The sequence below is a fragment of the Anas acuta genome, chromosome 15, assembly GCF_963932015.1.
Source record: "Anas acuta chromosome 15, bAnaAcu1.1, whole genome shotgun sequence".
NCBI classification, from domain to species: Eukaryota; Metazoa; Chordata; class Aves; order Anseriformes; family Anatidae; genus Anas; species Anas acuta.
The window spans coordinates 12925782-13062573 of record NC_088993.1 but is presented as its reverse complement, the minus strand read 5'-3'; the positions used below and the strand labels follow the sequence as shown (position 1 = coordinate 13062573).

Sequence of the window (136792 nt, the reverse complement as noted above, 5' to 3'; positions counted from 1 at the left end):
CAAAGACCATCCTCTCTCTAAATAGCTGACAGTGACGAATAACCGAGAAGACCGATGGCTCCAGCATGGGGGGATGGAACACAACGTGTTTGATCTCAGCCCACACAGCCAATTCGGCAGGGACTGCTGGGGACCCGAGCGTCCAGCACCTCCGAGGGGTTCCTCTGCTGATAATCTCACGTTTGGGCCACGCGGAGCCGGGTCTCAGATTTATAACCACATACTTGAAGATCACAGGCTATGAAAATTATTGCTGTGCTGGCTGGAATAAATTATGCAAAGCAATGCGTTATCTGGGAGCCTGCACTGCGCGCACACGCGCGCGCACACACACTTCGGTGATCTATCGCTCTCCATGCAGATGTTCTGCTGCAAAGACATTTTAATTAATACATTGAAAATACGTTTCCTGCCTTGTCTGCACCGGAGATGAGCAGGGAAATGACGCCGAGTGGGGGAAAAGCCCCCACCGTGAAAGAAATGGTGAAGGGAAAGGCGACGAGTTAAAACCAGAACCAAGCAGGGTCTGAACTGGGCCCAGCTGATGCATTGAGCTGCTGGCTGTAGGAAAGCAAACAGTGAGGACAAATGATGGTCCTGCTGTCCTGAAGGCCCTCCAGGGCTGTAGCAGTAGCTCCCCAGCCCTCTCCGCCCCTATTTCTCCCTTAGGATATGCCCATACCCACACTCTGTCCCCAGCATCCCCGCTGCCTCCCCAGCTGCGTGGTGGGGGACCCAGCCTGAGGTTTTGGGGGTTCAAAGCAGAAACCAAAACTCAAGTGGGAAATGTGGCTTTTCCAGGAGCACCACCAAAATGAAAAAGGCCAGCTACACCATCCCTGCCGGCAACACCTGGGTATGAATGCCACCTTTGCAGCCAAGAGAAATAACTTGGGAAAGCAATTGCCAGCACTCAAAGCAAAATGAAAGGGTGAGACATTTGGCTTAATTAGGAAAAAGATTTCTGCCTTTCATCCTTTTCTCCTTTAATTTTCTGACTCTCCTGCTTTTCCCACGACACTACCTATCCCAGGCAAAGACCACGGCAGTGGTAACACACGACCACGGGCAGTGATCGTCCAGCTGTCGTGGTGCCTGCTCCAAGAGGCACAGCCCATGAGCTGTTCCTCCCCGTGCCACTCTGGGCATCACAGCTGGCCTCATCCACCCCATCACAAAGAGGCGGCTTAAATCACCCCACCAGAGCGGGACTTGAGGGCAGGAGGCAAAAAGCCACCATGTCCCTGCTCTGTCCCCACCAAGGGGACACGGGCAGGTCGGGGTGTGGGACGCAGCCCAGATGGGCACCCCCGTCCTGCTCCATCAGGACCCACGCACAGCGAGATCCCAACCCCCCAGATCAATGCAATCAGCCACAGAGGGCTCCGGCTTCATGCAGGGAGAAACCCAGATCTATCCCCTGGAGAAAAAAAAAAAAAAGAGAGAGAGATGTGAAATTAGCCTTGCCAGGCTAGGGAGTGCTTTTAAATTGCAGCAGAAGTGTCTGAGAGATAGCTCTGCTCTCCACAGGAGCTTCTCCCCATCCTTGGGCTTTAAGCCTGTTAATAGTGGAGTATGATGATATTATCTGTTTGTATTGCAGCTTTATCACAAACGGCTCCCAGAGTGATTTGCTATCATGCCCTCTGAGAGCCACTGAAACTCAGGCCCTGATGGGAAGCAGTGGGGAGGCAGCCCCCACCCCGCTTCTGGGTGGGAGAAAGGGGCAATTCGGACCAAAAAAAACATGTCCTTGGCTCCTCGGGCCCTCACAGACCAGAAAGGATGGGGGATTTTCTGGTCTTACCCAGGGTATCTGCAAGTCCTGCTCTGCCTCCCAGGATGAGCTGCTGGCAGGTGGAGAAGAGGAGTGAGATGAGGAGAGGAAAAGCAAAGGGCAGACCCTACCTCGGTCAGTAACAGCCAGACAATGTGGGAGAGGACAAGGCTGGCTGCAGCCACGCTGTCCCACTGCCGGGGCACCACGTGTGGAGGATGTGTGATGTCTCTCCTGAGGACCCCTCCTGCAGGCAGATCCTAGCAGACGGCAGCATGAGCAGGAGAAAACAAAATGAAATCCTTTTGCCAGGTGGGGAAATACCTGTGCTCCTCACCCTCCCATTCAATCCCAGGTGCTGGCCTCTGCTCCCCAGCTCCCAGCCCGGAACGAGGAGGACTGATGGGTGCACAGCTCTGATGGGAAGCACAGACTCTCTTGGGTTCAGACATGAGACTGAGCAGCAAACCCTGTAGCCTCTAAGCCCAAAATCCAAATAATCCGCCCTCTAGAGACCCTAGCTCTGCAGAACTAACCAGGGCCACCCTGACCTGCCTCCTGGCAGCATCCTCTTCACTTCATCCCTGGCTTTGCTGGGATGTGCGGGGCTGAATCCCAGGAATGTGGATGAGGACAGCCACAGCTGGAGAGCCAGCAAAAGCAGAACCAGCACCTGCACGAACCACCTGGACACTGAAGTATGAGGATACGGTGAGCATCACCTGGCAATGCACACAATTAGAAGTATTTTTGTTTTCCCTGCAGCACAGGAAGACAGACACACTTTGTCATTTCCTTCCTGAAGAGCCAGCCGTGGGTGCTGTGCCCAGTTCTCCTCCTGCAGCCACTTCGTAGCCAGAGGCACCGGGCACACTCACTCCAACCCCCTGGAGCATCGCGGGGAGGAGAGAGCTCGCTGCTCCGTGCTGGGAATACCAGTGGAGCCACAAAGCGATTTCACTTGCAGCTACATCATCCCTTGATTGACAGCCTGTAATAAAGAGATCCGCCACATAATTACCGTGTGTTTGGGATGCAGCACCATTCTTTTTTTTTTCCTTTTTTTTTTTTTCTTAACCCGGTGACAGCTTTAAACAGCAGTTAAAGTATGTGTTTATATTAATGTCATTAGTTATTTTTGTGTATTTATCTGAAAAGGCTTTTCCTCAGAACGGCAATACAGTAAACAACAGCTCAGGTGTCTTCTGGAGACATCTCCACCTCTACGTGCAGATGAGCTGTTTAAGCAAAGGGGAGGGGAAGGGCCTACACACCTTGTTTCATATTATCTTATATTATCTTCTTGTCTGCCCCAGCCTCGCAGCAGAGATGGTAAACCAGGCTTATAGCAAATGAGAGAGGGAGCCTGGCATTTGCTGGTAGGGAGGAAGAGTAATAGATGATGTTTTTTATTAAGAAATATTACCTAGAATGTTTTCCTATTTCAAGGGCCTCTGTCACCCTACAATGTAATAAAGAGGGAAAGGAAAACAGGGAGGAGAAAATTAGAATAATGAAGCTGATCGAATAAAAACACGCGGATATATATGCCTTAAGTCAATAACACCTAGGTGCCGCGGCTGGGTTTGTGTTTCTCTGCGATGAGAGGACGGCCACATTTCATAAGCTGATACAAATTATCCCGGAATCAAAATGAAAATGGGGACAAGAGAGAGGTGGTGAAATATTATCAGTCAGGAAGGGGAGCGCGGCTCCTTCCATCACTGTCACCGGGAAGTGGCGGCTCCAGCGGACGCGTGGAGCCCGGCCCCAGGGCGCACTGCCCCAGCACCAGGGCTGGCGCTGCCACCAGGAGCCCTGCGAGGTGCCGTGGGCTTCACTCCAGCCTCGAAGTGTCTCCAAGCCCTCTCCTCGTGGCATTTTTCTGACAGTCCCATCCATTCCCCAAGGCAGACCCCTGTCCTTCACAAGCGTGTGTGTTAAAGGCCCACGTGGGAGCTTTCAGTGGGCTGCTTGGCCCTGCTCCTCAGCCTTCTGCCATCCCCAGCAAGCCGCTGTAGATCAGAAATACCATTTCTATTCTCCCAGAAACAAGATCCTGCCTGAGAGCTTCTCCTTCCATGGATATGAGGTGCCATCAGAACTGCTTTGTACCCCAGATCAGCATAAAGCCCCTGGAGGTAAAACCATCTCACCCATGGTGGGACTCTAACTACAGAATACCAACCGAGCACCTCACTGAGTGTCCCTGGCACAGCACCAGCATGGGGGCTTCACCCCTCCGTGCCATGGGGGTAGCACACTCCTCTGCCTCCTGCGTGGAATCTCATCCTCTCCTGGCCACGGGGCTGTGATGAACACGACAGAGCTGACCCACGGGCTGCAGCTCCGCAGTGGTAGTCACCCATCATAAACTGGGGCGTTTGGACATTTTCCTCAGCTGCTGCTCAGTTCCCAGCCGGCAGCAGAAGTCCGTGTTATCTGTCCTTACGTGTACGACCTTGCTCCGCTGGCTCTCGGAGGTTTAATCACTTCTACTCGTGTCGAGATCAACCAGGTCTTCGGCTATGATATTACGTGCCGCTGCGTTGAGGATACTTCCCAGCATTGCATCTCCAGAGTATGTCATTAGCATAAGACTAATTTTTGTACTGAGGTCATTAATTAAAACATTATATGATGAAAACCTTGCTGTTCCCGAAACCTGCCTTTGAGGATCTCTGTGCACCATCAGCCCTTTGCCCGGTGCTTCCCTGCTGCACACTGCAGCGCCTTTACCCCACTAATTCCCACCTGCAGACAGGGGGACATCACTCTCAGTGCTCACTGGACGGGGTCCCTGAGGCTGATATCTGCATATATAACAAAAAGAGAGGGCACACAATGCCTAGGACAAGACAGAAAAGCATCCCAGCAGCAGGAGAGGTGCAAGGAGCACACAGCTCCATGTGGCCCCACGTCTCCTTAACTCTTCCCTCCGTCTGAGTGGCAGGCGAGGCAGGCAAGAAGTAACCTCGGTGATTGCGTTTCTTTGTATGACCCCCTCTAAAACTTTCGGCATCAGATAAACAACTCCCAAGGGTCAATTAACATGTCTTGAGATGATTAGAGTCTGACACTGATGAAACCCAGCAGTAATTAGCAAATTAAAAAAAAAAAAACACCACCTTTTGATTAGTACTCAGCATAATTCCCTCCAATTATTCAAAGTTCATGACTACAGGGGGTGGAATATCTCCAGGAATATTTATTTATATCCCTATTTTTTTCCAATCAACTTTGTGAATCTAGTTAATCATCAGCACTTGAACTTGTTAACTTGGAGAGTTTCAGAGCTGTCACTCTGTCTGATTGCTGGCGACAGCCTGGGGAAGAGTTTGGGGAGGACAGAGCATTCAAATACCTGTCTCAGGCAAAGAGAAAGCAGAAAGAAAAAAAAAAAAAGTCAGAAAAAAAAAATCCAACTCACTGCAGCAAGGGAAAATAAAAATACAGTGTTTTCCCTCTCTTTGTTTAGAGTCACAGCTTGGTGCTGGCATGTTTTGCATCAGGCTGTCAGACAGTGCTTTGCAAAGGCAGGCAGCACACCTCCTTCTGCACACGGACAAAATCCTCTCCGAGGAGATGCTCGTGCCTGCACAGTCCAAATATCTGGGCAGGAGCGGGCCAGGCAGCCAAGCTTGCCCTGGGAATGTGATCCACCGTAATGCAGGCAAAGGATGGCCTTGGGCTGCTGAGCTCCTGGGCTGCAGGAGCAGTAAATCAGCCCCGCAGCCAGCCCCGGCCATCCCTCCCTGCTGCCCGTCCTCTCTGCATGGGAGGCAGGGGCAGGGCACGGCAAGGCTGGGCTTCCTCTGGAAGTCATCATCGCCCGCAGGGAAGCTTTGCTAAAGGATTTCATGCCTGTCTTCAGATGGTATGAGAACCGCTTCCCTGCCCTAAATCCTCCCACATCCTCTCCAGGAGGAGGGAGGGGACCAAGGGCCATGAAGCTGCTCCTTCTGAGTCTCTCCACAAAGCTGCTGCAGCAACCAGTGCTCGTGGCTGCCCGGAGGCAGAGGCAGGATGGGGAGCAGCCTCCTGGGCTCCACAGCCCCCTCTGTGCCAACCTGTGCCCCCCACAAGTGGTCCCACATGGATGGAGCTGCTTCCCATCCAGGTGGCCCCAGGGATTGCACTTCCCAGCCTCCAGGGCCGAGCACAAGGGACACACAGACCTGACCACATGGAGAATTTGCTTGCTGGGCTCTGAGCCGCAGCTCCTCCGCCCTCGGCTTCATTAAAACCTTCTTTCCTGCCTGAGTGCGCCCTGAGGGATGGAGACTAGTCCCACATAGCAAGACGTATGCTTAAACCTTTCAAAGCCATTTTTCATTGGACTTCTCTAAATTCATCACTGCAGACTAACAGAGATTTTCTCTTTAGTTTAGATGATTTTTTTAGATTTTTTTTTTAATTTAATCCTATCCAGAGAGAGCCCTCTAGGGAGCTCCTAACCCTGCTTTAATAACATGCTCATTAGCAAGGTTATTCAGGGAGTGGTTTCTATTTGACACTCCAGCATCTTTCCAATTAATGTTGCTTTAAAACAAGCAAACCTTAAAAAAGAGAGAATATCAAACAGCTCAGAGTCAGCACTGCAGGAAACCAGCAATTTCCTCTGGATTTTCATCTCCCTTCTCTCCAAAACTTGGTTCTTAGTTTCCCAGCCATTTGCTGAGACAGGAGTAAATTAAAAGACTACGAGGCCCCATGGCTCTGGAGCCTGAAGGCAGGAGGGGACACAGCAGGTGGGACACCGAGGGTGGCTCGATGGAGCTGGCCTTGGCTCTGCAATGTGTGTTCTGCTCAGGCACGGTGGTGGTGAGCAGAGGGATGGTGCCACACATGCAGGAGCAGGGACACAAAACTCTTTCAGTTTTTCTCTGGGCTTACCCAGCTGCTTGCAGCTTTATTTTCCCCTTATGCTTAGTTATTTCATAAAGGCTGGATGAGCCCAGAACTCCGACCTGAGGCAGTGACCTCCCAGGTGGTATTTCCAGGTGCGTGCCTCAGTTTCCCTTCCTCAGAGGGGAGCTCTGGGTGCAGGTACAGCAACGTGCTGAGGCCTCTCTGCTGCAGGAGCAAGAAGAGGGAGAGCCTCGCATGGCAGCAGCCCCAGGAGGTGAAGCATCACAAGGACAGGGCACGAGCTATCCAAACCAGTTCCCAAACACAGCCCGTTTGCCCACGATAGGCAGGACCAAAGCACTTCCTTCGCTGCGCACCGCTTCCCCTGCCGCAGTAACAGGACCTGTTAATTTCATTTTAGATCAGAAAATTGAAAATCCAGGCTGGAAATGGGGAAGGCAGAGGCATGCACAGGGCACAGCCAACTGCAAAGAAATATTACTGTTGGCAACTTGCAGCTGCACAGGGAGCGTGACGGGGCCAAATTCTGCCCCATCCAAGGGTTGTTCTGCCTCATGGACCAAGGAGAGCTGCGGCTGCTCACACCAGGGCTGAGCAGGGCCAGGGAGGGCCAGGAGCTGCTGGGGAAGAGCTGAAAAGCTGCAGAGAGCAGTGATAAGGGGGCTCAGAGCCTGTGAGTTCCTAGAGCTGGTACCAGCACCAGGAGGAGATTGGGGTGGGGCTTCCCTCAGTGCTGTCCTCGAGTCATTCCCCACACCCTGGACTGAAATAAGGGGATAACTGTGCTGCCTACCGCAGCTCGGCGAGCAACACATCCCTGCCTGTGACGCAGGGAATAAATGTCAGCGTTACCCATTCGTGGGAAGAGCTGAACTCTGAGCAAGTCTGCCGGCATCCTCCTCTCGTGATCATCGCGAGCCCCCCTTAGGCTCTTCCCTTCACCTTCCTCAGCCTTACGCAGAGTTTTGGCTCCTTCCTCATTAATTAAATGAGAGCCGTCTGCAGCCAGAGCTTGAATTACACCTGCCTGGAGCGACGGGCATTGATTGGGATTGCTGCATCGTTGTGATTGCAAAGGTTCGCACGCAAGGCAAAACAAGCAGGGAGAGCAGGCACATGCCGAGTGCCTCCCTTCTGCCCCCGCACACCCGAGGCCTGTCCCCAGCTCTCCTTGCACGAGCTGAAAGGCAAGACTGAGCAAAATTAATTATTTTATATATATATATATATTTTGCCTCGGGCTGTGGCTGCTTGCAGCGCTGTGCAATGGACGTGTTGGCAGCTGCTGGTGCCGCCTGGAGCCGTCTGTGGGAGCCAAGGTGGTGCTGGAGCTGCAGCTCTGCCTGTCCTGGATGAGTCCTCTCCAGCAGGATCTCAGCAGCCGGTGCTCCCCCGCCTGCTTTTATGGCTGGGGTGGAACGTGAAAAACCAATGAAAGGGATTTAAGCGGAATGGGCTAAGTTAGGAGAAGGAGCACAAAGATGAAAGGGGAGCAATGAGTGAGGCTGCATGGGAGCTCTGCCCAGCGCTTCCCAAAGGGCTGCCTGCTCTCCTCCCCGCTGCCTCGTCCACCTTGCTCTTCACTCCCCAAACTGTCCTGAGCAGCAAAAGAGGATGCCTGAGACTCGCCAGTGTGCTGGGAAGAGCCCATCCCTGAGGGATAGGAAGAGCTCACGGGGGCTGTGGTGGCACAGCCACCTCGGGGAGCACTGGGACAGAGCCTGCGAGCAGCTCGGGGACAGGAGGGTCAGGCTGTGCCCGGGTCCCCTTCCTCTAGCAGCTCTGCCATTGCACTGGGCACAGTGGGACCAGTAAATATCAAACCAGCCAGTAAACCCACAATCCAAGAAGCAAAATCGTGGGGGAAATCAGGCTGAATTTGGCAAACCTGCAAGGAAAATCCCTACAGGAGGGAGGCAGCAGGGAAGCGTTGCCCTCTTGCATTTAGGCTTTCTGCTGTGGTTTTGGTTTTCTTTGAAAACCAGACCTCACCTTAGAAGTGAGGCAGAGAGAAGGCAGGAAACATTTCTGACAGCTGCGGTCTCCAGCTGAACAATGAAGGTAGAGGAGAGGGGGTGACCCGACCCAAATTCTTCCCCCTTGGTTTATTGGGTCAGAAACCAGCCCAAACCTCTTATGAAGCATGTTTCAAGCTTTCCCCACCGAATGCTGAAAATATCGTGTTTTTGGAGGTCTGGAATAGATTCTTCAATGCATTTGTTTGGAGCAATAATGACATCCAGTGGCTGGTTAGCTTAGTCCTCGAGGGGAATCGTGCATGAGCATCCCCCAGGAGCGGTGCCCATCCTGGCCCTCTTCGAGGGTGGTAAAGTGGGGCAGGCTGGAGCAGAAGGAATCGTGTGCAGGACACGTGGGACTGCTCTCACCCCTGGAAGGAACAGCACTGGGATTAGCTCTGCACCTCCTCCAGCAGCCAGAGAACCTGCTCTGAGGACATTCTCCCACTGAATCCTCCCTGGGATGCCCTGAGCTTGCTTCCTTTGAAGCTGAAAGCCTCTTGGCTTCAGGGAGGGAGCAGGATGAGAGCCAGGAGCTCTGCTTCTGGCTGCTCCGGGTGCACCCCGGGCTTGCTGGAGGAGCACGGATGGCAAAAGCACACCTAGAGAAGCAAGTTGGGCTGTGTGGGCACTGTCTGCCACACAGCTTGTGGCATCGAGTGACAAAAGCCACTCGAGGTCATGTTGAGCTGGTTCTGGGACACCACAGGGGGCATCTCTTGGTCCTGGTGGCTCAGACAGCAAGCCACCACAGTGGCTTTCTCACATCCCCTGATGGCAGCCAATGCAGGAGGATGGTTTATTTGAAGTGTGAGGTTTGCCCCGTGTCTGCTTCTCTCCTGCTTCCCATCTCAGGGAGAGCCGCCCTTGCCCTGGATCCATCTGCACGATCAGAGCAGCCACAGCCAGACCAGGCATTACCACAGCCAACATACCAGCTGGGTGGGATGTTGGATGTTTTCGGTTTCACAGGTCCTTGGCCAGATGCTGCCCAGGCCCAGGAGCTGGTGGTCTCATTTGGCTCCTCTGGGCCAGCTGCTGGAGCATGGGAAGCAGGGGGTGATCCCAGACCAGCCCTGCTGCGGAGGTTTCTCCAGTGAAATGAATTGTTGTACAGAGCAGGAAAACTTCTCTGATGTTTGCCAGGGGATTTTGCTGAGGGAGAGGCGAGGCAGAGCCAGCTGTAGTGAGCATGCAGTGCGGTGCAAGAGCAGGGAGAGAAAGCCCAGGTCTGACCCCAGCAGCAAGCGGGTGCATGGCCGCAGGCAATGCTGCCAGCTGTTTTGCAATCTCATTTCATACAGACATTGTTTTCCCTGCCTTCAGTTCATTGCTGTTGCTCATTTCTGGCCTGTGGGGAAGGGAATGGAAAGGGAGAAAAGGAAAAGAAAAAAAGAAAAGAAAAAAAGGAAGGGAAAAAGGACAGAAAAAAAGAGAAAAGTTATTGCAGACCCATAGGAGCCTTCCAGCATAACATTTAATAGGCTTTCTCCTGTTATATTAGCACTAGACAATCGAACTGTTCAGCACAAGGTTATTTCCCTCTAGGATAGAGCAGTGGCTTGGTGAATGCTTAAGGAGATCTAACAAACATGTTATTGCATTCCTGAAGGCGGAGGGACCACCAGCGACCCACGCTGGCCTCTAATTGCCTCTGTGCTGCTGGGTTTGGGACAAGAGAAAACAGAGGTCTGGGCTGTGAGGAGTCACCCCGCACCCTGCCTCTGCCCTGGGAGGAGGGGACCATGTCCCTGGCTATGATATTCGGGATATTTGGGATATTTGGGATATTCAGCATTCCTCTCCCAGCTCACCTTCCCAACGCGCTGTTGCTGGCTGCCATTGAGCAGCTGAAACTTCTCCCACTGGAGACCTCTGCTTCCCAGGCCTCCATCACTTCCAAAATGCTGTAGGAAGGGGCATAAACTGCATCTGCAGCTCTACTGACCCCGCAGCAGCCTCTCCTGCCCGCACCATGGAGCAGAGCACACCAAGAGATCCGCTGCCCATTCCCATTACAGACCCCAGGCCCCAACCAGTCTTAACAGCAAAAAGTCGGTTTTGGTTATGGGAATTGATTTTCTCCTCTTGCAACTCTTCCCCACCAGGTACGGCGTTGTCAGTCACTAATTAAAGAAAATCATTTCTTTTCTTCCTTCAGGCAGTGCTCCTTGCAGCCTTACATCTTAGCCTGCTTTTCCCCTTGCCTCCTCCACCTACTTAACTTCCTTAATCCTTCCTCCCGTATCTCCTCGCTGCAACGTCCCACTGCTGCCTCACTGCCATGCCCCGGGCTGGCCGTGATTCCCCTGGGAGCTCCCCTGTGCTGTGCAAGGCGAAACAGCTGCAGGGCCTACAGGCAGTGCTACCAACGGGCACTTCTCTCTTTCTCACCCTTCCTTTATCTCTTACTCTTCCTTTTGTCCTTTCCCTTTCCCTTTCCCTTTCCCTTTCCCTTTCCCTTTCCCTTTCCTTTTCCCTTTCCCTTTCCCTTTCCCTTCCCCTTTCCTTCTTTCCACCTCCCTTTTTCTTTCTCCCTTCTGTTCTCCCTTCCTTTCCTTCCCCTTCTCTTCTCCCCTCCTTTCTTCCCTTTCCCTTTCCTTTTCTTTCCCAAAGAAAATCCCCCCTAGGTCTACGTATGGAGCTGGGGACAGCAGGGTCCCTTTGAGCACCCAGTCCCCACAGTGCAGAGATGCTCAGTCTCACATTTTCCAAGGTCGTGTGGCTCTTTGGGGAAAGTGAAGGAGCCTCGACACCTCCCCAGCCTGGCACTGCTCTGCTGCTGGCACGAATCCTAGCTCCCCTGTGCTGCAGCAAGCCATTTAGAGCTCTCTTCAACGCCATTACCTTTTCCTCGTACGTTTTTGATCCAAAGCACAGGAGAAAGCTAACAGAGGGAAATCAGCAGTTTAGCTGGCTGATGTGGCAGTTCATAAGCAAGTCAGCTTATACATGGGTTTGGACGATAAAGAAATTGGCTAGTGGGAAGAATATTTACAGGAGTCTTTTCCCAGCTTTGGAATTAGAGAAAATAATCCTACTGAATTAAACAAAAGTGATAATAATATAAGAGAGCGCTTCTTAAACATAACAGCTTCCTTCCTTGCCAGCAACATAGAACTCAATGTTTTCAACACATGTATAATACATTTTTAATGTAAACAGCGGGAGGCATAATTCCAGCATAGGAAGTGAAATAGAGAAATTGTTCAGGAAGGGAGCTGGGGAAATTGCTAACGTTGCACGCAGAATGAAACTTTCTCTAAATTCCAGCTCTGTCTGTGGGGCATTACGGCATCAACGCTATTATCACTGCGCGCCACGGACAGCTTATTGCTATTAATGATGTTAGCGAAATAAAGGATCCTTTCTGGCTGGACTGGGTGGACGATGTTAAGCCGTGCTGGAAAAGCTGGATAAACCTCATTAAGGAGAATTTGGCAGTGGGAGAGAGAACACTGCAGCTCTCACCAAGTTCGGGATATTTCGGAGGAAATCACGGCCCCTGATAATGGAGATCTCAGGAGCCAGGACAGCTCTGGGCATCCTTCATCCTGCAGCCCACTGGGGTCTGCCCAGGAAGGGACCGATCCTGGGGTTACGAACTCTGCACCTTTGTTTTGGGGCTCCTTGGTTAAAGAGAACATGGGGAAAGGGCTGTGGCCCCTAGCAGGCACCCAAGGGGGTGGAAGGTCCCTGGGTGGCAGGCTATGGGGACGGCCAGGTTGCACATCCTCCTGGCTCCTGCTCCATCCCATGTTTGCTCTGAAGACACGTTGATGGATGAAGGAGCAGCTTTATTATGCATGCAGACAAGAGCGATCAGGGAGGGGTGGCAAGGACGTTTTGGGGACAAGGCTAGAATTCAAAATAATTTAGACTAGTCGGAGGAAAGGGCCCCAAATCCAGAGGTGAAATGCAAAGGGGGACGGCAGCAAGGTGCTGCCTTTCAGCAGGAGGCACGGAGAGCTCAGATCCAGGTGGGAATGAAGGGAGGAACGGCCTCTCATCCAGAAGGGAGCTGGGAGAGCAGCAGGTGCAGGGCAATGGTGCCATTAGGAAATGGGACAGAGTCAGGCAGCCCTGTGCCACAGGAGGAATGGTTCCTCGCCGTACTTAGCCTAAGAAATAGCAGAGGGGGGCTGTTAGCCTTGTCTCCCCCTCAGCTTAACTGCTAAGTCCTTAAGGCCTTTAAAAGATAACCTTCGGGAGGAAGGGAACAGCCTGTTCTCCACGCCTGCGGCAGACAGGACAAGATGCCACGGGCTCAAACTGCAGCAAGGGCAAACGGGGTTACACCCGGAGAGCTGTCTTATAGGGCTGCTGGAGCAGGCGCCCTGCGGGTGCTGGGGGCTCTCCACTCAATGGGCTTAATAGCAGCAGAGCTGCAAACTTTTATCTCCTATCAGTGTGTGGTCTTCCCTCCTTCTGTGGTGTCAAAAATGCACAGGGAATGCAGGAATTTCAGCCGTGCTCAGGGAGAGGAGCGGGTCTGGGTTCCCCCCGAAGCCTCTTCCCCTGCACAGGAGAGGCAAGGCCAGCTCATTGCCCTATGAATTAATGCAGCGCTGAATAATTGGGAAAAGATTTAAGTGATGCTATTTTCGAAGGCAATATTGAACGTAAATAGACATGGCCAGGTGCCAGCTTCAAAACATAACAGTTTCCAATGCAGCCAGGAGAGGCATTCAAAGAGTCTTTTGAAAAATCCATTAAGGCTCCATCAAAACAAGGAGCTTTTCATGATGACAGACACATAGGTGCCTCCTTCAGCTTGGCCATTGAAATACAAAAATCAGGCAGGTTTTTTCCTCATTTTCCTTCACTCAGATTCAGCCCCTCCAGGAAAAAAAAAAAAATCATTACTTTTTTTTTTTTTTTTTTTTTTTTGTTACGGGGAAGAAGGCAGCGCCGTTTCAAGTTTTAACAGATCTCCTATTGATCAGCCTTAAATTCACTGCACGCTGCCTTCATTCGAGCTCTCAGCCCCGCTGCACTGCTGCTGGCATGGAAGGGACTTAGCAGGCAAGCAGAGAGCTCAGCAGAACACGACCCTCATCTGGCTCCAATATGCAGAAGCCTTTCAAGGCTGAAAAGCCCAAGCTTTTGCCTTTCCACCAGTAGGTCTCTGAACACCTCTGGGTCTTCATAATAGCAGCTTCTGCTTCATCATTTCAATTTCTGCATGAGTCACAGTTCCCCCCATGTACTACTTTTCTTTTCCTGCTCTGCCTCAGAGATAAGATTTCACCGTGTCCCAGAGCAGAGATTTGAGAAGATTCAGGCAATGGGTTCATGTCCTGGAAAAAATGGGAAAAAAACAAAAAAAAAAAGAATAAAAAAAAGAACCTTATCTATGACAAAAAGGGAAAAGGAAAGGGGAAAAATGGGTTTGTAATAAGGTTGTTAAGAGACTAAATCAGTGCTTCCTTAGGAAGTCTCTACGATGTAAAGTGCCAATTAATGTGCACATGATGTGAAATATGAATAGGCCGGGGTTTTGGCTCATCCCCCAGTACCAACTAAGTGAGGGGCTTGAGTCGACAACACAAGTAGCAATCTGAAGGGAGAAAAGGAAAGCCTTTCATCCCGATCGGGATGTGCCTCCAGCCATCACAGAAGGACAGAGGAAGAAATACGAGTTAGGAAGTGCCAAGATCCGGAGAAGTGACCTGAGGGTACCCGTGGTCTGCCTTGGACATGTGCTGGATGAAAGCCCCCAGTCCTCACAACGTTTTTTTCCCAGTCATGAATCCAACAACTGTTGCAAACGCGTTGACACAAGCACAGACATCAGACTGAAAAGGCACAGCATGGACCTCCTACAGCTGCGGACCCCCAGGCACTGGGTCACTCTCATCAACCACCCCCCCCCTGGTGCCTCTGGCACTAAGGTATTTTTAAAAGGCTATTTTAGGAGACAGGACAAGGGGCAAATTGTTGAGAAAGCCACCAGAATTGGTCATTTGATTCTTCAGGATATCTGCATGCTGGTGAAGGAGCTGGATGCTGGGGCTGTGCCCTCGGACCATCCCAGCCAAGACAGGATCAGTGCCCACGTCCTGCCCAGTTTTTGATGCTCTGGACCAAGCCAGGCTGGTGCTGAGGCACCGAGGAGAAGCCAAAGCCATTCCTGGTGCGCTCTGTACTTACAGCTGCAGTGCAATCAAATCCATCAGGCAGGAAGAGGAGTTCAGTTGGCACTGTGGCGTCCCGGAGGAAAGCCGGGTTGACTCAATTAGAAGACGCGTACGAGTATTGATTAATGTCAAGTACACATTCTCTCTCTCTCAACTATGTGGTGCACTGGTAGCTTATTTGCCCCCTCCAGGTTGTTCTTAATTTCAGACCAACACGATCCTTGTTGTTCCAAATGCACAATACAAATTGACAATGTAATGTGGTTTGTATTACCGCGGTCCCTACTGGCCTCTAATGAGTTACTAATTCAGCCATCTGATTTCCTCCTTTTATTTCCTTTGTGCTTGTGGGTTCCACGCTCCCTGCAAATGTATTTCTTGCTGATGTTCCAAGCCAAGTCACCTCACAGCAGTAGGCCGCCCTACAGATTTTTCTCGTCCTTGGACTCCACCATAAAGGTGGCGTATCTCCTCCTGCAGGACACTTTCCTCATCCCCGGGGCAATTTTTGTGCCCCGGGTCTGGGGTGAGGACAGGTTCCTGGGAGCCAAACCCTCCCCATGTGCTGGGACAACTGGTTCGGGGAGGACAGCAGAGCCTGGAGCTCCCCACCTCAGTTTACCTACAAAACTCAGGCTGGCCCTATGCAGGGAATGGGTGCTGCACCCTCCAGTCTTCCAGGACAAAGGAAGCGTTAGACCCTCACTGAACACATCTGCCTACAGAGCTGTTTCTCCAAGAGGGAATTCTTCATCTCTGCCTGGGGAAATAAAGCCATTTGAGTACCTTGCTATAAAATTAAGAGCTAACTGGGCTGTCCCCCAGCTGAAAACAGAGACTTCGAGGTCCTGCAGCTCGGTCAGAGCAGCCAGGAAGGTCCAGCTTTCTGTGCCAGCACTGCCAGTCTCCCCTCCAGGCAGTGCAATCCCGGAGCCTGCAGCTTGTTGCATGGCACAGGCAAAATGCACTGGCTGCATTGAGTAAGGCTGGGGGCTCAGAGGCCCCATGATCTCACCAGAAGATATTAAAATTCTCCATCTTCCTCTTGCTTGATGAAGGAGGGGTGAACTGTGCTTGGGCCAGTTGGAAATTAAACCGTTTCAAGCGTATAACGTCTATTGCTCTCCTTGGGGATGACTCAGGATGTGAGCAACACAGTTCTGGTGGAATGGCACTGGAGAGGACAGCAGGGCCAGCACTTCGGCTCTCTATTTATGGGTATCATCAGAGAAGCTTTATTGGATACATATTTTGCAATCCTCTCCCGGGAGGGTCCAGCTGACTTTCGCAATATCTTTTTCTCTTGCTTTCAGTAGTTGATTTTATCTCTGTGTTGTATACCTATGTATTACATGGAAGGGATTTGGGGCAGGCTCCCTTCAAGTGTGGGGAACTGGCAGGTGATCCCCATTTGGCATAGGAAGGGAAAACGGAGCTCCAACCTTGGGTGCAAGGTCCGGAGCGGGTCTGTCCCTTCTGCCTGTCACCTCACCGTGCTTCCCTCCTCCAAAGGAGACCGGCGAAGTGCTTGCCTTGCACAAAGGAGACCTGCCAAGGCTGCTCGCTCTTCTGGTTGCCTGCCAAGATGTGCTGCTTCCCCCATTTCGGCCACCTCTCAAGGGCACTCGATGTCCTCAATGAGAAGTGCCGGGTTCCCTGGAGAGTGGGTCCTCCCCTCTCCAACAGGTGAGAGGCCTGAGGATTTCCTTCCAAACAGGGAAAAGGAAGCAATATTTGGAAAGTTTTCGCAAAGCCAGCATGTCCCGCGGGGAGCCTGGGTCAATCAAATGTTTTCTTTCGCTCTCTGTTTTCCCATGTAAGATAAAATGTGGATGAAAAATTGACACAAAGTGAAAATGACTGCAGCTTTGTTTGAAAAATCATCAAAGCAGAGCACTGTAAGCTAGAAGTTACTTTTGAAAAGGCAATGATCAAAACAATATGGCCTGATGTGTCAAAATAGCATTTCCAGCAAAAATTGCTTTGACAACATTTTTTCCGAAAAGCTTTTCCTTGCACCTTCCCCAAAAGAACCGCTCCTGGTGACACCACGAGAAGATCATCACAATATCATCCAGGCATTTTCCCCTCTTGTACTTCCCCTTTAGGCAGTGGTGATGTGTATGGCCTCTCCTTCTCCCTTGCTGTGCTATGAGACATTTAGTCTTTTGTACAAAGGTCTTGTGATTATTGTTGGCCATGCAGGGAGCATTTGTGTAAATGGACGACTTCCTAGACCCCTGCAGACTTCACAAGGGTTTCGTGTTTGCCTGCAGGGGCAAGGGATTGGTCTTAGCTGACACAGATGTCCCCAAGACAGTGGTGATTTATGAGAAGCACATGAGGGAGAGTGAGCCTGGCATGAAGGGTGCGTTACACGCTTTGGCCCATTCATATTCATAAGTGCAACGTGCATCTGCTGGCTGAGGCACACGTGTAGAGCAGATATTGGGATAGGACGGTGTGTGCTTCTGCAGTTGTCAGCATGGCATTGAGATGGCCGGCACGTAGTAGAAATATATATAGGAAATGATAGTTGGAGCATGATTGTGTGATCTCTGCTAGAGATAGTACATGCTGAACTCCGTCCACACGAGCAGGATGGTACAGACCTGAACAGAGCATAATGAATGCCCTTCTTCATCATGCAGGTGTCACTTCTCCTGACTCAGATTCAATTACACTCGTGGAGCTGATTGCAGATTTCAGACTACTCTCGCATATCAAGAGCATATTCAGTGTTCCGGGGACTCGATGAAACAAAATGTCAGCACGTGGTCTTCTTTACAGCCCCTGGGTCTTGTTCATCCCTGGTGGAGCTACATAAAGAACAAGCTTGGCCTATTTTGTCAGATGCAGGGATATCTGTGGAATAGTATGTTCAATCTCTTATGTCAGGCCATCTATCTCTCCTCAGCAAAATGCATCTGTGATTACTTCTCCGTTTGCCGTTTTGTTTTTTAAATATAGAATTATACAGTAGTCCTCCAACAGAAGGAGGGGGGAATGAAAATGTTTCATTTCAAAGTTTATCTACTCGAAGTAAAGTTAGGGAGAGCACTGAGCATCTCAGGTGCTGGTTACCCTATAAATGAAAAATAATGAAGACAGGGAAGAGGAATATTAAATGAAGTGGATTCCTCAGGGATTCATATCTTGGCTCATATACAAATCTGAGCTGCTGCAGGAGAGGAATGGGAAGGCTGGGCTGGCGGATAGGAGACAGAAGAAGAGAGAAAACTTCAGTGGAGCCTGGGTAAGGTGAAAAATAGCTCCACCAGCAAACCAGGCCAGGCTGGATTCACCCCACATAACAGCAGCCATGGGGTTTGCCCTCAGAACCAAATGGCAAAGCAAGTCCTGTGGTAGAGCTTCACCACCCCTGCAGTCGAGATGTCAGGGTGGTTCACTTTGCACGGAGCTTGCTTTAAGGAAGATGGCATTCACACCGTTCCCCTCCTCCAGCCAGGGATCCTGTCTCTGGAGACCACACACTGCCTTTTGGCAGATACATCCCGCTTTGTAATTCACGGCAGGCTCCCATGACACTGTCCCTGTCTGCTTTCTCTTGCCCGTGCAGGAGTGTGAGACCAAGACCAGTGCAAGAAACACCAAAACCCCCCAGCAGGTTGTTCATCTGGTGGCTAAGATGGGTCCTGGCACATTTTTCTCTTAGCACTGCTCTCTTCAGCTTCCTGGTAGGAGCTGACGCTGTGGGAGCCGTGTTGCATTGCTGTGTGGGTAAGAAGAAATCTCCACTCAAAAGCTCTACCTTGGCTTCCAAGTCAACAATGAATAAACTTCGGCGAAGAACACTGTGTTGTAATGCAGGTCCCAGCTGGCTCCAGGAACGTTGTTCTGTTGGAGACCATATTTCACGGTGTGTAACTGTGACAGGGTTTCCTGTAGCAGGCCAAATGTGGGAACATTTCTCACTCCTTGAAAGTTGATGTTTGTTCCTCGGCACAGATTTACAATTTAATTAAAAAAAAAAAAAAAAAAAAAAAAAAAAAAAAGGCAAGAGAAGAAATGTTGATTAATGCTGCTCTTAATCATCAAGGCTTCCACTGGGGACCACCTGGTTCTGCCCGCCCAAGCCATAACATGCATTACAGGACTGACAGTAGAAATATTCAGAGAGGAGAATATCATAAGAATGAGGCAAATTTGGGTCTCACTTCCTCGGGAGAAACTCTATGACTTAAGTAGCCTTTCCATCTTTCTGTGACTGCAGAAGCTCGGCTTGGCCCAGCGCCTTCTTGGTATTGAACATTTTCCTGTCTTCTAATCGGCAGGACCTTTCCCCAGCAAGCGTCCCTTCAGGCTCCCATTTGTAATGTTTGCATGATATATCAGGAAACATCTAATCACAGTCTGTCTAAAATGAGACATCAGTCCGCGGCATGGAGTCCTCTCTGGGAAATTATCTGCTGCGCTGCAGGCTGTGAAGGGGAGATCTGTTACCACTCAAGAGCTGCCCCGTTCAAAAACTGCTGAAGCAAATAGCAAAAATTCTCTGAGTCAAGCCTGAACCAAAGCCCCAGCCAATACCAGGGAGCCCTATTCTGTCAGAAGAGCCTCTTTTCAGATAAGACTTTCATCCAAGGTTATCCGAACACTTGCAATCAAGTGGCATTTTGTGCTAACATTAATCCTGGTGTCCTGGCCACGATCCAGTTTGAGTAACAACATTCTGCCAACCTAGATTCCTCCAGAGGTTTCAGCAGGATGCAATTTTCATCTTCTTTGCTGTCTTCCATTTCGGGGCAGTTAATTCTGGACGGTGCGGAAAACTGACCATGTTCCACCCTGCAGCTGGCAGGGTTACACCGATGGAGAAAGAGGATCTTGAAGTGAGTAGGAATTCTCTAGGAGCAAAACACTGCATGAAACAGTTTATTAGTAACAAATGCCTTTTAAAACACACTTGTACTTTTCTTTTATACTCTGGTATCAATTTAAAATATAGAGCTGGAATACCGCTGAGATCCCTGAGAAAGGTTATTGGCAATCCCAGCAATCAGCAAAGAGAAGTGTATTTTAAGTTGTAATCAATAGGCTTACGACACAAATGAAAGGCAGGTGTTACATAAGGATTTTTTTTCCACCGTAGAAAGCCCTGACAGCCACTGATTGCAGTGAGGAAGAGAAGTCATCCAGATGGACTCTCTGTCACACTAATGAAGCCATCTCATAACTGTAACAGAGCCCTCATGTATCTGCTGTGACACTTAGCAAATCCGGGCATGAATAAATAACCAAAGTCCAATTGAATTAACCTCCAACTGATCAGCACTACTAAACAAATTATCCTAAACTCCGAACGAGATGAGAAGGACTGGCACAGGCTAGAATCATGTGGTAGGAGTGTTAATTCAGTTTAACAGGTTTAAACCTAATCTCTCAGCATTCTCTGATCCCAGGGTTTCAGGGCAAACGGGTTCCAAAATGCTCTTGGAAGCGATAGGAAAGGAAACTCACATGAAGTTGCAAGCAACAACACAAGCAACAGGCTGGAGTCCCCTGGAGAAACAGAATTAAGTGAGGAGCAGAGAAAGACTGAAGCAGAGCATTTCTTGCAGACACAGAAGAGAAAGTAGGAAATGACACTGATTTCCTTTTGGAGTATTCAGACCTCATTTCCAGGATGAAATTTTAAAAGTTCACGGCATATCTCCTTTTCTTGATGAGTATGCTTCTTGGACAGAAATAGAAAAGCATTTGTGAAATAAGGGACAATATTTTAATGCCATTTTCTTCAGTGTGTAATTGTATTTTTACTCCTCAGAGTAAGTGCATACTGTATATCAAAGGCACAATTCCATTATTACAAACTTCGGTTTATTACTTAGGATAGTAATAACAAACAATTTCAATACTATTTTTTTTTAAATGTTGGTTCATTTAATTTTAATGTTGATTCTTTATGTGGTCAGTGAAAATTAACTATTTAAACTTCAGCTTTAACAGACTTAACATTTTCCAGGTTTCTGAAATGTCAAATCTGCTTACAAGAGAAAACATTTATCCTGTCACTCTCTAGGGACAGGAATGGATGCAGAAAATTCTACAAGTGTTATGAAATGGAGATAAGGATCTGAAGCACTTCTAAATACAAATTTGTGCAGTGTATGCACATGCCTTACAAAATCTTTCCAATTGCAATATTCTTAGCTAGACCAATTTTTTGTCATAGCTATGTCCTTCAGTATGGCTTCCAGTTTCTTAAAATCTCACATTTTTTTCAGAGACTGAATCAGGTCACTGTCAGTAGATGGAGACTGGGATCGGAGAGCTCATACATCCCACCGAAGGGTGCCTGCCTCCATTCTTTTGCCTTATCATGGTATGTCTTTGTGCAGGTCTGACATTTATGACCAAAAAATGTGTTATTCATTCTTTTATGGTGATCTACAGCATAATTTTGTGTGTGTGTGTGTGCTAAGTATTTTAATTTTGACTTAATTTTGATGACCAAAAAAAAAAAAAAAAGTAATGAACTACAAAAGAGTTCATTCAGACACCAGGCATTTCCACCATCCCTGTCTTCAAAATCTGTAGAGAACTTCAAAATTAGATGGTGCCATTTTCACCTAATATCCAAGAGTGTTTCTTAACACCCAGAATAATTTTCATTTTTTTGCATTACCAAGGCACAAAGCTACTCACTTCACTGGGAAAAGCCTCAATATTTCCACATATTTAAGTTCTGCAAAATGAATACCTTCTGTAATTCTGAAATTTTTGTTACATGACCCTCAAAATCCAATCATGACTACTGCATACTTTGCTGTTATTTATGCAGTATATGTACTAAAAGTAAATATTTATTCTAATTTTCCACTGCGTGCACTGACTGATATCTCCCAAAGTTAACAGTAGCATTATGAGGTGCAAATGATGATGCATTGTCAAAGTTGAAAACATTTGGTTATATGCCTCTTATATTTTCAAATATTCCCAATGCAATTTCATAACTGTCTTGAACATAATGAGACAATGGATTTTTTCTCTTTCAACTGTGTAATAATGAACAACTATTAGAAACAATTTATTATTTCCAGAGTTTAAGGGATCAGTGGCCACAGAGAAAATATGCCCTTTTCAACCAAGTTTTTAATTGTTTTCTCACTTGAAAGAGGAGCTAATATATTACTGGCGGTGCACAAAGCGTTTGTCTCATCAAGACACATCATTTTAACTATGGTTGAATTCTAGACAACGGCACTATTTAATTTGCTGTCACAATTAAGTGATTTATACAACCGACCATGCTATTAGTATTATACCCATAGTCTGATATTCTCTTGTTGCTTCTGCAAGAGTCGAGTTGTTATTTTGTCTCCACACTTCTTAGCAACAAAGAGCGGTATGAATTTTGTTCTTAGAAGCTATGCTATTATTATTTTTATGATCCACTCCATTTGCATGCTGCCTTTCATTTGACAGACCACCGTGAGCAACTGAAAAACTCCTGCACAAACTAGAGTGAGCTTTATGACAATTACTGCTGTCTTTACTGATCCGTGGAAATAATTTCTTCAGCCGTTCCAGCAATTCAAAGTTTCTGCTGCTCACAGAGTGGATCTGTTGATGGATGATACCATCCACAGGCACTGTCATGGTCATGATCAATGTAGGGCTGTTATTTGACAAATGAAAATTATGTAAACAGTACTCAAACTCAATCTTGCAGCATGATGACTCGATCTGCTCTGTACCCCCTGGGTGCAGTGCCCAGTACAGGCAGCTGTTATCTTATGATAAATATTGTAGATAAAATTATTGTTAGCACCACCGAGACTGCATGATATAATCCCGAGCCTTTTAGGTAGCTGGAGTTCTTTAGGTAGACTGGGGCTGTTCTGGATGCATTTCACACATTTCAAGAATGTCGTTTTCATTTCAGCAGCTGCTGAAGTCATTTCTGGATAATTTTTGCAAATAAATGTAGGATCCACTGGTTTTCAAGGTACTGGCTATAAGAAAACTACTGCTGCTCAAGACCAAGCACCCAGGAAACCGTTTTCAGCAAAGTCCTTCTGTAGGTGTGACTTGCCTCACTTGTGCCAGGTTCTGCAATCTCAGGAGCAGCCCCTTTCTTAAATTCTCCCGAGCATCAAAGAAGCCCATTTCTCATCCCAGTCTCATTGATCTCAAGTCCACCTACCCCACTCTGCACAGCAGCCCAGAAAACACAAATGACACAGCATAACAAAGTCCTATAAGGCCTGGAGTACTTCTATTTATAGCTTGCTAAATCTGGGGGGAAAAAAAAAATGTAAAGAGCTCTAGTCAAATTGCTACCTAGATGTTTCCAGGCCCAGCCAGAGCATGTTGGCTTATTGCCATGTTTTTAAATCCTACCCTGCACACTGAGCTTTTGCAGGAGAATACGCTAGTGTTCACATGTGGGAAGTTGCTATTTACACAGACATCAATGAACATTCCCATATTGTTTTCTTACTACGTTGAAAATGATGGGGAAAAAAAAAAAGAAAAAAAAAAAAAAGACAATAGGATGACCTGACAGTCTCAGGCATGCAACTACATACAGCAATTCAGATGTGCAGCTGACTGCAGTCCAAGGACTATACAGAAAGGAAATAATTAGTTGTTGAGCTTTTGTTTTGTTGTTGTTTTGTTAGAAAGTTGTGGTGGTGTGGTTGGTTCTTTTTTTTTCTTTTTTATTTTTCAGGCTGAATTCTTCACTAAGAAAAAAAAAAAAAAAGAAAAAAGCTTAATCAATGAACAGGTAAATAGCTTAGAGGGCTTCTGCAATGCCTGATTGATTGGCTTAGCCTTCCTCTTAGTTATGCAACAAATGAATGAAATAGGAGATGTCGCACACAATGAGAGCTGTGTAGAAAACTTAAGGACAAAGCAAATCTCCTGGACTGGTCTCTTAGAATAGGAAATGATACTGAAACTCTGAAAGTTCTGTTAAGCTGTCACCTAAACCTGGACATGTCCGAACTCAGATTTTAACCTCAGGTTTCCCTGCAAACCTGATGTCCTGTTTCAGTCCACGTGCAGAAGCTGTTCTCTTTGGGTCATGTTTATCAGGCACATACCTATGTCAGGGGTTTAGAAACCAGGAGATACAACAGCCAGCTTCAGCCCCAGCAGGCTTGACTCCTAGCTGTAGGTAGCCAGGTTCTAAGGTGTGCTTCTGCTTCATATCTAGGCGTGACATAGCCTCTCCCAACTGGCTGCAGAGATAACCAGCTGAGATAAAAAGGCTTCTGGTACTAAAGCTGATCTTCAAGAACAGCACCAAATGTGCTCCTCCACTTTCCCTAGGCTCTCATTTCAGTGCTATTTTCTGGACATGGACACAGCCTCTGTCAAACTCCATTTAAATGCAGTGGGAACTGCTTGAAAAAGCCAGGAGGTTGATTTCTGTCATCCCTCTTACCCCTTTGACACAACCGCCCCAAAGAGGGAGCAGTGACAAGCAGGCACATAACCCTGCACCACCCACACCCTCCCGACCTTGCTGTGATGCTGATACGGTGAAGAGGAGCACTCTGATATTGCCTGGCCAGACAAGAGCCCTTAACAGCAGCTCTGCTTCACGTACCTGATTGATAACAAGGGTCAGAATAATTCCCAAGCAGCTCCTGCATCAGGGAGCAAACTAATTCCTTTCCTCTCTCCTTGGATGCGCAGACCAGAGCCCAGCTGCACCTGAGGTTCCAGCTCACAGTCTATATTCTGCATCATAAAAGATACAAGAGAGAAATCTAAACTAGAGAAGTAATAACCTGTAAACTAATAAACCAACCCAGCGCTTTGATAGCTAGGCACTCCCAAGAGCAGGGATTATTAATGGATGTCCTGAAACACTATGTGTCTAGTTTTCAAGAGAAGTGGGAAACATTTCTAATGCTCTGTGGATCCTACGCATTTGCTCTGTAAAATCACTTCAGATAAATGCAAAGATTATTATAAAAAGCAGACTGCTTCCAGTCTACACATAGGCACTTAAGCATTTTAAAAGGAAGAGTAGTAAGAAGCTGCTCAAATAAATAATAATAAAGGTATAAAACTGCAGTATTATGAGTAGTTTTTCTTGTCAAAGTATTGGGCTGCACAGTCATTGAGTTTCACTGGTAATTGAGATAGTGACATGCATGACTTATGTTTCTTCAGCACTCAGTGCCTGGGAATGGAAGAGATCCTGGAATCCTGCACAATCTCTGGCCAAGGACGTGATGGCTTCTCAGCTGCTGTCTCCCTCAATTCTTTATTTCCCTTGGACCGTAAAATGGGGTATATTAATAACCTCGTATGTCAAAAGAGAGTTCATGAAGCTAAATGTAATAATGTTTGCAATGTGATTAGGGATCTTTGGATGAAAAGTGCTATAGATAACCAGACTGTAAGCACAGATTCGTATCTTTCTCAGCCAGAACATGATGGGAAGCAGGTGGTGGTCAGGCGGGCAGACCCCACAGGAAGGGTCCCATTATCTACCAAGGTGTGCATTCTCAAATCCCCATGCCCTGCCTGAGTCAGACAAAAAACGGTCAGACAAATATAATCTCCTTAAAAGTAATCCATATATTTTTTTAAATGTATTTATTTTTTGTGATGAAAATTCAGGGCTCTGTTACTTCTTGCTGTCTGCTTCATGCGTTTCCTATACCCTACCTCAGATCCGTGCCAAAGTGTGACTTCCAATTAAATGAAACTGTTAAAAATAACTCTTTGCTCCAAACCTAATGAAAAACAGTGAAGTATGAGGGACAGAGCTGTTTCCATGTAAGTTTGAACTACAGTGGACTGTCTTTGTCCTCCTGTCGTGTAAAAAAATAAAACAGAGTCTGGCAAGGATGGCAGGAAGAATCTGGTCCTTTGTGTTTCCTGAAGTAAAATTATTCTCCAGAGAAGGTAGAGCAGGAATAAACTTCTTCATGAGTCAGGAGGCTTTACTGACAAGAGCTGCTATTATCTCTGTCAAACAGGCAAAGTCTCAAGTGATTGTGGTAGGCAAGAAATAGGAATGCTGGTTTTTCACAGTGCTGGAAAACAGACTATTTGCCAGACTGTGCAGAGTGCCAAAAAGGTATCAAGCCTCTCCTTTTGCGTTAACCACAATAACCTGCTCTAGCAGAAGTTTTTTTCCGTGGACCTCTACTGCTCTCTAATGGTGCCTTAAAGCATTCTCAGCACGAAGTTTATGCGCTCTTCCTAGAATTTAGTTAAAAGTTTTGCTGAAACTTTTAATACAAAACAAAAATATCATGAGCTCCTAAGAGTGATCTTCTGAAGAGGTAACCCAGCATTCAGGACGTTTTTCCTGCAACCATAGCTGGGATATTTTGTGTCTGGTATGAAGAATGGTAAAGAACAGCTAACAAGTAGAAATGAAGGTTTAGATTGAATTTTAGATGCACTGAGCGCAGCAAATGCAAAAGTCCAGAAAGCTGTGAATCTCAGAAAAAAACAGTTTCCAGAACTTTGTATAAATTGGCCAAAATTGTTACTCATAAGCACTAGCAATTCAAAGGAGGAAAGGAGAAAAATCCTAATTAGCACTAAAATAACTGTACGGACGTAACAGAAATTAAATGTTTGTGTGAATGGCTCATGGTACATAAATATCTTTTTGCACGCTTCACATACATGCCGTTATCTCCCATTATAGCACAGGTGGGCAGCAGCTACTTGCTCCAGCCATATGCATGCTGCTCAGGAACCAAGACCAAAGGGGGCACGGCTTGAAGGGTATTTTATTGGTAAAAACAACGCTGTTTCTCCCATCAGCATTGAATCCAGGTATCCCACCAGTGCCAGGGGAGGACGGGACCCAAGTGAAGGCAGCCTTGAGCTCATGGATGGCCCAAAACCAAAGGTGTGGTGACAGAATGTGTCCCCTTTGCTGACCCGCCCTGCAGTCCTCAGTCACTCAGCACCACACCACAACCCCCAGCTGCTGGGCACAGTCACATCCTGCGTGAAAACTTGAGAAAAAATTAATTAATTAATTAATTAATTAATTGAAATTAAAGGTTAAATTTAGCAGCCTCCATCCTGCCACCAGGTCAACCCCGTCCTGCCACACACCCTGGGCAGTCACGGACGGGCACATCCCACTCCCTCCTATATTTTCAGCCGCGATTTTCAGCGAAAAACGGGCAGAAAACACCCAAAAAGGGGCTTGGGGGGGGACGGGACTGCCCGTGAGAGGAGCAGAGGTGGGGGGGACGCTGCAGATGGCGCCTCCCTGGGCGGGCGGCCCGCTAATGGCGGCCCCGCGCTGAGGGGACGGCGGCAGCGATGGCGGCGGCCCTGCGCCATCTCCCCGCGCCGCGGGCGGCTGGAGGGAGGGGAAAGGCGCCGCTTCTGTCGTGGCTGGGCGGGCCCGGGCGGAGAACGGCGGCGGCGGCGAGGCCTGAGGAGGGTAGGGGCGGCCGAGCGGGGGCTGTGATCAGCCTGAGCCCGGGGCAGGGTGAGGGGATGGCGGGCACGTCCCTCAGCCAGGGTCCTGTGGGGACGCAGCGCTGCTCCCCTCATCTCTGAGGGATGCGATGTGGGGGGGAGCCCATCCTAAAAAAAATACATAGTTTTGGGGTTGTTACTGTTGGTGTTTTTGTCTCCTGCTTGCCTGCCCACCCAATGCTGAAGTCTGGGAGGTGCATGGGGTTTGGGGGGGCTCCCCTTGATGGCAGTCAGCGTGAGGAACTGCCATGAGGTTTTGCATCGTGCTGCACTTGGTGGGGACAGGTCCAGTCATCATTAAACTGCAAGCTGTGTGAAAACCTATAAACAGCAACTTTTCCATGTAGGGGCATTTGTATTTCAGCTTCCTGTGAGGTGCATGTGGATGCTGGGTGTTGACAACTGTTCCTGTCCAGGCTCACCGCTTCACCGACCTCTGGGTGCTGTTACGCCCTGAAATCAACTTAACCCCGGTACACCAAGTGAATGAAAGGATTCAGGCTTTTTATAGCCTGTGGTCCGTGTTTTTAATCTAATGTCGTGTTATTGTTTTCTGCAGCAATGGCAGCAAATCCCATCGTGACGTCAAAGCAGCGAGAGGAAGTGGTACACGGGGTCCCCACGGAGGTGGTGTGCACGGCGTTCTCCAACTCCATTCTTGTGGTGGTAACGCAGTACGGCAAGCTGGGGACGCTCGTCTATGTGGACCCCAACACAATAGGCGACAACATTGGCAGGCCTTCGCTCACCACAAAAGTGCTACTGGGCAAGGATGAGGTAAGAACAGATGCACAGCACGCTGGCACCAAGGCAGAGGGGGAAATGTGGTAGGTGGGGCTGCGCCAGTTGCCAGGGAGTTGATGAATCACCGTAGTTAAGCAGTGTTTGCATAGTGGTAAAATTAATGTAAAAATCTGTTCCGAAGGAAGAGGGGTTCATCAGAAAAATATGCGCATTTATCTGTTCTTCAGCGTAAGTTTAACTAACTGAGTGGTTTGGGGGCCTGCTATTTTGTATCTTACAGGATATGGGTTGCTTTGCAGTGTTTATGGCAGGTTTGATACAGCTGGTGTTGATTTAAAGGTTGCAAGATCAAACATTTGGCCTTCGATAACCTTTTCTGGGTTTCAGTTCCAATAAATTTAACTTTTCAAGTCTCGCCTCCTCCCCCCAGCCCCCACCCATGCCAGCCCCATAATGGACTTTAGTTGCCCTCTCCCAAGTGTGCTTGCCAGCACCTGCCCTTGATAAAGTTTAATTTGTTTTGCTTCAACAAAATGAGTTTTTATCGACTATTTCACAAAGCTGGAGAGAAAGCAGAAGGAAACGCATTTTGCAAAGCGTCAACTAGTCAAGCATTAAAACAAAAAGTTACAGAGCTACAAGATTATGAGGCTTTCCATCAGGGCTGGAGCTGTCAAATATTACTTACGAGCCTAAAGTAGAAAAAACTAGCAGCACAGGTTCCCAATTCTGTCTGCAGCTTCTCATTATGGAGTTCTCATTCTTCAGTAATAGCTGCCTTTCCTGGATGGGAGAACCTTTGCTTTGGTGGGTGTGACATCTGCTAATTCTAATTCTGAATGGCACCACCTTCAATCTGTTTTTATGTTTTATTTTGGAGATGGAAAGTGCCTTTTTATACCTGGTTGCACAGTATTTTTAAATAATTTTACCAATTTAATCAATCTAAACTTTAAGGAAAGGCTTTTTAGTTTGCTGGTTTCCTGCTTGTTGCCATTAACATCCCCATTTGGGATAGGACACGCTTCCAACACACAATGATTGCTAAAATCAAACAAGCTCAGCCTTTTAATAAATACATAGCTATGGTGTCAATAAATCCTAGACAAGCTGGACATTCTTGTTAAAGAAACATCACTAAGAAAATTCTATCCCTTTTCTTCTCTGCTTTGGCCTCACCATTTATTTCTGTTTTTCATTATTCTATTAAAATCAGAAACACATCTTTTACACATGGCACGCAAAGAGTGTGTATATAACACCACTTTGAGATCTCTAAGAATTGCAAAAAAAACAAAACAGCTTTCTTCGCTGTCTTTCTTCAACAGTGGAAGGAAAGACTCCCCACACCAGCTTTCCAAATTTTCCAAACCAGTGCAAAACTTAATTCAAGTGCAGCTCCCGTTAAGTTGTTTCAGGGTGGGTTGAACAGCTGTCGCTCTCAGGTCCAAACTCTTCCATTTTAAGATAGTTGAGAAAGTGCTTTCTAAAATGTCCTGTACCATGGCTTGGCTTTGCTGACCAGCCAAGCTGTGTGTCTGTTTCTAATCATGCTGGAACTATTCAGCAAACTCATGTTCAGTCTGAGTCCAGTATGGGCAGGTTCTCTGTGTGCTCCACGAACGAGTCATTGCAAGACTCTTCCTCTCCTAACGTATGTAGGAGGGCTCTCCCAGCTGTAAGAGTACACATCTGTATACCTTTGCTTTTCAGCCCCTCGTCCATGTTTGTGCCAAAAACCTGGTGGCGTTCGTGTCTCAGGAAGCTGGGAACAAACCTGTTCTTCTCGCCATGGCTTTAAAAGACAAGACCATGGAAGGAATACAAGCTCTACGGGAAGTGATCCGAAGTTGCCAAGTGTGGTGAAGTTGTACCATCTGGATTCAAGGAAATGATCTTGAGTCCATGACTCATCACCACTTTTTTAAAAGGACAAAAAATGAAAATGATGGAATGTCTTTGTGCTGGTTTTGGACATACTGAGGAATTTGATGAATTTTTCTCTACTGTGTAGAATGTTTGTGGGTTTTATTACTGTGACAGGTTTGCAGTCCATATAGTCAGTGATGAGACAAGCACAATTGTCTCGACATACAAGAGAAATTTTATTTTTATCACTTTGGGTGGGTTGTATATTTGAGAAACATGGCTCTGCATTTGTGTCCTGAGGAGTAATAGATGCCAAGCTCTGTAGCTACAGTGTACCGCAAAGGGGAACACCCAGTGCAGAGTGAATAAAAGAAACATTGATGAATCTAATTTTATGTGTTTTCTTTCTTACTCTATTAAAATCACTTCAATTGAAATACAAGCCTCGGTAACAAATCAGCAGCAGTTGCATAATAGGAAAGACTTTCTTGACTGCTTTTTTTTAAGGAAATGAGTCCTATATGAGTGCTTTTGTCCGTATGTCAGTCCCTTCCTGATGAATTCTGAACCCATTCTTTACTTTCAGTCAAATTTTAAAGAGAGGTAGATAATTAAACTGCTCAAAGTTTGTGAAGCTGACGTCAGGATGGCAGAAAGGAACCCAAATTAGTAGTGGAAAAACGACAAAATATTGGCTGTTTACTTGTTATATGTCACCAGCATTTTAGAGAGGCAGCATGTGCGTAGCTCTGGACCACCCACAGCAAGCTGCCCCTGTTCTAAACCATCTGTCAGAGGAGACGTGAGGTCAGAAGGACTTGGGGGGGTTACACAGCGGTGTGTCTGCCAAGTCCATTGAAAAGAAGTGGTGTTACTTGAAGTCATGTGAGTAAACGTAACACTTAATAGCCCAGCTCTTGCTATTTGCCTGGAAAGCAGGTTTGTTTTTACCTTTTCTTTGAACAATTAACACCAAGTAGTAAATTTTTAAGTAAGCCATTACACACTTTTGTCACTTATGAACTTGACTGAGTAGGCAGAGGCCAGGTCTTGTGTTTAAATTCTGTGCAGGAAAGACCTGTGTTGTGTTAGGAACCTTTGATATTAGCAGAATCAGCATAGCCATTCCCTGTGTAGATCCAGTTGCAGGATCATTTCTGTTGCTAAAAGGTCCCCTAAAGGTGGAAAAGCAGAAAATGAACTTCAAAAGGACTCCCTCTGAAGTAAGGGTTATTTACAATATTTAAAGGATAATGAGAAATGAAAGTTTTTTTTAAAGTACGTTCAAAAGCTGCAGGCTCGCAGCTGCCCTTGACAAGAAATTTCATCTAAAAATAGTTTTCCAAACTGTGCTTCCAAGATTCAAAGATTTGCATCTGTCAGAACTCCACATTTTCTCTCTTTTACACTTTTTTATGTTGTTGCTCTAGGAGGGCTGAGAGAGGCATGTGGAATTTGTTAATGCTGATCCTGGTTTGCTGGTAGAGATCCTTTTCCGTTACAAAATTCAGTGAATTTCCTGGTTCGTGGTACTCCTACAGTGTCTGTGGGTCCAGCAACTTGTGGAAAGTGTATGTTAATCAGCAAATTGAATGTAAATCACATCTCCCACTGTGGTGGTAACGTCAGCACACCGCTGCTGTGCCCTGAAGACTTTGAGTGTTGCTACCTGAACGCCAACCACAGATTAACCACCATAATTTCCTGGTTCTCTTTGCCACCAGGTCTGCACACAGTGGCAGGCAAAGAAAGGACGTGGCAATCTCTGCCATTTGATGCTCGGAGCCGCAACAGACTTATCTGGCTGCCTTCCTGCGGGTGATAAATCTGACCATGAGCAGTTGGTCCTTCGACTTTGCTCTCTGCTCTGCAGTAAAGCTGGGGGAAGGCCTGCCCCAAAAAACAGCCACACGAGCCTGGCTGCTTGTACAACCAGATGTCTGCCTTTTAGTCATCGTTATCCTCCGGGAAAGATTTAACTCCCAACTGCAAGGAGAACCGTCTTCGCTGCCCAGGCAGGCGGCACAGCGCTCACCCACAGCCACGGGGTGCTCACGGGGAAGCAGCGCCGGAGCCTTCCGTGTTTGCTTTCCGGGCGTGGGTGCCAAGTGGGGCGGACTGGAAAGGTACGTTTGGCAGCTTTTCTTCAGGAGGCAAAGCTCTACCTGCTGCTCCAGCCACCCTGGGGCCCAGGGAAGGGGCAGAGGGGCTGGGACTGAGCCCCCCGGGGCTGGCGAGGTGAGGGTGCCCGGCTGGGAAGGTGCCCGGAGGAGGAGTCTTGTGGTGGAGGAGGGCGCAGGGGATGCGGAGGCAGGTGCACGGCAGGAGGCAGCCGAGGCCGGCTCCCGGAGGAGCCCCGCAGGGTGAGTGGGGCCCTGGGATGGGGAAGGGGAGTCCTGGTGGGCTGCTGGGGGTCCCGGTGGGCTGCTGGAGCTCCTCAAACAGAGCAGAGGCTGCCTCAGCCATCGGCTCCCAGCACCTGTGGGTGCAGGTGGCAGGGCACAGCCTGTGCGTGCATCACCCACTGCTCTGCCTTATTTTGGGTGCTGCTCTGCCTTATTTTGGGCACATGCTGGAGGTATTCCTCCTGGCGGGGGGCTGCGGGGGCTTCTGCTCCCTTTCTGGCTGTCCCTGCCCTGCGGGGCTGCTGCCCGGGTGGGGTTTGTGCTCCGCAAGGCGTCCTGGCAGCAGGCAGCTGGGGAGGGATCCAGCAGCCTGTCATGCAAGGAAGATCCCAGATAACACAATCCTACAGGCGGTCTGCCCCAAGAAAGGTGCCACTGCCTGTTGTTTTTTTTGGCTCAGTGCTCCCTTAGCATCCCCAAGTCACAGGGGGGCACAGGGCAGGTGTCTGAGCACAGCCTGGCTGGATGTGGCCCTAGCACCGTCCCGTTGAGCTGAGTTTTGGAGCTAGAATTACCGTCGCACCTCCTGGCTGCCTTTGTTTTGGAAGCAAACGGGCCCTTGGCTGCATTGAATTGCCCAGCTACCTTGCACGGCCGGGATCTGATTACCTCTGGAGCTGGGAGCCCTGGCTCCGAGTGGCACGGAGGCTGTTGTTTTTAATGACTTGCTGCGACGTGTTAAGAGTTTTACAATGCGGGAGAGCCTGCCAGGGCCGGCTGCTGGTGCCGTGGTGCTCGCTGAGCAGCCGGGCTGTGAAAGCTAATAGGAGGCAGCACAGCTTGGGCCGAGCATCCGCGGCACGGCGCCGGGCTGAGAACAGAATAAATGGGTCTAGCAATTAGGAATTGAGCCGGATCGTGCCCTCCCCCAGCACAAAGCTTGGGCAGAGGGACAGCACCTGACACAGGGCATCCCCAAAAAGCATGGGGGGCTGCGGGGAAGGGGGCCCAGCTCATCTCTCTCCCTCCTCCCCACGCCTCCAGCTCTCCCTGGCCTCCAGTTAATGTTTACAAGGCAGGTCCGCTCTGTCCAAAGAACAGATCCCTCCCCGGGATCCTGCTTCCTGCTGGCCGGGGCAGGGTCACGACGGCTGCACGGAGCAAAAAACCCCGGCTCCTGCCACCTCCGTGAGCCCTCGGCCAGCCGCAGGTACGCCGGGACGAGCCCTTGGGACCTCGCCAGCCCGCGGCCACCCAGCCCGCCCCGGGCATCTCCGCTTACAGGCAGCGGGAGGTATTTTTAGGGCAGTTGATCTGACACCAGCTGGGTTTCCTCTCCTACCAGCTTGGGGTTCGGGGAGAGGGCGAGCCAGGCAAGCTCCGGCTTTGGGTTGGTTTCTGTGTTTTAAGTGGATCGAGGTCATTCCCTAGCAGGCTTATCAACGGCAAATATTTTCCTGCCGCTCACCAGTCCGTGCTTACAGGTTTTCCTCCGGGTGATAGTTACCGAGCAGCTGAAATCTTTGTTTATGACCAGCGTGCCGAGGAGTGTCTGCATTGGTAGAGCTCCTCTCGCTGCTGGTTTTCAAACCGCTATTGTTGTACTTGGGGAAAAAGCAGCTTTCCATAGATTAGCACAAAGAGAGGCCAAACACGGCAGTTTGTGCATCTGTTGGCCTTGAGATATGAAGCTGCCCTATAAATAAAAGTGTATTATTAGGCTGGTCCTTGCTGTTTGGAGCTGCAGGGCGCACAGTGCCCTGTGTGTCCCGGCCACTCTCTGTGCTGGGAGTGCTTGGGGTGAGCGGCTTTGGGGAGGGCAGAGCTGCCCATGAGGACGCTGTGGAGGTGCAGGAGTGCTCCAGCATCCCCATATCCCAGCAGGACCCCCTAAATCCCAAAAGGGCTGCTTGCTCCCTGGCTGAACTTCAAGTGATGGCGATGCCAAATGCCCAGCTCCTTGGTAAACCCTGGGGTTTGCCCCTAGCGTGTCACCCATGGGGAAAGGAGTCATTTTTTTTGGGGGGGGGGTGACACTACAAGGGTCTTGGTGCTCTCTGGACTCCCAGGCAGATGAAGATGTGCACGCACTGTCTGCAGGGATGTCAGGGGCCTGATGGCTTGTTGGTAAGGGGCTGGATGAGGGTGATTTTAAGCCTTAAGTCTCTGGTGCCTGGTGAAAAAGGATCCTGAGCCACAAGTGTCCTCCAAGGAGCACAAACGTGGGCAGGTCTTTCCCTGAGAAAACCAGAAGGAGCAAGGCAGGCGGGGAAAAGCAGGCATTTCAGGGGACACAGGGAGCACAGACACCCCCTTGGAGACATGAGGGTCTGCTCATGAAGGACATTTGCATTGTCCTGCAGCAGCCCTGGCCATGGTGAATCGGCTGGCTTGGGTGAGGGACCTGCTGGAAAAGGCCTGGGGAGGAGAAAAACTCACAGGTGGTTTGTCCACGTTGCGTGGGCCGGGAAACCTGCAGGGACCTTCCCCCTCCCCAGCTTACCTCCATCCTGTGCCACTCCCCGTGCCTCTCCCTCCTGCAGATGAGTAATGCCACCCAGGCCGTGCCCTCTCCCACGCCACCCGGCTCCCCGGGGCCCAGCACGGTGACCAGGCTGCCCTCGGCCACCCCTTCCCCAGCCTTTGCCATGCCGATGACCGCCCACAACGACTCCCAGGACGGCCAGCAGCTCTTCCTCACCACCACGGCGGCACAGGCCATCTCCGGCATCTTTGTCTGGTCGGCGCTCATCATCACCTTCCACCAGGTACGAGCGGGATGGAGCTGCAGCTCTGGGGCAAAGCTATCGATCAGCACCAAGCTCACTGCAAACCATCGCCCCGGGTGGGTATTTCCTCCTGGGGCCGCAGGGGATATCTCTGCCTCATGAGCGTGGACTTTGCCCGTGTGCTGCCGGAGCTGGGAGAGGCGCAGGGCATCAGCAGCGCCTGCAGGCAGCTCCCAGCCAGGAGCTCCAGCACGTGTCTCCTCCTGCACCCCAGAACTGTGCCTTTGGGGCACGCAGCCTTGCAGCACCCTGCCAGCAGGCACGTTTTGGGATGCTGATGGTGATTTTAGATCCATGCTGCTGGGGCTGCCCTGGGGTGAGCCACTGCCTCCAGGAGCCAGCCCCAGCTCAGTCATCAGTCCTAGCCGGAGCTGTGTGCAACGGGCACGCTCTCCTCTGCAGATCTACACACACCTGAGGAACTACACCGTCCCCAAGGAGCAGCGCTACATCATCCGCATCCTCTTCATCGTGCCCATCTACGCCTTCGACTCCTGGCTCAGCCTCCTCCTCCTCGGCAGCCACCAGTACTACGTCTACTTCGATTCGGTGCGCGACTGCTACGAAGGTGAGCACGGGGCGACCACCTTGGCAGGGGTGCTGAAAGCAAAGCAGGACTCTCCTCCCCCTGACATGTCTCTGGAGCAGCCTGGATTGCACACAGTGCCAGACCTCCTCTGTTTTCACTTCCAACTCTCCCTTCCTCCATGTGGAGGTTTCCCCTTCCTTCCCCAGCAGCAGCAGGGAGAGAGGTGGCCCATGGGCAGATACCTGCTGGCTCAGAGGGAGCCCAGCATCTGGTCATGTTCCCAGGAAGGGTTTTCTGGCTGCCTTTGAGGTAGCAATGCAGTTTTTCTAAAGCAGGTGCACTTACCTAAGAAACTGGGGAGTTGGGATGTTTGAGGTGCAGGGGGAACTGTTGAGAGCTGAGGTTGCTCTTGCACCAGGTTGCTTCCCCCTGGGGCATGTGTAATACTTCAGGTCTGGAGCAATACAGCACAAAACAAAAATTGGTGGGGCTGGCCAAGAAAACTGCAAGGCTCCTGGGCTTGTCTGGGTGTGCACGAGGGCTGGCTCCTTGGGCACTGCCGGGACACACAAGTGCCACCACGTGCCCTGAGTGCAGGGGCTGTGTGTACACAGCGGAGCTGCTGTCTGCAGCAGAACACACTTGCCTTGTACACGTGGCACAGCGCGTCTGGCTCAGCTGGATCTGACCTGCTGGTGGCCTCCCACCCACCGGGACCCGAGTCCCAAACCCTGGTGCTGTGCCAGGGCGGGTGAGAAGACATCTGAGCAGGAAGGGATGGGAAATGTAAGAACCCCCCCGCACCTCCACCAGCCCTGCTGATCGTGCCTGCCCTTGCCTTGCCAGCTTTCGTGATTTACAGCTTCCTAAGCCTGTGCTTTGAGTACCTTGGTGGGGAGAGCACCATCATGACGGAGATCCGAGGGAAGCCCATTGCGTAAGTGGTGGCGCGCCACCAGCTCCTCAGCCTTTCCTCACCCACCTTCCCCATCTGGCTGCCCCAACAGCATCTCCTTGGCTTTTACTTCCAGGTCCAGCTGCTTCTATGGGACCTGCTGCCTTCAGGGCATGTCCTACTCCATCGGGTTCCTGCGCTTCTGCAAGCAGGTGGGTACCCAGCAGGGAGCATCGCCTCCGCTCCCCTCTGCACTGAGGGATGAGGGCTCTCCAGGCTGTGTCTCAGTGGGTTCCTTACCCAAGGAGAAATCTTACCCGAGATGCTCTTTTTTTTTTTTCCTCTGAGGGAGCAGCTCTGCCGGCACCTGGCCAGCAGCAGAGCGCAGCGCTCGCTGTCCTTGCTTCTGACTCACTGCTGAGTCAGGGTCTCCTCCCACTGCAGAGCTGAGATTTTTATCTCTGTCCAGTCCCAGGTTAGGTGGACGGCTCCCTCACCGCCCAGGGCTGCGCTGCAGGGACAAATCCTGGCACTGGTCTGTCTGTGAGCCAGCCAGTCCTCTGCCTCGGCGTGGCTCTGCTGCTTTTTGTGAGCGCTCGGGGGCACAGCCCTGCTCCCTCCTGTCTGCTGGTCCAGATCTCTGCCTGCAGCGCTGGTCACTCCAGAGATGGAGAATCACTCACCCCTGTGTCCTGGGAGCAGGGGGGCTTGGCTGTGGTGGGGCTGGGGGGACAGGATGGCCCTGAGTGCATGGTGTCTCTCCCCTGTGCAGGCCACGCTGCAGTTCTGCATCGTGAAACCCCTCATGGCCATCGTCACCATCATCCTGCAGGCGTTTGGGAAGTACCACGACGGGGACTTCAAGTGAGGATGCTGCGTGGGGCTGGGGAGGAGGAGGCACCGGCCTCCTAGGGGAAGGGGACAGGTTGGGTCCCTGCTCCATCGCAGGGGACAGGGTGACCTGCCAGGCATCCCCAGGCAGCAAGGTAACGAGGAGCCCACAGTGCCCAGGAATGGAGACTCACTGTCCCCAGATGAGATGGGGATGAAACGCTCAGGGGCCATCACACAAACGGTCACACAAGAGAGGAAAAGTGACAGCAGCCCCTGCTCCCCCACTTCCCAATCCCCTTCCCCAGCTGGGCTGCCCCCCAGGACAAAGCCACGCACGCCTCCCACCCCCTGCTCCCCTTCTTCCCCCTGTGCCTCTGGTTGTGCTCGCTCCAGCAGCCTGCTCTCTCCCTGCAGTGTCCAAAGCGGCTACCTCTACATCACCATCATCTACAACTTCTCCGTCAGCCTGGCGCTTTACGCCCTCTTCCTCTTCTACTTCGCCACCATGGACCTGCTGCGCCCGTTTGAGCCGGTCCTCAAGTTCATCACCATCAAGGCCGTCATCTTCCTCTCCTTCTGGCAAGGTGGGTCCCCCGTCCTCCTCATCCCGCAGCACCACTCAGCCCAGGGATGTGGGACCAGAGCTGACCCCTCTCCCTTCCCCTGCGCAGGGACGCTGCTGGCAATCCTGGAGAAGTGCGGGGTGATCCCCGAAGTTCAGATCATAGACGGGAAGGAGGTGGGAGCTGGGACGGTGGCTGCTGGCTACCAGAACTTCATCATCTGCATCGAGATGCTCTTTGCTTCCATTGCCCTGCGCTATGCGTTTACCTGCCAGGTGTACAGGGAGAAGAAACAAAGCACAACAGGTAGCTCTTCCTCTCCTCTTCCTTCTTTCATCTAAGGAAAAGTGTCACTGCAGCCTCGGAGCACTCGGGCTGTTGCTCATCCAATGTCCCATCACCCTCCTGCTCTCCTTTTTTTCAGCAAATCTCGCCCCGATGCAGAGCATCTCAAGTGGACTGAAGGAGACCATAAGCCCCCAGGACATCGTGCAGGACGCCATCCACAACTTCTCGCCCACGTACCAGCAGTACACCCAGCAGTCCATGCAGGAGGCAGAGCACAAAGCGCCGGGCGAGAACGGGCACGTGGCCTCCAAGGCGGAGGGAGTGAGCGGCAGAAAGAGCAAAAACATCGAGAAGAGAGTGCTGATCCTGTCGGACGAGGAGCTGTAGGAGAAGTCCAAGGGGACAGTGACACCGGAGAGGCTTAAACCCATGGAAGGGGGGACTGTCTGGAGGCTGAGACAACCTGGTCTAGTCGGAGTGCTGAGAGGAGGAGAGGAAAGCCGGGAACTCTTCTCAAAGGGCAGTCCCTTGAAGGGAAGATGCAATAACCCAGGGAAATGTTAAATCAAACAGTGCCAGCTCCTGCCGTCCTGTCTCTGCTGGTGTTAGGGACCGGGCTCTTTGCTCTGTGGCCAAGCAGTCACGTGCTGAGCTCAGCTCTTTGCCACCAGGGTTTGGGTGCCAGCCCCATGCTCGTACCCTGGCTGGGGTCCCCAGCAAGCCGGGCCACCCACCCGTGCCATCGGATGGACTGGCGGCCCTCACCCTCCTCCTGCCTGCAAGCAGCTCCCAGGCCTGAGAGAAATGCTTTTCTCAGCATGGTTCTGCTCTAGTTTCGCCTGATTTGGGTAAAAAATGATCTCAAGGGCCCCGTGGAGAAAAGCAGAGCAGGAAGGTGACTTCACTTCACCTCAAAACCCGGTAATGTTTGAAAGACATCATGCCTTATTTTTACACATTTTCCTCTCTTTCCCCAAAAAAGCCTACGGAGTCATGCAGGAGACCTTTACAGGGGAGGAAAAGTAACTCAACCTCCTCTCCCTCCAGATGGGGATGCAGCTGCCTGAGCAAGTCCCCCGGGAGCAGCAGCGGGACCTCACTCGGACTTCACCGCGAGGTCTCGCAGCTGCGTTTCTGAGAGCTGCTGGTGACAGAGGCACTTGTTTATGTCTAAACCGACTTATCTCTGAGCGGATCAGAAGTTAAAAGGGATTCCAGCTTCCTTATCAGAGGCATTATTAGGGAACCAGACTGTGACTGGTGGTGGTAGGAATGCACTGACCGGGAACTGTCTGTTCCTCCTAACCCCTCTATTCCACATCCCTACCCCTGCTTGCAGGAAACAAGTGCTGCGGCCAGGCTGGGCCAGATATGGGATGCTGGGGGACCCGGGGAGCTCAGCGGTGTGAGGGCTGCGTGAGCCACTTCCCAGATCCAACAAACTCATTTCACCCCTGCCAAGCTGCAGAAAGGCATGTGGGGCTGAGCCCAGCCGGGGTGGTATTGGCAGAGAGGCACTCGGGGCAGGAGTGCTCCCAGGGAGGATTTTCTCTGTGTCCATGATGGAGAGCATGCCTCCTTCTGTTAAACTTCCTCTCTGATTTTATTTTTTCCAATTTCTATTCCCTTGCTGTTCACCAGATGGTCCCTGGGAACTTATTCGGTCTGTTGTTTGGGGTGGGAGCTGGGTACTGGAAGGACAGGGGCAAGTCCGGAGCCTTCGATTTGCATGGCAAACCAACCTCTGGGTAAGGCTTATAGCCATTTTAGAGCTCCTAGTGTTTTGTTGTGTTTTTGTTTTGTTTTGTTTTGTTTTGTTTTGTTTTTTTCCACCTGCTCCTGAGCTGCAAAATGTAAATTGCAAGATGAAATTATTTTATTTATGATTTTTTTTTCTAATAAACAGCAATTTCTACCATGGATTGAACAAGTGTTTTTCACTTAGGTCAGCGAGCAGAGCCCACACTCTGCCCGTTCCTGCTCTAATGCTGATGCTCTCCAGCTCCGCGTCCTCCCTGCCCCTCAGTGCTGGCCCAGCAGAAATACCTGCACACGCAGCATCCTCCACACTCTGGCATTCCCGCAGGGTTTGTGCTCATCTTTTTCACTCCACAAGCGGTGCGTGCCCCCCTGCTTGCGCTGCACCTCTTCCAAGCCTCTCCTAAGCTGCAGATGCAGCAGTTCAGAGCCGCCGGGTCCTCATCCGCTGAGCCAAGCCCAGACTTCAGCAGCAACAGCACAAAATCTATTTCTTATTATCAGAGAATATCTTATCGTGCTGGATGCCTGGAGTCAACACGAGCAGGCTATGGCTGAGCCAGTCTTGCAAGTCCTCTGCTCCAGAGCTCCGCTGCTTGTACCTGCCCAGCCGGTGAGACCGCTGCCACGTTTGGTGTCACCAGGTCTGTAAACAAGGGCCACGTGCTTGGCACGTCCAGGCACTGGGGCAGGACCCCGCTGCCCACAAAGAGCAGCATGGACAAGGCTGCCTGGCTTTGTCACGTAGCCGTCACCGAAGCAGGACCATCTCTCAGCGAACATCTTGGTCTGCGCTGCCCCTCTGGGATGGAGCCTGCCGCAGCTGCAGGAACAGAGGCTGCTTCGCCTCCCGGGGTGAGGACAGACTGCAGAGGTGACGATGGGGCATCTGCCAGCGGGCTCGCAGCCGCTGAGATACAGACTCACACAAGAACACAGCGAGGAGCGTAGTTGTACTTCATTGCACAAATGATCGACTCCAGCGCATAATGGGCTGCATTCATTGCTTTTGCCAGCAGGTGCAATTCCCACTGCAGACGGTAACAATCGCCTATTTATGTCAAGCCCTGATTACTGTATTATATGTAAAACAGGTCTTTCTTGCAAGCAAAACACGGAGAGAGAGAAAAAAAATAAATAAAAAACCAGCTGTGACTCATCCGAGTCAGCAGCGCGATGCCAGCCCGAAGGAGCCGTGCTGGGCTGGACCCCAGCTGGCGGCCGCGCTGTGCAGCAGCAGGCAACACGGCCTCCTCCAGCAGGCTCAGCCTCCTGCTCCTCCTGAGCCTCTGAGAGGGGAGAGAGGCTCACGGCTCCTCCTGGGCTCTGCCCCTGCCCTCAAACCCCTGCAACGTCAGAACGCAGCCTCGGAGAGCCGAAATACCCGAGGTGCCTTAGGTGGCGTGAATCGTCTAGCAGCTGTGGTGCCGTGTTCCGAAGGCAGGATGCCTCCTCGTCTCCTCTTCCTCTACAACAGGAGCACCCACAAGAGCAGGGGCTGACCGTGCTGGCCTCAGAACACACACTGCAAGGCAGAAGCATTTCTTTTTTAGGGTGGTGGCACCCACCCGTGAGGCCCCAGCCCTCCACAGGCAGCAGGTTGCCAGAACTGCCAGCGGGACTCGTGTGGTGCCAGCCCCAGCTCTAGGCCTTCCTTCTCCCTACCCCAAGCACGGTGAGGGCTGAGTCTCCTTTCACCCCAAACTTCCACCTGGCTGAGTCCCAGCACTCTTTTCCACCTCAGCTCCTGCTCCTCCATCCCTGGCAGACACAACGTCCCACCTCCCTCGCTGCCATCCCTGCCAACAGGAGCTGAAGCAGACGATGGAGGCCTCCTCCAACCCCTCACCAGTGACCGCGACCACCAAAGCTAACGCGGCTCACAGGAGCTGTGTCAGAGGCACCACTGCTTTAAATCCCAGAGGAACAAACAGGGAAAAACATAGTATTGATTTAAGGGGTTAAAGCTGTTTCTCCACAAGCAGTTGCATAGGAAGCACCGCAGGGCTCTTTCACAACCCCAAAGGGAGGGGAGCAGCAATCCCCACCCTGGGACCTGTCTCACCTCCTGAGCTCCCCACACCAAGCCCTGCAGGGTGACCAGGGTGACCCAAGCACCATGACCAGGCCGCCAGTCCCCATATGCTCTGTGAGCCACCACCACAAAATATCCCCTGATGCTCAAGGAACAGGAACCATGTCTCACACGTCACGGCTGGGACCTGGGTGAGCTGGTGGCTCTGCAAGCACCCAGCTGGCTCAGACACTCACAAAAAGGCTTCCTCCCAAAAATACAGCGCTCACCCACAGCACTGCATCCAGCTGCACGCCACTCGGGTGACAGGCGAGGGAAACACGCCCCTGAAAAAATCAATGCAAGCTCCAAAACGCTGACCATACACCAGGGCAAGTCTGAAACCAGAAAATGCTTTATTGGAAAGGTACAAAAAAACCAGTCACTGCAGCTAAATTTACAGCAATAAATTACGTTGTGGCTGTCAAGAGAAAGTAATGGACACATACACAGGGCTACTCGCCTTACAAACAGGAATCCACATTGCTTGGTATATCAATAATTTATTTTATAATAAAAAAGCAGCACAAAAATAAATATTGAAATGAAATTACTGAGTAACCACAGAGGATAGAATGAGCTGGTGATAAAAAACAACTTAAAACAGAAGACTTCTATCATTAAAAAAATGAAAGCAAGTATCCACCATCTACGGAAACACCCCAGCAGACTGAAATACAGACGAAGGAAAACAAATCCACGTTACAAAAGTTTTTCTTTTTCGTTTTGTTTTTCATTTTCTTTTTTTCTTTTTTTTCTTTTTTAAATAAAAACAATCATGACAATGAAGTTTAAATGATTCGAGAGAGAAAAAAAAAAAAAAAGAAAAAACAAAATGCCACCTTCTTCTCCTCCCCGGGGTCTGAGCCATGCAGAAGCCCGACCGCGCCACACGCCCATGGCATCGTGCCCTTGCCCACCAGCACCCATCCCTCCCCACAGCTGTGGTGGCACCCAGGGCTCCAGCAGGTGGTAGGGGTGGGCAAGAGCTGAGATGCTGACTTGCTTTGAGAGTCTGGAGGTGCCCTGGAGGGAAAAGATTTCCCCACTGCCAATGGAGAGACCAGCAAAGGCGCCTACGAGACCAGGGACTCCCTCTCAGTACCCGTGTGGATGCTGCAGGCTGTTCCAGCATCCCACGGTGCCCATGTTTTGGAGAGGCTAGAAAGGCCAGGCCCAGGGGAGAGGATCCCAGCACTCAAACTCAGAGCCCACTGCTCCTTGGCAAGCGAAGAGGGGCAGAGAAGGGAGCCCCGGCACCCCCAACTACTGCAGCAAGAGATGAGCGAGAGGTACTGCGGCGGGGGAGCGCCCTGGGGGCTCTGCAGCTATGTCCCCACGCCACGCTTGCCCTGGGTGTCAGGCTTGCAAGTGCAGGACGGAGAGGAAAAAAAAAAAAACAAAAAACGAAAAAAAAAATAATTAAACAGAAACAAACCGAACCCCAGAGGAATGCAATGTGACAACCCCAAGCTGGAGGGCCCTCCGGGACGGAGGGTAGAGGAGTTGGGTCTCCAACGTGGTCAACAGCTTTCGGGTCATTCCTCCCTCCACGTTACCTTGCAATTCTGATCCCTCTGTGGAAGTTTAGCCAGGACATTTCATTCCCCTCCAGGTCACCACCCAGGGAGCCCTGGACTGGCAATTTCTTTTAATAAAGATTTACAGTATCAAACTTGGAAAAAAAATTATTTTTTTTTTTTACGAAAAATCTGTACGATAAAATGTATATAATTATATATTTATATATATATTTCTCTCTCTTTAAATATTTCCACGTGGTCCTTATGGATATCCAATATGGATTACCTACCATGGCTATGGTATCAACAGCTTTAACAACACCCAGGCCTCTTGTTCTTTAATCGAGTGACCAGAGATTTAAGTGCCTACCAGCACTAAACTAGCAATCGCTTGGACAAGCCTTTGGCACCCTTCCAAGAACTGGAAAAAAAGAAATACTTGGCCGCAAGGGAAGTGCCACATAAAAGATATGTTTCTCAACTCATTCCAACAGCAAGAAGACCCTCCCCAAGGAACAAAGTTCAACCTCCGTCCCCCTCCGTGCGACTGGTCTGCTTTCACCGACAGGGGGTCAAGGGCAGCCAGAGGGTGTTCCTATCTAGCCAGGAATGTTATGGAGCTCTGGAGCTGTTTTAAAGACTGGAAGCATTTGGGCATTTTCAAGTCAACTGGCCTTTTTTGTTAAAGTTTTCATTTAAAGCCCCAACAGTGCCAGGAGTCTCCATTTTGCCTGTTTTCGGAGGCACCTGTAAAGGTCTGGGAAAGTTTCCAACATTTGCGAGCTGGAGAACATGAGAGGACCAGGAAATGACAGTAACATCTTTTTCTTCCTCAGCTTCTGCTGTGGGAGTCAATAACTGGTACTGATACACAGGACATCGATCTGCCTGTTAGGAGATAGGGAGGGAGTGGAGGAGAAATGAGGTAACGCCAAGTGTCATCCAAACTCCACGGGTTGGAAAACCACTTGTAGGAAACTCCCTGCTCCCCTCCGCGACATGTGGACCCGGCGGGGGCAACAAGCCTGCAGGAAGCGTTTCGCTCGCACCCTTCCTGGCTCAGTAAGGTCACGAAGGTAGGTGTTGAGGACTGAACGAGAACCGAGGCTGAGGCTTCTCTTTTCATTAACCTATTTCACAGAGGACCCTCTTGGGAAATGCAGAGACTCCAATGACAAGGTGAAAAAAAAAAAAAAAAAGAAGAGGAAAAGCAAGCTAACGACTTCTTCCAAAGACAAAGAGGGCTGAAACTCTGCAAACTTACTGCCACTCAAGACAAGACAGAGCCCCAAACAAGTCATACTGGGTGGTGGATGCCAGCCTCCTGGCCTCTTTTATATGGCACTTCAATACTTCTCCTTCAGTCCAAAACACCAGTCAGCTCTCCGTGATCTCTGGCTTCTACTCCGGAGCCCAAATCCCCATAGCTCTTCCCCTCAGCTTCACCTTCGGAAACCTCACTTCTCACCTGCGTAACAACAGGCATCGTCCGTTCCACAAGTCTCTGCCCTGACAAACTCACAGTCCCTTTTCTTTCCTACTTCAAAAAGAAAATAAAAAAGACAACGAAACGCACAAACACCAACATAGCTATTTTTTTTACAGTGACCTGGAAACACTCATCCTTTCAGCGCTGCTGCGCGACAGAATCCTCCTCTCGGCTTCCTGCCCACCGCCAAGCCAGAAATCCCTCTCCCCAACCACTGCTCAGAGCCACTCGCACGACTTCTCGGTCCCAACTCTTCCTTCCCCTACACGCGACCATCTTCGTCCTGCCCTCCGTGCGCCTCCCGGGGCAATTCACAGATTCCCGAGAGGAAGCGTCAAGTTTCAGGGTCACATTCACACAGGTTGTCTGAACACTGAGGGTTGTAGGCTGTACTCTTTGGATCCTGACTGACACGAGACAGAGAGGAAAAACCTCACACAGCTCCCATCCGACCTCCCCGCAGCCCTTCTCTGGCCATCAAAGAGCCCGGCTCTGTAGCCGGGACCATCACCAATACCAAACTTCCACCAAAGAGGAGGCTCTGAAGTCTCTCCTTCTGCCCGTGTCCCTCTGGTTACACTTCAGTGCTTTAAAAACATCCCAAATACTCCACGCAAACCCCTTCTCAGAGCGCTGAGCCCAGCAGAACCGCCCCGCCGCCTCCGCCTGGTAATACTTCCAGCATCGTTCCTCCTCGTCTCCCCCTCTCCTCCCCATCACACAGCTCTTCACAGCATTTACTGTGCCTCCTTCCCCTAAGCTTCAGGGAATCCACGAAAATAAAATAAAAAAAAGCCGCTATTTCAAAACTGCGGATCATTTGGAAGAAATACACTGCATAAATATACCCAATTCACAGGCACACCTTAGGGAAGGAGCTATTAGGAAACTTGGGCTTGGAATAAAAGGAGGCTGCAATGTAATTTTTCTTTTTTATAGGCCACACAGGTAGTGGGGCGTATTAAAATATGTAAAATATATATTTTTCCATATTTTAACAGCATGGATTGAAAACAAAAGGTTGTTCCTAATGTGTGAGGTCACACCCAAGCATTAGTCTCCATCATCCTCCCACTCCCATCCACTCTTGGCAGGATGAAGCCCAAACCCAAATGCCTATTTCCCTGCCCTCGCGACAGCAGATGGAAGCGGGGAGGGTAGGGGAGACCCTTCTGCCAGGGAGCAGGATGCCACTAAAGGAAACTCTTTTCCATACATTCATCTCACGTGACGATTTCTACGGTCCATCTGTTTCCTGGCTCTTGAGCATCGTTCACGAAGACTCCGGAGGCTCCTCGGGTATCTTCTCCCAGCTGGAAAGCTGCCCACGGCGGGGAGGGGGCCGGGGGAGGCAGGGGGAAGGAGGAAGCAACTTGTACTGCATACAGAGCTCAAATCCTGGACACGAGGGGTTGGTGGAGCCACCGAGTCCAGAGAGAAGCAGCCAGTTAAGTTCCCTTTGTAGGTTTGGGGTTTGTTTTTTTTTGTTGTTGTTTTGTTTTCCTTTTTTCTTCTCTTTTCTTTTTTTGTTTTTTTGGCGCTTTTGGAAGAGAATCGTTAAGATGCCAATTCTTGACGTGACCAAGGACTCCGGAACAATGCGTAAGAGCCTTCTCCCCTCCCTCCGAAAGGCTGCTCGTTCCCTCCCCCCCGAGGGCACTAGGACGCTGCTGAGAACGGCACAGAACTGGATGAGATTTCGGCGGATTTCACAATGGTGATGACACTGGTGGTGGCAACTTTGGCCGGGGTAATAGGCCCTCGCGCCACAGTACGAGCAAAGGTCTGGAGTGCTTCGTACTTGGAGCGCAAGGCGTCCAGCTCGAGCTTCATGCTGCTGTTTTCTCTGGCCAGCTTCTCCACCTCTTGCTGCAACTCAACCCGCTGCCTCTCGAGCTCCTCTTTCTGAGTCACGCGCTTGATGCGGCAGCTGGCAGCGTAGCCCCGGTTCTTCAGCGTGCGCCTCCGCTGCTTCAGCCGGATGACCTCCTCCTTGGTGAGACCCCTCAGGTGCTGGTTCAGCTCCCGTACGGACATTGACACGAGCTCATCGTCGCTCAGCACCGGGGCATTCTCTCCCGACTCCTCCTTTACCTGCAAACACCAACAGCACAGGGGTAGCAGCGGCCCCACCGGGCAGCGGAGGGGCTGCCCCCTGCCAGCAGCGCGCCCCAAGGCACCGCGGGGAGCTCAAGGAAATAAAAGGAGGCTGAATTCGTCCCCTGCCGATGACACCCTTCACCACGGCACGCTGGGACACCCGTGCAGCAGGCTCCAAGCAGAACAGCCACTTGTGCGCAGGGTTTAATTCGGCACGCTGTGGCTTTTCATCAAAGGCTGCTCGTCGGAGCACTGGCCGAAACCAGCCCTGCGTGGCTGCAAGGAGCACGGCCTGATTGGGTTTTCCTGCACCAGGAGACACCGAGGGCGTGTGCCTCTCTCTCTCGAGCAGGTTTGCTGCCACAGCTACTCCCAGAACCTCCAGAACATCATTCTTTTGTCCCTTCTGACACTACAGACGCCTGCAACAAAGCGTCAGGACACCAGAAAAGCTGCACCAGAGCATGAGCCTGGTCCACTGCACAGCAGTTAAACCCCAGGCATTTACTGCCTCGTGGATCTGCAGGAGAACAGGTGGAAGCTGCCTTTCCCTGCTGCACCTCAGCCCTGAGAGCAGAAGTGCTGCATTGCCAGGCCTGGGGGCGCTGCTTTCAGGGTGCTGCCAGCACCTGCCCTACCCCAAGGTCTCCTGGATGGCAACTGGGATGCTCGAGCCCACAATCCCATAGATTTCAGACACATTTCTAGGTATGACCAGCATTCTTCTACCATATCTCTTGGAGATCTTTCCCATAAGTAATGGGAAATTATATCAGCACCCTTTTGTAGGAGTCTGTCAGAAGAAAAGATGAGCCACATGTGATGGGTGCTGCATGGAGCACGGCTCTGCCACGGCCCCCCCGCCACCCTGCGGCACCCGCTCAGCCTCCCCTACCTTTAACGCCTTGTTCGGTTTGGGATTAGTCGTCATAACCTGAGCACAGTCTTCTGGACAAAACCGCTCAGAAATTGCAACTGGAAAACAAAACAAAACAAAGCACAAAACAAGGTTTTCAGGTTACACCAATCTCCGACATGAAGGCAGATGAAGAGAAAAGACACCCGATACACGGCCCCAATCCAAAGCACCCCTAAAAAACACCGCACCATGGCTAAAAACCCTGGGAAGGGTTCAGAGATCCGCCTGCCCTGTACAGACGTGAGGAAGAGACATTTGTATGGACAAGCTCTTTGCTGCCTGATGCTGAAGACCTCATCTTTTGCTTTTAAGCACACCGTGACGAGGCAGGGAGCGAGGGAAGGACACCCACCCGCCTGTAAACAACAGCAATGCGATGCGAGCGGCCGTGCACCGCCACCTCTTTGCTGGGGGAGCGCGACCACCCGGGCCCCATCCCTCGCTCACCTCCCTCTGGAGGAAACCTAAATGCTTCGGACACCCTCTTAGGGACCGACCGGAGAGTCACCTCCGCTCATAAAAGGCTCTGCAAAGCCACAAGACAACAACTCCCTTCACCCTCCTTTTGACGATTATTAACACGGCTTGACATTGAATCAGCAGCCCAGAAATAGGCTGCCTGGTTCGTCACCTGCTTCCAGCGCCGTCCCCACCCAAAGGCGACGCTACTGGAAAACCCAAACGCCAGGAACAAAAGCCCACCTCCCCCCCCCCCCCCCCCCCCCAGTAATGACAAAGCAAGGCATTAGACTTTGCCTCTCCCAGCACACCGAGACCTGATGATGCTCGATCCTCGCCGCACGCTGACCCCCCGGCGATGTCTGGCGAGGTGCAGGCAGCACTCGCCCCCGGCGGCACCCTTCGCTCCCACCTCCCCAGAGGGGCTTAAATACACCCCCCAGCCTTTCGGCGACGAGCCACCCGAATCCTCGGGTTTCAGCAGCAGCCTCGGGGACCTTACCCTTGGCGAGGCGAGCGCAGCCGTGCCACCATCACAGCCTCTGCCTGTCGCTCCCCCGGCGGGGAGGGCTCCCGCGGCGCGCCGGTCCCCCCCGCCACGCCACCCGGCTCCGAGGGGCTGCGCAGCCGGCGGCACCGCGCCCGTCTGGCAGCAGCCCGCTCCCCTTCTCCCCCCCTCCCCAGACCCGGCCCAGCCCAAACCCTCCCCGTTTCCACGTCTGCGTCGTGTCACACATCCTAATCATTCATGAAAAATCCAGCCGAAGCATCCCAAGCATGATTCCCTTCCGATAGTTGCCATGGTGACCTTGGGAAAGTAGCCAACCCCGAGACAGTCGCCATGGAAACCGAGAAGCCCAAAAGCGATAATGACTTCAGGTCATGTCTGTGCAAAGACATCACGAGGTCGTCGGCGAGTAAACAAACTCATTCATATCTGCAAACAGCGGGTGAAGGGACCCAGGGGTGCAAAGGTGGGCTGCGGGGACACGAGGGAGCCGCGTGGGTGCTGCCCGTGCTGCTGTCACCTGCGCTTTGTCAGGCAGACACCTCACTGTCACACGGCTGACGTACAAAGCAAGACGAAGAGCTGGGGGAGGAGGGTTGAAAAAAAAAAATAAAAAATAAAATAATAATAATAATAATACTCCCGTAAGTGCCGAGATACTATCCCAGACATCAGGGTGCGTGCGTTCAGGCGCCTCCTCTATTTTCCAGCCCGAGGCAGCGCGGCTCCGCACGCCCGCCGGAGGAGGGACGAGGCCGAGCTGCTGGGTGATGAATGGAGCGCTGCAAGCAACTGGTGTGCTGCTTCTGCCACAGCATCCCCCGGCCCTGCCCTGCTCTTCTCCAGTGCCCACCCCACCCCGAGCACGGCTCCCGCTGCCCCCCTTACTCGCCGCGAGCCCGGGGTCCCCCCCAAGCCAACTTCCCCAAGCTGCGTTGGGCGCGAGGGCCGGCTCTTGCCTTCGCCGTCCTCCTCCTCCTCCTCATCGCTTCCCCTCGGCCGCCCACCCCTACCTCCAGGCCGGAGGCGCGCGCGCTAGCACGAAGGAGGAAGGAAAAGCTCCTCGCCTCGGCCCAACGGTCCCGGCGAGCTGAGGGGAGCGGAGCGCTGCCAGTGCGTAAAGGAAGCGGCCGGCAGCCCCCTCCCTGCGCACGCGGGGAGCCGCGGCCGCGCAGGCAGTTGGTGCCATAGCTATGCAGTGAGTCACCAGCTGTTTACAGACTTGGAGAGCTCGCATTCCCACAGCATCAGAAACTCTTCCTCCCCTCGGCATCCCCCCCCTCCCGGCTTCTTTCCTCGCCACCCCCCCGGCCCTACAAGGAAAGGGGCGCGATGCCGGCCCCGTTGGCGGCACCCAACGCGACGCCACACACGGCGCGGGGCGGCCGGAAAAGGAAAGGCGAGAAGGAGAAGGGGGGGGGGGGAGCGCGACACGGCAGGGCGGTGACACCCACCGGTTGCACAAAAAGCCTTTTGATCCTCACCCAACGTGTCTTCAAAGCGCCTTCTGCGCCAGCCGATGGAAAAACTGAACAGGCCGCTTGGCCGCGCGGGGACGGAAAGAAACGTAAAGGAGCGCGGAAAACAGGCGGCGAGGGTTGAGATCGCCTCCGCCGGGGGTCAGCTCACGGGTGCGCGGTGGCTTGGCATGGTGACAGCCCCCCCAGTCACCTGTCACCCTGCGCTGCATCTCCCAACCCCACGCCTTCCTCTGGTCGTGCCGCACACCCAAGCGCTCTGGTCGGGCTGCGGTCGGTTCTGTTACGTGGTGGGGCTGTGCCACGGCTGCTGGTGGCACAAGAGATGGGGACAAGGATGGGGACGTGCCCAAACAGCTCCAGGAGGAGCACAAGGGCTCCCCATCGCCCCATTCACGCTCTCAGTGCCCAGACAGCACCGCTCACGATCCCCACTGGTGGCACAGGCACGTCACCTGAACCACAGACCCCCCACTGGCCAAATCCTGCCCCTCAGCACCACTTTGGGCTACGCGGCTCAGGGCATTCCCACCGTAAGGAGGCGAAAACCCCAGAACGGAGCAGTAAATTGTCCCGCAAACATGCTGAACCCATGGCATCCCCCAAATGCGCTGCTCTGGGGTCTGCAGGGACCCCACCCGCGATCTGATTACCCCAGCCCTTCCAGTCTGCACCCTACTGCTGCCCTTCTTTCCTTAATTGCATTTGCTGCATCACGTCTAAAATTAGGAGCTCGGCTTTTTGGAACGAGGAGCGCATTACATCTCTATTCTGTAAGCAGCGTGACACACTTAGGACGCTACATAAATAAAACAGCGAGTAGTAAGACACCCGCCGTACGGGCACAGGCTTTTACAGCTCGGCTCCACGCTCGTATCCAAAGCGAGTGTTTTGACTGTGGGTTGCATAAAGAGCCCTGGTAATTCCGCAATGAAGTTACCCACCGGCAGCCTCGCCAACGCCCTCTCTCTCCCTCGCGGAGGGCTCCCGTGCCGCTCGCAGCACCCTCCCCAAAACCCTCCCCAAAACCCACCCCTGGCACCTCGAGGCTGAGGGTCGCAGCCTGGAGCTCCTGGTGACCCCCGGCTCTGGGTGACGGAGGCAGCCCGGCCGTGCCGAGGTGAGGCAGAGCCTTCCACGAGAGGTTGGTAATTAAGAGAAAGAAGAGACGCCAGAACGCGATTTCAGACTTTCCACGCTACGGGGCTTTCAGAGCGCGTTCCGCGTTAAGGAATTACTACAAAGGCTCCGCCGACACCCGACGACTGCGGATGAACTCGAGTTTTCAAACTCTTTCTGCGCCGAAAGACAGCCCCGGCCAGAACATGAGCGCCTGGCAGACAGCCCCGCTGGTGCTCGGCTTCCATCCTAACACAAGTCCAGCAAACTGAAAACACGCAACCCTCACCTCCAGCCAGGCCGGCACCGACTTCCAGAGGGCAGAAAAACAGCGAAACGTTCAAGCAGCAGCGGGGATCTCCGCCGGCGAGCCTCAGTTGAGCACCGAGGGGAATTCTCTGCTTGTTCCCAAACACAGGGCTTTAACTGCGGGCAGCTGCTGTAGCAAGTTACCCAAATCTCCTGTTTATCCCCAAATCGCTCCCAGCTCCAGGGGGCTAGCCGGAGGGATGCGCTTCCCAAGGACACCTCTGGATCTGACAGGCGAAGGGAACCACAGATGCTTCGATCTTCATCTCTGCGCCCCCACCACTCGCAGACACGACACGGGTCTCCAAGAGGCTGCAGCACGGCACGCCGAGCACCATCCCTCACCCATCACTCAGAAAGCCCTTCCCCTGCTCTGCCAACCTTCACACAGCCCACGAGGCAGACTGACGCCTGTCATTCATTCGGAACAGGAGAGGGGAGGGCTGGGCTGCCGGCATGAATCCGGGAGCGCATGCGAGGCGATATATTTGACACGAGCAGGGAGAAGACACCAGGAGGGGTGAGTCACTGTTTACTGTTCTCTGCACAGCCCTCGCCCAGCTGGCCAGCTTTCCATTTCCCTTATGGATCGGAACCAGCATCCAGCAGCAAAAGGGAGATTCGGGAACCTTTGGAGCAAACGCCAGAGCTGCCAGGACATGGCTCTCTGGGGCGCTCTCTGGGGAAGGCTGGACAGAGATCAGATGGGCTGTGCTGCTTTGGTAAACAACCCCGTCAGAGAGCCTGTGGTGATGGAGCAGAGCACCACAAGGATACCAGGAGGGTACCAGGGGGTTATGCCTGTCACAGCCAGAACCCAGGACCTCGTGGGACAGGTATGCAGAAGACACTGCCGGTGCTCATGAGCCACAGCGCAGGGCACTCTTTCCACCGTGCGCTCACAAAGGTGGTGACAGAGCTGCACCCGAATCACGTCCCAGCATCATGAGCCCAAGGACACCTCTCTCCCAAGCAAAGGAACCAAACCACCCAGCAGCAAATGGCTCAGCTCGCTCACACAGGATCCGATCAGATCCCATGCACATCACCAGACATCAATTTGGAGATCTTCACCAGCTGTGATACAGGAATGTGACGGCGTGGCTATCTGGGGTCCTGCAAAGCAGGGGGATTTGCTATGGGATCCATTCCCCCACTCAGGAGCTTCGCGGTGCTGCCTCTTCTCTCTCCCCCCGGTCCTTGTGTTTATGGTTGCGGCGCCGCGTGGCTTTGCGCTTGCTTCATGCTTGGAAGGCTCTGCCCGAGTTTGCAGATAGCCTGAAACAATAGCCCAGACAGAAGTGGAAACTGCCTGCTCATCTCAACAGGGTGCTGAGCCTGAAACTTCCTGATAATTGAAAGTGCTAGCGCTGCTCAAGTGTTTCACAGCTGGATGTTTACAGAAACCGTCAGCAAGCGAGCTTATCCCACAAACCCCAAGTGCCGCGGGGCCAGCACTCCCAGCTGTCCTCTCCTGGCTCCCCAGCTCGAGGTTTTCAGCGCCCAGCCCCGCGGTGCGCTCCGGCCATCCGTCACCGCTCCAGGCCGATGGGATCAGGAGCGCGTCGCACCGATACGCGCCGGCTGGGTGCATGGCACTGCAACAGATTGCCCAGGCGGGTGCGGGAATGAGATAAAACGTGACAAAGCACGCTGTCCTCGAGGGAAAAGCATTAAAAAAAGGCAGCAAACCGCTGGCTGGTTTAGGAACGCTTTTGAAGCAGGGCATAAGCGTGCCCTAATATAGCCAGGGACACGCAGCGCACCAAGGCTCCGGCACAGAGCCCCGGTGAGCCGAGAGGCTGGCAGCGTGTCCTGCTAAAGAGAGCCACCGTGCCCTGACCTCACCACCAGCGTTAATTACGATTAATTAACGGTGTGCAGCACCTCTATCAGGTACCAGCAGAGTTAACTCTCCTGCCGCCCGGCCCTGCGTGGCGCCATTGGACAGCGGCGGCATCCATCACGCCTCGGAAGTGACTGCGCGGGGAAGGCAGCTCTGCGCCAGTGTGTACACGGAAGGAGAGGGCAAGAGGCGCCGAGCACGCAGCGCTCGCAGCAGCGAGCTAAGCCCAAGGTAAATTAACTCGCTGCTGGAGCACGGCAGCACCGGGCTTGGGCGCAGGGTCGAGCGTCTCGACAGCCGGGGCTTGGATGGCAGTGGTGGCACATGTGGCTCCTGTCCCGCAGCCGTCCCGACAGCTCTCGGCTCCTGTCCCCGACGCCTCCGGGCTCGCCTCCTCTTCGCAGCCCCCCGAGGCCAGGGGCAGGCAGGTGAAAGCGAAAATGGAGGCCTCGCCGCTTCCCGCAGCGGCGCGCTGCCCAACGGGGGCTCGTTCCTAATTGCAGACCTCGTGGCCTGCTTTCGGCACGGCCAGGGAAACAGCCCACGAGGGAGGCGAGCAGCCCCGCCAGGAGCAGCAGCAGGAGGAGGAGGAGGAGGAGGAGGAGGAAGGAGGCCCTCGTCGTCGGGCACTCGGCGAGTCCAGAGGTCTCAGTTCCCCTCCCGGCCGTTTCTCCAGCTCACGCCACTTTTCTTCCCCGTCCCCGCCACGGCTGGGCTTTCCCCACCCCCGTTTCGGAGCAAACCCCAAAATACCAGCACCAAAACTCCCCAGCGCCCCGCGCCCACGTGGCGGCCGTGCCCGCAGCCGGGGGGTCCCCGCAGCCCCCACCCGGTTAAGGAGCCACGTGTGGGGCGCTCCGAGCCCCCCCCGACCCCACTGCTGGGACAATCCCCGGCCCCACAAAGCCTCCCGGCTTTGGCCCCCAGCACCACGCCGCTTCTCCTCGGGGGTATTTTAAAGCCCCTTAAAAATCCGGGGGCAGGTTACCGGCGGGGGGGGGGCACAGGATGGACCGGGACATGGTTGGGGGGGGGGGGGGGGCGTTGAAAACCCCAAGGCGGAGCCGTGCGAGCATCACCGCCGCTCCCCACAACTTCAGGCAACTTTTCCACCGGGCCAAGCAGCGGGACCGACCCGGGGGGGTGAGGGGGGGGGATCCCAAAAAAACGGGGAGGGGGTAAGAAAGAGGGAAGAGGGGGGGCGGGGCGGGGGGGAACGGCGACAGCGGCGAACGGCAGCGGGGTCGCGGCACCCCTCGGCTTCTCGGAGCTCCCCCCCGGTTGCTTTCGGTTCCCGGAGCCCCCCCCTCCCGGTGCCCCCCCCCCTCCTCCCCTCCACGTGCTGGAGGGCTCGGGGCGGCGGCCCCACGTGCCCGGCGCGGTGGTGACTCAGCACTTCGAGCCCAGCCACCGCGGCGGGCGCGACCCCACCCGGACACCGAGCTCCGGGCAGCGGGGGCAGCACCCGACCCGACCCAACCCAACCCGACCCAACCGGGCCGCCCTAGAACCCCTCCGCCCTATAACCCCCCCGATACCCCCCCTAGCGGCGCCCCCCCGCCCTTATCACCCACTCCCGGCTTTATCCCCCCCCCACCCCCCCAGGCTCGGTGCCGACCCCTCCGCGGGTGCTCACCTGCAGTGCCGGCGGGAGCGCGCGCGCGCTCCCGGGGCGGCCGGAGCGCGTGGGGGGGGGGGGGCGGCGGCGGGGGCGCTGCTGGGGCTCGCTCCGAGCCAGTCCCGCGGACAACAACAAGCGCGGGGCCGCCCCCTCCCCCCCCGCCCCCCCTCGCCCCGCGCCCCGCCGCGCCCCGTCCGGACCAATCAGAAAGCGCCGCCGCTTCCGGCCCCGCCGCGCGTCACCGGCCCGCGTCAATCGGTTCCCGCCCCGTGACGTCAGCGCCCCGCCGGCCACGCCCACCGCGGGTTCATTCATGGCGAAGGGCGGCGGGAGGGGGAGGGCGGAGGGGGCGGGGCTACGGGGAGGGGGCGGGGCTAAAGGAAAGGGGCGGGGTCACGGGGAGCCGCGCCCCAAGGGGAGGCCGGGCACGGGGGAGGCCGGGCACGGGGGAGGCCGGGCCCCAATGGAGGCTGGGTCCCGGTGGAGGCCGCCCCCCGTGGAATTTCCCCCGCGGGGGAGGTGGCCCTGCCGGGGGAGGCTCGCCCCGAGTCGGGGTCTCTCCCCAACAAGTGGAGGCTCCGCACAGCGGAGGTTCTGCCCCCAAGCGGAGGCTCCCCTCAAATGGAGGCTCCTCCCCAGTGGAGGTTCTCCCCCCTTCCTGAAGTCCTCACCCAGTGGAGGCTCCCCCCAAGTGGAGGACTCTCCCTCCCTGGTGGAGAATGCCCCCCAAATGGAGGTTGTTCCCTTATGGAGGTCGCCCCCCAAGTGGAGGCTCCCCTCAAATGGAGGCTCCTCCTCACTGGAGGTTCTCCCCCCCCCTCTCCGTGGAGTCCCCACCCAGTGGAGGCTCCCCCCAAGTGGAGGACTTTCCCTCGGGTGAAGGCTGACCCCCAAGCAGAGGTTCTCCCCCCCCAGGTGGAGACTCCCCCCATGTGGATGTCTACCCCTGAGTGGAGGCTCCCCTCAAATGGAGGCTCCTCCCCAGTGAAGGTTCTCCCCCCCCCCCCAGTGAAATCTCCAACCATTGGAGGCTTCCCCCAAGTGGAGGCATCTCTCCTCCAAGTGGAGGCTGCCCCCCAAGTGGAGGTTGTCCCCCTAAGTGGAGGTCTTCCCCTAAATGGAGGCTCCCCACAGTGGAGGTCTCCCCCTATGGAGGTTTCCCCCACCCTGTGGAGGCCCCCACCCCATGGAAGCCCCCACCCCGTGGAGGTTCTCCCCCCGTGGTGGAGGCCGTGGTGTTTGCAGCGCGTGGGCCCGGTCACAGGGCGGTCACGGTGCTGCTTTGCCGAGCCCCCGGGACGCCTGCTGGGAGTCATGAGGCTGGCGAGGGTGATGGGAGGCTATTTTGGTGCCCGCCTTGGCAGCTCCTGGCACAGCCTCCCGTCCTCCATGGGGCACCGAGGTGGTTCCCCGGAGGCCAGCAGGGCGTTGCCAGGCCCCAACTGCACCAAACCCACAGTTTTTGGGCGTCCAGCTCATCCCGGTGGCACAAGCATCCCTCGGTGACATCCAGGGGAGGCGAAAATGCCCAGGGGGTGAATCAAGGTGGGTGGCTGACCAAAACCACGGCCTCCATCGAAGCTGACCTCCCTTTTTTTTATTTTTTTTTGTATGAGGCTGCTCACGAGTGCATTGCGAAGGCAGCGCCGTCACGGGGCGCTTTGCGCTCCCAGCCCCACACATCCTCACTCGGGCACGTCACGGGATCACGGCGTGGGTTGGGTAGGACGGGACCTCAAAGCCCACCCCGTTCCCACCCCGCTGCCTCCCAGCAGCCCGGGGTTGTTCCCCTTCTCTTGGCGGGGTCAGGATTTGGGGATCCCCTCCGGCACGGGGGATTTTGCTCGAGATTCTGCTTCTGGGGCAAGCGGCCTGCCCCCCGCCCGCTCCTGCTTTTGATTTTCGTTCCCTGGAGAAAGCAGCTCTGCTCCAAAGGTCTGTCGGCCTTCGCCGCTGACCTTTAGACCGCGGTGGCCTTCGGTAGTAAACAGCGAGCAGCTCCCCGGTCCCAGGAGAGCGGGGAGCCCTGGGCGGGAGCACGCACTTCCACGTGCTCGGCGGCCAGACGAGCGTGGGAGATGGGGCACTTGGTGAAACCCAGGGCAGAATTTGGGGCTTGCTTTGGGGTTGTGGGTTGCTGTGGGTCTCACCCACCTGCTGTGTGCTCAGGCACCGCGATTCCCCGTCCCTCCCACCCTCTGCTTTGCCTGAACCCTGAGGACGAGGTGGGGGTCTGGAGGCGCGTGTAGGGGCTGGAGACCCTGCGGCCGTACGGGTAAACCCCTAACACCGCTCACCCCCCAAATCCCCCTCCACGGGGCTTCCGAACAGCGCTGGGTGCGGCTGTCTGGATGTGAACACGTCTGAAAAGAGCACAAAGCAGCCGAGGAGGCGGCCACGAGGCGCGTGCTGGCGCTGCTACTAGAGGAGAGCGGTAGGCGCCGGGCGCCTTGTCGGGGTTTTACGGCGCAGCGGGCAGAGCCGCAGCGCTGGGAGCCCTGCCCGCACGCTCTGCCCGCACGCAGCCCCAATGTCAAGAGGAGACACGTGAAAGTAAGCTCCTGGCACGGCCGGAGCGCTGCCTCCCCGGGCTGGGCTGGGGCCCCCCAACCCTCCATGCGTTTCGGCAGGGCCGGCCGCGTCCCCCCCTTGTCCCCAAAACGCCACCGCCGCACGCAGGCGTCACGGGTGGCCTGGGTGGTGCGGGGGCTGGTGGCGTGCTATGGGGCCTGGGGGTGCATGCGGGGTGTGAGGGTGCTATTGGGGTCCTGGCCCCGCTGTCACCCCCGGGGTGGGGGCACAGCACCCGTTGGGGCGCTGCGGGGTGGGTGCTGCCGCTGCGGGGGCTCGCAGCCAGGCCCCAACAGGCTGAGATGTTTTGGTGTTGGAGCCGGGGGGGAGGGTTAATAGGGAACGAGATCTGCTTGCCAATGAAATCCCTGCTGCTGAGATTGCACGGCGCCTTTTGAGATCGCACGGTGGAGGTGAGGGGGGTCCGAGCGCTTCGGCAGAAGACGGAGGGGAAAAAAAAAAAAAGTTTTGTCTGTATTTATAGGGCTGGGACTGCTCCCTGCAGGCAGCACGAGGGGGGGGTTCTCCGCTTCCAGGCTGGAAAATGTTTGCCTGAGAGGTTTCTGAAATTGTATTTTATCAGTGGGAGGCAAAGACTGGCAGCACGCTCCCTGCCAGCCCTTGTCCAGCTCTCTCCAGGCTAAAACGTCTGACTCAGGGCTTTGGGCGTGAGCAGGGGATGCTCGGAGCAGAGGAGGCTCAGGACAGAGGAGGCTCAGAGCAAAGAAGGATCTGTGCTTTTACTGCTCCCAGCACCACGGCTCTGCTCCGATGGGTGGAGGGGGCTTGGTTTTGCTTGCAGCTTCTGGAAACGCTGCAGCCCGTAAATTCAGGCCTGAGCAAAGCTCCGTGAGGGGATGGGGATGCTCTGACAGCAGCCAAGGTGGGGAGCTCCAGGAGAGCCTTGTGGCAGCGTCTCAGTTTTCCCTGGTGGGCCCAGGACCAGCCTGGCACGGGCAGCTCCAGGCAAAGCCAACCTGGGTGCCGTGGGTTTGCAGTGCCCATTTAAGCCTCTGCAGGATGCTCTGCCTGAAATGGGGGCATCGGGCACAGAGAACCCATCCCGGCGAGCTTCCCCTGGCTGGTTCCCTCACCCACACCTCTGTCCTTCTCCCCCGCAGCCCCAGGACGATGAAGTTGTACCAGAAGCTGAGGACAGCAGTGCCCCGGCTGGTGCTGAGCCAGGAGGATGAAGAGGAGGAAGAAGAGGAGGAGGAGGATGCGGACACCCCGACACCCACCGGGCACAGCAGGCTGGCCCCGTGGTGGGTGGGCAGCGGGCTGCTGCTGAGCGCCGTGCTGCTGAGCGCCGTCACCGTCTGGGTGCTGCGACAAGTGTCCGGGGGCTGGCACAGCCCCACACCACCCTCCCAGTGCCACCAGGTCCCCGAGAGCCACCGCTTCGACTGCTACCCCGAGCGGCGCGTGGTGGTGACCCGGGAGCTCTGCGAGGGCCGGGGGTGCTGCTTCGTCGAGACCTCCCCGGCAGTGGGGGGCAAGAGGGGGGTGCCCTGGTGCTTTTACCCCCCCGACTTCCCCAGCTACGCCCTGCAGAGCCTCAACCAGACGGCGCTGGGCATGGCGGGGCTGCTGGTGCGCAGGGAGAAGGCTTACTACCCCCGGGACATCGGGGTGCTGCGGCTGGATGTGGAGCTGGAGACGGACACGCGGCTGCACGTCAAGGTGAGCGTGCCTCTGGTTCCTTGTGACCGTGCTGCTGTCCCCTTGCACCCTCCGTGCCACGTCTGTAGGTGGCTGTCCCCTGCTCAGAGTGGGACCAGCAGCTGCTTTGCTCTGTGCGTGGCCTCAGTTAGCATCTCCAACCCTTTGCCCTCTTGCCAAGCTGATCTTGAAAGCATCTTCTCTCCCCACGCAGATAACCGATGCGGCCAACCCCCGGTACGAGGTTCCTCTGGATGTTCCCCGGGCAAAGAAGAGAGCAGAAAACCCCATCTACAGCCTGGACTTCTCCAAGGACCCCTTTGGGCTGCTGCTGCGGCGCCGAGACACGGGGACGGTGCTGTAAGAGCCACCTCCTGCATGCTGGGCATGGGGAAAGCCCTGCCTGCTCCCAACAGGTTCCTGCGTGCCCCCCTGGGGGTTTTCCTTAGGGAAAAACTCCTGGTGGCATCTCCAGCTGATGGTTACTCATCGCCTTCAGCCTTGCCACAGGCAGTGGTGCTCACACAGGGGCACAGCCTGGCCACGTGGGGTGGAAACCTGGCCATGCAGGGCTGGGTGGCATCAGCGCCTCTCCCCAAAGCTGCACGGTGCCCCAAATCCTCACCAGGGTCATGCAGCAGCCCAAAATCCTGTCTCAAGTAAGGCACAGCCATGGGGTGCAGGTCCCCAAAGCACCACTAGTAAGGCACTTGGTGGCTCAGGGAAGGAATCACCAAAGGGCTGCGGCTTTGCCTGCTTGGCCTTGGTTTTGGGTGTCCTTAGAGAGTTGTCCGAGCTGTGGCAACCCCCAGCAAGCCCTGGGCTCAGGCATTTAGGGGAAAAGGACTGCTGGTGGCTTTGCCATGCTGCTCCAGTCCCCTCCGTGGCTTTGCCCACGCTGAGCCCCATTGTTGAGCTCCAGCAGCCCCTGGGGACCGTGTCCTTTCCTCCTCGCTCCTGTCCGCCTGGCCCTGTGGTCTCTCCTTTCCTTGGGAGCCGCTTATCAGAGGCAGCAGGCGGAGAACCCCCTGGCCACATTGCCTCGATGGTTAATAATAACCTCGGTGGAAGCTGCTGGTGTCAAATGAACGGCTGTGCCGTGCTGGGGGAGGCTTCGGGGGGGGGGGGCAGGCTGTGCCTCACCTTCCCCAAAACCCCAATTTGCCACCTGCCAAAGACATTTGGGGTGTGGATGTAGGATGGCACATGCTGTTTCGTTGCCCTGGAGATGCTTCTAGAGGGAAGGGAGCATCCCCAATAGGCACGAGGATTAATGTCCCCTCTGTGTCACCCCGGCAGGCTCAACACCACTGTGGCCCCCTTGATCTTTGCCGACCAGTTCCTGCAGATCTCCACGGCGCTGCCCTCCAGGTTCCTGTACGGGCTGGGGGAGCACCGCAGCACCCTGCTGCACAGCCTGGACTGGAGCACCCTCACCCTCTGGGCCCGCGATGTCTCCCCCACGGTACCCCCGGGGCAGGGAGCTGCTGGGGGGAGCCTTGGAGCCAGCAGGGACAGGGGGTGGTCACGGGGAGATGCTGGGGAGGATTTGGGTGCGATTGCAAAACACACCCCGAGTGCTCTCCTGTGGCTGCCACCTCCAAAACCGCCCCCGGTCATAGGGTGACAGAAGCCAGGCTGGGTGGTGGCTGGCACCGGGCAGCAGAAGTGGCTTGGGGACGTTAGTTAGCCCGAGTATCACGGCTCCAGGCTCCCCTTCTCACCGGGCAACCTCTGCTTGCAGGAATCGTTCAACCTGTACGGCGCTCACCCCTTCTACCTGCTGCTGGAGGAGGGCGGGGATGCTCACGGGGTTTTCCTCCTCAACAGCAACGCCATGGGTAGGTGCCCGGGGCGGCTTCAGGAACTCGGGGCAGGAGGAAGCCATAAAAGGGACACGATGTGGTTTGCCGGCTCCGTTATTGAGCTTAGCCATCTGTTTCCTGGCTAAAGCCAGGCTCTTTAGCAACTGCCGAGCAGTTTAACCACACGCCCAGCTGCTGAATTGCCGTCGGAAAAGCAAGTCCCTTGTGTGCGGCTCCGTGCCTGCTCCCCGGCTGCCCCAAACAGCCTCACCCCGAGGCTGGCAGCAGGGGTGACCCCAGCACGGACGGGGATGCCGCCTGCTGTCCCCAGCTGTGCCCGCCGTGCCAGCTGTGCCCTGCAGCATCCTCCTGCTGATAACTCCCCGGGGGTCCTGCCGTGCTGGGGATGGCACCGGCAGCCACCCGTCCCCTCCAGCAGCCAGCTGGGACGGCGCTGGAGCTCCAGCTGCGCTTTGTTGCAGCAATGCTCCCTCCCCAGGATGAGCACGGGGGAATGCAGCGGCTGAGGTTTGAGGGCTCAGCCCTGTGAGAAGCCCTGGGTGCTGTGTGCTCTCCCGTACAAGTAGCTCTCGATTCATTATTCGCCTACGAGAAGGTTTGGGGGAGGATGTGAGGGATGCGTGCGCTCACTCATCAGGCTGGGAGAGCGGCTCAGCCTTCAGCTTACAGAGCACGTTTTGAAAAGGGAGCTCCCTCCCTGTATAAACCAGTATCTCCCCAGTCCGTGATGGTTTAAGCCTCCTGATGCCCACTCGGTGTTCGATCAGGGCAAGGCAGGGTTTCTCCTCTCCTCTGCCAGAGGCTGAGTGTTGTAGCAGTGCCGCCTCGCCCCGTGGTGGGATCGGGGTCCTGGGGCTGCTCCCCACGTCCCGCTGTGGTTCTGTCCCCGCTCTGCACAGAGGTGGCCCTGCAGCCCGCTCCGGCCCTGACCTGGAGGACCATCGGGGGGGTGCTGGATTTTTACATCTTCCTGGGGCCTGACCCCAACGCGGTCATCCAGCAGTACCAGGAGGTGATAGGTGAGTGTCCACACCGCGATGTTACTCCTCTCCCCTTCCTCCCCATCCCTCTGCGATGCTGCCGTTGCTTTCGGATGCCCCACGTCTCCTCCCGCAGGTTTCCCGGCCATGCCGCCCCTCTGGGCGCTCGGCTTCCACCTCTGCCGCTGGGGCTACGGCTCCAGCAACGAGACCTGGCAGACCGTGAGGGCCATGAGGAACTTCCAGATCCCACAGGTGCCCCCCCAGCCCCACGGAGGGAGGAGGGATGGGGTCTGGGGGCTGCCGCCCGCCTCTGAGCCATTTCCCCGCAGGACGCACAGTGGAACGACATCGATTACATGGACGGGTACCGTGACTTCACCTTCGATGCCCAGAAATTCGCCTCCCTCCCCTCACTGGTGGAGGATCTCCACAAGCACGGGCAGCACTACGTTATGATCTTGGTACTCAGCTTGTCTTGCTCGTGGGCTTGTGGCCAGACTGGAGGACAGGGACACGGGGACCGTTGGTGGCCCCGGGTGGTCTCTGCAGGGTGTTAGCCGGCACCAGGGCTGGGGATTTTTAGCAGTGTCTGCAAACTGCCGATGGAAATCCCCTGTAAGGGCAGGGACTGCTGAGACATGGGCCAGGTTGTCACGCTGTGCTCCTGCCTGCTGCGGGAGCCCAAGGGTGCTGGGGTCCTTGTCCCCTGCGGGTAAAGGGACCAGTGACCAGAGCTGGTGTCAGGCTGCTCAGCTGGTGGCTGCCTGCTGTGGGAAGCCCTGCTTCCCTGCGGGTGCTGCTGGGCTCTCGTGACCCAGCTGTGATGTCCCCTCAACGGGCTGCAGGGACACAGGATGTGGGTTCTGGGGGTCCTGGGCTGGAAACGGAGCCTGGGAGCATAAGGTTGGGTTCCCCTGGCCGGCTGAAGTCCTCTTCGCAGCCTCTCCGTGACCTGATGTTTCTTGCATAAGCGCATGATGACTTATATTTATCCCCCCGCTCCCCCAAACCCTGTAACGGGTCCTTGGGACTTGCAGAAGTGACTTGTTAGAAAACATGCCTGGAAGCGTTGAAGCAAGTTTCTGTTCCTCTTGGTCAAAACAGCCGCCATGTGCGGGCTCTGGCTGACCCCGTGGTGGTTGTCTTCTCCTCTGAATCACGCTGGCATCGCAGGGGGAAGGGGCCGTGCTGGGAAAGACACTAACCCTCTGCTGCATCCCCAGGACCCCGGCATCAGCAGCACCAGCCCGCGGGGCTCCTACTGGCCTTTTGATGAAGGTTTGAGACGGGGTTTGTTCATAAACACCACCCAAGGGCAGCCGCTGATCGGGCAGGTAAGGAACCGGGGGAAATCGCGGCCCTGGAGGGGTTTTGCAGGAGCAGGGCCAGGATTTCTTCCCTCCTGCTGCAGGAAAAGCCATGTGGCTGATGGCCAGAGCCTGGCTGTGCTCTCAGCTCTACCAGCTCTCTGTGTTTCACTTCATGGCATCCCCACTACCCTCTGGAGCCAGCTCCTGCCCTGGCAGAGGCACCCGGGGAAGTCATATGAGTGCAACAGAGTCGGTGGTTCTGCCTGAGGCCGGTCATCTGATTTCTCTCCCTTCCTGTTTTTGGGGTGAGGCAAGGTTGTGCCTCCAGATCTGCTCAGGACCCGCAGCGGTTCCTTCCCAGTTTATCCCCTCCTTCCCAGCCACTCACGCCTCCTCACCACCTGTAACTTTCGTTAGTCTAAAAACAGGGAGAAAAAGCACCCCGAGGTGCACACACAGCCTCCAGCGCTCAAAGCAATCAGCTTGGATTTTCTCATTGGTTTTATTGTCCCTGCTCCTTCAGCATGCTCACAGCCTCCTGGCACCCCCTTCCCCGCAGTGTTCCCCCTCTGCTCAACCCTCCACTCTGCTCCTTCACCGTAGGTCTGGCCCGGCTACACGGCCTTTGCCGACTTCTCCAATGTGGACACGCGCCGGTGGTGGCTGGAGAACCTGCAGCGCTTCCATGCCCACGTGCCCTTTGACGGCGTCTGGATCGTAAGTGGCCCCTCACCCCAGGTGGCTCCCTGTTGGACAGTGCCCAGTCCTGGAGCTTCATCTGTCCCTCTTTTAATGGTTTTCCAGCTTTATTGTATTTAGCAAGCATCGGGTGCTGGCAAGACACCAGCCCCACAGACGTGCTCGCCCATGTGCATGCTGGGCAAAGGAGCTCGGTGCTGCCACCGGTGCTTCTGGTGTTAGTGCTGGATGCCGCTGATCCTTAAAAACTCCCTGTACAAAGTGCTCCATTATTTTCTTCGCTTAGGACATGAACGAGCCGTCCAACTTCATGGATGGGTCTGAGGAGGGCTGCCCGCCGGGAGAGCTCGACAGCCCCCCGTACACGCCGGGTAAGGAGGGCGCTGAAATGCAGGCTGTGCTGGTAGGTACCGCGCGCTCTCAAGTTGCTGAAAACCGAGTGAAAACCATTTTTAAGAGACATCACATCTCTGTTTCAACCCCCGAATGTTTCCATCCCTGCTTCCATGTGCTGGCACCCGAGCACTGCATGCTTGTGGCCATACCGGGGATGGGACTGGCCGTGGGAGCTTTCAGCGCTCAGTTTGCACCAGCAGCAGGGCACCTCGTTCAGCACGGGGGGCTGCGTGTCCCCACGCCCACTGCCACGTGCCAACGGTGACTGTCCCTCCCGGCAGCCGTGCTGGGCGATTCCCTGTCTGCCAAGACGGTGTGTGCCTCGGCGAAGCAGAGCGCCTCAGTGCACTACAACCTGCACAACCTCTACGGGCTGATGGAGGCCGAAGCGACGGCGAGGTACCCGGGCACCCTGGGGATGGGACGGGGTGAAATCCTGCTGCTTGGGGCTGGCACAGTGTAGGAAAAGGACTGGGGTTTGAGGGCCTGGCCCAAAAGGAGGTGCTCTGGCTGCTCACAGCCTCGGGTACAGGAGTAACCCAGCAGGGCAGGGGAGTGTGCGTGGCTGTGGGGAGGGCTGGGTGGGTGATGCTGGTCCTGGTGTTGAGCCCAGGGAGAGGGGGACCGTGCTGCTTGTACCCCCAGAGCTGTCCCTTGACCTCTGAGGGATAAGGGGGCTGCTCTCACCTCCTGTCCCATGTCAACCCGTTGCCTTCCAGCGCCTTGATCCAGATCCGGGGGAAGCGCCCCTTCGTCATCTCCCGCTCCACCTTCCCCAGCCAGGGCCGGTACTCGGGGCACTGGCTGGGTGACAACCGCAGCCAGTGGAAGGACATGTACTACTCCATCCCGGGTGGGTGGCACGGCCTCACAGCCCTGTCCTTCCCCGCAGCATGCACAGACCCCCAGCACCACCCCATCCCGCATTTAGGAGGTGGTGCAGACCCTAAAACTCCCAGCATATTGCTGAGCATCCCTGCCCATGTGTCTGCAGGGATGCTGAGCTTCAGCCTCTTTGGGATCCCGCTGGTGGGGGCCGACATCTGCGGCTTCTCCGGCAGCACCTCGGAGGAGCTGTGCACCCGCTGGATGCAGCTCGGGGCCTTCTACCCCTTCTCCCGCAACCACAACTCCCAGAATGAGAAGGTCTCGGGAGGGATGCGGGATTTGGAATGTGGAGTACGGGATGGGGGATGCCTGGCAGGGCTGGGGCTGGGGCAGTCGCTGATTCCCCGCATCTCCCCCAGGCCCAGGACCCGACGGTGTTCAGCCCCGCGGCGAGGACGGCTATGAAGGACGTGCTGCTGACCCGCTACTCCCTCCTGCCCTTCCTCTACACACTTTTCCACCGTGCCCACGTGCATGGGGACACTGTCGCCCGGCCCTTGTTCTTTGAGTAAGAGCATCCCCGACGGAGCTGGTGAGGTGCTGGATTCACCTGGATGGCGGATAGCAGCCGATGTGAGCGTTGTCTCCGTCCCATCGCAGGTTTCCCCGGGACACGGCCACATATGGGCTGGACAGGCAGTTCCTGTGGGGCCGCAGCCTGCTGGTGACACCGGTGCTGGAGCCCGGGGTGGACTCGGTGATGGGCTATTTCCCCCAAGGCGTGTGGTACGACTTCTACACGGTGAGGAGTGCCGCCACGGTGCTCGGTTGGGTTTTGGGTGGACCCTGCTCAGCAGGGAAGGCCTGCAGAAGGGCTGGAGCATTGCGGTGTCAGTGCTGGCCATGGGGCTTGGTGCCAAAGTGGCTGCTCCCTGGTACTTTTCCTGAGCCCCCACGGTGTCCCTGACCCCCTTTGGCTCTCACCACCTGCCCAGGGCTCCTCTGTGAACAGCAGCGGGGAGATGCTGAAGCTGTCGGCCCCCCTGGAGCACCTCAACCTGCATCTCCGCGAGGGCTCCATCCTGCCCACCCAGGTGAGCTCCCACCCACCACCTCCCCGGGCTGGGAACTGTCCCCGAGGAGACACCTCCTGCACGGCACGTGCCCCCCAGTACCTTGAGTCGCAGCCCCCGTGCAGGTCGCAGCCCTCCCCACCCTATTTTGGGCTGTCAAAACCCTACAGTGCCCATGTGTTTGAACCCCAGAAACCCGGGCCCACCAGCGAGGCCAGCCGAGGGAACCCCCTGCGCCTCATCGTGGCCCTGTCCCCGGGTGCCACCGCCTGGGGGGACCTCTTCTGGGATGACGGCGAGAGCCTGGACACCTTTGAGCGGGGCAGCTACTCCTACCTGGTGTTCAACGCCACAGAGGTGGGACATGGTGGGGACAGGGCATGGGGACCCCATAATGTCCCCCTCTGGCCACCTCATGCTCATGTTGTCCCCTCCTGCAGAACGTCTTCAGCTCCAGCGTGCTCCACACCAGCACCAAGGCCGCCTCCACCACCATCGGCACCCTGAGCATCTACGGGGTGCGGGAGCCACCCCACAAGGTCCTCCTGAACGGCCAGGAGAAGCCCTTCTCCTACCTGGACAACCAGGTGCGGCCCCATTTGGGGTGCCCCGTCCTGAAGGGGTGTCCCCAGCCCTGGCAGGGGGCTGAGGGTGCTGCTCAGGGAGGGTTTTTGGGGTGGTGTGGGCAGCTCTGTCTTGCTGCCATCCCAGGATGTCCCTTCTTGTCCTGTAGGTCCTCACGGTGAGCGGGCTGGGCATGGGGCTGGGCCAGGCCTTCTCCCTGCAGTGGCTGTGATGGGGGGCCTGGAGCTGCCCCCACCCCACCGAGACCACCCGTCCGTGGCCATGGTCCCGAGGCGGGGATGGGATGTGGATGTCGCCATGTGGAGGCACTGGGGACTGTCACCTGCTGTGGATGGGGACGGGGACACTGGGATGGGGACATGGTGGGGGGTGGCTTCTGGGTGTCCCCACGCCGTGCTGGTGGTACAGGGTGAGGGCTGGTGGCCCCGTCTGCAATAAAGGAGTGAGGAGAGCTTGGTGTGGGGCTGTGATGTGGGGCTGGGGGTGTGTGTGTGGGGTGACCACAGACAGAGCTCAGCCACCCAGACCCTGCTGCCGACACTGATAATGTCCCACCATGGTGTCCCCGCATCATGTCCCCCTATGAAGTCCCCCCATGATGTCCCTCCACAACGTGCCCACATAATGTCTCCCTGTGGTGTCTCCATAATGCCCCCCGTAATGTGTCCCCCCATAATGTCCCCCATGATGTCCCCCCATGTCCCCCATAATGCCCCCCATGATGGGTCCTGCAGTGTGTCCCCCCTTAACGTCCTCCCATGATGTTTCTCCATAATGTCCCCTGTAATGTCCCCACAATGTCCCCCCAATCCCAGCCCCTCATCCCCCAATCCCCCTCATCCCCAACCCCTCTCTCCCCCCCACACTCCCATTTCCCCCATTTTCCCTCATTTCGCCCATATTCCCCCATTTCCCCCCACACCCCAATTTCCCCCTATTTTCCCCCATTCCCCCATTTTCCCGTATCTCCCATTTTCCCCCATATCCCCCCACACCCCGATTCCCCCCCGCTCCCCCCGGGGGCGCTGTGTGCCCTCCTCCTCCTCCTCCTCCTCCTCTCTCTGGTTCCGCCGCGCTCCGCCCGCTTCCCCCGGGGCCGCCTCAGCGCCGCGGCGGCCGGAGCGGGGCTGAGGCAGCGGCAGCGGCTCCGCCATGAACCGCCCGAAGGCGGCGGCCGTGCGGCGGCCGGGGGCAGTGCCCAAACCCTCGGGTGAGCACCGGGGGGCGGCGGGGGGGGTGTCTGTGGAGCTGCCCTCGCCTCAGCTCAGCTCATCTCATCTCACGGCCGTGCCTCTTTTGCAGCGCACCCGCCGCCCGGGGACTTCATCGCGCTGGGCTCCAAGGGGCAGGGCGGCGAGGGCAAAGCCTCCGGCTCGCTGCTGAAGCCGGCCCCCGCCGGGCTGCCCTCCGAGCGCAAGAGGGACGCGGCCGCGGCTCTGGCCGGGCCCCCCGGGCTGGGCGGCTTGGCCAAGAGGCCCAAATTGGCCTCCACGCCGCCCCTCAGCGCCCTGGGCCGCCTGGCGGAGGCGGCGGTGGCGGAGAAGCGGGCCATCTCGCCCTCCATCAAGGAGCCCTCCGTCATCCCCATCGAAGGTAAGGCCGGTGTGCTGCTCTCCTGGTGGCCGGGGTAGGGCTGTGGGAGCCTGGCTCAACGCCCGGCAGCCTTTCTGTAAATCCCCCCGTCTCCATGTATTCTCTGTCCTCAAGGGTTTCACCCCCTGGTTGTGGCTAAAGTCACGGTTTTGTCTCCTCTCCCCTCTCTGTATCGGGTTGTCCTCGCCCTATCTGATGGCAGTACACGGAAACCTTACTGAGAAAATCTCCCTGTGGTGTTTCACTCACGTCTGTCTCCTGCACACCGGATCTCGCTGTTTCTTGAAGTGTCCCCCCGTTTTCTGGCATTAGGCATATTTACAGAGGATCTTTTTAGCACGGACCAACCCAAAAGTAATCAACGGGGTGTTGTCAGGCACGAAACGGGATTTTTAATAGGGTGTGGATAGGGAAAATGCCTTTGCAAGGAGTCAAGGTAAGCAGATCCATCCTTTGCTTTCCACACGGCTGGTGCTGGCGGCATCCCGGGACAGGTTGTTTTGCCTGGGGGTATCAAACTCACGCCTGTGTTGGTTGCTGCAGTTGGCCCCACGGTGCTGCTGGAGGAGATCGAGGCAGCAGAGGCAGAAGGCAACGATGACCGCATCGAGGGGGTGCTATGCGGAGCGGTGAAGCAGCTGAAAATGAACAGAGCCAAGCCCGACACCACGCTGTACCTCAGCCTGATGTACCTGGCTAAAATCAAACCGAACATCTTTGCCACCGAAGGGGTTATTGAGGTGAGGGCTGTGCCATGCGGGGACTTCTTGGGCTTTCTGAGGTAACTTTCTGTGTGTTTCTGAAGTACGTTTCTGAAATTCCTGCCAGTTGTGAGTGTAGTTGCAGCTGCCTTCCATCTGATATCTGAACATAATCAGCGTGTATTTGTAAATACCACAGCTCTGTGGTAATTACTGAGATCTGTATTTCTTTCTTGGTAGATGGCTTAATTTTATTGTATCTGTTTTATAATCTTCCAGGCACTATGCAGCCTGCTCCGAAGAGATGCCTCCATCAATTTCAAAGCCAAAGGGAACAGCCTCGTGTCTGTCCTGGCCTGCAACCTTCTCATGGCAGCTTACGAAGAGGATGAGAACTGGCCAGAGATCTTTGTCAAGGTTGTTGAACACGGGATGCTCCTGCAGGGCTGAGGCACTGGTGGACACATGTATAAAACCAGCCAGGGTTGGGAAGTGCTTGTGTTGGGGGCAGGATAAGAGCAGAGGATTTATTGTTGCTGCACGGCAAGGGGGTGTCCTGTGATCTATCCCTCAGCATGGTGGAGGCAGTAAATGGGGACTGGGCTGATGCTGTATGGAGAAGGGAAGAAAAACCCAGTCCTTGTTTTCACCAAGGAAAACCTCCACAGGCTGTTGAAGTGCTGTGGTCTTGTTTGCATTTCTCTGCTCTTCTCTGGGATGCCGTTGATGGTGTTTGCTAACATAAGTGTCTCAGAGACTTTGTGCTCTATAATTTATCTGCAAGGATTAATGTTTTCTTGTTGATCTAAAAATGAGAAGGTTTTGAAAGGCAAGCTTCTATATCTTGGAGGTAGGAGTTATGGTTAAATCTTTGTTAGAGCTTAATCTGACTCCCTGCTCGAGAGGGAGAGTGCCCATAGAGGTTAGGATGCAGTGGTTTGGTGCTCTGCTCTCATATGATTTGCCTGCAGTCATCTGGTCTCAGTTTTTTCATCTATGCATGGCTATGCTAGTTTCCTAGTTCACAGTTGCATGTTGAAAATAAATAATAACTTGGGAAAGTCAAATATTCCTGCAACAAACGTGTACAAAAAAGCTTGAGCACGGTTTGTGTTCTCTGTGGCTTTTTTTTCCTTTAGGTTTACATTGAGGACTCCCTTGGGGAGCGCATCTGGGTGGACAGCCCTCACTGTAAGACCTTCGTGGATAACATCCAAACAGCTTTTAACACCAAGATGCCTCCTAAGAGCATGCTCTTGCATGGCGAAGTTGGCCGTAGCAGTGGGGACCTTAGTGCTGGTAAGAATGTGCTTAGGAAATAGGAGCCAATCCTGTAAACCAGGCTTTGAGTTTCTAGTGTTGATTTTCCATTATTTAGTGTCACTTTCGTTTCTAGTGGATGTTTGAGTGAAAGCAGTTAAAAAGACTTGAATGAAGGACCTGAGTGTGTTGTGATGTAGGAAGGTGACGAGTTGTGGCCTCCTCCAGTGTTGCTGATGTGAACCCTTGAAAGAAGCTGAATGTGTACGAGTGTGAGCGATCGATCTCTGGAAAGAGAAATGGTCTCACAAAGTGCACTGGTCTTTTGTAGGGAGTAGCCCCCACCCTTCCATGACAGAGGAGGAAGACAGTCAGAGCGAGCTGCTGATTGCAGAGGAGAAAATGAGCCCGGAGCAGGAGGGCCAGCTCATGCCCAGGTAAAGTGCATTCCTCTCCTGGTGCAGCCGTGTGGCAGATCTGTCTGTGCTCACCCCCCTTGTGGTGCTGCAGCAGAGAGCTCGCTCTTTGCAATAGCTGTCCTGTGGCACCTGCTAGAGAATGTTGAACATCAGGAGAAATTAATAAATGGGTGTTGGTTTTGTTTTTTTGTAACCTTTATCACAAACAAGAAAGAATGCTGATCTCTGGACGCAGCATGACCAGGCTAGCTTGTGCAGAAGTGAATAAAACACAGTTTGTATGGCCCAGGTACGATGACCTCGCAGAGAGCGTGGAGGAGTACGTCCTGGACATGCTGCGGGACCAGCTCAACCGGCGCCAGCCCATGGATAACGTCTCCAGGAACCTCCTCCGGCTGCTGACAGCAACCTGTGGCTACAAAGAGGTGCGACAGATGGCCGTGCAGCGCCTGGAGATGTGGTTGCAGAATCCCAAGGTAAGGACAGAGACTGAACCATGCCTTTACTGGGCCTGGTCTGGAATCCAGCCTAGAGGTCCAGTTCCATTTCTGATGTGTGCTGACAGGTGGCTGCAGTATTTCTGTTTTTCCTCTGCAGTTGACCAAGCCAGCTCAGGACTTGCTGATGTCAGTCTGCATGAACTGCAACACCCACAGCTCAGAGGACATGGAAGTGATCTCTAACTTGATCAAAATTCGTCTCAAGCCAAAAGTCCTTCTGAACCACTACATGCTGTGTGTCAGGTGAGTGAGCGACTGGGTCTGTAATGGGAAGAGAGCACTCCAGATGATGTACATGGGGCTCTGTCTCTACAAAGTGTTTTTAAATAACAGGTGTGGCTGTGGGATGTTCTGTGTCACATTCAAATGAATTTCGTTAGTCTGGAAATCTCTCAGTAATCTTTTGTTGTTGCTGACTGTAGCTGCTGCCCCACCATCTTCACTTTTTGTGTTAAATACTTCAGAGAAAAATCAGAACAAAGCTGAAATGAAATCTCAGCTCTGATACCTCTGCTTTTCCCTTGCAGAGAGCTGCTGAATGCACACAGGGATAACCTGGGCACCACAATTAAGTTTGTGATTTTCAATGAGCTTTCAAATGCAAGAAATCCCAATAACATGCAGATCCTGTACACTGTTCTTCAGCACAGCTCAGAGCAAGCTCCAAAGGTAGGTGTAGTGTCTTGTGTGACTGCTGGCGGGGCCAGGCCCCTGCTTGAGAGTTTTAGCTGAACCGAGGCTCAAATAAAATCTTCCCTTAGACAACTGTGGGATCCACGTCATATTGGTTTGAAATTAGGTTGTTAGACTTGTTAGGAATAAACGTGTGTGGGCATTTTCTGACTCCCACATTCAGTGTGACCAGTCCTGTGGTAACAAAACTTCATGAGAAACGTGTTACAGTTCCCTGGGGTCTGAAGGACAAGCATATTAACAGCGTTATTTCCATGTCTTTTCATTCTGTGGTTGTGGATATTTTACAGTGCACTGAAAGCTTTCTTTTTCTGTATGGTCTCAGTACCTAGCGATGGTGTTCCAGGACCTGTTGACTACCAAGGATGATTACCTGCGGGCTTCACGGGCACTGCTGCGAGAGATCATTAAACAGACAAAGCATGAAATCAACTTCCAGGCCTTCTGTCTGGGCCTTATGCAGGAACGAAAGGAGGCCCAGTATGCAGAAATGGAATTCAAGGTACCACTTTGTTTGACCCATGTGCTTGCTGGATGATGCCAGCGGTGTACCAGACTCTTCTATATATGTTTTTCTGGCAGATTTTATCCGTCCCCACACCTCTTATTATCTGAGTAACTCAGTATTTGCGTTTTGCAGTTCACAGCAGCTCTTCCACATCCCATTTTGATAACAAAACACTGTTCCAGAAGGCAGCTTTGATTTGACTCACTCCTGTTTTTTAGGAGCGGTTTGTCATCCACATAACTGATCTGCTGGCTGTCTCCATGATGCTTGGTATCACAGCCCAGGTGAAGGAGGCTGGAATTGCCTGGGACAAAGGAGAGAAAAAAAGTAAGCAGACAGCCCAGATTCCATTTGAAGATGGGTGGCTTGTCAAATATTTCCTGGCTGTGTTGGGACTGGGGGAACATTGCAGCCACAGTTAGAAAGGGGCCTGTAAACCTCTGTTCTAAGTAAAAGCATGGGGTTGCTTGCTGTTCTGAGACTAGCAGAGTTGGGAGGTGTGGCATTTGTGTGGCTGGGTGGAGAAACAGGCAGTTTTCATATCTGTGGAAAACATAGATGACTTATTGCAGAGAGGGCAGAGCTTTGGGGGACACTGAAGTAACTGCCTGGATGTCTTCTCACAACCCTAATTCATTTGTGGTGCATCTTGGCATTTTGTTGTGCTTCGCTTTGACACATCTGCATGTTCTGTCAGTGCTGTCTTGCTAAAGGCTGTCTGATTTCTCTCCCCAGCTTACTGACTGTTTATGCTCAGAGCCCTGGTTACTGTTGGTCTTGAAATGATGCTTTCTCCTGCTTTGCTCTGTATGAGGCTGTGATATGTGAGTGGTTTGTAACCTGACTGTCTTTCAGACCTAGAAGTTCTGCGCTCTTTCCAGAACCAAATCGCCGCTATCCAACGTGATGCAGTCTGGTGGCTTCATACGGTCGTTCCATCTATCAGCAAGCTGGCTCCCAAGGACTACGTGCACTGGTAGGAGCATCAGCTTGGGCATCTGCTGTGCCTATCCAGTCTGTTTCCCAACAGTTTATGACATGTTAGGAAGACCCATGCATGTACTAGGGTTTGGTTAGATCTCTCTTCCCCTTAACAGACAGGGAGCAGAAATAATGTTTTAGAAGGATGCAGAATGGGACTGTCTCCCCTTCAAGAATGCCAGCAAACGCATCCTCTCACTGGAAATACGTGATAATGGAAAACTTCTGATTTGTATTATTTGGGTTCACCCTTCTGGCTCAATAGGGAGTTTCCAGTTATCTGGTCAGGAATGATTCCTGTGGACCCCTTGTTGTCCTGCCTGATATCCTTTTTCAGGCTGTATAGTTGAGGGCCCCATACATAATACTGTCTTCTCTGCTTGCCTCTGGAGATGAGATCGTATCCTAGGGTGTGGTTCAAGGCATTACTGAGGCAGGTCAAGCCAGAACTAATAGCGTATGAGGTATGTTCACTGGAAAGTATAAAAGTCCAATGTCTATACCGCATAGTCCTCTTGGCTCTGATTAGCACTGTCAGTTTTAGTAGGCTAGTTTATCTAAGGAGGCTCTTGCATATGTAGAATGGGTAGCGTTAGAAGGAGTATGGGGAGAGTGGACCGCTGAATGTGTTCCTGAGCTTCACACAAGTAACATTTGCTGTTCTCTTCATCCTGACAGCCTCCACAAGGTGCTCTTCACAGAACAGCCAGAGACGTACTACAAATGGGACAACTGGCCCCCCGAGAGTGACCGCAAGTGAGTGCGTGCTCCACCCATGGCTGGGAACGTGGACCAGAGCTGTAGCTGGAGGCAAAGGAATTAGTGTTTTCTGGTGCTCTTTATGTAGCTCTTTGTTGGAAAAGCTTGGAACTGTGCCGATTTTTTCATCCTTGGTTACAGTGCCTTAAAATTGGTGAATGTTCTTTCAGTCTCTCTCAGTTTCTATTCTTGATTCTTGTTCCCTGTGGCAAGCTGCTCTATATCTTAATGCTGTAACTGTAAGAAGGGCAGGCCTGCGCTGTATGGTTTGTACTGGTGTAATGTTAGGGAACTCGGATTCCAGCAGGCTGAAGTGCAGAGGTACAAAGCAATGCAAACAAATTGTTTCTGGCAGCTGCACTTGGAGCTGCAGACCAGGGAAAAGGTTGTAAACTAAGCTGTGGGTTATTTTGTGCTCGGATGAGCTGTAGGATCTGTGGAGGGTTTCAGCAATGTTCATGCTACTGTCAAGGGAAGCATGATTGATGTCTGTTGTCTCATGCAGCTTCTTCCTTCGCCTCTGCTCTGAGGTGCCCATCCTTGAAGACACGCTGATGCGGATCCTCGTGATCGGTTTGTCACGGGACCTCCCTCTTGGCCCTGCGGATGCCATGGAGCTTGCTGACCACTTGGTGAAGCGGGCTGCGGCTGTGCAAGCCGATGGTAAGACTGCACAAAGCTCCAGTGGTAACTTCTGTGTGTCCACTTATCACCACCCAGGGCTGAGACAGCTCCTACCGTGTTCCAGAGAGCCTTTGCAGACTCAGAGTTAAGATACAGTGAGTTAGAAAGCTCGCAACAAAGTTTAAATGGATTTTTAGCTTCAGAGCCCCAGAAGTTCTGAGCAGACTCACTGCTTACCTGAAGGAATGCACTTGAGTTTTGAAAAAGATGTGGATAGCAGGTTGGATTCATTGTGGGGGAAAAAAATGCCCTTATGAAGAATTTAAACCAAATTGCAGCTGAAAACACAAGGTTTTTGAGTCTTTTTTAAATATCAAGTCTTTTTTAAATATTGCTGCTTTTTAAGAGTTGTGTAGTGTTGTTTTTTATTGTTGTTGTTGTTCTAATTCTGGAATATCATGAGAGCAAGACCACAACAGCATAGTTGCTTCAAGTTGAATTTCTGTTAGTGTTGCTTTTCTTGAAGGACTTTGCCAGGTGGGCCAGTCGATAACTTGTTAGGTCTTTTCTCCTCTTCCAGATGTTGAAGTCCTGAGGGTAGAGAGAATCCAGCTGATCGATGCTGTCTTAAATTTGTGCACTTATCACCATCCAGAGAATATCCAGCTACCCCCAGGGTAAGGCTTGTCAAGTAGATAATCGCTGTGTGACCTAGCTCATTTTCACCTTGTTGTGACCTAGCTCACTTTCACCTCGTGACTAACAACACTAGCTCACAGACTTCAGGATGCTATTTCCCATTAGAATTTTTAATAACAGAATCACCAGGAAACCTTTTCAAAGTCATGTTCTGGTGGAAATTTCTCCAGGGCAAGAAAGTTCTGAGTCATGGAATGGAATTTCCTCTGCAAGAACTATGACCTTTCTGCTTTAGAATTTTTCAACTGAACTCTGTTGTTGCACCCGTGAGAGACTTTTTCATTTTTTCCTTCCTGAAAACCACTGAGCTGGTGTGACTGAATTCAGTGCGTGACTAAGGAGAAGAGTAGGCTTGGGATGCCCTCCGGTAACCAAATCCAATCACTTGTATCTGTTGATGTTTCTTGCAGGTACCAGCCTCCAAATCTAGCTATTTCTACCCTGTACTGGAAAGCCTGGCCTCTCTTGCTTGTAGTGGCTGCGTTCAATCCTGAGAACATCGGTGAGTGTGGATGTTTCTCAGGGTTCTGGTTCTGCTGCAAAAATTGGCGAAGGTGCTGGGTGAAGTCTAGTTGCTTGTGTTGAAGTCATATGCTGGGATGGCAAAATAACTGCTGTTAGCTAACTGTGCTGTAATGCACGTTCCTTGTGTGTGCAGAAATGCACAGTGGGGTGGTTTGGACCAGCAGGTGGCTGGGATTACAGTTTCCATGCCCTGAGTGTGGCAAGATGTTCCGAAGTGTGTGTGTGTCTTCCTATTGTGGATTGCGATAGGATCTCAATAAAACCCTGACTGGTTTCCTGTATCCCTGACTACCCTTCTCTTGTGTGCTGCAGGTCTGGCTGCGTGGGAGGAGTACCCCTCTCTAAAGATGCTCATGGAAATGGTCATGACCAAGTTAGTATTGTCTAAATCCCCCCCCTAAATCAAATAAGGGCACTGAGCATGTATTTCTGAATGAAGTTTGTGCCAGTTGGCTCCTTCCTTTCTAGTGGGACGTGTAAAATAGCAGGTTGGCAGCAACACTATAGTTTGAGTGGGAAAGAAGCCTTCCCCCAACAGAAATATTATCAACATGGGAATAAAACTCAGAGCATGATTGTTGCACGATTTACTGAAAAGGTCTCGAGTCTCCCTGGCTCTGTTGGGAAGCTGCCTTGCATTTTCTGTGTTCCCTAATGGAACTGAGGCCATAGAGACATTATGACTGTTTCATAAATTCTGAATTGGACAAGGTAACTGTTTTTGACTTGTTTTCTCAGCAATTATTCCTATCCTCAATGTACCTTGACGGATGAGGAGACGCGCACAGAGATGATTAACCGTGAGCTTCAAATCTCCCAGAGAGAAAAACAGGAGATCCTTGCATTTGAGGGTCATCTGGCTGCTGCGTCCACAAAACAAACAATTACAGAGAGTAGCAGCCTCTTGCTATCCCAGCTGACAAGTCTGGATCCTCAGTAAGTAGCCTTCTGCAGTCTGGTGCTATCAGGAAAAGCCAGTTAATGCTAGTCAAGAAATTCTACTGCTGATAGGGTGGTTGGAGTAGGCAAGAAGAGCCCTGAAACTTGGTCACCTGTGTGATATGTGTTGCATTTAGTCCTCGTCCTTCTATTGTAACCTGCATGTGGCTGTCACACGCTGCTGACCTGATTAGTCCTCATCAATATTGGAGTGAAAGTGTGCCTTGTCTGTGAATAACTTCTTGTTTCACAAGAAGTTTTGCTTCTTGATGACAGGGGGCCCCCACGCAGACCTCCGCCGCATGTCCTGGAGCAGGTGAAAAGCCTGAACCAGTCGCTTCGCTTGGGCCACCTCCTTTGTCGCAGCCGTCATCCTGACTTTCTTCTCAACATCATTCAGAGACAGGTAGGCTCTCCTGATGGGTTGGCTAAATTAGGATCTGATCCCTCATCTCTAAAACTTGAGCAGAGCAAGCAGGGCTTCTTCTGTTTCTTAGGCCTCGTCACAGTCAATGCCATGGCTGGCAGATCTGGTTCAGTCCAGTGAGGGCTCCTTGGATGTCCTGCCCGTGCAGTGCCTTTGTGAATTCCTGCTTCACGATGCTGCTGACGAGTCAACCTCAGGTGAAGAAGAGGAGGAGGGTGAGAGTAAAGAGCAGCGTGCCAAGAAACGCCAGGTGAGTGGTCTCTTGGAGATCAGTTCTGTTACCTACTTTCTGTGCGTCCTGGATTAGATTTCACTGGAAAGGCCAACTCCTTGTTCCACAGAGACAACAGAAACAAAGGCAGTTGCTTGGACGATTGCAAGACTTGCTATTGGGTCCCAAAGCAGATGAACAGACAACCTGCGAGGTGCTTGACTATTTCCTGCGACGCCTGAGTTCCTCCCAGGTGGCCTCACGGGTCCTGGCCATGAAGGTGAGTAAAATCAGTATATTGACTCAGGTTTATCAGAAGCTAAGGGCAGATTCTTAGATTCTCGTGACTGCTGTGCAGTGCAATTTTCATGTCAGTTTTCTTTAGTAACTCATCTCAGTCTCCAAGGCCCATCAAATGTGTTTCTGCTTCCTGCTGCTCAGAAGCCTTCTCTGTTCAACAGCCAAGTAGTACTTTTCTTAAGATAGATCTGGATTCTGCTATGTTTCCTGTGAAGTTCAGGTGTGGACTCAGCACATCATGTAGTATGAGGAGTAATTGGCAGCAGCTGTTGCCAGTGGGGAATGTAAATCAGTAAATGCCTGGTGCTCTAGAGCATAGTCAAGGCAGGCAGAATCGCAGAGTTCAAAAGATTGTGCTTAAAGAGGATTGAAACTTTCAAGCATGGTAGCTGTCAAGCAAACATGTTGTGAGACCTGTTGTAGGCTGTGTGTGCTGCATTTGCATCACTCCATGACATTTGAAGCTTGTTTCTGTCCTATTTCCTAGTATGAAACGAGTGATCCAACTGTGACTTCATATGAATGGGCTTTGATTTCTGCAGGGCCTGTCCTTGGTGCTGTCAGAAGGGGGGCTGCGTGATGGAGAGGAGAAAGATCACCCCATGGAAGAAGACTCTGGGGATTCTGAACTGCTGCAGGGATATCAGTGGCTGCTGAGAGACCTCCCGAGGCTGCCACTGTTTGATAGTGTTAGAGCAACAACAGCTCTTGCCTTGCAACAGGTAGGCCTTTGCTGGAAGGGATAAGGGGCCAGCTGTGGGGCAAATTATTCTTTGTTTTATTCATGCTAAAACAAATCTGAGCAGACTGCATGTGGCTGTGGTGTCGACATGTTTATGTGCATGCAGAAGAATGTGTTTTGCTGGTGCTTGGTTTCATTACCTCCTGATCCCTGATGAAAGGAATTGTCCTTCTAGGCCATCCACATGGAGACAGATCCGCAGACCATCAGTGCCTACCTGGTGTACCTCTCCCAGCACGCTCCAGTGGAGGAGCAGGGACAGCACAATGACCTCGCTCTGGTGAGAAGGCAGGGTGCAGGGGCAGAGAGGTTATGAGAGAGACCTGAAATGTTGAACTCCTTGCAAATGGCAGTGGTAGGCATGTGACTTGCTGTACCATCAAGATGAGGTTTTTAAGAGCATGTGAATTTGATAACTGCATGGTCATGTTTCCGGGTATGTGTTGGAAGGCAACCCGTGTCTTTTGTTTCATATCATTCAGACAGAAAATCAGAGCATAACAACTTCCAGTCCATCAGCTCATCTCAGCTGGCATGGGGAATGCAAGAGTGGAGAGTGGCTTGAAGGCAATGCCACCGTCTGGTAGTGGTTCTCAAGTATGCAGGTGCTAAACCTGCAGTCACATACATTGGGTGACAGTGGGAGGCCAGGAACCTTAGTGGTGGGATATGCATTCTTCTGTAACTGAAATTGGACTTCTGATTCTTTTTTTAAGGCTTTGGTGATTTTGGATGTTTGGCTTGTATGCAATGATTATTCATCATCACTCTTGGGTGCTCTTTTCATTGCTTTTAAGTTCACTGACCAACATCCTTTGTAACAGTCTTTGAGATTCAGTTGCATGGATCTAGAGGTTCACAGGCTCTTTCTGCCTGCATAGATCTGTTTAAGTATATGGAGATTGTTAAATAGTGATAATACCGTTTCTTCAGGGGAATGCGTTTTTTACTTCATAAATACTGCTAAATGCTCCCTTTTGCAATGGGATGCATCAGAATGCAGCTGTACTACAACTGGGGACGCTGTGAGGTATCACAAGATGCATGCAAAGCACTTGAGTTCTTCCTGATTTGACAGTTTCACTCTTGACTTTACATGGTGATCTCCAGTGTTATCTGGGCTGGTGATGGAAACTGGAAGATGTGGCAGAATAAGGCAGGAGGACTCGTGTACGTTGCTTAGTAAAGATCCCATGGAAATTTTTCCTTTGCAGGATGTGGCCCGGCTCATAGTGGAGCGCTCTACCATCATGTCTCACCTCTTCTCCAAGCTCTCGTACTGCGCTGAGTCTGATGCGGTGCTTGTAGCTCTCCTCTCCATCTTCTCTCGCTACATCAAACGCATGCGCCAGAGTAAGGAAGGCGAGGAGGTGTACAGCTGGGTGAGTGCCTCTCTGCCTTTCTTAAGCGGGTAGAAGAAGAAAGGATGAGTTTAACACAAGAGATGCCCATTGTGGGTTACTCAGTATGTAGAAACCATGTCTAGTTCAAGGATCCTTGATCTGAGAATAACTGGGACTTGGTGTAGTATCAGAGCCAAATGTGTGTGCACACATAGAAAGCATTTTCTTTTCCTTTTGTATCTTCTTTTGCCACTATTGGAGATACTGGGACTCAGTCAAACCTGTCCATTCTCATGTTGTCCTTTCACCTGCTTCTCGCAGATCTCACTTTCTGTTCTTTCCCCACCATTGCTCATCTGTTTTTCTTCTGCTTTGTTTTTTTTCAGTCAGAGTCCCAGGATCAAGTGTTCCTTCGCTGGACTAGTGGTGAAACAGCCACTATGCACATCCTTGTGGTTCATGCCATGGTTATCCTGCTGACACTCGGGCCACCTCAAGGTTAGTGAAGTATGCTCAGATGTGTTCAAGGGGTTGTGGACTGGACAGAGAGCCTTTCTCTATCTGCAGAATGAATTAGGCTGTTGTTAATTCTGCTTACAGCCTTCTCCCTTGCAACATTTGATTGTAGCTGTAGGAATGTCAGAATAGTGCTGCACGGAGTGAAGCATTTGCAGGCTGCCTTGTGCAGACAGCAGGAAATATTAAAATGGTGGTGTGTCTCTGCCTGCTAAACAAGAAGGATGCAGAGGGTTATTGTAGGGTGAGAACTGGGCACTCAGATACACAGATCATGCTTCCATTTGGTAGTATTTATTCCCAAGTTGTTTCTAGCCTTTGAGCAAGAAGATATTCTGGTGCATTGATTTGTACAGAAGTGTAGAATGTTTGAAGTGCTTCTGAACATAAGAGATTTTTGTGTCTGCTCTGCTCTTAAGCAGGGGATGGTGATTTTTACACGTTACTGGATATATGGTTCCCGGAGAAAAAGCCTCTTCCTACTGCTTTTCTGGTTGACACCTCAGAGGAGGCTTTGCTGCTTCCTGACTGGCTAAAGCTGCGTATGATCCGCTCCGAGGTCCCACGTCTTGTGGATGCAGGTGAGCCTGTGGGATGTTTGGCCTTTCAGACCCTCCGGTAGGAGAGGGAGAGTCTTCCCTGCTCAAGCCTTCTGTGTGCCCAACCGTCCTACTTGAATGCCTTTGGCGGGGTAATCAGTCACTGCAGACCCTGCAGCTGAACAGAGAGCTGGGATTTTGTGACAGTTGCAATCTAAACGTGCAATAGATTCTTCACTGTGTCCTTTAGGGAGTCAAACAGATACGCAGAATATGAGTTGGTTCTGGGTTCTGTTGAGGGTTGTCCCAATGTTTATTCCTTCCTCAGCCATGATTTGTAGCCCATGTACCATGGGTTTGAGAATGGCTACAGCCTTGCTGAACTATCACACAGGTTAATCCCCACTGCGTTAAGAGCAGAACTCAGTGAAAGCTGAGGCTGAAGGAGGAGTTTGGTGCCTCTGACAGAGCTCCTTACTGCAGTGTTGAAGGCAGGTCCTCTCACTCTGATCCAAGTGCTGAATCTCAGTGGCGTTTATAAGCAGTGTCAATTACTTTTAAAGCATGGGAGAGTCTGTATGACTACTGTGCTTTCTGTGTATTTAAAGGAAATACAGGAGTGTGAATTGGATGGCATCTTTATTACAACAGTTCAGATTAAATTAAGCTACACGATCAAAGACAAAGCACTGCTTCCATAGGACATAGCATGCTTGCAATGTGGAGAGCAGTGGCTGAAGGATGTGAGCTATATCTGTAGTTACTTGTATCCTTGCACAGCTTGTCAGTGCTGTCTGTCTTCTTGGTGTTCAGAGCTTTGTCCCTTTCTTACTAATTAAATGACAGCTCTCTATAGCCAGTGATTGAATTATTCAATAATTCCTGCCTGGAGCCATTAACAGATAGGGTGGAAGTTATTTTTTAATATGGATGATTGGGTTCCTGAGGTTTTGATCAAATTAAACGGAAGATCAAATTAGTCAGCGAGTGAATTAACTGAAAGATGCAATAAGAAGGTAATGATTTGCAGAGCAGTGAAAACATAGTAGGCAGCTGTCAGACTTCTGGCTTTAGGCTCTCTGCGTCCCTGTCATGAATGTGCCACTTGGTCCAGCCAAAAGTACAAATACCAGGTGATAAAAATGACCCTGTATAAGCAATTTGGTGGTCTCAGGACTTGATGTTTTTCAGCTCTTTGTATCTTTGTGTATTTCAGCTCTGCAGGACCTGGAGCCACAGCAGCTACTTCTCTTTGTTCAGTCCTTTGGAATCCCAGTTTCCAGCATGAGCAAACTTCTGCAGTACCTGGATCAGGCGGTATCTCATGACCCACAGACACTGGAGCAGAACATCATGGACAAGAGTAAGAGCTCCATATAAGATTACTCATTTTAATTTTTCTTACAGTCACATCCTGTGACTTCCTGGAAAAAATCCAAACTACTTCTGCAAACTCTGCTTTTGCAGCCTGTTGTCTTTCCCTGGTGCTTGTCTAGATGACTCTTGGCTGTATTTCTTGAAGTAGAGAAGGATTTTTCTGGATGGGATTGTAAAGAGTCTAGAGATAATCTGGAGGCTAATTTGTAAAAGAAATAGGGCTGACTTGCTACATGTTTACAAAGTTCATAGTAACAACAAATTCTCTTCACTGTGGTAGCTACACTGACAGCAGCCAATTCTGTATTTCTTTACTAAAGAGGGTGAGAACTTGTTTGTATTTTGTCTTTTTTCAGACTACATGGCTCACCTTGTGGAGGTTCAGCATGAAAGAGGAGCGACAGGAGGCCAGACCTTCCACTCGCTGCTCACAGCCTCCTTACCAGCCCGCCGAGGTAATCTTACCAGCCCAACATTGCCTAAATTTCTGAACATCAGTCTTCTTCCTCTCAATGGCAACAGGGGAAAGACATTTGGACTAGGAAGAACTGTTTTCAGAAGCAGATGTGTTGCAATACATTTGCAACCTACAACTAGACACTAGTTCTTCCTAGAGTTTTTCACTTCTGTTAAGGGGAGAAATTTTGGTATTCTTGGAGTTTACTGTAGTGATTTGTTCTGAGAGGTATGGAAAAGGTGGTCTTGCTTGGCCTTGAGAGAAAAGGATTCTGAATGAATTCCTCAGAGACATTAAAGCTGAAGGCGATCCAGTGCTAGGCTTCCAAATGTTTGTCAGTATAACAGCATTTTTCTTTATTTTGTTATTATTACAGACAGTGCTGAGACTGCAAGATCAAAATCTAGCCCTGAGAACAGTCAAGGCCAGAGCCGGATCCGGACTTTAAGCCAGGTTCGGGTTCTGGGCCCAGAAGATGACCTAGCAGGCATCTTTCTACAGGTACTGGTGTAACCTCAAGCTGGTTGTCTCTTAACTGTTTCCCTGCAGCACCTTTGCAAAAAACATATCCCTTATACTTGCATCTTTTTGCCCTGTTCTTTCTTCAGCGTTCGCAGACAGCAAGTAAGAAAAAGCTGCATAAAATAAGGCTGTGCCATTACAGCCTGGTGGAGTTGATACTGGACAGATTTTTTTCTTGTAATTTGAACATAATGTGGCTTTTGATCATGCCTAATGCTGTCAGTGCTTACTAGCTTGTTGTCATCTCTGCACATTGTTTGTTCTGTGTATAGTGCCTTTTTTCTCTGCAGTGCATGGAGGATTTGTGAAATGCTCACAGGGCCTTGGCAGCAAAGCTATATGTAAACAGCTTTTGTACCCTGGCATGTCTGCTAGCAGAGCCTCCCTCTCTCTGTTGACTTCAGGACAAACCTACAGGGAGTTAATTGGCCAAGCTGGTTGCCTGTGTTTGGGCAGTGTGGTGATCCCCCGCAGTGTTAGTGTTGACAGTCATATTGGTGTTGCATAGATGCTGTGCCTTTTCCTGTACCAGGCACTAAAAAATTGAAAAAGCTCTTTGAAGGTTCTGGTTAGTCCACAGTCAGTATGATTGTACGAGGTAAATCAATCCTCTGCCTCAGGGATGTGTATGGTATAGCAAGTCCTTTCATTTGTTTTCTCATAAATGCGCTCTGCTTTGTATCCTTCCAGCTCTTCCCACTAAATCCAGACCCGCGGTGGCAGAACTCAAACCTGCGCCCGCTTGCCCTGGCGTTGCAGCAGGCCCTGGGGCAGGAACTGGCTCGTATCCGCCAGGGGAACACGCCAGTGACCGGGATCACCGCGCGACTCCTCCAGGCAGTAGCTGCGCTGATAAACTCACCGCACAGCGGGGCGCTGGTGATGGCCATGCATCGCAACCACTTCATCTCCTGCCCACTGATGCGCCAGCTGTACCAGTATCAGGTGAGCAGCATATTGAACAAAGAGGGGTGAGGAGGAAAGGAAAATCTGCAGTGCATCCACTCTGCTGTGTGCAGACCCTCTACCTGTGTAGTGCTGGACGTACAGCCTGGGGAGTGTGGTACAGAGGGACTCAAGCTGTCCCATGGACACATGGATACAGGCTGGCCTCGTTAGTCTAGCAGTGCTGAGAGCTTGTGTGCAGGGTTAGGTGTACATTAACCAATCTGGTAACTCTGTGGCACTGTGGGTTGGCTGCTCTGGGTCTCTTGGTTTTGGAAGTTCCAATTTGTGCTGTTTTGCAGCATGAACATGTCTCGCAAACCAAGGCATTTGCAGACAATTTGAGAGTAGAGGTCTGTAATTCCTTAGGGAGCTTTGGAGCAGGCTGAGAGTTAACCAATGAAATATCTCATTCTTTTCATCATGGTGGAGGAAGGCACAAAGTTGCCCTCAGTTATGCTTGGAGAGGTATTTTGGGTGTGATGGAGTTTTCTGCTTTGTACATCAAAGGCTGCTGCCTTGATACCTATGAGCTGTGGTCCAACAGAGTAGGTGTGCTCTGTGTATTCTTGGCAGTACGTGTCACTGTCTGCCTCTCCTGCTGTCTTTGCTCTGTGATTGAAGTGTGTTTAAGCAAGTCTCTTTTGCTGTTCTCCCCAGCGCTGCATGCCACAAGACACTGCCTTCTCCTCACTCTTCTTCAAAGTCCTCATGCAGATGCTGCAGTGGTTGGAGAACCCCGCGGTGGAAGATGGGCCTCTCCGTGCTCAGCTGAAGGCCTTTGCTGTGCAGTACTCCTCAAGGCACAGGATCAGTGATGGTACTGGCATTGGGCGGGTTGTGGGAGTCAGAGTGGACCAAGTGGGACAAGACAGGGAAAGAAATGAAACTGCACCCAGAGCAGAAAGTGGGTGGGCTGTAGAGGTATGATTAGTAGTGAACAGGGGGAGAAATTGTTTTTGTACTGTGCTATAAAGCTCCATGAGGAGGCAAACAAGTAATTTGGCTGCAGGGATTTGTAGTAGACACCTAATAGCATCTCACCAAGCAGAGTGGATCTCAGGGAGAAATTCCAATTGCTCAGGCCAGGTATTCCATGCTTGCTATTGTCCTGGAAGATGAGCGCACAAGAATGCTTCTGAAACAAGGTCACATCAAGACTTGCAGGGTTACTGTCATCTGCCATCTGTAGAGAGGAGACTGAGAGCTTAGGCATGAAAATGGGTTTGTGGTTATATTTTCTTAAGCCATATGTCTCTGCAACATGCAGAAAAGCTGTCAAGGGTTACAGCAGGAGTAAAATGATAGTAGAACATTGTAGATGTGTGTGTATTAGTTGTGCCCTGCAACCACTTGGTGCATCTGTAGAAGAGAAGCCTGATGTGGCTTGTCCCTGTGATGCCAACATTGTAATTTCTTTGCAGTTCGAGGTGGCTTCTTGCACCTCACAGAAGCTCTGACTTTCCGTCGTGACCCTGACTTGATCAGCTCCACAGTACGTGCCATCATTGCAACGCTGAAATCAGGAGAGAAGTGTAATGTGGAGCCGGAGCTCATCAGCAAAGGTGTGTCTGTCCTCTCTACTTCCCCACTGCTGCAGCAGGCTGGACTTCAGCCCTTCAGGGGAGTGCTTCGTGTGTAGGCAGTGGGAAGCTGCCTTCTTCCTGGATCAGAAAATGCAAACTGATCTGAACTTGGTCCTGTCTTGTATCCCCTCCTTCCCCTGCACTGGTGTGTGGGTTTATAAACCGTGGCCTGTGTCTGGGATTAAGTTCTTCAGCAGACTGCTGGTTTCCAGTAATCCCGTGAGAAATGGAAGCATACTGTTCCAAGATACAAATGGCTTCCATCCTCCTTACTGAGCCATGCTCTGGGAAATTCATTGCCTTTGTGATACCCTTATGATGTTCCATAGCTTTCACCATATCTTGTAGCTATTGACACATTTCTGCCTCTTACAGCCCTTCAAGGTCTGATTGAAACTCACTCGCCATACTTGGAGGAGCTCCTGACAGTCCTCTTCTCAGCTACTGTTGAGACCACTGCCAGATTTCCTGCCATGAAACCAGTTGCAGTGGTGAGCTCCTTGTTGCTCCAGGACAAAGAAGAGACACCAGTGAAGAAGGAGCTGGACAGTTGCAGGTGAGTCTGGGTGATGTTGGGAACTCACTGGTAGGCCTGGTTTCAATGGCATCACCACTGATACAGGCGTTTTCTCCTCAGCACTGAAGCCGCTTGGCTGGGGCCCTCCTCTGGCCTTCTGAATGACTGGCTGGAGATGTTGGACCCAGAGGTGATAAGCAGCTGCCCTGATCTCCAGCAGAAGCTACTGTTCTCCTGGAACAAGGTAAGGGTTGGTGGGCAGAGGGACTGCTGTGCTGAAACGGCATTTCTGGGGTGTTGACCTGCACCTGGAAACGGGGCAAGGGAATTCTTCGTTTTTCCATATTGCTATGTTTCATAGCCATACAGGTTGACTAAGAGGGGGATTCTGGTACATCAGATCAAGTCATGTTTCATCTGATCTTTATATTTCTTCAGGCCTGTTCTTTTCAGGACTTCAGAGCATGACAGACACAGCCTAGTCCCATAATAGATCAGCCAGCTGTGTTTTCATTGGTATTTTTGCAGTCAGATAAATAGCCTGTCCAGAAGTGCTATGCCAAAGCTAAGACTAAACTGAATTTCATGGACTCTGCTATGTGCCTTTAGACAGTTTTGCAGTTCATATCCTAAATCCATCTGTTGTCTTCTCTGCTATCTGCTTGCTTGTATTGTCATCCTTCTGTAAAATACAAGCTATCTCCTGCATCCACCTCACAGTAATGATTTCTTTGTATGATTTCTTGTTTTGTACTTTCAGGCAGGGTCCCAGGTGCCTTCCTTCCGTCCATATCTCCTGGCTCTCCTCACTCACCAGTCCAGCTGGACCACTCTGCACCAATGCATCAGACTTCTGCTGTGCAGAAACCGGGAGCAGAGGTGAGTCTTGTTTTTTGGGCCAAGCAAATCGCCCAACTTAAAACGTTATGTCTGAGAGAGCAAACAGAAGCTGAGAACAAGAGCTGCTGCGTTCCACGGTGCGTCTGCCAAGAGATGTCACCTAGCCAAAAAAAGGCTTTGTGAGAGGGATGCTGATTTCAGTCATGCTGATTTGTGTACCTTGATATAAATATTACCTGCTGTTTGATGGAAGGAGCACATAAAGATTTGGCTGTGTTTTAAACAGGAAGTGCTAATCGCTGGGTAATCTATCTAGCATTGCCCTTGTTGATAATCTTTATGAACATGGGGTTTGAAAGATTGCTTGGATAGCAACCTGATGGGAGTCTCTGTACCTGGGCAGGCTCTGCTGGATCTTTTGCTTGTACTAAACTCTGTTACCACTCTTTATCCCCCTTCCTGGCATCAGGCCCCCAGTTCTGATCTCTGGAGCAGCCCCAGCTCTCAGCTCCTATATGTTGCTCTCAAATAATGAAGCTCTACTGCAGTAGTATAGTACCGTGTTTAAATTTGTTAAACTTACAGACCAGGAAACACTAACACTGGTGGCAAGTCAGGCCATGATTTAACTAGCAGTGTGTCTAAAGCTGTCAGTATTTGTTTCTCGCTATTTTATTAATGATCTCTTGCTCACAAACACTTTCATTAATTTCTGCAATCCAGGATAACAGGTAGGATGTTTTGGATTCTGGGGCAGTATGGTCACTGGTCTGCTTGTACCAGTTGGTTATGTTTATGACAGACTTCTGGCTTTGTGGTGCAAGATTCTGTAGCTACTGTACTCTTAGCGAATGCCGTTTGTTCAGCTGCATACCCTGTGCTGTGCTTACTTCAAGAAATATTTAGTCACAATCTGGGAACAGAACCAAACCCCTTCTTGGGACTTAATGGATCCTATTTTTACATTTGCAGATGTTTTTCTTCACAGTATTTGTGATGTTTAGAGACGATACCATGTGTTTGTGTGCTGCCTGAGGGCTGCTTTGACTCTAATTGCAAATCTGTCTTCTTTTGTCTTCTGGCAGGTTTGACCCAACTGCTTCCTTGGATTTCTTGTGGGCCTGTATTCATATCCCTCGGATCTGGCAGGGAAGGGACCAAAGAACTCCTCAGGTAGTGGCTCAGTTCTTCCAAGATTCATCTTCAGAGGGGGTGCGAGGTGATGCTTTCACATTGCCTGGCTTTCCATGGCCAAGAGGTGGCTGAAGTGATAGGGGTGCAGCATGCCAAGTTTGCTGCCTGTACCTCAGCTGGTTGCTTTGCTGCTCTGCTCTGCTAAATATTGCAGTGGCAATTTGGGGTCCAAAAAGCTCATATGAACACACATAAGTTTGCCCACTTGACATCTCCTCTGCAGCTCCCGCAGACTTGCCACAATATCCATTAAAGATCTAGTCAAAAGGCTACAGCTGTGAGCAAGATAAAACCCGGTGTGGAGTAATTCCCACTGCACCGAGAGTAGGGGACTGCATCTCTCTTCCACAGAGGAATTTTTTTGGTTTGATCATTCAGTTATGGCTTCTGTCCCATCACGCATGCTGGGTTGGAAGTAAACGAGTTCAGAAATAGTAGAGGGGTAAAGAGGTTTTTCTTTGGGGGGCTGGGATATGTGCTTTCAGACTTCCTGGATACAGGGCAGTTCTTAAGTCTGCTTGTAAGAGATGCTTCTTTTTATGTGGGGAAGGCATAACTAGAAGGGACTAAGGGTCTAGGGATTCATTTTGAGTGTTGTCTCACATAACAGAAGCGCCGCGAGGAGTTTGTGCTCCACTTAAAAGCACCGGAGTTGATCAGCATGGTGGAGTTGATCCTGGCTGAAGCAGAAACCAGATACCAGAACACAGAAGAGGCCTCCTGCACACTCATCCAGTCTCGACTGCCTCTGTTGCTCAGTTGTTCTCATGGGGACCTTGAGAGCATCAAAAAAGTAACAGAGTATTTGACCAGCTGCATCCAGCAGTGGGGAAGCAGGTGGGGTTGCAAATGGAGAGCACTGTCTGCTCTAATTGTAGTTATTTGGGCACAGGTAGACAGGTAATAAGGAAACTTGCCAGTATATCTTCGTTAATAATAGTGTTCCAGAGCCCATATGACAAGTGCTTACACACAATACTCTCTCAGAGATTTGGGGGGGAATAAGATGCCATTTTAAGTGCTACTGGAACCAGGAAGGTGACCTTAAAAGTGAAATTGCAGGGCACTTTTGCGTTCAGGAATACAGGATAAAATGCTTGATGTAACTTTTTTCCAGCATTGGAAGTATCGTAGTGGTGTAGATCTGTGTAGATTGCATGTGGATCCCTGTGGACTGTGCATGACTTGAAAGTAGTTAAAAGAACAGACTGAAAAACACTCATTCAGACTGAAAAAAACGCTGATTCAGAGTAGTGGTGGCTGCACTCTTGCACAAGATTTTTGCCAAATGCAAGAAGGTTGTTATGAATCTGATGGGTCTGGGATGTTTTCTGGTGGAACTAAAGCAGTAGCCAGAGGGTGACATGTCCCTTTTTTCTTCAGCTCTGTGGGAAAATGCTGCCAGGACCTTCTGCTTCAGATGTACCTGCAACTACCTGAGCAACTTGTGTCTATGCCTGAGGTGCTTCTGAGCAGTGAAGGAGCCAGGGACAGCAGCACTTGCAAGGTAAATTTAGAGACATGGGAAAGCCCCTCTCCAGCTGTGCACCCAGATTGAATCCTACCATGACTAAAAGGAGAGGACTGTCAAATACTGGCTGGGTCATTTTGGTTTCTTTACCTTGCTCCTCAGTTGCCCCTTCCCTGCCTGCACTCTCAGAAGCAGGGAGTTCAGGTGTAGTTTATTTTGCAGTGTCTGACTATAAAATAACTTGAAGCTCTACTTATATAAATTTCTGTGTGCCAAAGGCTTCTGTAAAGCACAAGTGTGCAGGCGTCTGATCCTGCTTTGATGTCTGTAGGAACTGTGGACTTCAGATCCTGTGCCAGCTGGAACGCTGCATCTGCTCACAGGTTCTAGCTGAAAATAATTTCTGTTAACCTCATCTGTAGTTGGAATATATTTGGGAAACACTGCTGAAGAGCCAGGGGCTTGCTTTTGCTTTCAACTTAACTGTTTACTCACTATTTTCTTTCTAGCTCGATGCCCTGGTTCACAGATTCATTAACCTCCTTGCAGACACCAGTGACTCCAAGTCATCAGAAAGCCGCGTGTGGGATGCCAACATGGCCTGCAGGAAGCTAGCTGTGGCTCATCCTATCCTACTTCTTAGGTACAACTCTCCCCTTTCACCCTCTGTGTGGCTGGGTTCACTGAAAAGCATCCACCGTTGCCCTAGAAGGGGAGTGAGTTTGGAGTAATCGTGATGGTTGTGACGGGATCTGCATTCATATGTGAAAGTTAAGAGAAAAGCTGCAGAAATTGGAAATGGTGCTTGCTGATTCCATGGATAACAGGGATTAAACCCAGAACCCTGGGAGGGGATGAGGGATGCTAACAAGAACTGAGGTGTAAAAACCTGTAACTGTGTCTAGGAAGAGGCTAGAGCTGGGTGTTGTTCTGTTTGGTGTTTCAGGCACTTGCCAATGATTGCAGCTCTGCTGCATGGCCGTGTTCACCTCAATTTCCAGGAGTTCAGGCAACAGAACCACTTGACCTTCTTCATCCACATCCTGGGGATCCTGGAGCTGCTTCAGCCACAGGTCTTCCAGAACGAGCACCAGGCGGCACTATGGGACTGTCTGCTGTCCTTCATCCGGCTGCTGTTGGTAGGAAAAGTTCCTGCTCTGCATCCGTGTGTGGGCTGCCAGCCACTAGAGGGAGAGCCTTTGCATAACTTAGAGCTCAAATGTGTATCAAGTACTGGGGGGAGCTTAAAGGGGAGGCCAGAGATCAGGAATCTAATCCTTGAAGCCCAGAGGTGCAGCATGGGGCAGTGCATCACTGCTGTTTTGTGGTTAACTCTCATCTTCCCTACCCTTTCTCAGAACTACAGGAAATCCTCACGGCACCTGGCTGCTTTCATCAGCAAGTTTGTCCAGTTTATCCAGAAGTACATCACATGCAATGCTCAAGCATCTGTTTCCTTCTTGCAGAAGCACTCCGATCCACTCCAGTAAGCTTCCTTACCCCGGTTAGCCCAATGGAGGGCTTGGTCAGGCAGGCTGCCGTGAGATAATTGGACAGGAGACAGCAAGAGGATGTAACAATAGCTGTTAATGTGGCACTGTTTCATCCTCAGGTCACTTAAATGTCTTTTAAGATGAGCAGTCTCCCTTTTTATAGATGAAAGCTAAGCCCAAAGAAGTCAGGTGACAATTCCAACTCACATAATGCCTTAATGCCCCTGTAAGGCACTGTGCTGCTCTGCAGACATTTCCAGAGAGCCAGTAGGAGGGGCTGTTCCCTGAGCAGTGGCTGCAGGATCCCACCTGCAGATGTAGGTACAAATGAGTTTGAGTTTATTATGCTGAAAGGAGAAATCTTGTTTCTGCTTCTAAGAAATTTGTTTCTACCCTATTTCAATGTCCATACGTGTGCTGTTAGTTGTCTTCACACCCTTATTGCTATTTAAAGTTAAATGTGCCATCTGTTCCTCTAGTGACCTGTCATCGGACAACAGTGACCTCGCGATGTTGAAGTCCCTCCTGGCTGGGCTGAGTCTGCCCACTAAGAGTGGCATCTTGGACAGGGGCTCTGAGGAAGAGAAGGATGGTGAGTCTGGGTGTTGGAAAGCTATTCCAGCTAGTGAAAATGCAGTATGTTTTGAAGTGCAGATGCTTTTCATGGAATCACAGAATATTCTAAATTGGAAGGGACCCACAAGGATCAAGTTCCTACTTCCAGTGAAAAGGTATTTGGAATGGAGAACAGCACTTGTATGCTCAACAGCTTGAAGCCAGTATCTGGGACAGGTGATAGATTGTTTTCCCTGTCACTGGTATTACTACTGCTGTGGAATAGCTCTTGGTGAATTTCTTTCCTGTGGATTTTACCTTGCTCAGCCTCACTTCAGGGTCAACCTGTCAGGAAACCCTAAAGTTACCTTGACTTCTCCACTCTTCTCTTTACAACTTGAATGGGAAAACTCTCCAGTATTAAGACAGATCAGGAAGATTTGCTCTCTTTGCGTCAGCAGAGGGGTACCAGAAGGTGCAGTGGGGCTGGAGGCCGAGAGTCAGGAAGTCTGTTATAGTATTGCTGGTCAAGGGAACACTGGACCCGTCTCCCTGTTAAAACTAATAGAAGTCACTGTTCTCTCTCTGCCCCAGAAGAAGCAGCAGCTGGCTCTCTCCCCCTTGTCAACGTGTCTCTCTTCACCCCTCTCACACCGACTGAAATGGCCCCATATATGAAGAGGCTGTCTCGAGGCCAAACAGTTGAGGGTAAGTGAGGACCTGCAGAGCTGCACAAGAACATAAGGCATGTGCAGACAGGTGCCATCCCTGTTATTAAATGACAGCTGCAGGCCAGTTTCCTCTTCGTCTTGTTTGGAAGTCTCCAGCAGTTAAGTTGGGGTTTTGTTTTGGATGGACTTGTCCATAACCTTCTGTGATTGTGTGACAGAGGCTTCTCATGATGCTATAGTCACTTAGTGTGGCAATACTGCGACTGCCTCTGCTTTGGAGCTTTTCAGGGATCTTGAAGGTACTCTGGGAGGTGATATGAGTAATTCAGGGCATGCTACAGTTCGTGTTCAGCCAGCACTGATGGTGTCCCAGCTCAGGAGTGCTGATAGGAGCATCTTATTTTATGCTATAAAAATACCAGACTGATTAGAAATGGAGTTTCTAACAAACTTCTTGGATGATCTTCCTGAAAGAAAATCACGTTAACCTGGTATGTGGGAAGAACACGCTTTTTCTCCAAAGGTCTTCTGAAATCACAGGTGTCCAGTGGTCATATCAGATTTAAACTGTCACCCCAATAACACAACTTTCCTAGAAACAGGGGGAAGAAATCCTGTCTGGGCACTGTTTTTAAAAGAGGCTTTCTGTAAAGACCTGTCCGTTACAGAAGGTACTCTGGAATTGAAACCTCACACCCCACACCACTCCTTCCCCTCCCCATGTCACGACAGTGCTTGGTGGCCCCACCTTGGGCAGTTTGCTCTCATCCGTTTTGAAGAACTGCCTTTATTACTCTAGCTGTGTGTGCAGGTAGCAAAAATTGACTGATTGAAGATGTGGATTTATAGCTCCTTTGCTGGATCAGTAAATTTCAGTCACCCCTCTCAATCTGTGTCTTCCACCAGACATTTTGGAGGTGCTGACAGACATTGATGAGATGTCCAGGCGGAGGCCAGAAATTCTCTCCTTTTTTTCTGTGAGTATGGTGTCTCAAACTGCCACTAGAAATAGAAGATTCTTTTCACCACAGTCTGTGTTGCATGGCCAGCCTAAGTGCTATCCTTTCCCTGCCTTTTGGGAGGTTAAATTTCTCTGAAGATGCTGCAACTTCAGTTGGGCTTTCTGACAGCAGGCAATATTTACTTCCCTACTGTCTTCTCTCTGTTGCATGCTGGATACATCATCATCCATTTTAACTTTTCTGTATATCAGAGGAAGAAGTAATCTTCTGTCCCCTTCCCAGTAATGGGGCAAGAAGAGAGCAGAACAGCTCTGTTTAAAAATAATAATAATAAAAATAAATACCAAAATACAGGTAAATTTCAGCTGTCCCATGTGCCATAAATTTACAGGAAGGTGTTCGAAAGCATTTCAAACAACATGATCCTTATTACACAGAGGGATTTCCTGTCTCATCTAGTACCTGCTGGATGTGTGTAGGGCTGGGTGGGTGCTGAAGGGGCAGTAACGCAAGTGTGCATAGTTTTGATCCCTGGATGGCCTTGTAATCCTTATTTTTGTGTCTTCTCTCAGACAAACCTACAGAAGCTGATGAGCTCATCGGAGGAGACCTGCCGAAATCTGGCGTTCAGCCTAGCTTTGCGCTCCATTCAGAACAACCCCAGGTGAGGACTGCAGGGACTTGGCTACTATGAGTCCCTGACGGGCACCGGCTGCCCGCTCCGTGCCTGCTGATGGCGATCTGGTCTGTGCTGACATTGTGATGTTTTAATCCCAGCATTGCTGCAGACTTCCTTCCTACCTTCATGTACTGCCTTGGCAGCCGAGACTTTGAGGTGGTGCAGACAGCGTTGAGGAACCTGCCTGAATATACCCTTCTTTGCCAAGGTATGGTGGCATCTGCATTCTCTCGTGCTTGGGAGCATCACAGGGGAGGTTTGCCAAAGGGACAAGGAAGGCTTCCATGAAACAGATTTGCTCCCTTGGGATTTTCCTCTCTGAGTTGTGATCCCTCACATAATCAGGTACCCACGGGGCTGTTAGATGGTGGATTATGCCCCATTTTTACAGAAAGAGAGGACTTTTTGCACGGCTACAAACGTTCATCCAGGTGTTCACTGCTGGATTGCTGTTGCCATATGTTGGAGCTCTCAGTCCTCACGCTGTCTCTCCCTTTCACAGAGCACGCTGCAGTGTTACTGCACAGGGCTTTCCTGGTGGGGATGTATGGCCAGATCGACACCAGCTCTCAAATTTCAGAGGCCTTGAAGGTTCTGCACATGGAGGCAACGATATGAACACGTGGTTCTGGGAGCTCTGCTTCCAGAGGAATGAATTTAACTGGACTCATCAGCTGCATTGAGGCCCTGTAAGAAGGCACTTTATTTCATCCCACGTGCTGGAGGATCACAGATGATGCAGCAGGCCAGACTGCTGGAAGGGGGAACGTGCTGACCGAAGATCAGAACGGGCAAGGACAGATCTGTCTGGCTAAGATGCCATTACTGTGGGAGAAAAATCTCCTGAATATTGTGCCAAACAGGGACCAGTTCTGTCATGGGTTCTTAGAGCAGTGGCTGTCACTCCTTTTATTTTTTTCTCTAAGAGGGCAGAGCTGCTTAGGAGAGCAGAAGGGAGCACTGGCCCTTGCATTTGAAGTCTGTGTTGGAGGAAACGTGGACACGTGCAAGGGAAGAGACCATTTTGTGTTTCAGGGGGAGAGTGGGTATTTTTTTTTCCCAATTAAAATGATCTTTGTTTCCACTGTGCCTTTCTCTGCTCCATGCTGCCTTGAGTGTAGCTTGACATCCCTCTCTCCCTGTTCTTCATCCTCTTGCTATTCTAAACAAAGCTTCTGTGGACGACCTGTCTGTGGCCAAATGTGTGCAGAGCCATTTTGGCCTTTATGCTGGAGGGGCTTTAGAAGGATCAGTGGCATACAGGAGATGAATTTAGTGACAGGGTCTTGGTAGCACCAGCTGCTGACTAGACAACTGTTAAGAGGTTTCTTAGAAATCTTTTCTTTAAAAACAAAACAGGCTTCTTGGTACATCTGCAAACATCCCAGCATCTGGCCCTTGTCACAGTGGGGTCTTTGAACAAGCAGCTGGATTTCCTCCTTGGTATCTGCCAGTTTCTCCTGTGATTCTTCTCCTAGACCCTGCTTTTCCTGGTCCTTATCTGCTGAGAGGTGTGATGGTTTGCTTGTCAGCTGTCATTTGAGGACAGAAGAGAAGGTGTCTCCTTCCCTCTGCTCCAGAGAAATTACTGCTGTAGATGCTCATTCTACAGTCTTAATCTACTCATTGTTTTGTTTTCACATCGTTTGTCTCTTTTTGTCTCACACTCCACTTGCTAGTAGAGAATCTAATACCCTAAAGATAAAGATCCTGGAGGAATTTTATGGACAGTTGTAAATAAGTCTCCTTACTGGTGGCAGGGACAGTTGTGAGCTCATGGAGGGCGGGCTGGAGAAATACTGTGTGTTCTTGCAAGCAAGAAATGCTACAACTGAACACTTTGGTTAATGTGTCAAAACATGAATGACTGTAGCTGGCTTCACGGAGCTCGGGAAGAAAAGGGGGAGATAACCTCCCAACAACTGCAAGTAGCCTTGCCTCTAACTAAAGAGATTAGAGCTAGTACTTAAGGATGCAACATGCTTTTTTCCTCAGCAGCATCTGCTTCACATCCGAAGCCACTACTGTGGCAATTAGCTAGATATAAATTATGTGGAGGAACAGCTGAAGAAGATCAAGTCAGTGAAATGGTTTTCCTGAGGGGCTCAGTGACAGCAGGATTAACGCCTGTCTAAAGGGTTCCCAGTGAGATTACTGACTCCTCTTGTCTTAGTCCCTTATCAGACATCATTAAAACACTGCTCAGTTTGTCAGAGCAGGTTGGTGTTTCTCTCAGTGCTGCTCTGGGCCCAGAGCCACTGGAAATGTGGAATTGGCTGGGAAAGGGCTTTTCACAGGACTTTGAACCAAGGAGAAAGGAAAATGTCCAAAGACTGTTGTTATCACAGCAAAGAGAGAGTCAAACAAGGTAGTGGTCCTTTGGTGAAAAGTCTCCCTGGGGACAGGGCTTTCCAAAATCCCACTCCAGGGCTGCAACAAGAAACATTTATGGGTAAAGGGGAATGGTAATTTATGGATAAATGGGAAATTCTGTGATAGATGGCTGATCTCATCCGAGCAGGCCAGCTCCAGGAAGCCTGGTTTGGGCGAGCAGTGGCTGCTTGTGGGGTGGCAGAACTATTAACCACTGCTCACTGCAGCATGGCCAGGCTTTGCAGAGCAGGGAGAAAACAGGTGGGTTGGAGGAGGTGGAAACAGCATCTCTGTCATCAACAGGAACCGTCTTTTGGGAGACAGGAAACTCATTTGAGGCTACAGAGTGGGTGGAAGTTGCTCAGAGGCAGGGCATTTCCATAGATCTCTAAATACAAGATTTGTCATTTCTCCGTTTTCTGCTACATAGAAGGCTTCCCCTATGCATTTGTCATGCCACCATCCTCCGCTTGAATGCAGTGGAGCTGAGCGCGCTGCCCTGGCTTGGAGCACACCACTGAAACCAGCTCACGGCTGAGAAGAGGGCTGCCGAGGGGTGTCTGGATGTGCAGAGACAGCTCGGGGCAGGAGTGCCGCGGGAGCCCATCCCTCCTGTCTGCAGAGGCAGCTGTGACAGCTCGGCAACGGTTAGCGACGGCATTACTGATGCCCTGACACTCGCCCGCCTTTTAATCAGCACGCTGTAACTTTCATCTCCGCCTGGCTGAGCACCTTCTCTCCTCCCATCCCCGCTGAGCTGACAGCGTTATCCTTCACAGGGCTGCCGGGCTCCTCCTGGGGGCCGGGGCCGCGTCCTCTGTCTTGGAGGAGAGCTGCTGACTCGCTCAGGAGAGGAGCGGGGAGGAGGCTTGCAGGGTTGTTCCTGGCTGAGCCCGTGGGGGCCCTGTGAGTGTCTGGGTGTGTGTGCCAGAGGCTTCCTTCCAGAGTGGTGCAAAATTGGTGCTTGGATGCTCCCCTGCCACTGGCAGAGCTTCCTAGGAGAGGTGTGGGCTGCCACAGCTGGTCTCTGGCGGTGTCTAAGTGGGGCTGGGGAATGTGCTCAATGCTTTTCGTCTGGTGGAAGAGGGCTGAGGAGCAAAGGAGGAGCTGAGCAGCTCCAGGGCTCATCCAGGAAGGGAAAGAGACATGGGAACAGCAGTGCCCTTCCAGCTCCAGTGCCTCTCATCTCCAGTCCATGTTGTTCGCTCCAGGTGAGGCCTCGCCACATGCACACCACGTCACACAGCACGTGCCCTGCTTGCAGAAACGAGAGTGCTAGGTCCAAGCTCCCAGCCTTTGGGGCACTCAGTGGCTGTCAGGAATTTCTCCAGTGGCTGGGCTGGACAGAGGCTGCTGTGGCAGCAGCACTGGTGCGTGCATTGGTGCTGGCGTGGCTGTGAGCAAGGCATGACTAAGGGAGGAGGTTCCTGCCCGCTCCTGACTCAGTGGCAGCTGCCTGGGGGACGTGTGTGACATTGGGGAACTGGAAGAGGCCCAGCACTGACCTCAGGGGCAGATCTGCCCAAGCTGCTCTCGGCAGCAGAAAGGCAGAGCGAGGTTGAGGCTCTCCAGGTAACTGCTAACAAACTGCTTTTCATGGGCAGAGGCACCAACGTTTTGCTGGTGGAAATGAGGAAGGAAAGAGAGAGAAAAGCCTCGTTTTGCAGGCAGCACCATGCGAGAAGCCTCCCACAAAAAGGGGAGAGGAGAGCTCCATCTCCATTACTTGTCGTGTATGTGTAAATTGGGGGCCGTGGAGTCTACGCAGAGACTGCTCCCCAGGGCCCTGCCATCCTCTTCAGCCAATTCCATCTGTGACCTCGGTCAGTGACAAATGCAATTCTGGCCCTGCCTGACCTCAATTAACTTCCCTCTGGCCATACCGCGGTTCAGGACAGTATGATTCACGCTGAAGTCAGGGAGTTATTCACTAAAAGCTAAAAATGTTAAGACTTTTGTTAGCTTTGGGTATGTCGAAGCCAGCCCCACACCAGCTACTTAGCCTGGCTTCTGTAGAGGTAGCATTTGCCTGAGGTGGGCTGATTTTTAAACCTCTGCCTTGCCTCTCCCTGTATTTAGATAATGTGGCCCTCAAGCAGCAGAAAATAGAGCTTGCATTTTCTCTCCCTTTTAAATTCAAGAGATCTTAATAATAATAATCTGCCTGTCCTGTGTAGCTGGTGTTGTCTTGCCTTTGGCCTTGCCCTGTTTGCGTGAACAGCATCTCTAACTGAAGAAGATATTGGGCGAAAGAACGTCAAGACCCCCAGCAACAATTAAAAAATTCATTAAGCTACAATAGGCCAGTCAGTGCTGGGTAATTATTAAGCTGTAAGAATTGCTAATTGTCTTATTAGCATTAAACAATTATGCAAATAATGGAAAACATACCATAAAAGTAATAAAATTACCTCTCTTTTTCTTTTTAAACCAATAATGAGATTTAAAATCTAAAGTGACGCTTATGGTTTTGCTCTCCGGGGTTTGTTGGGAATATCTTTGGAGACGTTTTTTGCCTCCCAATGTCTTTGGAGCCAGACCTCCAATGGCACCCAGCGCAGGGGGAACAGGACATCCTGAGCCACATCTCCTGTGAGTCTTTTTGGGAGGCTCGTGGTGCCACCACCCCAGGCTGTGCCCTGTTCTGCACTCACCACGGGCAGCAACGTGGGGACATGCAGGTGCTGAGGGCTTTGAAGGGCCACGTGGTGGTCATGGTGCTAGATATAGACAGGTGAGAGCTTGGATTTTGCATTATCACGGGCTTCCTGCAGCATGTCAGGCTTTGTGTCCCCTGCTCTCCCCCAGGTACAATACATGGGGCTTCAGGTTTGGTCTGGGTGGGAGCAAGCTGGTGGGTTTTGCATCAATTCAGAGGGATAGTGGAAAGTCCTGGCCTTTAAAGTTATTTTATTTCAAGGATTTTATCTTCACTTATCTTGTTAGCAACCCGAGGTAAGAGCTGGCCTCTCCTCCTGGTAAGGAACCAGATGGACTTCAGAGTTCTGCTCTAAGGGAATGCCAAAAAAAAAACAGCCTTGCCTTCCAGTGAAAGGAGAATAAAGCCTCGCCACCACGGAAAGGAGACTTCGTTTATTTGTGTTCCCAAGAAGCTTGGAAGAGGAAATGGGCTTCTTTGCTCAGAGCACTAACAATGTTAATCACTAACAAAAGTTATTGTGTTTCCAGGCTTTAAATTGTGCTCCGCTGATAAGAGAGCATTTCAAAGCAGCCCAGCCAGCTCCTGCTCCAGGGCGGGTCCTGCTGGTGAGGCCGTGATAGATATGGGTGACCTCACCCAATCTCGTGATCCAGAGAGATTTTGATCAGCAAAACACACCTTTCACTTTCTCTTTCCAATAAGAGCAGTGAAGCTCTGGCCATTTTGCCAGGGCTGTGCAAAGATCAGAGATCACCATTAGTCCATATCAGTTTTCTTGGAAGAGGAGGGGAGGTCACCTTCTGCCAAGCACCATCCCCCTTTCCCTCAGAGCGCTCCTCTGAGCTCCCTGAGGTTCTCTGGTGCCCCACCAAGCAGCCGTTCATGGCCTCTTCGTTCTTCCTTCTCGCCTGGTGCGTAGGATGCAGCACGTGGACAGTCTCCCATCCTTGCTGCTTGGAAATGACTTCCTGACATTGATCCCCCACCTCAGTGTTTTGGGGACAGGAGAACCATCAGGCCACCTTGCCAGCAGGGCAATAAGTGACAGACTTTGTTTTTTTTTTTTTCCATCAGATGTTCTGTTATACCCGGGTGACAGGTCACGCTTTGCCCCGATACTCACTGTTCTTGGTCCTTCGAGGTTTTAGGGTAATGGATTTACCATTTATGAGCTTCTTGGAGGCATGTGTTGTGGAGAGATTTACCAAAGTGCCTCTCTCTGTAACTTCACATTTTGCTTTCATCTTCTTTCAGTGGAAATTCGTGTTCAGGCTTGAATTTTGTAATAACTTTTTTTTTCTGCTGCTTTACAGGTCAAACTAGCCAGACTCCGAGGAGAGGCGGGTATCATGCAGAAGCATTTCTGTGTGAGTAGCTGTGAAATAGTTGGGGCATTCTATTCTCTGGTTTGGGCCTTGCTGTCTCGGTGGAGTCAGCCTGGCTGCCTTCTGGGAAGAGAGAGCTGATGAGGCATGTTACTGATGAGACGCGTACTTTCTCCTCCTTGTTTTGAATCCCTCAATTTAATACGAGCCATTGGCAGGGGAATATATGAGAGCTCTTGGCTACAACACACGCTTCCTATTGTTGGGAGTGAACAGCCCTGCATACAGCCTGCAGCAAAATTATGAAGTAGCTCAATTTGATCTACTGATTTCCCACAATAGTTAAAAGATGTGATTTTCCAGTCTACGTTGTTGTGCACTCTTATGAAAAAAATGTTAGTTGATTCTCAGCTTCATGAGGCCCCATGCTGGCTGATATGAGGAATCAACCCTTTCCCTCTTCCTCGGGTCTTCAAAATAACAGACGTTGGCTTGTTTTTCTTTGGGCTTTAGGGTAGTCCTGGACATATATTTAAGTTTTTCTCTACTAATGGTAAAACCCAGGATACTGCATATGAGAACCAGGATAAATTTAAGAGGTGATGGCAGAGAATGGTTCCCGCTAGTCATAGCAACCATTGCAAAGCACTCAGCATTTCCCCATTACAGTCTGCTGTCTAGGAAGAGAACTGAAAAGGACTGGGAAGGAAGAAAAGGGAAAGTGTCTAAGTGCAGAAGAATAAATCACTCCATGTCTGTGGCCTACTGTTCTCCAACAAGCTTCTAAACACGCCGCAGGAGGCAGGAGGGCAAAGAGCACAAAATGGGAATAAAGACATATAAAGCTCCTCCAAGGAAAAGATGTAAAAGGGAAAACCACAATCCAGAGTGAGAGTTTGTAAGCTTTATCCCACGAGGAACGTCCTGTGAGAACAGCAGTTGTTGGTAATGGGTAAGCAGCTGCACAGACAGCTCTGGTCTTTTCCTCCCCAGCTCCTCTCTCTAGTGCTTGTTAGTTTACCTGTTGGTGTATTAAACACTCATCATGGCTGTAAACTCCCGCAGAGCTCTCCTTAATCACCAACTAAGAACGCCGCACAAGTCGCTGATGTCTGTATTTTGAAAAGCCATTATTGGGCCTGTAGTAATGCTGCTACTGCATTAGCTAACTTGTCCAGCAATGTCATTTTAATCACCTTAGCGTATAACGTGGACCTGTTTCTAATGGTATACCAATGGCTGTGTCTCCAACCTTACCCTCTCTTGGGATGCACAGCTTGGAGCCGACGACTAACAGATTCTTCTTCTGGTGTCTGCAAGCCTGGATGCCTTTCTGATAGGATCACCTCGGTCAAACACAGCTGACCGGGCTCAGTGCGGGGAGGAAGGAGGTGAAATGTAGCGATCTGTGATGTACAGAAAGCAGCAGCTGCTCTCATAGTCCAGCTTGGCTTTCTGCTCCGTGGCTCCGTGTCCCCTGCTGCCCAGTCCCAGCTGCCCCTTCCCAAAGTGCAAGGTAATGAGAACGGACTAACCACACCGACTCATTAAGCTGGGTTTGTTAGAAGACAGATTGTCATGTTAAACAAATATATTTTTTTTTAAAACTAAAAATCATTCCCTGTGCTGTGCCCCATCTGGACCATTAAATCTGAAAGGGGCAACTACAGCTGTGTCAAAGCGAGGCTCGCTGGCTTTCCACTACTGATTGGCAACAACTCCATTTTCAAACATCATTTTTGTCTCCTCATTTCCCAGTGCTGCACTATTTAGATTGCAAGCACGGCAGGGGGACACATACTGCTAAACAAAACAGTCTTTGGGACTTTAAGAAAAGAAATCCCACGAATGCATTTCTGAAACCCGTTACATCCTTTTTATTTCTCACAAGGCCCCTTCCCTGAGTGACCTGATGGCAGAGGACGGAAGGACTGCCCATCGTTAGCCAGTTTGCTTTTCACAAATTCTGCAAGTTTCCTCAATTTAATGAAAAGGTGGTGTGGAAACAAACCAGGACAGCTCAGCTTTCAGGGTTCCAGCACTGCTGTGATGGATATTTCCGAACTGCAAGAAAGCAAGCATCTTTTTTTGAACTGAGGACACATACACACACAACTTTGAGTTAATCCAGCATTTCTTTTGATTGATCCCTTGGTAATCTGATTAATTCTGAGTGCAGATGTTTATCCCTTCCTTCACAGAATACAGCCAGTACTTGAGAGCAAGCTCTCTGTGCCATATTTCCTACTTGCCACACTGTTCTGTTATTGTTACGGTCGTGCAGCAACATATGCTAAGGCCTTATTACAAGGGATTCCTATAAATGGCATAAAGGATTAATAATGTATTTATAACACAACTTTGTTTTAGTATAAAGTGATCTATAAATTTGTAATAAATGTTTTATAATGTTTTTGTAGCCTGTTATAAATGATAAATGGGAGACTATAGATGCCACATCAAATATTCATGCTGCATTGTGTGCATTATTATGCCGTTACTGTTCAGGAAACCATTAATAATAAAGTGAATGGAGATGTAAAAGTTGCTGACATGCCCAGCAAGCCATTTATAATGAAATGTATAATCCTTACCATAAAGTAAATACATTGGCCAGTGACTGTTGATGAAATGGAAACACACTGAATTATTCGTAAGGTATTTATATATTAATGTATATTATCCATATCATGTCATAGAAATGCCATTAATATATTATATTATATGTATTATTAATTATTTTTACCTAATTTATAGGCAGCTCCTAAAGTGTTACCTTGTCTCTTCTGCAGTTTTGTCAGCCATATGAGAGCCTATCTGCTGAGTTATTTCTCGTGCTGTGCGTGCCGCGGGGCAATTGTATAAATTAGCCATCGCCGTGCTTTCCCCAGCTGTGGCTAGGCCACCTGGGGCAGGTCCATGGCTGACGGGCTGATTTTTGGCTCCTCACCAAGCTACCCTGCTCCTACCTCTCTGCAGGGAAAGCAGCCTAAGTTCACCCACCCCCAGCTCTCCGTGTGCTCTCCTTGCACTTGTTGGATTTTGCTCTTTTGAGGGCTCAGTTCACCAAGGGCTTGGCACAGCGGAGGTGGCTTTGAGTGACCGTCTCCGGAGTTTTTTTGGCTGCCTGACCACCAACACGCTGCTCTCCTCAGCCTTGGGTTGTTTCACATGGCTGTCAGCAGCTGTACTTTGTCCTTGCTTGTATTTTGCCCTCACGCTGGGGACACACAAGGTTGCCTCGCGTCTCCTCAGCACCTCTCCGAGGTGAGCTGCAAAAACGGGGAAGCCAGAGCCTCAAGCTTGGGTCTTCCCCTGTGGCCTCCAGCCTGAGGAAAGGCTGCAGAAACCCAGCCTGTCTGCCCCTCAGTAAGGAGAGGCAAACCTGCTTTCTGACTTTGCACGGAGATAAATTTCCCTTGTGCTTGTGTGGAACCCCCATCTTTGCGTGAGGGGGGCGCGGGGCTCCCCTCAGCCGCTGTGGAGCAGGCGGCCGCCCCGCTACCACACACCCACGACGCCAACTGGCGGCGTGAGAGGCATTTTTCGTCGAAAACCCAACTTTTCCTGCCCCTTTCGCCACCCCGCACACCACCAAGCGCGCCCCGCGGGCCCGCCTGAGGGCGGCCGTGAGGGGCCGCCGCCGCCCGCCCCTTTCCCCGCCTCCGAGCCGGCCCCGCTGCCGCCCACAGGGCCGGCAGCCTCCTTCCCTGCCTCCTTCCCTCTCTCCCTGCTTCCCTCCTTCCCTCCCGGCTCGGCTTGACGGAGCTGAGGGCTCCTGGTGGCCCTCACCGATCCCCCCCGGGGCGTTCATCGCCACCTCCGCCCCCCCTCCCTGTGCCCGCGCCATGGCGGCCATCCAGAACCTGCAGCTGTGGTGCAAGCAGCAGTGTGAGGGCTACCGCGATGTCAGCATCACCAACATGACCACCTCGTTCCGCGACGGCCTGGCCTTCTGCGCCATCCTGCACCGCCACCGCCCCGACCTCATGTGAGTACCTCGGGCATCGAGGCCGGCACATGGGCAGCCCGCTTGGTGAAGCCAGGACCCACCATTTGGGCACTCCGCGGGCGCTTGCCCAAGGGAAAAGGGACAAAAAGTTGACCGAAAGGGACCCATCTCATTGTCTTGTCCCGTTGTCTTGTCCCATTGCCTTGTCCCGTTGTCTTCTCAGGAGATGCTCGGTCCTCATGCGAGCTCTGCTAGTGTCAGCGAAGGTCTCTGAGCAGAGCTCTGCCCTTGCTGCTTTTTCCTTTTTTCCCCTTTTTCTCCTTCTTCGGGGAGCTGTGGCTGAAAGATAAACACTTAAAATATGTCCTTTTCTGTTGCAAAACAAGTTCAGGCACCGTTTTGGGAAATGTTTCCTTCTTCGCTGTTTGTGTTTGTTTAGGCTTGGCTTTCCCTGCGCAGCCAAACTGCAATTCTGTGGGTTATTAGTTAAGAAGTGAGCACTGCTTGAATCAAATACAAAAGAAAAGTGGGCAGTTTTCTGGAGGAGCTGTGCAGAAGAGTAATTGTGTCTTCCCCCAGCCCACTCGCAGGGCCCTGGGAGCAGGGCAAGCGCCCTCGTCGCAGGGAGCCCCTTGTTGGTGCCTGGTGGCTGCTGCATTCCTGCGAGTGACTTGTTTGCACGTCCAGAGCTCCGTCCGTGGGAGGCACAGTGTTTTCCAGTCCTTGCTGGTTTCTTTGCTGTTGTCCCGTGGGTTTTGACCCGTCTCTGACCAAATGTAACCTCTGGGTATGTAAATCGCCAAAGGAAACTAAAAAAAGAAAAAAAAACCCACAAACTATATATATTAAAAAAAACTAGGGAGTTTCTTAAGGTAAGGGAGCAGCACAAAGATCACCCAGGAGTATTGATTTAAGCATGAGGTCACTCCCAGCCAGATGTGGAGGACTGGGGTGCGTTTTCTGTGCTGTGGTTTCCCTGCTGTTTCCTGAATTCTGCCTTTCCGACTCCCAGCACAGCCTACCGCGTGCGTCTGTGTGCAGAGATCTCTTTTGCAGGTGTCTTGCTTCTGGTGGAAGCCCGAGAAGATAACCTTTTGCTCTCTCTCCTCTCAGTTGGTTTAGAAACTTTGAAGCGGTCAGAGCAGCCTTGTGCAGCAGGAGGTCGTGCAGGAACTTCAGGCGCGCCCTTTCTGATGTCCCCTCCTTGCCGGTGCTTTGGCAGTCACCATGGTGTTGCAGTGTATGGCTTCCTGACCTGCTGTCACTTCCATGTGACTCCAGATATTCCCTTTCCTTCCTTTCATTCACAGTCCCAGAAGTACTGAAATACCAGGACAGAAAGGTTGGTGTGTCTGGGAGGTGCTCGTGGATGGCTGCGACCGCTTCCTGGCCATTGCCAGCCCATCCAGAGCACGAGAGTGAGCAGGGGCTCATAAACTCCTTTAAGTGAGTTTAGTGAGTCGTTTATAATCCTTGAACCATGCACCACGAGTTATGGATAGACATATCTTAAGTAAATACTCCTGTGCTGCAGAGAGGAAGCAATCGTTGTGGCGTCTCTCTGCTCCCGCTGAATTCCTCTTCTGATGGAAATCCTGCCTGACTTTATGCAGAACCTTACAGAAACTCTTTCTGACTTGGACCAGCTCAGCACGACTGCCTGAAGGTTAAGGAAAAGCATTTATCTGTGACCTCCCTCCTTGCTGTCAGTGGTATAATACAGGAAAACACCAGCTGCACTGGGCAAAGTCCTGCTGGAAGCAAATTATACTTTCAAGTGGTTGGTGTCCAGGGCTGCCTGATGTCACGTGTACCTCAGCTCCTGGGGCTGAATACTTGTGCAAATTCCTTGTGAATGTACAAAAATCCTTTTGGCGTTTCAGGAGCCACTGACAGGAAAGGGTGACTGGGTGCACATGTGGCTGTGACTCCTGCTTCTCAGGGGCTTGACGTGATTTATCCTGAGCTCCTCCCCCGGCTTCTAGCAAAGATCCTAGCTGAAGATTAAAAGTATCATACAGAAAGTAAAACTAGAATACGATAATTGGTGCTTGGAGAAGCCGGTGTGTTTGCTGAAATGCTTGTGTGTAAATCACTTGCAGAACACGATTCAGTCACTGCAGAAGAGTTTTGCAACAGCATGTTTTCCTTCGTGGTTTACATTCTTGGGCTGAGGAGTACATCGTATGGAGAGGGGATTTTTCCTTGGAGGAGCCTGAGAAATTCTCAGGAAAACTTCAAGCAATTACAAGAGCTGGTAATAATTGTGTGCTTCTCTCGAGAGTTACATGGGTCGGAGGACAGGCTGGTGCAGTTTCTTGCTCCTTCTCGTTTTCTTGCCAAAAACCATATGGGGAATGTGATAACTCCTCTCAAACTTGCCTGATGTCAGCTTGTATGTTATCAGTGAACAGGGCAGGCTGTGTAAAATTAGAAACGCATTTCCAGCTCACTTCCCACTCACCCGAGGATGCGCAGACAGGCTGGGTTCTGGGGGCGTGGACGCATACAGTGAATTACCATGGAAATTCATTTCTTTCATCACAGCTGAAGCATGTTTGGTACCCAGCCCCAGCCGGGCACGGGCACATCATCAGGCAGATCCAAGCCCATTTTCTGGGATGAGAGCAGAGCCCTGAAGTTCCTCGTGTCAGAGAACGTGAAGCCTTGCAGCGGTGTGATGTGGGCTCTGCCCTGCAGCTGCTGGCTGTGACGGTGCTGCCGGTGCAAGCTGCAGCCGGGGGTTTCGTGGTCTCAGTCCGATGCGTGGGTTAGAAGCAGCAGGGAGCCGTGCACGCTCGCTCCGATATTAATGCCAGATGTCGAGGAAAGTTTTTGATTCATCTCCTTCTCTTTGTCCTGGATCCTGCTTTCCCAGCCTGCTGGCGGGTTTTTAGCAGCGTTCTGGGAAGGGACCGGTTGTGAAATCCCCCTTGGCAGCCGTGCGCCGCTGGGACACGCGCGTTTGGTGGCCGGCGCTGAGCAGCTGCGTGCACCCGTTCCTCCAGCCCTGTTCTCGGGGTCGCTGTCATCTCAGCCAGACGGGACGAGGCCGGGAGCCTCTAACGTGGACAGGGAGAGCTGCCCGTGCTTTCCTTCTCCTCAGCAGAGAGCTGGGGCGAAGCAGAGCTGCCGCCTGCTCGGCCTCTGCGGGGTTGCGGTTTGCGTGCCAGGCGGGTGGCCTGGGGGTCAGGGAGCCTCATCTGTTATTACTCGTCCTCAGCCCCATCTTTTATTAGTTGCAGCCCGCCAGTGGGTTGAGAGGAATGCGGAGCAGGCATTGCGGAGAGGAGGAGGGGTGCGTGGGGTGCATCTTCCACCTGGGGTTCCCAGCCCCGTCCCAGGTGGTTTGCACCTCCAGATTGAGCACCGCTGGGAGATCCCATTCCCAGCACAGCACTCTGAGCTCAAACCCCCTGTTTGAGGTCTGTATGCAGGCAAAAGGTGCTTTGCTCTCTTCCAGTGATCCTTGTGACCGCACAGACCTCCTTGTCTCCAGGGGAAATACCACAGAAGTGCCTACAGACAGGAGGGTCTCTGGAACCCTCACAGCCCGTGGTCTCTGCGACTTTTTTACCTCCATCTGCTCCGAGGTGAGGTTTCCAGCTGAGTTAGCGCCTGCAGCAGCAGCAGCAGAGGGGGAAGCACGTGTGCCTGCAAAGGAGCCTGGTGTGCTGGGAGCTCTGGGTCTGTGCAGCTGGAGCAGTGGGTGGTCACGGAGATTTCTGGGCACGGCAAATGCTCGGCTGCTTTTGGCTAAGAGAAGGACTTTCTGCAGAGCTAAAAACTTCACTTCTATTCCTTTGCTAGCAAACTCCATTCTGATTTGTTTCCAGCTCTGGAAGCGCTCTCTTGGGTGAGATTTATGTTTCTCACCTCTTCCAATTAATTCAGTTGCCTGTGTTTTCTCAGCGGAGAACTCCTACTTCTCCATTTAGTATTAGCTTTGCTTTCTTAGGATTACATTGGTCCAGAGAGCTTTGATATTCCAAGATAGGAGATGCACCAGCTTTCAAAAGAAATACTGTATGTAAACTGCTCACCTGGCTAGCCGGGCAAGCAGCGATGCTGAGAGGGCAGGGAGCTCCTGAAATGACCGAGCGAGCTGGCTGCTTGCACTCTCCCCGGGGACCAGAAGGGGATTTCAGATATTCACCTCCAGAGACGCAGCTTTTGTGTCTCTGTTCCGTGCCACACAAGTGGGAAGCTGTACAGATGATACCACAGCAAACAGCACACAGCAAGGTGGGAGTAAGAGGCGCGGGCTGACAATAAATAGGTCACTCCAGGGTTACTGAGGCTGGCACGGATCTGCTGCAGCCACCTCCTGCATCTGCGTTTTGATGTGCTGCTGCAGAGCAAAGCCTGGACTCATGGCGTTGTGTTTCCAGCACTCAGACTGGTTTCACTGAGCTCCCTGTGTGAGTGTGCACTGCTCCTGCTATTCCCTGCTCCCCTCAGTGCTGTGTTACTGCTCTGCATGGCCGAGGAAGCCGGAGCTCCCCTGGTCTCCTGCAGGTGTTTTCCTGTGCTCAGGATGTCCGCAGAGGCGGGACCGGCAGTGAGACAGAGGGCTGCAACCACCTCCTTCAGCTGCCTCTTAAAAGAGATGGTTTTCTTGCCTGACACAAAACAGGATGATTACATCTGTTGTTCCACTGAAACTTTTTGTCCTGTAGTTATTTTCACCGCTCTTTCTAATCCATTGTCTCAGGGAAGGGAAGTGCCTGGGTAGGAGCACCGCTCGGAGAACAACCTCTGCGAGTCCCTTCAGACTGTGCAGGAAAGGGGCTAAGATTTAAAGGTGGGATGTGCCTTGGCTTGACGTGCTTCGCGTGGGGAGTTTGACCTTTGGGTCTTTGCGGTTGCTTCCTCTTCATTCTCTCGTTATCTAGCACAGCAGCCACAGATGTGGGAGATGGGAGGCAAACCAGGCTGTGGCCTGCTGGACAGCCCCGGCTTTGGGTGCCTTTCTTATTTGCAATGCAACGCTCTACTTTCTCTGCGAAGCAAAGGACCCAGCTTGCTCCTTGCTCTTACCAGTCATGGAAAAAGTTCCCCCGCTGCAGTGCGGATCATGTTTGTCTCATGAATAGATCGCCGTGAGCTCACTTTGCCCTGGCTCTCACACCGCTACCCTCGCTCCTTTTAAAAGGTGAGGCCAATGGGGGTAAAGCTGCATTGGATATAAAGGTGCTACCTACAAAAACACAGTGTTGGTGGTGTAGCCTTTTTTGTTTGCCAGTGAGAGTTTCCTCGCTGATAAAAGCCTTTCACTGAGCTTCGTGCCAAGAAGCACAAGGATTGTAAAGTGAAACTGGATTATCAGCGAGGAGCTGACCCTGCGTGCTTGCCTGGGCAGGAAGAAGCGGTGCTGGAGAGCGAGGCTGGCAGCCAGCAGCCAGTTTCGTGTTCCCATGTTAGCAAGTGGTGGTCAGTTTCAAACAGGCTGGTGGTGAAGGTTTCCTCAGCAAGGCACACGCTCTGTGTGTGGGAAAAGCACGCTGTACTGAGGCTCTGCTTCCAGTGGCACAGACTCACTCTCCCCTGTGCTTTCCTGCTTGTCCTTCCAGCTCCCAGTTTCTGGGTTCCCAGCCCAGCCCCATGCAGAGGTGGCATTTGGGCTGGATCAGAGAAGGGAGAGTAAATCTGGGGAGCAGAGAGCAAATCTGGAGAGGGGAGGAGGGAAGTGATGTCCAGGGACAACAGAAAATGAAGAAGGGTTGTTGACTTTGGCTTGTAACTGCAAGCAGTAATTGTCTCTTCCTTTTCAGTTATTGGTTTAGATTACAAATCAAAAGTGACAGCCCCAGGGAAAGGAGAACGAGATTTTTAAAGGCAACTTCAGTGTTATCAGTCACGGAATTGTGTTGTGGGCAAAGGTGTTTCTCATGCAGGCTCTCGGTCCTGGTTTTGTACAGCTGTGCTAGAGAAGGAAAGAGGTTTTGAAACCAGAACTGGTGGAAGCAGAAGCATCTGAGATCATCTCTTCGTGGAGATGACTTGGAGGAAGGGCAGAGATGGATGTGTCTGCTAGGAAAATGTTTCCAGGGAAAGTATGTTGCAAGTCTGGCTAGCAGCCATGGGTTTCTCCTCTCAGGGTGGGAGAGAAGCGAGGCTTTTTGGAGGAAAAAACAACAAAAACAACAATAACAAAAAAACCACAAGTCAGAATTTGCTCCTGGCTGTCTCAGCAAAGCCCCTGAACCTGCACGAGTTGTTTTGGCATCGGCATGTCCTGTCCGTGGGAGGCTGCAGAAGGCAGCCCTGCGGGGCTGAACGTGCCAGAAATGCGTTGTGCTGCCCGTGGGCAGATGGCTGTGCCTGCTGGGTCTCCTGGCCGCTCCTGTCCCAGGAGGAGCAGCAGCTCTGCGGCCGTCTGGAGGCTCAGACGGGATCTGCCAGGCTGCTCCCTCTGGAAAGGCAGGGAGGGAGGAGATGCTCTGTCCCCCAGACCAGCAGGGCTCAGGGAGGTTTGAGAAGCTGGAAGCGAAGCAGGTTGCTCAACAACACCAGCCTGAGGTTTTTCTCTTCTTTCTGTGTTTCAGAAACTTCAACTCCCTCAGTAAAGAAAACGTGTATGAGAACAACAAGTTGGTAAGTGGCTTTTGATGTTTTCTTCTGGTCTAGTCCATGGCCTGGCACCTTGCTTGTGTGTTTTACCAGCAGAAACCCTGCAGGTGTAGAGACCTGGCAGTGCCTTATTCAGATCCTTTGGCTTATTCTGCATGCATCCAACCTGCTCATTTAAACAGTAATGTCCAGGCTCACTGGTGGCTTGAAAGCACCCTCAGCCTGCTCACATTTCTCCACGGGCTGCATAGTGATGCCTGTCCTTAGTGTGTCCAGTTCCCTTTGGAACTGACCGTGTCAATGTCTCTGCTGTGTACAGCTCTGCTCACTCTGCCAGCTCTTGTCTAACAGAGCCACGACTCCCATGGGCTTCCTGCATCTCTGCTCACCCTACATAGCCCATCACCACCTCTGAATGAAAGGTACTTTGGAAGTGCTTGCTCATCTCAAAGTGGACTTAGAATCCTCCAGGAGAGCTAAAAGCTGGGATCCTGTGTGTTCCTCACCTCCGTGTGCTCCCTAATTTCTGCTGCCCTGGGGCAGTGCCATCTCCCCGAGCTGGGGCTGTGCTACATGAGCAATCACTTGGGCTGCGGGGTTCAGCCCTGTGTGTTTCCCTCTTGCAGGTGAGATTCAGGCTGAGTGTTTTTGCCTGGGAGCTTTGGTATTTGGCAGGCACGAGGGCCTCTGCCGTGGATGGTCGTCCTGGCCGGAGTGCTGTGAAGCCCCGAGTGCTGCTTCTTCCCCACGTCTGGCTAACGGTGTCTGTTCTGCTGGCAGCTTTGTTTTTCTCTGGGAAATGAGCTGTACAACTGACCTCCAGTGCTTTTCCTAATGAAAAGCTTCTTTGTGCCTCTCATAAAAACAGTTGCTCTACTCTCTTATGTCAGCCTGTGTTTCTCTCCCTCCCTTTCCTCTGTTTTTTAGTTCATCCTTTATTTTGCTTTCTGTTCCTTACTGCATCTGTTCTCGGTGCCCTTTTACTGCTGCTGTCCCGCAGGCCTGGCTCTGCCGTGAGTGGGATTGTCCCCTCCACCTCCCCATGGCACTGGGTTCCTGGGCTGGGCTCCTTCCTCGGACCGCTCTCCATCACAGCTTTCTTCCTCTGGCTGCTCTCGGGATACAAGTGGTCTGATTTCTCCCAGCGCTACTCCTCTGCTATTGTTCAGGCCCTCCTTCGTGCCTCACTATTCAGTAACTTCTTTTCAGAGGCTGTGTTACTCAACAAAAAAAATCTTGTCCAGGCTGCGACTTGCCACATGAGGTCTTTTTGCCAAGAAAGAATGTGTCACTCCTCAAGTACCAAAAAGAAAAAGAAGGGGAAAAAAAAGGAGAAATTGCTGTTGGTGTCTTTTTTGTTGTTAAAGATTTCAAAATATGTATAAATAAGAGAAAGGTTTCTAGAGACCTTGCATCCAGTTTCTTCAGTGCTAATGTGTGGTGGCCTGGTGTAGTGGGTACGGCAGTGAAAAGCTGTGCTTGGCCTGCTCAGATGTCCTCAAACCTCTTTGCCTGCTCTGTGCAGCATTCACAAAACGGGAGCAGCAGTGCTTACCTCCTTTGTAAATCCTTGGAGCTGCACCAAATATCACGTCACTTCTTTAAAGGCCAGCCTGGACAGGCAGGGAGGGCAAAGCAACTGGGCCAGGTGAGGCAGTGGGCTTGTTCACCTCCAGGAAGAGCAGTTCCCAGGAGCATGAGGACGCAGAAGGCACAGGGGACAGACACCACATCCTCATGCTGCCCTTCGCATTGCTCACCTCGTCCTGGCCAAACTGGTTGCGTGCACGGAGCACCCTCAAAAACACGACAACCCTTGTTGTGTGCCTGTTGCACGGGTCTGACCAACAGCACTGTGTAGCAGGAGGTGGCACAGCTCTGGCAATGCCCAGCAAGAAAACCCCGCTGGTCAGACAAGTCATGCAGCCAGAGGGATGGGGAACACGCCAAAAAAACATATTAAGTATGAGGTTACACGACAGGCAGGTGCCAGGCTGGGCTGGCAGCCGGGTGGTGCCGCCGGAGGTAACTGGCTGAGCGTGTGCGTAATGTCAGCTCGGTTACATTTTTACTGGGATACCCAGTGGAAAAAAATGGTAATTATCTTGCTAAAACACAGTGGCTGTTTGTTTCTTCTAAGCAGGAATAGGGAGCTTGTACACCAGCCCTGTTGTGTGTCTGCGCCAGAGGTCAGATGCGGAGGGTTTTAATGTGTGCAAGTCTTTCTTTAACCATTTAACTGTGGGATTCAGCAGGAGCCTTCCTGGTGTCTCTGCTCCTTGAGGTGCTGTTGTCCTTTGCTCTGCTGACATTTCAAAAGGGATGCTCCAAAGGGGGAAGGAAAGGATTTTCCCATAAGTGAGGAAGGGAGAGGGATGGAGAAAGTCTAGCAGAAGTCCTGTGGTGAGTCGAGCAAAGGAGAAGTTGTTTTAGGGATGTTGCTTTTTTCTCTTGTCCTCTTGTGTAGTGTCAAAACAAAACAGCTCTCCTGTCCTTTACCTGGCTTTGATCCTGCAGTGTCAGAGCAAAGGGCATCACAAAGAGGTATATTTGCCCCAAACACATGTTACATGAGCATGGAAGTGGTTAAGCTGGGAGTTAAGTATCAGAAATTCTTCAGCGTTATTCCTCTATTCCTGCTTTCTAGCCTGGGAGAAATGCTTTCTTTCTCAGCCCAAGATTTCCCCTTTTTCAGACGGGGAAGAGCAGGCAGTAGGCAGGCAGCGTTAACATTTGCACAGCTCTCAGAGCTAGAAGGCTGCCTGCAAACACCTCCCGGCACACCGTTAGCTGGGGAGAGCTCCTGGTTGGGCTGGCAGCCTGCACGCCAGCCCAGGCTGCCACAGACCCTTCTGCCAGGCCTTCTCTCCACAGCTGTGCGCATCCAGATAAAGGCAGGCTCGAGGAAGAGCAGGGGAAACCCAGGTGAGTTCCCGTGCACTGAGCTCCGGCCAGCTTGCCAGGCCAGATTTTTGGCTCTCTGCCTGAGTTTTTCAAGGCGGTGGCTGGAAGCCACGACTCTGTTGGTTCCTGCAAGGGCTGGACGATGTCGGAGTTAAACTGGTGCAGCTGTTCCCCAGTAGAATTAGTATCTGAGTGGGGCTGTTTGCGGTGCAGTTTCTCCTGATGCGGAGCGGCTCTGCTGCCCGGGCTGGACAAGACCCCTCATTTTTTTGTTTTCTTCCTCCCCCAGGCATTCCAAGTGGCATCAGAGGAGCTGGGAATCCCAGCCTTGCTGGATGCAGAGGATATGGTTGCTCTGAGGGTACCAGACAGGCTGAGCATCATCACCTACGTTTCCCAATATTATAACTATTTCCACGGACGGTCTCCAAGTAAGTGCCACGTTCCCTGGAGGGGTGGCCAAGATTGGGCCTCAATTTTCTGCTTTTTCTGGCCTAGCTTGGAAAGGTAAAATAGACTTCATGGAGGCCTTTTGGTGCCAAAACTATTTCAGTGGGGGATCTGACCTCTTCACTTACTGCAGCAGCACCAGTGCTTTTGGAAGGGCACAAGGGCTGTGCTTCATCTTTAAAGTGCCTTAGAATTTAAAATATAATCTAAAATTTATCATGGCCCAGCCAGATAGGAGCACAGAAGGTTCACTTCTGTGGTCTACACTTCAGCTTTCCTTTCTTGGGTGCCTCCATCCCTGCCCCAGTCCTTGCCACACCAGAGGGCTGCCTTTAATATCTGAATTCTTCCCCCTCCTCCACCTCTTCACTCATTTACCTATGCTTTCTCTTTCCTTCCACAACCTCTTCCCTCCCCCACTTTGGTTTTTTATTTATTTATTTATTTATTTCTTGTTTTAAAACCCTGCTGAAACAAATTCCATCATGTTTGTGCCAAGTGGTGGGAATCTGGGTCAGTTTGGGGTCTTTCCTCCCCCCTCCCCAGCTTCTCGCCTACCACATCATCAAGCACGGCACATTTTTATACTCTCTAGTGTCCCACAAAATGCTTTGGTCGCATTCCTGTTGCTGGGGTGAATGTGTGTGTCTGAAAATGAGTCCAGGCAGGAATGTGCCCTCTGACTCCAAGCGGACTCCTAATACTATCGCCGTGCCCTTTGAATGGGCTCCAGCAGGACCATGAAATAAGCAGGACGCAGAAGGCCAGAGAGGGCGAGCAGCCAATATTTTATTGAGGTCAAGATTTTACAGAAGAGTAGAGCCAAAGCTGTGCTGGGCTTTGAGAGCTCGATATCCGAACTAGCAGGCAGCCTGAGTCTGAAGTGTTTGCTGAGTCTGGTGTCACCATTCCACTGGTCTCTTGTGGTAAAAGAGCCCTGGGTGTTGACTTGGACAGCTGAGAGAAGACCTTGAGAGAAGACCACTAGGAGCTGGGCTTCCTCTCTGCTCCTATCCTGCTCAGATATCCCCTGTATTTACTCAGAAGGGTATAATCTCTTTTCAGATGGGTGGTCATTTAGTTGGTTGCTCTTGAAACAAAGCTACGGCTCAGATAACTGCTGAGTTCCCAGAAGGAGTGCAGAGATGTTCAGAATAGAAAGTGACACAAAAATAACATCTCTGCGAGACAGATGAGGAGTCCTGTCTGTCGCAGTTGTACATAAAGCCTTATTTCCCTGGGAAGTCTACCTCCATTTCCCAGGACATAGGGCACTCATGCTGGGCTCTTTACTGAAGGTGGTGGTTCTCTTTTCTCAACTTGCTGTGAATTTAGAGAGGTTATCTTTCATCTGCAATGGAGGGAGGATTGGGCATTTTCAGACTTTTTGTGGTGATTCTCATTTTCTTCACACCATCTATGTTCTGTATTTTTCCACTTTTTCATTCCCTTCTGGGGAATTTCCCTGAGAAGAAAAAAAAAAACACAGCAGTTTCAGCTGCCAGCTGATTCCTGCATATGTTGGTGAAACTCGCTTGTTGCCTCTTTCCCCTCGCTCCACTACAGAACTGCTTGTGAAGGAAGCCTGAGTCTCCTTGTATGCTTTGCAGGTTATCCATCAGGCACCTCTGGATCTTCTTGTGTTGTAAATAGCTCCTAAGCCTGTGAATTTTCCTTATGCTCCCTTAGAATCTGCCCTTTTTCCTTTCTTCCAGTTGGAGGCATGGCTGGAATCAAGCGTCCTTCCTCTGAACCTCAGGAGCAGCCTGTTGGGAAGAAGGTGGTTTCAGAGCCTCCCAAGCCGGCATCTCCAAAACTGCCTCCTGCACACCCACCAGCCAAAGCTAAGCCCAAAGAAACCTCCCCGGTCACCACAGTAAGAAATGGGTTTGGGGCTGTTCTTTATACCTTTAATCTGTTCAGTGAGCTAGGGAGTATTGTGTTAGTTCAAGGCTGCTAGTGCTGGGGCCTCAGTCTCTCAACTTTCTGTTTATTGCTTCGGATTTAATCCAGAGGTCTGGTTGCTGCACAGATTAAGATGGGAGTCACTGGGAAGCCATCAGCCAGCTGGGATTCATCTAGGGGTGAACAGGCCATGGGTGTCTCAGGACATGGCTATGTTGTTCCTAGCCAGTAGATCTTGGGATGGAGATTTCTAACAGAAGAGTTTTTGTTTTTGATAGAAAACACGGATTAATTTCTCGGAAACATTTTCATAGCAGAACAGGGATGAAAACAGGGTGGAAGAAGGGAAGCTCCTCTTTCACTGGGGTAATTAGCTCACAAGCTAATTCAATTCAGAGACCTTTGAACTTCAATTTCCCACATGCAGGCAAACACCCTGGCCTTCTGGCCTGGTGGAATTAGGTCCCCCTTACACTATCCTGTTTCACTTTGTGTAAACTAGGGGTCAGCCACAGCAAGTATTTCCTGCGTATCCCTTCCCTGTCCTAGCAACTGGCTGTGCATGTCAAATGTTTATCTGGGAGATTCTGAAGCTGTACACAGGCTGCAGTGCTGCCTATTCACCACTGCTTCTTCCCACAGAAAGGGGTCCTGGCAGAGAGTGGGAACATCCGCAGCAGCAGCTGTGGTATCTGCGGGAACCACGTCCACCTGGTGCAGCGCCACTTGGTTGATGGGAAGCTCTACCACAGGAACTGCTTCAGGTACAGCTCTCTGAAAGGGGGGGCACAAACCTTTGGGTCCCAGGGGCAGTCTGGGACTGGAGAGAGAGGTGGGAAGCATTCAAGGTGTTGGAGGATATTTCTGACGGAGTGGAGGCAGCCAGTCTCTTGACCTGTGCATAAGGGAAACTCTTTGCACAGGTCTGTTTTCATCCGTGCCTTTCCTACCCCAGGCCATGCAGTTAGCAGTTCCTGTTCTGGTGCCTAACGAAATGCACACGGGGTCTGCTCACTGCCAGTGTGGTACCTTCACCCTCCCCGCGTTGGCAGTGGAATTGTGCCTGCGCTCTCAGCTGAGTGTCAGTGGCCCAGAGCTCTAGAGGACGTGTTCTGAGACTTCTTTATCCACAGGTGCAGGCAGTGTTGGAACGTGCTTCTTCCTGGAAGCTACAGAGCTGGGCCTGAGCCCGGTACGTTCATCTGTAACAGCCACCAACAGCCAGACAGTGTCCAGATCTCTGGACTCCGCAGCACTGGGAACAAACCTGAGAGCAGCCCAGCCCCTGCCACTGTCAGGCCATTCCAGAAAGCAGCAGAACCCAAGAAACTGGAGCAGGTGTTGAAGAAACCGAGCCAGGAAGGCTTCGCTAATTCAAACACGCCATCTGTTTCATCTTCTGGAAGCTCTGGCTTCAGAAGTCTAAATACTCCATGGTCTTCTTCAGCTGTAAATAAATCAGATGACTGCAAAGGTACCCCGCTGGGAAATAAAACAGAGCATCGTGAAGGTACCCCATCAGATCCACTTCGGACAACCTCAAAAACAAAAACACAGCAAGCCCGAGAAAATTTTTTTCAGTCTTTAGACTCCTTCAGCAATAAAACCTCTGACACTACAAAACATGTCCCTTCTCACAGCCCTGGTACAATTACCTCTGGCAGAACTGAAGCTGCAGCCAGTCCAGAGAATGCTGAGAAGGATCAGGCACGTAACCATATTATGCAGGCTCTGGCTGGGTCAAAAATCTCTCCAAGCAGGCCAGGAAGACTCAGTTTCACTGGCTCCTCAGCATCCAGCAGGTAGGTGCTATTTCCCTTTCCCTCTTTATTCCCAGGATGACTTTGGCATAACTTGGAGAAGTCTCTGCATCTTTCTTCTTTTTCCCTGACTGATGTTTCTGATGGGATTTAAAGACAGAGTAACTCATTCAAATCTTTGGAACACCATTCAGTATAAAGCTCCATCCTTTGCAAAAGGACAGACTTTCAAAACTCATTAGATTGTTCTTTTTTGCAGTGGCAACTTTTCTCCCGCCAGTTCTCAATGGCAGAGTCCAGCTCCAAAAGCACAGTCCAGCAAACCAGGGTACACAGCACCGAAACAGGAGAAGATCACGGAGCCTCTGCCCAAGAGTCAGACTGCCAGCAAACCTGTTGACTCTGTGCACAAGCCGGAGTCAAAAAACCTCAAAGGTGAGGATGACTGGTGTGTATACAGCTCTGCCTGGACACAGTGTGACAACTTTATACCCTTCTCTTGCACCAGCACAACGAATATGTCAGTGGGTCACATACTTCCTATCTGTACCGCTACGTATGTGTTTTCTGGGTTCTGGGAATCAACACACTTCCATTTGTCCTTGTGCAACTGCTGCCTGTAGCAGGGCGAGTTTTTCATCTCTGAGGATCTCCAGGTATTTGAAGTTGTAGTAGCTGTCATCAAGTGTTGTGATCATGATGGATTTCAGAGGTTTAAGTACACTCTCCCAGGCTGGAGACCTTGTCATAACTTCAGGATGATTTTGTAGCCACAATTGGGGCTTACCCAGACTTCTTGTCTATTTTGAACTGAGTTTCCTCCCCAGTGACTGTCCAGTGGGCTAGGGTCTGATGTTCTGAGAGTTCTTAGTCTCAACCACTTTCTTACGTTTTTTTGGGGGGCTGAGAACAGTATCTGTGTGGAGTTTGTTGTGAGCTTGCGTTTTTTTTCTGTCTCCCCTCTCCTCCCCCATCCTTTGCTCTCTAAGATCTAAGCTGTTTTTGTTGTATTGCTGTCAAATATGTCTTTGTTTCCATTGTGACTGTGTTTCTGTAGCTGCACAAGTTTTAAAACATTTGAGTTGAAAGGGGCAAAATGCCACCAAGGTTATTTAGTACCTACTGTATGTGAATCTGCCCATGTTAAACTTGTTGAGTTGGTGCTGGCTTGCTGCAGTAACATGATGGCATCTACCTCTGTGCATGGCTTCTCTCTTCCTCCTGAGACACAAATCTGGTTTGTGTCTTTCTATTGGATCTGATGTTATCTTTCTTCGTCCCTTCTTTTAGCAACCATTAATGCTGGTGAAGACAAGTCTGAGAGCCCAACAGAGTGGAGATCTCGGTTGAAGCCTGTCGCCAACAAGTAAGTTTTTTTTTTCAAGCAAGTGGGTCTTCATGATAAGTGAGTGGGGATGTCCATTTCTGCAGCTGTGTTTGCTGCTGCAGGTCTGTGTGCATGTTGGAGGGAAGAGCTCTTATGTTTCAATGCTTCTGTTTTCAACTATTTGAAGGAAAAGTCAAAGGCTTTCATTTCTGGGAAGGGAGAGCACGTTTCAAATCATTGAACTCTGATTAGAAGTGTGACCATCATGGCTGGAGATCGTGGCCCAGGATGTCCAGAGCTCTTTCTGTGGACCAGTCTGCTAGAGGGATGGTTTCCTACCTTTGTCTTTCTTCTTTGCAGAGACCAAGGTGGCTCTAAGAAGCCTACTGATAACTCTCAGGTGGGAACAGGGAGCCCAGCACAGAAGGAGACAAGGCCAAGTCCGTTAGTTGTGCCATCAGCAAAGCAGGACTCCGGTATGAAGGATATAAGCTTTGCCTTCATTTTGCTGGTCAGGCAGGGGGCAGGCATTAGTGCTGCAAGGCACAGAGTGAGGAACATGCTGGTGGAGATGGTGCCGCCTTTGCAGGGATTCTTGCTCTCCCTAACCCTGCTTTGGCCCTGCAGTGCCTTTATTTGGAGAGCTGTCATTCCCCAAGGAGAGGGACTTGGTCCTCGCAGTGTGCCCCTCTTCTGTAAGACAGCTAGCAAGATTTCACTTGCTCTCTCTTGCACAAATAAGTATTGCTGAGAAATCTTGATGACGGTTCCTGACCTTTCCTTCTTCTCCTCCACCCTTCTCTCATACTGTGGCCTTGTGACTGGTGGTTTCTCTCCATTTTCTTCAGACTCATGCTCCTCAGTGTCATCAAGAGAGGAGTACTAGGACTAGAAATGAAGGCAGCTAGTGATGAATGCCAGAGTCTCTGGGCAATACAGGGATTTTTGTGGGACGAGGCTTGAAATTTCTTACCCAAGACCTGTCTGTGCTTCTTAATTCAGCTTCATCTGGTGGAGTCGTTAAGAAGAAGTTGATCCCCAGCTCAGATCTTATCAGGAGCTGTCAGAATTCAAAGCAAGGCTGGGAAGACCATGGGGGTTCTGTCAAGAAGAATGAAGAGGGCAACCACCAGTTGAATCAAAACACTACCACATGTAAGATCTCTTCTGCCTGCTTAAAGCCACTCTCTCCTCTGCACTGTCAGGGATGACCTGAGTGGTCAGTGTGGGAGGCATGTCCCAGAGTTTTCTGTGCCTGTTGTCATGGGGGAAAAATTTGTGTCATTAATTTTTATTAACCATCTTGGGCTAACCAGGAGCCAGCCAGGCCAAAGAATTCAGTGGGAAGAGAAGAAATGAAAATATGGATTTTTCAGGGTCGCTGCTCTGTCATTCTTCAGACTCAAAGCTACGAAGTGGACATCTCCTGATTTGAGGAATGGGAATCTAGCTGTTGCCTCTGTTCCTCTCCAGTTGAGTGGCTTTGGGAAATGAAAGGAATGCAGAGAATTGTCAGCAAGAGACTCCAGCTGGCGGAACACACTGTAGCTCCAGCCAAGGCTGCTGCTTCTTGGACATTCAAAGATGTCCCAGCCAGTTCTGACCAGTTTGTCCCTGCTCCTAATCCAGTTTCTTACTCTTGTCTGTTCAACCTCGATGTCACTATGTACCTCTTCTGTTTTGCCCAGTTGTCCTTCCTGCTTTCCCTCTTACATATCCTACCGCAATGAAATTTCATGGACCTAACCTGATGTTTGCTGCTGTTCTGTGTGCTCAGCTTGTTTGTTTTCCCCTTTCCTTACCCTGTCTGGCTCTGTCTTATCTGTTTGAACTAGAAGATCCTCAGAGCAGGGCTCAGCTCTGACTCTCATGTTTGTCTTGGAGCAAGTAGGATGGGCCCCCATGGCTTGGTGGTCTCATGCTTCGTTTCTTAGCTGGCTCCAGCACTGTCCTTAGCCTTCAGGTCTGACAGCTGAGTAGCATTCAATCAGCAATTATGTTGTCTGTTTTAACAAACCTTTATTGCCATCTATTTCCCCAAACTTTCCATCTCATTTTTTCTCACACTCAGTCACGAGGCTCACCATTACCTCATTCCCCAGGAAGTGAGTTGTTAAGATAACGGAGGCTGGTTTTATATCTCTTTCTAAAGCTTAGTGATTGCTGGTGGGAGTGCCTCCTGTGGGCAACTTTCCCAGCAGTTTGCCCCCAGTTTTCACATATGCAAGCCTGGTATCTGAAAGGCTGCTTCCTTGCTGCTGTCTCTGGGCAGCCTGTGGATTAAGGACTGACTTGTTGCTCCTCTGTATAGGTTTCCACCTCAGCAGAGAGCCTCCATGAACAGTTATGCTGTGTGTGCTTCAAAGGACTGTAGATGATGAGCATTTTTGTAGATAATTAGTTTTATTTGGTATAGGTATTGTTTCCTGTTGAAAAAGGAGACTGTGTTTTTCTTGCCCCCTGTTCCATTTCCCATTTGCCTATCTTGTGTCTACGGAGACAGAACTTGAGGATATCAGGGGACACTAGAGTTTGAGCTGGTCAGCAGAGAGTGGTTTTGCTAGCTGTTGTCCTCCAGTGACCTGGTCTCATGGTCAGTGATGCAGCTTTCTGCCCTGCTTGGAGATGCTGCAGAGGGCACCCAGAAGGAGCTTGGAAATGCAGAGCTGAGCTGGGACAGGGAGGTGATGCTCAGGCTGCCCGTGCCAGGCCAGGTCCGTGTTGGAGGAACCTTTAAGAGAAGAGTGAGTCGCAGGTAGCATACGGGGCAGCAAACCAGCTACATCCAGGGGGAAGAGTAACCTGATGGAGGCCAGCATTGCAGAGACAACACAGCTGATTACCAAATCCAGTACCCAGCATCTTTTGATCCTTTTACAGTCTTCTAGAAAGCCTGTTAGAACAAGGACTGGGCAATCTGAGAGATGTCCTTGAGCTCTTCCTTGAGTTTCTCATCAGCGAGTCAACACAGGAGCAAGAGATTCTCAGGGGGCTCCCTGGTCTGTCTGTCCTGTCTTTCTCCTTGTGTGTGCCAAGCCTGCATCACTGCTGCCTTTCTTACAGCTCTGCTCTTTTAATACTAGAGTCTTCCTTCCTATCACATCATCCACGTGTGCTTCTCTTCTCTCTCTGTGGTAATTATCCAGCCCAGCCCCTCGGGTATCCGAATACCTCACACTCTCCTGTAGTTATCCTTGCAGCGCAGGTGGGCAGAGGAAGCTGAGGCACAGTGGAACAAACACACATTGCTGAAGGATTGATTTTAATAGGTGTCCAGGGCTTAAATAATGCTGTGTAGCTGGGCCAAAGGGACTTCTCACCTAGGAAGTGTTTTGTGGAAGGAATTGAACCTTAGTTTCCTGAGGCCTATGCTAAGGTCCCCTGGACCATCTTTGTTTCATCGGTATTCACTGATTCTTCTTTGTACAAGAGCACTAGAGGGGCATTTTTAACTGAGACTTGATGTTTCTTGTGACAGTAACCCAATACTTCTGTTTTGCCCTTTGGAAGCTTAATAAGCAGTGCTTTTTGCCATGATAAATATCTTTGAGTCTTAACAAGATAATGAATGAACATAGAAACCGTTGTTCTCAGGTGCAAGCCCCCAAACCACACCACAGTTAGGAGACCGCCTGAGCCCTGAGGAGGCAAGCAGCACCCTGTGGTCTGGGATTATCTGAGTGTCCAGCAGCAAGGAGTAAACCAGGCTGTAATGTCTCCCAAGGACACAAATCTCACCTTAGTCTGGGCCTGCCAATGCGTGTGTATTGTCAGTGCCCTGTGCTGGGTGACACGGACTTGTGCTCTCAGTGGTGTAGGCACTGTCTCACAGCACAAAATTATTTACAGGTTGATGTGGGGTTTATTTTTTTCCCTTCTAGATAAATCTTCAGCTCTGATTAACATACAGAACTGTGAAGCAGTGTCCCCAACCAAGGTATGGCTGGAAAGCAGGTGTAATGGGCACAGACTGGGGTTGCTGGTTATTCTGCGGAAGTGTTTTCCTGGATACATCTCAGGTTATCTTATTTGGAAAGTTTACTTGAATTCTCAGGGAGGGGGTAAAAGGCTTTGGAGCAGAGGCAAAAAGGAGAGACTGCCATTCATCTCCTGGGTAAGGGGACAGTAGAGGCTGGAACGAGACAGAGCCATAGATAACAAAATCCTGGTGGACACAGTCTGCTCCAACAAAGGAGGGGGAATGTCTGTGGACTGACAAGTGTGGGTAGATATTATCACCCTAGTGAGTGTATCACAGCACTGTAACATTGCCATGGCCACCACTCTGGTGTGAACAGCCAGCTCTGCATCTCTGCTGACTTGGCCCTTCCAGGGCATGGCTCTAGAGTTGAGCTCCTGATGTCATTTCCCATTTCTGTTGGGGCTGTGCCTTCAGGAAGCAGTCTCAGGGCACTGAGATGTATTCATTCCTACATTTGTTTTCCTAGCTGCACCCAGACTACATCCCTGAGGAGGAAATCCAGGAGAAGGTACGTGATATCGAGAAGCAGCTGGATGAGCTGGAATCGAAAGGAGTGGATCTGGAGAAGCAGCTGCGTGGCTGCGAGGGAGGTAAAGAAAACCAGGGGGCTCTGTTATTGTAGGAAGGTGTGAGGCTCGTGTCCTACCCCTGGGCATTCTTGGCTCTGTTTCTAGGAGCTCATAGTATGTGTGAGACACCAAGTTACCAAAGGTAGCTACTACAGCAAAATAAAGCCCTGGGAATTTGGAACCCACTCCGTGCTGTATCCTAACCTGTCGTTTGAGCAAGGTCTTGTGTTTATCTGGCTGAGGATCAGGGAGTTTTGGGAGTCAAAGGCTGCTATTTATCTGGTGGTTGAATCCCATGGCAGACTGTCTGTCATGGCCAGCTCCGATTCCATGGGGATTAGTGGGTTCATTCAGAGTGGCAGAGCTGAGCCAGCCACATGGAAAATGAGCAGGGTACCCTGTGATAGGGTATCTGTGAGCAGCTTTCTTCTGCAGGAAGGGGTCTGCTTCCTTTCCTTTGCATCTCAGAGTACCGAAGACAAGCTGTTTACACTTGAGATTGCTTATGGCTCATACAAGTTATCCTGGGCTCTCCTTCAAGTGATAGTGTGTTTGAGCCAGGAAGAACCGAACTGATGCAGCTTTTGGAGGTGTTTTGCTCTTCTGTGGTCTTTGCAGATGAGTCTGAGGATGCCCTCATGGTGGATTGGTTCAAACTCATCCATGAGAAACAGCTGCTGCTGAGACAGGAATCGGAGCTGATGTACAAGTAAGTAGAACCAGAAATTCACCTGTCTGCCCACACACTTCATTTGTGAGCAGTAAGCAGTGAAGGAGGAAGTGTGGCAGCAACCAAAATAATTTGCCAGCTGGTGGGATGAGGGAGGGCTTGAGAAAGTCTGTGGGAGACCTGCCAGCATCCTGAGGTATCAGCTGGTGGGCCTTTGAGCTCTGAATGGACAGATGAGCCCCTAAGGTCTGTGATGAGCTTGTGGTGAGGGAAACCTTGTAAATGTGATGGGGGCAAATTTCTCAGAAAAATTCAGCCCTGGATCATAGTGGGGCATAACTCATCACTTCTGTGGTCTCTTCCAGGATGAAACAGCAGAAGCTGGAGGAGCAGCAGTGGAACATTGAGATGGAGCTGCGACACCTCATGAACAAGCCAGGTGAGGACAAGCTACACTGAGATTTCTGCTGGTCCCTGGCTGTGCAGAGACCTACGCTCTGTGCACCAGCCCCAAGATGTCCTTCAGATGCTGTCTGCCTGCCAGAGATTATGGTTTCACTGGGAAACTCTCCTGACTCAGCTGCCAGGTGTTTTCTGAGGGACGTGAGATGTACCCCTGAGCGTGAGGATAATCAAATTCAGGCCTGTGAGAGGGACTTGCTTGAGCAGGGTGAAGGCAGTACCCCAGTGGGGAGGTACTGACCTGTAGCTGTAAGAGGGGCCTCTCTTGTCTTGTGCAGAGGAACTGAAGACACGCAGAGAGAGGGAGCGTGAGAAGGAACTGCTGGAGTCCTACCTGAACACAGTCAATGATCGGAATAATATCGTGGAGTGTCTGGATGAGGACAGAATCAGGTGAGGGCCTGCGGGTGGTAGGTGATAAGCCAACACACGGGGTGGTTTGCATTGTTCTTCTTCCACTGCCCAGGATCTAGGGGTGGACAAATGGCTCTAATCCAGACTTCTGTTCCATGAGAGGTGGGTGGTGACCTGTCATCAACCATCTTGTCTTAAATGCTGCTGCTTTTGCTTCCTTGGCACCTGTTAAAAAAATGAGATCAGGTCTGCAGCCATGTTCTGAGGATAATGACTATGAAAATGTATAAGGCAGGAGCAAGAAAGGGAGAAGCTGGAGATGGGGAGTTGGAGGCAGCATGTGAACCCTGGGAGGACTCTGGGAGCATGAAGCCACATGTCTGTTTGTCTGCTGCAGCAAAAGAACAGCCACAGCCATTGTGCTGAGAGCTGGATCTTCCCCAAGTTCAAAGGAAGACTGCTGCGTCAAGTAGTTGGATGTGTGCCTCTGGTTGCTGAGAGCAGCCTCCATTTCTTGCCCTCAGGGCAGCAACCCCACCTCGAAGGTTCCAGTAATGCCCAGGCTTTTGGCTCTGGCCTTGCCCAAGCCCTAGGGTGAATGATGTGAGCACCTCTGCAGCACCCGAGGCTACTGGTGTCTCAACTTTATTCGTCTTCTGGGGTGTGGCGTTGCCTCACAGCAGGATAAACTCAGATGATTCATAGGCTAGCTGGGGAAAGGCTCTGCTGATGTAGCACTGGACTGCCATGATTTGGAAATCCCCATGCAGGCCATTGCTTTAAAGGGGGCTGTAAAAGCTGATGTAATTTGCTAATGTCTAGGACTTTAACTGCTTTTCTCCCATACCCTTTTTGGGGTGTGCTGAGGGAATTCGTCACTTCTGACTGGGGGAAGGACTGTAGCCTTGCATTTTACATGTTTTGCAGTGTCTACCACCTTGTTCCACCTTGTAGAACAGTTTTCTAATGCCATGCTCTTCCATTACAGAGAGCAAGAGGAGGACCAGATGTTGGCAAACATGATCCAGAAGTTGGGTAAGGACCTTTTCTGTTGTTAAGGAGCAGCACTGAGTAGCAATGGGGCCGTGGGTCTCAGTCTTCTCTGCTCCCTCTCCTGCAGATGGATCTCTTGAGAACCAGGAGCCAGAGAAGAAGAAGAACAAGTTCCGTTTGTCCAAAATATGGAAGCAGAAAAATAAGAGTTAAACACAGGAGGGACGTTCCCAGGCCCAGTGGCACAGCGAGGGCTGTCAAAGGGATGTTCTTTCCTCACTGCTGCTTTCCTGGAGTTGTGCAGGACTGTGATGAGGCTTCTCTCCTCTCTGACATGAAGACTGCGGGTTTGCGGACCAAAGGGACAGTGCAAGTCCCCTCTAACTGGTGTGGAGTGAACCTTTCCCAGAAGACACCTTAAGACCATTTTCCTTCTTTGAATCTAGCTCAGAGCTGGCTTCAACTTTGTTGCCAGCTCGGGAGGGTAGAACTCAATTTGCACATCCACTGCTCAGGTGACTGCAGACCTGAGTACAGCAGCATGGCACTGCATGGCACCCTGCAGTGCCCCCCTCATCTCCACCAGGGCTGTGCCAAGGATGCTGAGCTGGTTTCTGACGGGGCAGTTCTTTCTCCCTCTGTGTGTGCTTTGGCACAGAGGGAGATGCTATGGGGCATTAGACAGATTGAGGGCCTCCTCCTTTTTACACCAGTGCAATCTGTAGCTGCAGGCCCCACAGCCAGGGGAAGCAGAGAGCAGAAACACCTCCAGAAACCTCCTGTACTATGGGGTGGGATGCCCTAGACCCAGAGACATTTCAGCAATAATGCTCTGTTTCCAGACCTCTCTTTGAGAGCTGATGTAGGCTGTTTTCTCAAAGCCATGAGGGGTTACTCACTGCTTCATTCCCTCTGTGGGGGACATTTTTAGCTTCCTTATTTCCCTAACTGCACAATGAAGCAGGGTCTTTGTTGACTGTAGCCCACCATACTGAAGACAAACAAAAGTCTTCTTTTAACAGCCTGATGCTAACGGGGAGCAGAAAGGGATAACTGAGTTTGTCTCACCACCAGTTTTCTTTGTGGGACGAACATTCATCTCCTGTGTCTCTGCCCCTGGACAGCCAGTGCCCTCAGGGTTTGCCATGGTTCAGCCTGGGACCAGGACAGTGGACGCAGGACAGGATAGGTGCTGGCATGCAGGCAGCGAGTTTTTCCCCTCCATCAGTCCAGAGTGACTGCAGCCAGGCAGCTGCCCTGGGTGGCAATATCCTCTCATCCCAGTCAACCTTGGCATCAGGGATAGACACAGTCAGGGAAAGATCAGAATAATCCCTGTTGCCTCTAGCACTGGTAAATGTGGGCTCCCTGCACTTCCTTCCTCCCTCCACACCAGAGTACTCGGAGATTTCTCCAGGTCCTGTTCTCCAGCAGGGCCTGGGATGTTGCTGGGAGGAGGTTTGCTGCCCGCTGTGCCCTGGGCAGAGTGGAGGCGATGCGTGCCTTACCCACGAGGTGGCAGTGGGACTCTCCGGCCGAGGCAGCCCACCCAGGGCACCGCAGGGGTGAGCTCAGTGAGGTACCAAGTGCCCGAGGGGTTTCCTGGTGCCCACGGTATGCCATGTGTATGGGACACCGTGTACCCGTGTATGTTTTTGTACAATAAAGAGTTGCTGGTGCAAGTCTCAGGCTCCCAGAATGAGTTTAGGTGTGGGTTACGGGGTGTGGGCTGTCCTGCTTGCTGTGAGCACTGACAGTCCCCTGCAGACAAGGGTGACCCTAGGTGGTAGCAGGGGATGCAGGGGAGGGCTGCCCCTGCTTTGCACACCCATAATGCAGGAGCTTCCCCATCCAGAGCTCGCAGACCAGCCACAGGTCCTGGGACAGCAGCAAAGCCAAGGGGTTTCTCCATGATTTTCCTGTGTTACACTCCCCCTGGCTCTCAGACGGGTAAGTGCATTTATTTTCTCCCTCGCTGCTTTAGCATCAGATGCATCCAAAGGAAGATGAGCCGGGCTTGGGGAACATACTGACCACCAGGCTCTGGTGTGCTGTGCCTTTATGTCCTGGTCTGCTTTTTGGGAAACTTCCTTTCCTGTTGGTGTGTCCATCAGAACTGTCGTTATTGCTAGGCTTTTATCTTTTCAGGCTCAGATTCACCAGCCCCAGGAAATTTAGTCTGTATGGGTTTAGAGGTGGCAGAATCACCCAAACGTATCCAAGCCTTCCCTCTCCGGTAAATACAGGGCAGTTGAATCATCACCTATCTTGAAGGCAATCAGGAGCTGGGTCTACACAGGAACATGATCCCAAGGTGTTTAAATTACAACCCTACGGCCTCCTGTGGGGTTTGGTTTTGTGAGAAGGTCTGCTGCTGCCAGAAAGCAGGCCCTCTCTAATTTGGACTGAGTGGGGAATCTAGTTCGTGCTGCCTCTCCCCCAACAGTGGTCACCCCTGAGTAATGAGGCAATTCGGGCACCTTCCTGCAATCGAACAGGAATCAAATTCCTCTCCTTTCTCCACGGGAGGGGACTGCTTTTGCTCCACTGAAACCCCACCAGACACCGAGCCCCGAGGTCAGGCTGGCAGGGGGCTGGCTGCTCCGTCGCTGTGTGCATGTGGGTGTCTGCGTTTTGGTGATGACGGAGAGCTTAATTGCTCTTCCAGGTCAGCCTCTCCACTTCCAACATGGTTTCGGGAGGGCTGAGCTCCCCGCTCATTTCCTGTCCGGGTTCGTGGCCTCCCCAGCTCCTGGATACCCGGAGATCTGCGGCTGCTTTGTTCCTAGCTGATATGTGGGAGGCTGCATAGGGCCTGGGGGCTGCAGCCCTCAACCTCTGACATTTAGGAGGGTCTCGGGGTCCTCCTGTGGGTTTTGGGGTGAAGGGGAGGCAGCTGCCAGCTCCAGTGCTTCATGACTTGCAGATGAAGCTGTGACTAGGCTCTGTGTGTGTGTGTGTGTGTGTGTGTGTGTGTGTGTGTGTGTGTGTGTGTCTCTCTTCTGCCGTTTTCTTTAATTACAATCTCAGAGGTAATTTCTGACGCATCATTAACAGTTCTGAGTAAACAAGGGGAATTCTCCAAATTATTCGCCATGAGCACAAAGGGAAATTGGCTTTCATCAGCTCCCTCTTCACCAAGGAAGGAGATGATCTGGAATAGGCACGGAGAGGAGGGGAGCCCTGTGGCTGCACTCGGATGCCTCGAGTTGACGAGACAGAGCAGCAAACAGCCCCATTTATCCCGCTGACTGCGAGGGCAGCGCTGCCGGCAGCTCCTTGTCCCCGCTGCAGAGCTAAGTGCCCAGGGCTTGTCACAGCCGGTGCTGTAAATGCAAAGTGCCTCTTGCTTGTGAGAGCTCTAGGTGCTACTTTTCAGCGTTCATCTCCTGTCTCCACCTGGATAAATCCATACCCCAGCTGCTTGGGAAGACACCAAACCCATCTGCATGGCTGGGGCTCAGCTCAGAAGGTGTCAGCCCGGTGCTTGGCTGTCAGGATGAAGCCTGAGACCCGTGATGTGGGGAAGGGCTGGATGGAGAGCTGGTATGGTGGGACGTGGGTCCTCGGGAGCTAGGTCTGGACATTTCAGCCTAGTGCAGGGCTCGAGGGGAAACAGGCTTCATTAAAAGGGTGGCACGTGGAGCTCACGTGCCATTAAAGTGGCGACACGAGGCCAGTGAACCTCATGAGCACCCACACACCAACCTTCCCCCGGCACAGGGCCCCCCCGGCAGCAGCCAAGCGAGCGGAGGTTATTTATATTCACGTTGTGGCGCTGCCAGCCACGACTCTGTTATCTGCCGTGCGTGAATATCATTTGAATACGGAGTTTGTCGTGACTATTCTTCCGCGTGAAACGAGGGATTTGCGGTGGGATGGCCGCCCTCCCTCCGGCTGTCACTCACGAGGGGTTTCCTTTTCCTGTCGCGCTGGAAGCCGCGTCCCCAGCAAGGTGAGACAGTGGACACTTTTTCTCTTGTTAATATCCATGTCTAATCTTCTCTCAGAGGGGCCCTTTGTCCTATGCTGTAGCCAAGATGAGTAATTCAGGGATAGATGAGACGCTATAATTGGTTTGTGACAAATTAAAACATTTTTCCTTCGGAGCCGAGAGCAGGACTGTGGTCTGGAGCTGTCACGCGTCACAGGGGAGGGCGATTTTCGGAGTAAGCGCCTTGCAAATTGGCTCCAGATACGCCTTGGAGCCTGAAATTAAACTCCAGCTGGTGACTCCTCTCGGTTGGGGTTTTATTTTGGGAGGGGACAAAGGGAACATGTGTGGGGAAGGAGGGGATCGATAGAGAGGCTGTAACTTTTTTTTTTGCAGTGAGCAATGAGCTGGGGAGCAGCGCCAGGCACGGCAGGGATGCCGGGGAGCACGCCAGGGCACGAGGGAAGTGAGCAGGCCAAAGCTGGAGCCCACCCTGGCCTGCTGCCCTCCACCCTGCTCCCAGCAGTTCCCCAGTCCCATCCCAGTGAGGACAGGCCATAAGAAGCTGCAGCTCGCTCCAACTCTTCCCCTTTGCTCCAAGTTGGTACCAGGTACAGAACATCCCCAGGAGCCGCCGGCTGGTCCTTGCCCTGTCGTGTGTGTTTTGCAGTTTGTTTTCCAGTTTGTTTTTCCATGCTTGTTTTTTGGTGCTCCTTCATGGAGAGTGCTGCAGCAACGGCACCTCCATCGCATGACAGAGATCGATGGAGAATGGAGGAGACCATGAGCTTGGGAAGGACTCTTGTCTGTAGGGGGGATTTAAGAGAGGCAGCAGTCACCGTGTGGGCTGGTTTGTGTGAAAGGTAGCGGGGAAGGAAGCTCTGAGCTGGGAAGGGTCCAGGAGACGGGTGTGAGGAGCTGAGCCTTGCCAGCCTGGTGGGGTGGAGGCCACAGGCAGGTTCAGTTTGGGAATGGATCAGATGAGCAAGAACAAGGCCTTGAATTGTTTGCCTTGGTGTTTTGAGTCTGATACTGAAGAAAAGTAGGCCCAAGGAAGGAGCACTGTGAGTTTTCCAGTGGGCTGTATGTTGGAGAAGAAGGCCTGGAAGAGAAACCTGGAGGTATCAAATCAGGGAAAGCACAAAGGCTTTTGGGGCGTCTAAAGAGACCCTGGAGTGAGGCTGGGTGAGAAAATGAGGAGATTTGGGCATCTCCTAGCTGTGAAAGGTACAACTGGCAGGCCAGGGTGGCAGGCTGATGGTGACGAGGAGTTGGAGGCCTTGGGAGGGAAGATCACAGGATCTAGTTTAGCAGTGGAAAGTGCATAGATAGAGCAAATCCTGAAAGGCAGGATCAGATGGCGAGCTGTGACTGGTGTCGCTGGCATTAAGATGTTAGCTAATCCGGTTTAAGGGGATAAGCCCAAGAAAAACTGTGGAGACCTAAATTGGAGCTTGTCACTCTTCCGTGGAAAGCAGGAGTGTGGAGGAGGAGGAGGAGGATTTGCTGAAAGAGCCCCTGGATGGCTGGTCAGGGGCAGAGGGAGGCTGGAGGAGTGCTGTGAAGAGGAAGGGTCAGGACATACTGGGTGGGAAGGAATGAGAGGAATCACCAAAACCCACCACAGGGGAATTGTTGCCATTGAGGAACCTCTCCCTGGGGCAAGGAGAGGCCGTGGGACATCCTCAGCGAGGGGTGGCCAGGGCAGGAGACACTGGCTGCAGAGCATGTAAATCTGTCGTCAACTCAGATGCCAGCAATCTCCTCGTAACTGACTGAGACTTCGGGTCGTTAAAGAATATTGCACCTAAAATATTTACAGGGTGAGGGGAAAAGGAATGGTTGAGAGAGAGCAGAGGAAAGCCTGCTTAAACAGAGACTGCCTGTGACTTAGTGCTGTGCTGGGCAGTGAAGTGTCCGCCGTATTTCAGAGTTCATGCTCAGCATTGATGCCTTTTTGTCCTGTAAGCGTGATGTTGTTGCAAAAGGTTAGTTCAAGTTCAATCGTCTTACTGATGAGGGTAAAACAAATGTTTAGTTACACACTTTTTATCAATATTGCTGGGCGTTTTTCAAAAAGGAGACGGGATGCAGTGAGAGTTTTGAACCCAAAGAGCTAATTGGAAATTGCAAGCTCTGGGAGAAATCGCTGCTCTGGTTTCAGTCCATACATAACTTCCCTTGGCACAGCCTGGCCGGGAGCTTTGGGCTGTGTAATCGCTCTTAATAGTTTGGAAGCTGACCTCCAATAGCCTGTCCTGTGTGCTAGGTGAAAGTGGTAAGGTAGCAGTGAGTCTGTAGACGTCCAGTGATTATGGTCTGGGAAGCTTATACGATGCATATCAAAGGCAGTGTGGGAATTGCGTAAGTGTGATGTAGGTCTGGCATTAAAATGATAAGAGTCATATCAAGGGAATAACTTAATTAACTGGTCTTGATCAAAGAACTATATGAATTCAATAGCCCAGTTTTCAGCACTAAATGATGAAGTTTAGAAAAACTGTTCTTGACGCAATTATCAATTTTCCTGTCCAGGGAGCTTTGAAGTTGCATTAAGAAGGGACAGGCTATTGTTCCACTTAGGACAACTTTCCCCCTCCCTCAAGTGATAGGGATGCAGGGGGGCTCTCTCCTTCTTCAAGTGCTCATTTGAAATGGTCTGAGGCATAACAAACAGGGGATGCCAAGGGGAACAGTATCTCGGCTCTCACAAGTTAATTGTTTCAGATGGTGTAAATCAGGAACAAAGCGCTGTCCTTTCTCTGCCAGCCAGCAGAAATGTCTTAATTTCCCTATAGCTTTCATAATGCTCTGGAATTTGGAGGGGAAGTGGTTCTGTTTAACTTTCAACAAGCCTGGACCTTTTGGTTTTGGTCCCTCTGGCACGCCTGCCCAGCTGCAGCGGAGAGGCTGCGTGCTGCTCATACGAGATGCTGGGTATGAGAGCAAGGAAAGAGGCTGTTGAAAGAAGGCTTCTGGAAGTCTTTAAAATACCAAATGCCACGTGTGCAGTTTAGATGTGTCTGTATTGCCGTGGTGTTTAGCACCTATCCCTTATGTTGACTGTGCAGAATGACTCTTTGGGCCAAAGGGAGAGACGGGTGTCTGGCCTGCCACCCAAATGCAGTCAGTTTGTCCAGCTGAGTGGTGTCTTCTTGATGAATTCCTCAGCTGCTGACTTACAGAGGTAAGTCAGGTTTCCAACGTGATTAATTAGCACCTACAGAGCACCGAATGGTCCTTGGAGGATATACGTGCAGGTGTCCCACCACAGCTCACTCAAGCTTCAGGAGATGGGTTCATCCTGGTACGGGACTAATGCAAACAACTCTGGCTGCAAGGAAAAAGGATGTGCAAGTGGGATGAGAACATCACCAGTTCCTTACTTGGGTTTCACTCATAACCAACGATGAAGGAAATGCTGGGAGCAATAAAAGCTGTGCTAAGGGGACACCAACGCATACTGCAGATGAAGGGACAATCCCAGTACAGAGCGTTATATTAAGTCCCACGTTTCTTTATTCTGTCCATGTTTGTAAATAAAAAATGTTTTTGAAAACTGAGATACCGAATGGTGAAAGGATGCTGTCTTGCAGTCTGTAGGCCATGTCAGAACCCCAGCTCTTGGCGCAGTTTTCCTGATGGCCAAATAGATGGTGTAAAAACGCTTGACTCTGAGTCACCTGCCCCTGAGCATTTAATGCTTCTCTGCTTGACACCAAGGTGTTCAAATCCAGCTTTTCCCTTGTTTTTAGTAGATGGGAAGGTGATGATCACCCGTGTTTTAAACCATATGTAGCTTAGTGCTTTCGGTTGGCCCCTTCCTGTAAGGTTTAGCCTCCAAGACAGCACTACAAGCACAGCCTGTTGCCCCCATCCAGGGTGTAAAACGCACTCTTCCGTGCAATAATAAACCACAGGCCAAGCATCGCGGGGGAATAACAGTGCGAGGCCTGTTCTGCAGAGGGACAGGGTTTTACTGGTCTCCCTGAGCAAAATCAGGCCTGTGTGTTTGGTCTGGGATTAAAAATGATGTCATGGCTAGTCAATGAGACGTTTGTCTGATGAAATCCACCCAGTTACGGAAGCTGAGGTTTAACCTCCTGCAGAACTTGACAGCTATTTTAAGGGAGAGGGGAAAGCCTGCACCACACCCTGCTGCATCAGTGTATGTAGTATCACAGAGTGGATTGGGCTGGAAGGGACCTTAATGGTCATGCTCTCCTCCGTGTGCTGCTGGCTTCTGTCCCCTTCTTGGTGTCCAGCTGGTGCCCTGCAGGCTCACCCGTTTGCTCAGCCAGAGTCTCTGCAGGATAAGGTTGCTTTCTTCAGTGTCATCTTGGCAGACCTCAACCAAGTCTTCCAGAGAGCTGAGTCCGTGTGTTTGGATATGCCTCCTGGAAAAGGATATCTAAGCCTCAGTCACCCATCAGGGACAGTGATGGAAGAAAAGTCCTATTGCTCCCAGCTGCTGCTGCCTATGGCAGCTCTTCTCCATCCCCTGGGCACCAAGTCCTTCCACTGGTGGGTAGCTCAGGGCAAGGAGAACTGGGGACGTGTCTTGTCTGCCAGGTTGTGGTGGAGGCTGCTGTAAAAAGCTGAGAACCTCTGAAAAGCCCTTGGGAGGACTAAAATTAATTCAATTTCCTCATGGCTCCAGGACCTTCTGCTGGAGAACATGGACGGACTTTGGCTTTGCTCTCAGAAATGAGGTAGATCCTCCTTGTGGGCAGACAGAGGGAATGATTTCCAATGACAGCAAGCCTCAGGCCTGCTCCCTGGGGTCTTCCCCAGCACAGGACCGAGCTCTGGAGGTGGGAATATTTGCACTCCAAGCCACACGCTGTTTTTTTCCCCAGGCGAGGAGGGGAGATGGGTGCTCATAGCCCAGAGGCGAAGCTGCAGCTGGCCATGCCGGCTCTGAACAGCGAGGGCAATTAGAGATCAGAAGAGCTGGGGTGGCTTCGTCACATTTCCCTGCTGCCGTTCTGGAGGTGATAATATAATTCATATCAGAAGAGTTAGTGGGCTGAAAATGAATTGGAGAAATCAATCCAGAGGGTATAAATGAATTAGCATGTAAATGAGGACACTTGCTCTACATAGTTTAATATTGCCTGCAGCTGTAAATAATTCCAGGGATGGAATCAAAAGCTGCAAACAACTTCATTTTTGTGCTCCTCCCCAGTCCGGGAGCACCTGCAGCTACGACCGACCCACCCTTGCCGAATCATCGCATTGCGAGGGAATTAAAGGAGATGAGATGTATATACATTTTTTTCCTGATTGGCCATTATTTACCAGGCTGCTGCTCCTGGTTTCGCGCATCGAGTCGCTGTTTGTGCCTGCACATGGCAGTTGGAGCGGCAGGGAAGGGGGAGGCGGCGCTGGCTGGCGGCGAGATCTCTTGTGGAGCATCATGAGCCGTCCTGCCCACCCCGTGGTGGGCCAGCGTGCCCGAGAAATAGCAATTTCTCACCAAGAGCTGCTGTTGGAAGGTCTGAAGGGTGGAGGAATTACCCCTCCTGGGGTGTCCCCATGAGCTGTGGTGGGAGAGGTGGGTGCTTGCAGAGCAGGAGCTGTGCGGGGCTGGTGGCAGCTCCACTGTCCTCATAACCAGGGTGCTCCTCAGGTTGTGTTACAGCCTGAAAGTCAGTGGGTGCCGAAATCCTGCATTAATAGGGACTGCTGAGAAGAGGGGGATGCTCACAGGGCTGTCCTGGCTTTGGCTTGCCTCCCAGCACGGCGCTGAACCAAACAGGGTGAGCGGCTGCTGAAATAAAGGGCTTGAAAGGGCTGGGAG

General features: G+C 51.7%; 6 protein-coding genes across 22 annotated transcripts; 5 read left to right on the top strand and 1 right to left on the bottom strand.

Annotated features, from left to right (window-relative positions):
- The first annotated feature begins 27058 nt into the window (after positions 1 to 27058).
- PSMG3 (proteasome assembly chaperone 3) lies at positions 27059 to 30257 on the top strand. 3 transcript variants are annotated; one of them, XM_068699900.1, is made up of 4 exons: positions 27078 to 27216; positions 27619 to 27727; positions 27814 to 28031; positions 29712 to 30257. In XM_068699900.1, the coding sequence occupies exons 3-4, from the start codon at positions 27816 to 27818 to the stop codon at positions 29862 to 29864; spliced, it is 369 nt and encodes a 122-aa protein (XP_068556001.1). In that variant the 5' UTR covers positions 27078 to 27216; positions 27619 to 27727; positions 27814 to 27815; the 3' UTR covers positions 29865 to 30257. The 3 variants fall into 3 exon arrangements, with proteins under 3 accessions (XP_068556000.1, XP_068556001.1, XP_068556002.1); XM_068699901.1 differs by having other exon boundaries at positions 27173 to 27264; XM_068699899.1 differs by lacking the exon at positions 27619 to 27727 and having other exon boundaries at positions 27059 to 27216.
- A 1598-nt stretch (positions 30258 to 31855) lies between these two features.
- Positions 31856 to 40030, top strand: TMEM184A (transmembrane protein 184A). 4 transcript variants are annotated; one of them, XM_068699896.1, is made up of 9 exons: positions 31856 to 31993; positions 34756 to 34980; positions 35404 to 35569; positions 36377 to 36467; positions 36562 to 36637; positions 37198 to 37289; positions 37674 to 37843; positions 37931 to 38128; positions 38247 to 40030. In XM_068699896.1, exons 2-9 carry the CDS (start codon positions 34756 to 34758, stop codon positions 38495 to 38497), a joined length of 1269 nt encoding a protein of 422 aa, XP_068555997.1. In that variant the 5' UTR covers positions 31856 to 31993; the 3' UTR covers positions 38498 to 40030. The 4 variants fall into 4 exon arrangements, with proteins under 4 accessions (XP_068555997.1, XP_068555996.1, XP_068555999.1 ...); XM_068699895.1 differs by lacking the exon at positions 31856 to 31993 and adding an exon at positions 32004 to 32230; XM_068699898.1 differs by lacking the exon at positions 31856 to 31993 and adding an exon at positions 32252 to 33422.
- A 6414-nt stretch (positions 40031 to 46444) lies between these two features.
- MAFK (MAF bZIP transcription factor K) lies at positions 46445 to 55464 on the bottom strand. Of its 7 annotated transcripts, none has more exons than XM_068699902.1 (3): positions 55329 to 55464; positions 47950 to 48029; positions 46445 to 47048 (listed from the first exon to the last, which is right to left on the bottom strand). In XM_068699902.1, the coding sequence occupies exons 2-3, from the start codon at positions 47983 to 47985 to the stop codon at positions 46614 to 46616; spliced, it is 471 nt and encodes a 156-aa protein (XP_068556003.1). In that variant the 5' UTR covers positions 47986 to 48029; positions 55329 to 55464; the 3' UTR covers positions 46445 to 46613. The 7 variants fall into 7 exon arrangements, with proteins under 7 accessions (XP_068556003.1, XP_068556009.1, XP_068556007.1 ...); XM_068699908.1 differs by lacking the exon at positions 55329 to 55464 and adding an exon at positions 50008 to 50205; XM_068699906.1 differs by lacking the exon at positions 55329 to 55464 and adding an exon at positions 49954 to 49972.
- LOC137865110 (lysosomal alpha-glucosidase-like) lies at positions 53769 to 67697 on the top strand. Of its 3 annotated transcripts, none has more exons than XM_068699894.1 (20): positions 53769 to 53923; positions 59006 to 59567; positions 59761 to 59906; positions 60846 to 61011; positions 61291 to 61387; positions 62272 to 62391; positions 62489 to 62607; positions 62685 to 62816; positions 63579 to 63689; positions 64269 to 64382; positions 64651 to 64735; positions 65042 to 65159; positions 65480 to 65613; positions 65755 to 65906; positions 66008 to 66156; positions 66249 to 66390; positions 66584 to 66682; positions 66854 to 67018; positions 67102 to 67248; positions 67395 to 67697. In XM_068699894.1, the coding sequence occupies exons 2-20, from the start codon at positions 59016 to 59018 to the stop codon at positions 67455 to 67457; spliced, it is 2811 nt and encodes a 936-aa protein (XP_068555995.1). In that variant the 5' UTR covers positions 53769 to 53923; positions 59006 to 59015; the 3' UTR covers positions 67458 to 67697. The 3 variants fall into 3 exon arrangements, with proteins under 3 accessions (XP_068555995.1, XP_068555993.1, XP_068555992.1); XM_068699892.1 differs by lacking the exon at positions 53769 to 53923 and adding an exon at positions 57092 to 57248; XM_068699891.1 differs by lacking the exon at positions 53769 to 53923 and adding an exon at positions 57711 to 57866.
- A 599-nt stretch (positions 67698 to 68296) lies between these two features.
- On the top strand, positions 68297 to 95878 carry INTS1 (integrator complex subunit 1). Of its 3 annotated transcripts, none has more exons than XM_068699887.1 (47): positions 68297 to 68456; positions 68549 to 68839; positions 69383 to 69579; positions 69820 to 69957; positions 70680 to 70839; positions 71132 to 71237; positions 71509 to 71695; positions 71817 to 71962; positions 72247 to 72388; positions 72738 to 72914; positions 73139 to 73247; positions 73776 to 73896; positions 74580 to 74657; positions 75166 to 75323; positions 75865 to 75961; positions 76394 to 76485; positions 76821 to 76881; positions 77247 to 77444; positions 77724 to 77853; positions 77945 to 78124; positions 78216 to 78365; positions 78928 to 79107; positions 79303 to 79407; positions 80342 to 80509; positions 80857 to 80968; positions 81409 to 81567; positions 82742 to 82888; positions 83259 to 83357; positions 83736 to 83860; positions 84572 to 84826; positions 85487 to 85646; positions 86251 to 86391; positions 86788 to 86968; positions 87050 to 87173; positions 87690 to 87808; positions 88855 to 88942; positions 89574 to 89800; positions 90347 to 90470; positions 90944 to 91077; positions 91381 to 91573; positions 91793 to 91920; positions 92407 to 92519; positions 93077 to 93190; positions 94060 to 94130; positions 94688 to 94779; positions 94893 to 95002; positions 95297 to 95878. In XM_068699887.1, the coding sequence occupies exons 1-47, from the start codon at positions 68399 to 68401 to the stop codon at positions 95410 to 95412; spliced, it is 6561 nt and encodes a 2186-aa protein (XP_068555988.1). In that variant the 5' UTR covers positions 68297 to 68398; the 3' UTR covers positions 95413 to 95878. The 3 variants fall into 3 exon arrangements, with proteins under 3 accessions (XP_068555988.1, XP_068555989.1, XP_068555987.1); XM_068699888.1 differs by having other exon boundaries at positions 81406 to 81567; positions 93080 to 93190; XM_068699886.1 differs by having other exon boundaries at positions 81406 to 81567.
- An 8943-nt stretch (positions 95879 to 104821) lies between these two features.
- On the top strand, positions 104822 to 128738 carry MICALL2 (MICAL like 2). Of its 2 annotated transcripts, none has more exons than XM_068699890.1 (17): positions 104822 to 105145; positions 111655 to 111703; positions 114873 to 115014; positions 116749 to 116909; positions 117581 to 117702; positions 118072 to 118740; positions 118958 to 119133; positions 119989 to 120064; positions 120386 to 120501; positions 121028 to 121180; positions 123907 to 123962; positions 124474 to 124597; positions 125195 to 125285; positions 125612 to 125685; positions 125987 to 126101; positions 127051 to 127097; positions 127183 to 128738. In XM_068699890.1, the coding sequence occupies exons 1-17, from the start codon at positions 105003 to 105005 to the stop codon at positions 127266 to 127268; spliced, it is 2400 nt and encodes a 799-aa protein (XP_068555991.1). In that variant the 5' UTR covers positions 104822 to 105002; the 3' UTR covers positions 127269 to 128738. The 2 variants fall into 2 exon arrangements, with proteins under 2 accessions (XP_068555991.1, XP_068555990.1); XM_068699889.1 differs by lacking the exon at positions 104822 to 105145 and adding an exon at positions 109875 to 110261.
- Positions 128739 to 136792: the final 8054 nt, after the last annotated feature.

Excerpts from the sequence above, each read along its gene's own strand:
- LOC137865110 (XM_068699894.1), top strand. The coding sequence starts at position 59,016 with ATGAAGTTGTACCAGAAGCTGAGGACAGCAGTGCCCCGGCTGGTGCTG. Across the intron at positions 64,383-64,650 it reads CCTTTGACGGCGTCTGGATC|GACATGAACGAGCCGTCCAA; the intron begins GTAAGTGGCCCC and ends TTCTTCGCTTAG. Across the intron at positions 67,249-67,394 it reads TCTCCTACCTGGACAACCAG|GTCCTCACGGTGAGCGGGCT; the intron begins GTGCGGCCCCAT and ends CTTGTCCTGTAG.
- INTS1 (XM_068699886.1), top strand. The coding sequence starts at position 68,399 with ATGAACCGCCCGAAGGCGGCGGCCGTGCGGCGGCCGGGGGCAGTGCCC. Across the intron at positions 77,854-77,944 it reads TCAACATCATTCAGAGACAG|GCCTCGTCACAGTCAATGCC; the intron begins GTAGGCTCTCCT and ends TCTGTTTCTTAG. Across the intron at positions 80,969-81,405 it reads GACACTCGGGCCACCTCAAG|CAGGGGATGGTGATTTTTAC; the intron begins GTTAGTGAAGTA and ends TCTGCTCTTAAG.
- MICALL2 (XM_068699890.1), top strand. The coding sequence starts at position 105,003 with ATGGCGGCCATCCAGAACCTGCAGCTGTGGTGCAAGCAGCAGTGTGAG. Across the intron at positions 116,910-117,580 it reads AAACCTCCCCGGTCACCACA|AAAGGGGTCCTGGCAGAGAG; the intron begins GTAAGAAATGGG and ends TTCTTCCCACAG. Across the intron at positions 126,102-127,050 it reads CTGGATGAGGACAGAATCAG|AGAGCAAGAGGAGGACCAGA; the intron begins GTGAGGGCCTGC and ends CTTCCATTACAG.
- PSMG3 (XM_068699899.1), top strand. The coding sequence starts at position 27,093 with ATGGCGGCGGCCCTGCGCCATCTCCCCGCGCCGCGGGCGGCTGGAGGG. Across the intron at positions 27,217-27,813 it reads GGCGGCGAGGCCTGAGGAGG|CAATGGCAGCAAATCCCATC; the intron begins GTAGGGGCGGCC and ends TGTTTTCTGCAG. Across the intron at positions 28,032-29,711 it reads TGCTACTGGGCAAGGATGAG|CCCCTCGTCCATGTTTGTGC; the intron begins GTAAGAACAGAT and ends TTTGCTTTTCAG.
- MAFK (XM_068699902.1), bottom strand. The coding sequence starts at position 47,985 with ATGACGACTAATCCCAAACCGAACAAGGCGTTAAAG. Across the intron at positions 47,049-47,949 it reads AACCGAACAAGGCGTTAAAG|GTAAAGGAGGAGTCGGGAGA; the intron begins GTAGGGGAGGCT and ends TGGTGTTTGCAG.
- TMEM184A (XM_068699896.1), top strand. The coding sequence starts at position 34,756 with ATGAGTAATGCCACCCAGGCCGTGCCCTCTCCCACGCCACCCGGCTCC. Across the intron at positions 37,290-37,673 it reads TACCACGACGGGGACTTCAA|TGTCCAAAGCGGCTACCTCT; the intron begins GTGAGGATGCTG and ends CTCTCCCTGCAG. Across the intron at positions 38,129-38,246 it reads GAAGAAACAAAGCACAACAG|CAAATCTCGCCCCGATGCAG; the intron begins GTAGCTCTTCCT and ends CCTTTTTTTCAG.